At 42.5% G+C, this 104313-nt stretch overlaps 1 protein-coding gene across 1 annotated transcript; it reads left to right on the forward strand.

Annotated features, from left to right (window-relative positions):
- Positions 1-36403: 36403 nt before the first annotated feature.
- On the forward strand, positions 36404-99994 carry zeb1 (zinc finger E-box binding homeobox 1). Its single transcript, XM_023326407.1, has 8 exons — positions 36404-36507; positions 83632-83787; positions 89899-90060; positions 90871-91073; positions 92419-92524; positions 93091-94784; positions 96106-96286; positions 98242-99994. Exons 1-8 carry the CDS (start codon positions 36450-36452, stop codon positions 98934-98936), a joined length of 3255 nt encoding a protein of 1084 aa, XP_023182175.1. The 5' UTR covers positions 36404-36449; the 3' UTR covers positions 98937-99994.
- Positions 99995-104313: the final 4319 nt, after the last annotated feature.

Here is a 104313-nt window from a genome sequence, read left to right on the forward strand (position 1 = left end):
CAAAAGCAGATCTCTTCCTACACCCCCCCCTCCTCCCCCCCACTCCCTTCCACTACGGAGTTTATATCACATGGACACATTCTACAGATTTATGTTTATCGTTTTCCAATGAAAGAAGGACAGCCGGTGCAACATCCTGTACGCTCCACTCACCGTGTAATAAATATGGCTCCCTCGCTTCGGGTGCCTCAACTTGGGAGGATCGATGGGGGCATTTAGCTAATCACAGAGGAAAGCCACAGCAGAAGGAATGAGAAGGGATTGTCATAAGCAGTAGGCGTTGAGCGAGCCTGCTGGACAATGATGCTTTCTTTTTGCTCGCGAGGCCTTGTCCAACGCGAGTTACACTGCCCATCAAAGTGGATTGAGCTTTTGCTCTCGCTCCGTCGTGATTACACGCCACCTACGGCGGTTGGTATCTTCAACAGGCAGCGTAAATCTTGAGGAATAGTAGGCGTTTTGGCAAGCACGCTGGCTCGAGAACAGCAGGCTGAAAAAAAATAAAAAAGAGAAGGAAAGGTACGGTCCAGATGAAGCAGCTGCTTGCCATTACTCTACACCAACCCGCCCCCCCAGAGCGAGCAGGAAATAGGCAATCATTTAGTACTGACAGGTACATGCTGAACTATTGCAATCTGTGCACTGAAACCAACCAAATAATGGATTACAATTGTGTAGTATCAGTCTTAGATCTCTCAAGAACCTGTGCCAAGGTTTCATACCGGTCAGAGTGAGAATGTTTTTCTTCATCTCTGTAAATGTGTAGATAGAACCACGGATTGATAACAGTAAGTGCACATAAAGAAATGACTTCCTCAAAAGTTGCAAGAGACTTTTCAGGTCATGAGAAAAAAATAGCCTAGAGGTTTCTTGAGGACGGCAGAGGGCTTAGGGGGTCAAACTGGATCTGCGGTGTGCAGACTGCATCATGCAGCACCAGGTCCCTCAGAAAAAGATTCCTTCTCTTTCAGTTCATCCTTTCATTCCATGTTCTTCAGAAATCGGGGTCAATGTGAAGGTCCTGACGTGAATTGGGAGATTCAAGTCAACTAAACATAATTAGGTGACTGATTCACCCTGACAGTTAGTCAAAACTATGATCTGAAAATGGCTTTAGTGTGCAAAAAAAGGGCAGTGGATGGACAGATGGATGCTTGAATGTATTCTACAACAGAGATGGCAATAATCTCAATTTTAGTCTCATTTAACCAAAAGTGAAAGAAAGCCGGTATGTGAGCAACAGACTGCAGCAGCAATGAATGTTTTACTATAAAAGAGAAAAGGTAAGTGCTAGAAAGTATTACAAGTAAATTTTCAAATCTTCATGTGGTGAAATAGGTCTAAACAAAACATACAGGTTTGGAGTCCAACCCAAACCTGTATGTATGTACTGTTAGAGGTGGCCTAGAAGTTAAGGTGTTACTGGATGCGTTTCCATTCAACTGACATGCAAATTTTGAGCCAAGTTTAAGCTGAAATGTCACAGAAATATGCAAATTAGCCTTGTCTCCATCTACTGGTTTGGAGTGAACCAGTCAGACTACACAAGTTGATGTTACATATGGCTGTACTGTAAAACAGGAAGTAGAGGTTGCAAACTATCATGGCCTGCACATCTAGGAAAAATGAAGAGAGGCTTTCAAGAATCTGCCAAGTTGTAATTGTTCCGTCATGTCAGCTAGCATTGGCGAAGTTACACCTATCCAAGAAGACACAGCAAAAACAGCTGATCAGTCATGTGACGTAAATGTTCGCTACTTTAGAACTTATGCTGAAAATGTGCTTGCATCTCTCCTGTAGCACGTTAGCTCTTTTTCAGAAAACCACCTCGAGCAAATGCAAAAAACCTTTATGCAAAACTGAGGAAGTCATTTGAAGTTTTGCCATTTCAATCAGCCGCTTATAGTGTGATACTATAACAACAACATTGATGGAAACACGGTTATTACCTTGAACTTTAACTTGCCTCTGAAAGAGTTTGAACTTGTAAAAAGAAAAATGTCTAAACTCTTAGACAAACCAGTCAGAGATTTTTTTTTATGGTCATCATACTGGTGTGGAAGCATATCTGTTCTCCACAGCAGTACAGAGTTATGGTAGAAACGGTCAGAAAAGGCACCAGTCAACTGTTTCCACAACTCACAGAACATAGAGGATCAAACGCCACAGATGCTGCACATGACAACGCCATACAAGTCAAATGTTCAAACCCTGGCATGTTATATGGTAACAATAATGGACAAATATTTTTAAAGCTATGCCTAACATAACTGAAAAACTATCAATTCACGATTGATTCTATCAATTCACGATTCAATAACTGATATTTATCAAGATGTGTCTCCGCTTTCAGCATCAATTCACAACAAACTCTTTTCTGAGTTTTGACTGCATAGTTATCACAGAACACAGTCAAGTTCAGTTTATTATTCAAACTTTTCAGAAAAAAACAAAAAAACACCAGAAATCCTTTTGGAATATTCCTTTTCTTAAATCTGAGCATCAGCAAGTAGAGGAGTTCCTTCCAAACCTGCATTTGGGCCAGATTAAATCCCGTCCCGTACATACAGGAGTAAACAAGCTGTCAGCTCTGTTGTTCTGTCAGTGCCAGGCCCCCGGGACCCTTGGGCTGCGGAGCCGACTGTCCCTCCACAACAGCTCTGCTCTCTAGTCCCGGCTGTCTCATTATTGTAAAATGAACCATAAGATGAGCCACATACAAGCAGCTGGCCCACATCGGAGCCCCCTCCTTCCATTCGAACGGGTTAGCCTAGCCTGAAAGGGCCTTGCTACCTCTCCTCAGACGGGACAGCTGGACGTCCGACCGGAATAAATCAGCGACGCTGACGGCTCGCTGATAGCAGAGAGCGGGAGTTATGGCTCCACTAGAGAGCACAAGAGGTTTAGGAAGAGATAGATGCTGTCGTTTCTCTGTCTAATTTATGGTGATCAGGAAAGTTTTCAGGATTCAAAAATCCCCTTTCAACGTAGTCGTTTCTCTCAATGTGCTGTAATAAAGTGATGCATCCCGACTGGGGACAGCGGGGGTGGGAGGGATTACTGCAGAGTCATACTCTACTTCGATGACATGCTGAGCATGATGGGCGCTGGGTGTGACCGGACAGCAGGGCCTCACATCACTCACTTTTATAGAAACAGGGCAGAGGGAGGTTTAACACGCTGTTTAAGTCGTCAAAGAAGCCACATTACATAACTGTAAAATGATGAGGCCCACAAATCAGCAGTATAGGCGGGGAGCAGGCCTTGTTGTGCGGCTCGCAGCCATGCCAACTGTCTTGGCGTCTCGGTTTTTTTGGGGGCGGGGGTTTTGGTACGAGGAGAAACAGCAAGACTTTGTAACTGCAGCATCTTCTTAAGTCTGGCCTTCTAAACGCTCCAAATGCCACATTTCACCTTAACCCCAGCGAAAATTGAAAACGCAGCCCTAAAATGCCTCTGCAGATTATTTTCCAGGGAGCCTGTGCCACGGCTGGAGGGGCTCCACTGACCAGGGGCGTCTGTGGTTGGGCTCAGCCAGTCTGCAGGTTCTGGAGAGGCGAGTTAACAGGCTCCGCTCCGCCTGACATGGAGCGCCCTCGCCGGGGGAACGACTGAGTAATGGCAGGGTAACCTGATCCGGGGCTGGGAGAGAGTGGGAGCAACCCTGACGCCTAAATCATAGCTGTGGGATAGAAGGAAGGGGAGTGGAGGGGGGGCGGGGGGGCAAATGTGTCTGGAAGAGAGAAGATGCATGGGGAGATGAGAGTCTGAGGAGACGGTGGGCAGAGCAACAGAGATGAACTGAGTAGGGTGTGGGGGGTTGTTGAGACTGTCCGTTAGAGAGGTAGCTGAATGATGTGAAAGGGGAGGGGTGAAAGTGAACACCTCTCTGGTGTTCTTGGTGCGCGTGCCGCCGCGTGCGAGGCTGGAGTGGGTGGAGCCTCGGGGGAGTGACAAAGCGTGGGGTTTGGGTTTCGAATTCACGAGCTCCACTCAGAGAAACACACAGAGCCCCAAAATGACTTCAAGTTCCCCTGGTGTCAGCTGCTAATTGACAAAGTAAGGCTGTCAGACATAAACTAGAAAACAGTCGTCTATATGAAGAAAAAAGCATTTAACATGAATTATACAATCACAAACTTTATGACGTCTAGAGCAAAGGCTGTACTTTAGTTTTCATGTATAAAATAATTCCACTGGATTGTTGTTCTATCTTTTAGCTTTTTAAAAACCCAAAAAACACACTACGGGTAAAATTGCCTCATGAAGTTTAGATTTATCGACATTATTAGCTCACCATTAACTGTTAATGAATGCAATCTCTAAACACATTGTTTAGAGAGATTGTAAACTTAAGATATTAAAAGACCCTGCCAAAAAAAAGAAAGAAAAAAGAATCAAGTTCCACTAACTGCTACTGTGATCGTGTACTTGAAAGTTCCTCTTCAAAGAATAAACCACAGAAAGCCCCTGAATGCAACATCCTATAGTCAGAGCAGGTCAGTCACTTCATGACTGAAAGAGAACACAACTTCCATTTTAAAGAGTTTAATCACTCAGCTGGTGCTTTACGAGGAAGACTGTGAGTTCCCCGAAACTGACGGGCGAAACCACGGCAGCATCTGTTGTTAGCTGCTTCGAGGTTCCTGCTCAAGAGCACTGAGGCAGTCTTTTCTTTCTACCGCATTGTGAAGCAAATCTTATAGCTTCCAACCTGCAGACTCATCATACCTCCTATGTTCCAGCCACACAACGACATTATAAATCTCACGCTAATGCTTTGCAAGAGGTGGAAGACGGCCAGGGACGACGCTAATGCTCAGCAGCCCAACATAATAACACACCTTCGCTGCCCGGAGCCTCCAAGTCCTGTAAAAGTCCGTCGTTAGGCTTCACATGTAACTTTCATTAACTTTTCATAGAAACGAATGCAGTAAGACCCAACAATTTAGCAGAGAAAGAACCGTTCAGCCGACTATTACCGAACCACATCCTCCCCTTTTCCATCCACGATATGTTCCACATTTATTATTGAAGCTGGAGATGCACTTTCCTTGTTCCTCACTCTGCTCCTCTTGAATTCTTTGGGCAGCACTTCACATAAATTCATCTAAAGCTTAAAAAAAAAAAGAGGGCTAAATTGGCTTTTCGACTTTCATTTTGTTGGAGCGCTTTAGGTTTTCATCCAGAGATTCCCTTAATTTAGCCGCCATGCAAGTGTTTTTAGGAAAACAATCACATGATAGTTGCCTGGTGATGTGCCTGTGTGGTACAAATTGATAGCATTATGTGGAAATCTGTGATGCATTCATTTCATGCACAGAACACAACTGAGGGAAGGGAAATGAGGCTTTGGTTTAGCATTTATACCCAGTTCCCATGAATCAATACTTTGCAAAACCACCTTTCATTAGAATAAAGGCTAAATGTCTTTTGGATGCCTCTTTTAAAGGGGCAGTAATAAGTATTTTCCAGGCACATAGTGGCATTTTATAGCAAAATCAAGTAACTATGTTAATTTCAATTGCTATAAAAATGCTATATATTAAACATCACTTAAAAGACATTTTACTTCCTAATTTAACGCCTTGAAATTGGAAAATGTGTGTCTTTAAAAACTAATGCCCTTTCTGCCTTCAGGAAGTCATCACAACATGGTTCCACTATTAACCATTTAACAACGTTCTTAACCACCATTTCATTGACAAGTAGCTTGTATAATGAGCTCGAACTGAAAAGGGGAAGCAAGCATTCAGTGTGAGGCTCCTCCAGCCTGTAATCATCTCCAGCCTGAACTCAAGACGTCAGAACTGATTTCATTGGATTTATTTCGAGCGGTTCTTAAACACAGGCAACGAGATTCTATTAAACAGTGTCACTGCTTTTAAATTGTTTCCTATTGTTTTACACTTGTGCATATGTATTAATTAGTTTTATTTCGTAACCAGGTTGCTGTGTATTGCAGACTTCTGCCCAGGTCTCTCTTGAAAATGAGATCTAGATCTCAAAGGGGTTTAACGGGTTAAATAAAGGAAATAAAAAGAAAGAAATAAATAAAGCTAATGCACAGTTACACCAGGTGTTTGCTAATTGCCGCTGGCTAGTGTGAAGGAGCTGAGTGGGGGTTGCTCTGTGAAACTCCAGCTGTTACAGCATGTCGTCAACATGCTAACAAGTTAAGATTACTATCCAGAGCTACTCTTTGGTGTCATCCAGGTTAGCTCAACAGCTACATAAAACTGTTAGCGTGCTAACAACATTAGCAACATCCATAACGACTCTGGTGTCATCCAGGTTAGCATGTTACGAGACCGTCATAACATGCTAACAACATGCTAGCATGCTAACATCACCATCCATAATGAATCTCTGAAGATCCTTTGATGATATCAATCAATCAATCAAATTTTATTAGTATAGCACATTTCAGCAGCAAGGCATTTCAAAGTGCCTTACCTCATATCAAACACAGAAACACATATGATGATATGATGACATTTAATTTCCCTTTGGGATACATCAAGTGTTTTTGAATTGCATTTGTCATAGGGATGAATGTTCAGGGTGATGTGTAAAATATATAGCATTGTCAGCATTCCATCTGACCAGAACACCTTCTTTCACGTGTGAACAGGAATCCTTAAGGCTTTCTTTCTTGCCACTGTTCTTGACCAGTTTTGATGAGCATGCAATGAACAACGGCCACTTCCACCTGAGCTGTGGATCTGTTACTCCTCCAGACTGTCCACTAGACTGCTGGCTGCTTTTCTGATTAAATTACACACAGGTTGATTCAGTTGACTTCTCAAGCCAATGGAAAGCTCTGAATTTTATTCCGTGGAATCAAGTTAAAGGGAACTGGATACATATGATCACCATGTTTTCCAGATTTTTAATCTATAAAACCATATATTATTCTTCCTCAAATTTACAGGAATGACCTACTGTGTGCTGGTCTATCATATAAAATCTCAGTACAACATATCTGAGACTTTAGCTGCAATAAAGGCTTAAGGAGCACGAATACTTTTGCATGGCTCTCCACAATGAGAGTAAGCCAAAGTTTAGATCAAGATATAGATCAGGAAACTAAATTATCAGCTTCATGGTCCAAGCTGACAGCTAAATCATGCGGAACGACCAGCTTAACGTTTGGCCGTTATTACATCCAGTTTGTGGATTTCAATTAGGTTGAAGATTTTGTCAAAAAGCTCATCTGACTTCAAAAGGGTTTTTTCCTTTCTTTTCTGCAACGAGTGGCGCCAGGGTCCAAGAACCCAGTGGGTCTGTGTGTGTTATGGTAAGACGATCTCGGTTATGACTGAGCGGAAATGTTAGACAAGCATCTCAGTTTCCTGCGCCGGCTCCCTACCCCTCCGCATCCAGCCACATGTGAAACCGCACCAGAGCCTCTCAGTGGCTCAAGCTAAACGCTCCAGTCACGCTGACATGTGTTTACACTGGATGCCGGCCCTGCATGTCAGACCCTCGCTTATAATACACAGACAGATCCTATCTCGCCAAGTAATTCTCCTTTATTGTGATCGCCAGCTTGCGATGAACCTTTAAGGCGCGAGACGTTTCCCACACTGGGCTGTGTGATAAAGCGGGGTGGGGTTGGGGGGATGTCGAAGGCAAACCCAGCTCTGGTTGATGTGTGGAAAAAGGAGGGGGGTTAAGGGAGGGCGATCCTCACACTGACTCATCCATAAGCTTGAGAGCTGTTCTTAGTCAGCAAATAACAAATCTGGAGAAGAAAAACTGTGTAGGCCCAACAAAGAGTTGTTCTGTCACAAAAAAAAAGCAAAAGTAACGCAAGGGAATTTATGCACCTAGAACAGAGGTTGGCAACTCCAGGCCTGGAGGGCCGGTCTCCTGCAACTTTTAGATGCATCTCTACTTCAACACACCCGAGTCAAATAATGAGGTCATTAGCAGGACTCTGGACAACTTGACTGCACTTAGGAGGTGATTCAGCTGTTGGATTCAAGTGTGTTGGACCAGGGAGTAAGAGTTGCAGGACACCGGCCCTCGAGGACCAGGATTGCCCACCCCTGACCTAGAATATGTGAATTTTGCATTTATGCTGATCTTTTTTTTTTTGGCTTGTTTTTGAAAAATATGTCCTGTCTTGGCATTCCAGGCATACCATATAAACACGTTGCATGTTGTTGTTCACATCCAGAAATTGCGGCAATGCGCACAAAGCTGGAGGGCAAAAAGACAATTCTTTTACTGGCCATGGTAGAACAATTTAGTTAAAAAATGTCTAACTATACCTAAAAATACAGAATTCCACGTCACATCTATCAGTTTGTCAAAGTCTAGCTAGCATAACTGACCTACATCTGACCTACAACTGACCTACATCTCTCTCCATTTGTGAATATGGATATTTCTGACCAGTTACATGCGATACCTGTGAACCTTGTTATCTAGTTGTCGTAGTGTTGACAATTAGTAGAAAAGCACAACGTCCCTTTTTCTTTTATGTATCGCGCATACCTTTAAGATTTTGAGCGTTATATTGACAATTTGCCAGCTAACATCAATGGTAGTGATTGTCAGCCAGCAGTTCTCTGCCCTCCAACAGAAAGCTGGAGGGGAGGGTCTTGCGTGCATGACGTCAAGTTGTAATGTTTCGATAGAAAACAAATTGTCTTGACAAAAAGGACTGCATAAGATGCAATGGCTATTGAATGATTGACTATTAAATCAAGACCGTTTCCAGTGTTACAGTAGCCAGGCCACATTGATGTAATAGCAACCTGTGTTTGTGTGACCTTCAGCCATTTGGATTATTTGTGTTAGTGCATGTGGGCAGGTGTATGTGTAGAAATAATTGCGTTTGTGTTGAGTGGGTGTATGTGAGAGTTTGAGCGAGAGCCCACCTCTCTGGGACGTGGATGGAGCTCCCACACAATCAACGCCACACTGAAGGGGGGCAGCCAACTTTCCCGCCAGGCCAAACTAACTGTGATTTTAAAGCAATGAAAGGATCCAAAGCATTGAGGAACGTGTCAGAAGTTCCAGGAACACCTCAAAGGCCAGGACCATGCATAATGAGTCTGTCCAAAGAACTGCATCCCTGCTGCTAGAGTTAATTGGACCCAAGTGCTCCACTCAGAGGCATACTGCACTGACTACAGCAGTAAAGACGTGAGGCATTGTGGTGTAATGCAAGTTCTATCAAAGCCGTCTGTGCCTACAGTCAGGGAAGTCACAAAACTCTGAGCTGCCCTCGTCTGTAGCTGAACCTGGAAGACCCTGATGGACAGACAGAATTCCCTCCACACGCTTTGTGGTGAAACGGACAGGCAAACGGACAGAGAATACCAAACCTTCATGCACACTCCTGAGTTATTGGCATGCTAAAGAGCTGAGTCTTACTCTAAGACATGGACAAAGAACAAGTTGTTCTTCCTGAATATGAGGTGCAACACTTGGAAAGACTATCCTACCCACTAACTTTAAGATTTTATTACAAAAATATTATAACTACTTTATTCCTGGTTTATTGAAGCAGATTAGATTATTGCTGGTAAAGTTGCTTGACAGCTCAATAATGGAAAGTTTTAAGACTAGAATTGATCAAGAATTAACTCTTTAGTAGAGATGCTCCGATCAGGTATTTTATAGCCGATTCCGATCACCGATCACTGCCAATCATCTGGATTGGCCGTCAATTTTTCACGTTAGGTATAAATGCTACTATGTGAACTGGCAAATTGGAAAAAGGATCAGGCAATAAATTAATCTAATTGAGATGTAAAACATGCAAAATATTTGCAGGCACAATACAGCAGCTATTCAGTCAAAAGGACAACCGAAAAACCTTAAATCAGTGAAATAATATCCAACAGTAAGGTTCTCACTACCCTAAATTACATGATGAGTCAAATAAATCTGCCTATATCAAATAATGTCAACTAAAAAAGTCAACATTCATTCAAAGCCAAATGTAAGTTGCATCAAAATAAACAATCCTGAGTTACTAAATCAAAACGTCCTGAGAGCATGGCTAGCTTATTAATGCTGGTTCTGATTGGCTGTTTCTGACCGAGCTGAGTAATTCTGCAGAATGCCAGGAAGAGGCAGAGGAGAACAATTATTTTTCAGAAATTATTTGTTTTATGTTGGGACATAGCGGAAGTTTTAATACATACATGAAATCCTTTTTTCTGTTTGCTTAAGTTACATGCTGCAGCTTTAAGCAGACATGCAGTGTGAGGTGGAGCAGAAACGGAGCTACATCTGTAAAATATTACTATCAGTAGCGCATAGCGGTGGTTCAACAGCGTCTTACACCCCTAGCTAGTTGAATTTAATTATTTTTCGGGTTATTTTGTTTAGTTTTCTGGCCATCATACTCATCCAGGTGAGTGTTGTTAGTTGCGCACGGCTTGACTTGCTGTCTGATCGCTCCGGCGTCTTTTTTTCCCCGTTATAGTTCCTCACCACATTGCTCAGGATTTGTTGCCGCAGGCTGCGAAGTGAGATGTTAGTGATCGGTTTTGGTGATCGGCGATCACTGATCATGCACTTTTTCACAGAAATCGGTCAATTGTGATCGGTGGCAAATCGATCGGCAAACCTCTACTCTTTAATAATTTTTACACCTATGCTGCTGCTCTGAGCCGATTATGCAATATTTATCTTAGACTTCACATTCATTCTTCACCAACTTGCTTTAATCCATTTGTCTGTCATGTGTCCATTTTGGGATTGATGAAATCAAAAACACAGTCTTTACTCCGGTTAAAACTGAGTAGGCATATTATTAAACACAATCCCACAGTACAACTACACTATTATAGAGTTTTTCAAACAAACGGTTTTTATTCAATTTGTGTAAAAATCTGCATCCATAAAACATCCAAACTAGGGGTGCACCGATTGCAGGTTTCTGGCCGATCCCCAATTACCATTCTATTGAAAATCCTGACCTGCCGATTCCGATATTGGCCGATATCAATTTGTTTTGTCTGAAATGTTGCTAAATATAGCAAGAAACTTGACAAGTTGCCAAAGGTGAGGTGGCTATTATTAACTACAAACATATAGAAATGATCTGGTGGGCCGGTCTGGTAGTCAAATCTTTCTCACTGCAGAGCAGAAGAAAATAGCAGTTGATTTAAATACTTTTGCTGAGGTAGATAAAATCGGTTGATAAGATCGGCTTCACACGTAAAAATCAGCCAATCACTGATTTCCGAAAATTAGGGAAATCGGCACCGATAAATCGGCTGGGCGATAAATTGGTGCACCCCTAATCCAAACACCTTGCAATACCAATGCCTGACCAGTAGGTGGTGACGACATTGACTATAAGATTTCAAAATTGCAAAGAAGAATTTTATTTAATTGCCAGAAATACGCCAAGTTCAAGGTCTGAATCCCTGGAGGGCCACATCTGAAGATGTCATTTACACAGACAGGGTTTCACTCTATTTTTTGTAAAAAAAAAAAAAAAAAGTTTGACAATTAATGCATCAGTTAATTAAAAAGTGTTGAATAAGCAATACAAAAAAGAAACCTCAGGATTTTGAACCCCATTTTTAACAGGTTGTCTTTAGCACTGTCACAATTGCTAGGTGACAGGACATGTGCTGGGATAAATCCAGGTAGTAAATCTTAAGTCTAGACCGCCAAACTTCAAAACGTCCAGTCCTTCTAAGGCTGCAGACCCTGAATCTAGAGACAAATGCGGTCTTTAAAAACCTCTGTCTTACCTATCAAAAAATCTGTTTACATATTAACAACACAGCAAAAAAAATGGCATGTTCATTTCATATCCATGTTAGTGTCAATATGACTATCATTTGCATCATGATACTTTATACACACATTAGTGTTGATTGGATGGACAATCACTTAAAGCAGGGGTGTCAAACTCCAGTCCTGCATTGCCGCTGTCCTGCAGTTTTTAGATGTGCCACAGGTACAAAACACTGGAATGAAATGGCTTCATTACCTCCTCCTTGTGTAGATCAGTTCTCCAGAGTCTTAATGACCTAATTATTCTATTCAGGTGGTGCAGCAGAGGCAACTCTAAAAGTTGCAGGACAGTGGCCCTCCAGGACTGGAGTTTGACACCAGTGACTTAAAGTGATGTTGGGACTGACAAAATTTGTCTTATGCTACTAAAAATAAAATTGCTATCTTCAATAAATATTATTGAATGTGTATTTTGAGCTGTTTTTCCAACAAAAAAAAAGAATAAAATAAAGCTACTGACATCATACAATCATGAATAACTAAATGCAGCCATTGTTAAGAGTAACTCTTTCTTTAGCAAGGACGTTAACTGTGGGTTACTATGGAAACAAAAAAAAAAAGTAACAATAAACTGTCCTTAAATAGATGTGCTGAGTTTTCCAGAACCTCAGCAAGTTGATAAAAACTAGAGCTTTGTGTTGACCAAATTCTGCTGTATGGAGGTCAGCTCAACATTCCTCACATGGGAAAAAAAAAAAACTCTGCATCATTGATGCTATTGCCAAACTGTTTTATTGTTAACCTTTTCCCACAAATTTGAGATTTTTGGTGAGGAAAAAAAAATCAAGAAAAAGGATACTACACAACCAAACCTAAACTAAATGAAGTCATCCATCCATCAGCTTAAATCTGTTTTTGACTGTGGGAGGAAGTCTGGGTAGTCTGAGAGAACAGGAACCGGCACATGAAGAACATGTAAACACAAAAACAACCAATCAGAGCCAGGAGGAGGGTCTTAGTGCTGTCAATTATACTTGTCTATGAGATATTAAATGTGTTAAAAGCAGGGAAATAACTGTTAAATGTTACAGGAAAATTGTTTACCCGCTATCATCGACAGCTATGCTAGCTAGCCCTAGCCATTTGCCGATACACTCCGGTATCGGCAAATCGGTAAATCAGTATGGGCCAAAATCAGATACAGGTCAGGCCTTTTGAAGATCGCTGATTGGTCAGAAAACTGCCTATCGGTGCACCCTTATTTAAAAACAATGAAGCTGGAGGAAGTTTTAGCTGTCACAGGTGGTTCCAACTTCCACCAAAAGAAGGTAACCATCATCAGGGTAAAGCTAAAAGAACTAAAATATTTTATGCCAGTTAATAGCGCCCAGCAACAGCCTTTATTCTCATTGAAATGAAACAAGCTATACAATCTGGCTGAGCCTGAGTTATTTGGCTGTGCCCTCCCAGCAGTGTTGACAGGCACTAATCAAGGTTCAGCTGTGCTCTGTGTCTGCGCAGCAGCATTACAGCAGGGAACCCCGGCTGCATGACGTCTACCAGCGCTGCACAGCTGCAGAGTTTAGCCTCAGGCCTGCTACACATTAGCTGCACACCTCCTATTCCACAGCCGAGGAACAACTTCTCCACACATTTGTTATTGCATATGCGTTTTGGCGCAACGGCGACCACGTTAAGCGAGTTGTTGCGGGTTTCAGGCGGTCATCGTGCTCAAAATACGAAGCAAACAGAGAGAATCTTCCTGAAGGCTTCCTAAAGGCTGTCGTCAAAACCCTATAGCCGAGCAGAGTTTGGCTTGATTTCCCTGGTCTAAAAGCCGCCTAGAGGGGTGAAAACGCGGTAATGACTTTGAATGCATCTCACCCAGATCCCCAGTTGCCGAGAGGGAGCGTCTTCAAAGCGCAGAGCGGCTCATTTTCCATGAAAAATTAGAAAACCCTTCGATCCTCATAACTGTTTCTCTCCAGCCATCTTGAGCCAAACCGTCAACTTGATCGGGCGGGTGACACTCAGGCGAAAGTTTTCCTGTGTTCCCTGTTACAACACTTTAATAATATTATATCGATGATAATAAGTCAGTCATATTCTTAATATAATTTCTTTAGCCATACCGCGGGTTTCGAAAAGCTAAACCAAAACACAGCATTCGTTGTATTAAGCTATCACCCCCGGCCTGGCAGAAATGGTACGGTCCGTGACATTCCGCAGACCCACTCTGCTGTGTTAAGTGTAAGCAGCCAATCAGGAGCCCTGTAGTAACCTGTAGGAGCATAACACAGCTGGAGCTGGGAACCAGCTGAGACACAACACCCACACAACACGCAGAGTGACAGGAAAGAGTTACTTCAGGACGACGTTTCAGTGACGGTGTTCTGTCAGTTTGGCAAACCTGTCCTATCCCATACGAATAGTATGCCGGAAGTCCTACTTGGACACGTTATCGGAACAGCATACTGACGTTTGTGAAGGGGTGTTCTGTTTTAATAGGTGTTTAAAACCCATTTAAACCCACCGGTCACAATAGTGACCAAGAAATTTATTTCACTTTCAAGGACTCCAAAAAGCTTACTGATTAAATTTTCAGTTAATGTTTAGCAAATATTGAAAGTTTAGAGTGTTTGGATAATACTCATGCAGTATCACATGTTCAGAATAAGTGATCACATGAATAGAGCTGTTTATATCTTGGTTGCACCTCGGTGAGAAGAAGACTGCCTCAAACTTCCCAAAGAAGATGTAGGTTTAAATAAACATATGACAAATATTTTTGGTGCACATAATCTTTATAGTGTCTAGTTATGATATTCGCCTTTGCATTTACAAAAATTGGTTTGTTGTGTGAGCAGGATGTGTAAACATGTTGACGGTCACAATAGTGACCGGTGGGACAATACATTTTAACTAGGTGTGCTTATTTAAATACATACCACATTCTTCCAATTCCAAATTTCTTCCTTTTTAAGATTAATTTTGAGTGTGGTTCTTGATCTTTTGGACTTAATGATGGCCAGACAAAATATACAACAATGTAGTTGTGAGAAAAATGGAATCCTTACTGATTTTGGTAGTGGTGGCTTAGACATGGACTATAAGGGGAAAATAGGTCATTTTCCATGCCTGATTTTGAATGCATATGATCAGTTCATGGGAAAAGAGGATGATCTCCCCTTCCACATGAGGCACTCTGTTACCACCTGCAAACGTTTATGACGAGGGGACTACTGACTCTTTGATGTACCCTTTAAAACTAAAGAGGATCCAAATGAGGTTCTCAGAACTGCTGGTCCACTAAAAAGACAGCAATATTTTCATAGTAGAAACAAAGATGAGAAAGAACTCATCTTTGACATCAGACCTATTTGACTGATGTCAAATAGGTCAATGAGCACATGAGAGGTGTAGACCTTCATGACCTAAACCACTCAAGGTACAGAATCATGATCAGGTCCAAGAAGTGACGGTGGCCCATCTTAAAAGTGCACCTGTAAATAGGGTGACTGTAACTTAAGAGGTTGGAGTTTATCTTGTAACTGGTGGGTTGTCTGCAGGAACCCCCACTTTGTCTGTCAGTCGTTGTGACCTTGATCAAGAGACCAATTCACCCGCCAGGCCTGCCGGTGGTAGTCAGAAGACCTGGTGGTGCCAGGATATGACTGCCTAACTGCTGTCAAACTGTGCCAGGGAAGCTGTAGCTACAGTATATAGCTTACTGCTAAATATTGTAGCTTACTGTTATCAGTGTGTGAATGTGTGTGTGAATGGGTGAATGACTGTGAATGTGGAGAAAAGCACTTTCAGGTCACTTGGACTTGATAAAGAACTATACAAGTACAGGCCATTTACCTTTTAGATATTATTTTAAAAATATGTCATAGGAGGGACAACTGATTCACTGACCTTCTCAGATTGTGGCTTATCTTATACAAAGGTTTGGCATAAGGTCAGTAGGTCATGGAAATAAATCTCAAATGGACACTTTGCTTCAAGATGTGACCAAGACACCTACTGGTCAGTCAATGCAAGAATCGTTTCAAGAGATGTTGCTTTTGCACCACCCATGCCTGGGAGAAATTCAAGGCTTTATTGCACATTGCTTCAAGAAAGATCATGGAAAGTAAGGAGGGGATGAAATAACCCAAAATTGAAGAATACCAAAGTCACCAAATGGTGAGAAGGAGCCAAACAACTGGCCTCTGATGCCAGGCCTTGGGGTCCGGTCTCCTGTAACTTTCAGGTGTGTCTCTGGTCCAACACACCTGAATTAAATGGATCACCTCCTCAGTATATAGTCCAGATCTTCAGAGTCCTGCTAATCACCTGATTCAAGTGTATTGAAGAGGAGGCGGATGGAAAAGATGCCTGACCCGGGCCCTTGATCCCTGGAGTTGAAGGCCCCTGGACTAAGTTTATTACTGTATGACAGTCTGACTGACAAATGTTCATGATTTCCAATAATATAAATGAAGGCCTCTACTATAGATGTTATCTTTATGATCTATGTTAATGGGATAACATAACACTACAACAGACTGAAGTTCAATATAACTATGCATAAATTCTCAAGCATTCAAATTTACCTTGGTTTAGAATATACAGATAGTCAAATTTGTACTTTACAGAGTAAATGTTTCACTAAAGTAATGCTGTGGAAAATATATTCAAATAAAGAAACAATGTTCACCTTTTATGATCTTTTCTATTTGGAAAAAGCAGTTTTAGCTCATCTTAGTAAGAACACTTCACCATATTATCCCACCGGTCACAATTATGACCGATCATAAAACACACTTTTTCATATATTTTTCCACAATTTATTTTAATGATTTCCCCTTGATTAGTTCAAAGGGCTATAAATGACATCTGATTTTAATATTTTCATGTTTGGGAAACATTTGGGTTTAAATGGGTTAATAGAAAATGTAGTTTATGAAAGGGTATGTTTTTTTTTATATGTCGTGTACTGAACCAGCATACCTCTTCGCCTCACTGAAACACAATAATAATAAACAATAAATACATTATAAATTACAATTTAATTACGGAATATTTGGTTATACTGTATTTGATAATTAGTATCAAATATAACCAAATATAACAACCAAAATGTAATACCTCCCCACTCACAGAAAAAAATAGAAAATGTGAGTGTACATTTCTTGTTATCATAAAACATGCAATCAAATAATGCACATCCATATTTGCAGAGAATATGTCATACTGATGGGAATGGTGAACCATCAATGCACCTGCAATCCGTGGCAGTTTCTGATATGGATGACATGGGCAACCATGGCAGCATCCTGCGACGCAAGCCGCAATTAATGAAAGGTGAAGATAAAGGGGCATTCCACCAAGGTCCACCTGGAACAGTCTTGGCCAAAAGCTGATTGTGACATGAATGTTGCGGTTTGCTTTTTTTTTTTAAATCAAGAAAATTAATTTCCACTGAACAGTATGGGGGCTGCACAGTGGCACAGTAAGTAGCACTGTTGCCTTGCAGCAAGAAGGTCCTGGGTTCGATTCCCGGCCCGGGGTCTTTCTGAGTTTGCATGTTCTCCCTGTGCTTGCATGGGTTCTCCAGCTTCCTCCCACAGTCCAAAAGCATGACTTAGGTTAATAGGTCTCTCTAAATTCTCCCTAGGTGTGAGGGTGTGTGTGGGGGGGGAGGGGGTGTATGGTTGTTTGTTCTGTCTGTCTCTGTGTTGCTCTGCGACAGACTGGCGATCTGTCCAGGGTGTACCCTGCCTCTTGCCCAGAACGTTAACGTCAGGAGGCACCAGCCCCCCTCCTGACCTCTCTAGGATGGATGGATGAACAGTATGGCACAAGTCGGTGCGGATCGGTGTGCTATTTTCCATTGTAAAAGCGGCCCAACATTCCTAGGCCCCTTTCGTTGACCAGCACAAAATCTCGTCACGCTAGTATGATGCCACGTTAGGCATTTGGGTTTAACCCTCCCTGTCCAGTGAGAGTCTAACAGGCAGTGGAAGCACTTTTTGTTGGTCACCTCTGTGGTTAAGGTCTTTTTTTTCTGAAGACTATTTGATTGCAAGTCCTTATGGAAAAAAGTCCTAAGATAACAAATTGTGAAAAAATGTTAACACTGCTTTTACTTCCTGGATGTTTTGTGTAACATTCTCTGTAAGCAGAAGCATTTGTAGCATAAATCTAAAGAATAAAGAGTTTTGTTTTGCTTTAGCAATTACATACGCTCAACAGTTTACAACGATGGAGGGATAGCTCAATAGAGTTGCACTCTAAAGCAGCAATAATATTACTATTTCAGCCTAGCCTAGCTAACCTATTTGTTTATCCCTGCAGGCTGCTTTGAGATTCCCAAATGAAGTCCATACTAATTGCGACATCGCAAATGTAGGATGAATCTCTTGTGACACAAATGCATAACCATTAACACGCACACCTACAGACACACAGGAGCATTGACACACAAACACAAAACCTTTCTGCTGGTGTTTCACGCCGAATTCGTGGTTCATTGAAGCATGGCGTTGTTAGTTTTGCAGTTTGAGTCACCTGGGGCTACACATGTCCCGTTTTGTTAACCACTGTCACGGGGCACAGTGTATAGTCTGTGGCAGGTGATGATGCTCCCTTTTTGTGTGTGTGTGTGTGTGACTAAGAAACAGAAAGAGATGCATTCACCAACACGCTGCTTAGGATTTCTGTGTGCCCATCACCCCCCACACCTAGAAACTGAAAGGTGGGGAACAGAGTCATGCTTCGGTACAGGTGTTTTTTTTCTGACAGCCCCTGTTTCATGCTGATAGCGCTCAGAGACCAATATCAATATTTGTCATCTCACGAAACAGGAAATGAAAGAGAGCTGCCTTTTTCTGCAGCCCTCGCCAAAACACTGAAGTCCCTCTCATTATGACTGCGTCTCATCATGCCAGTAACCTTTGATCACCTCCTCAGGTATCGCTCTGAAACACAAGATACCATTCCTGCACTTTTTCACACTGTGTCATCAGAGGTGGGCAGCAGCCAGTTACATTTACTCAGCTAAATTTACTTAAGCAGCTTTTTGGAAGAAATATACTTTTAAGAGTAGTTTTACTGCAGCATATATCCTTTTACTTGAGTAAGCAAGTATCACTATTGTAATGCCGAGATCACACAGTAAATGTTTTATTTTTTTGCCAATTTTAGTACCAATTTCCCTCTTCTGAGAATCTTCAAGACAACATCATGGCCTGTTGTTAAAGGGGAAGTAACATGTAAAATCATTTTGTTAATCCATCATCTAAACCATACCTAGAGTTTTGCTTTGATTCTTACATGTAGGTTTGAATAATAATCAAGGTGCAGCTCCTCCTTGAAGCTTGAAGCTGCCTCACAGAGCCACAGTTCCTCATGACCCCATTTTCTCTGTTAAATGTGGTCCACAAATTATCACCAGTGTTTCTTTCCAGTCAGTCATGTTTGTTTTCTCTAAAACTCATGTTTGGCCTCGAAGGGTTTTGCGAGAATGGCCATTTTGCATCTGAATGTTGGTGAGTGAGATCTGTTCTTTTGTTGGTGGTGTGTTGTCTGGACACCGCACGCTATACGACCAAGTCTGCTATACCTGAGATTTTTTATCGTTGTGTGTGTGATCTCAGATTTTGAAAATCGGCTAACAATTTTTTAAATCTTGCCACTGTGAACCTGAAATTGAGTAAAGCTCCTGGGACCTCTACTCACTCTACCTCCTAACAGGCTTCTCACAGGACTGAATTCCATCCATCTTTCCATCATTTTCAGTTTTTTTCTCTGACTAAAGAAAAGCTCTCGGATGATGTGTTTCGGTCTCAATTTCCTGCAACCCAAGAACTTAAAGACTCAAAACCATGTAGTATTTTCATTTCACTTCACAACTGTGTGTCACTTGCTATCAACGCTCAATTAAAACATGGTGCCGTTTTGGAAAAGTTTGAGGTTCATGAGTGTCTTCATGGCTTTCATAGCTTTTCTTTTTTGCTTTATTTTTTTTTTTAGCAACACAAGGTGGTCTTCAGCACAGGGAGAAGTAGTTGTGGCATCCCTACGTTGTGATCAATACGAGGATCTTTAGCTCAGGGCCAAATAGAATTAAGAATTGCTTTCGGATAATGGCAGTATCGACCGGCGCTCAGCAAAGCGTTTCTAGCTGTGGCAGGTTAATTCCCTTCTATGAAGGTGTACAGTCTGAGTCAGGTTGGATGGTCAGAGTGATTCTCTACAGAGTGCTGCTGGTGCTCTGGCTCTGTGTACGCTCAGCAGCCACTCTGCCCACTTATGAAAGCGCTGCAAAGTGACTTATGACCCGTTCATTGGATGCTCGGCCATCCAGAGGTGAAGAAATTCTGGTTAGGGCTTCACAAAAATAGACGGCACTGATCCACTTTCCGCTCCTGCAACACTGTGGAGCAGTTCATCCTCTCCCCATGCGGCCGTACCCAGAGGTCCGGAGGCGGCCCATGTGCGCGACATGTCATTGGTTACAGGTCACCAGGCCTTCAGTGCATGAAGGTAAACATCGGAATAGAACAGTTACAGGTTAGATAAAGCCTGGAGGGAAACGTCTGTTGGAAAGAATCGAGCCTCCACGAAAGGCAAAGTCGATGAAGTCCCTTCAACAGCAAAACAAATTCAGGCAAAATGCAAAATAAATGGTGCGAGCGCTTCGCCTCCCTTCCAGCTGATGCATTTTTTAAGCTGAGTTCTCAGAGCGAGCGCTCCTCTTTTCGTATTCCCTCTGTGAATAAAAGTAACCTACCTTGCTCATTATGTGAGACGTTGAGGTGTTTTGATGTTTTGGAGATGAAAATGCTTTGAGATGAAATATTCATTCTCTTTAGTTGGCTTAATTATGTATGTGTCCACTGTCGGGTTGGAAAAGCCGCTGCTCCGGTGAGGCATGTTCCCGGCGTGCCTCGTCGCCATTGGCCCAGAATACATCACGTCCTTATTACAGCGAGTTCCTGGCATGCTCTCGTATGCAACCTTATGGAAATATTAAATGAAGGAGCTGCACACCTCAGTGGACACGCTGAATAAGCATGAGTGTCTCTTGTTCCTGACTCATGCGGGGAATATTGGGCGGATTGTTGTTTGATTCTTACATTTTATCGGCCGTTGAAGCAATGGCCGATAAAAATGTTGTAAATTTTTTTAAAAATCAAAAAGGACTGATTAGTCTTCAGTTTGTTTCTCAAGTGACTAGAAACACGACGAGGTTGGTGTGGAATGGTCATTTCCCCCTATAGATTTGGTTCTGCTTTTGGTTTTCTGTGAAACATTGATGTTCAGATTAGAAAAATGATAAGACTTTACAAAAAAAATTTAAAAAACAGCTTAAAATGATGAATTTATTTACTAATGGGGGGCAAAGCTTTTGAAAAAATAATAGTCCAGTAGTCCTTGTTTCCTCCATTAGATGGACCAGTGGTCCTCACTGCGGTTCGGTGGAGTCAGAGAGCCTTGGAGGTTGTAACCTTTTCCAGACTGAAAGATGTTTATATTTGCGTTTCCATTAGAAATATGTTCAAAACTTTGTCGATATTCTGTTGACGTCCAAAATTGACCAATTGCAGTAATTCCATGAAGTAAGATATGCAATTAAAATCACATGTGGGTAAGTCTTCTCACAGGATCAGTCATTAAAAAAGTACGGCAGCAATGGATGTGAACACTTACATGACATTTAAATGATTCAGCCACAGCACTGGCAACCATCTATCAGCCAATCAGAGGAGACGTCGGCATCCTACTCAGGCGGTGGAGCGACAAGCGGCTTGGGGACGGCTGCATATGCTGCATGTTGGGAACATGGTGGTCTGTGATTTTACAAAAGAGCGACAGATTCAATATTTTCGAGTGACAAAGCCAAATTTGGATGGACTGTACGATGTGAGAGTTCTGGTGGAGCCAGTGGCACGCTGTCCAAGGAGGCCAGTGCCTCCAAATGAAAGTGTTGCTGCTGTTTGCAAACCAGTGTGATGCAAAAAAAAGTGTTTCCATTGGAGTTTTGCAAAATATACTAATTTTGAGACTGCCGAAAAACCACCTACAACTAGTACAAAACCCTTTTGTCAATAAATGTGTTTTTTTGACATTGCTGTATTTTCTTTCCCAGGAGGCGTGACAGAGAACTGAAAGGAGATGAGAACCGGCAGGAATCACACAGGAAGGCAGTGGTCAGGCTATTCTCATGACATAAACCAAAAAACATGGTCAATCACAAATATGTCATTATTTAGAAAGGGGTCCACCCTACAGGCCTCCGAATAGCTTCACAACCAACAAGCTAAACATTCTCTATATATTTCTTCAAAAGTTAACAAAATCTGCTTACACTTGTTCGCAGTAGCAGTTCTTGCATGAAAGGCAAGCTTCTCTTTTTGGCACGCCCAACAACCAATTAAAAATCTCCTCTACTAATCAACAATCTGCGATATCTGAAAGTGAGATATTCATTCATCTCGGAATCCTTCAGAAGGTCCAGATTACTTGTTTTGTTAGTCGATCTGCCTTATATTTGTCGGGATCTGTGTTTTCTGTGTTCATTTAGAGCTTTTTGTGTCCTTGAGTCTCTTCGTTGTCCTGTCCTCCCCTTGATTGTTCCCAGGTGTGTCTCGTTCTGTCATTACCCTCCCATGTATTTAACTCCACCTGTGTTCCTGGGTCCTCGTCGGGTCCTTGTCAATGTCTAGCTTATTCGTCGTCAGTGTGTCCATGTGCCTGCTGCTCGTTGTTTGGACTGTGAATTTCTTAATTAAATTTCATTATTCATCATACCTGGGTCCGCTGCGTCTGCCTCACCATCAACACTGAACCACTTCATAACAATATTAGCTCCATATTACACATGTGTTTTGCCTGTCAGACTTTTAAAACCATATCTTGTGACTGCAGCTCATCACCATTCCAACACACTGAAGTCAAGCCCTTGTGCTCCTTCCAAAACCGTAAAACATGAAAATCAAACACGAATCCATCTCGCTTTCACTTTTCTCCAGATGTCAGACGACGTTTTGATTTACAAGGTGCTGCCTTTATCACGTCAGGTTTTGAATGGGAACCTCCGCTGCGCTCTCAGCTCACAACCGTGGAGGTTGAACGCTCTTGAGACGTTCGGCGTGAGGAGACGCTCAGGTGACGTTTAAACCTGTGTGTGTCTGGAAGGAAGCAGTGGTCAGTTCAACACGGCACCGATTTCTTTTGTACCGGCAAAATGTTTCAGATAGACAAACAAGTTGTTTTATCTGGCGAAGGCAGCCCAGAGTTTTCAGTTCTATTATTTAATGAAAAATTAGTTTTTTAATCCAAAACCAGGCCGTGTGAAGTAGAGCTCCAGGGCCAAAACCACAGCAGAAAAAAGAACACAACGGCCAAAAATAACATCTTGGTAACTTGGAAGACTTTTTGGAAAACTATTCTGTGGATTAATGAGACAGAAGTGAAACTTTTCACAATGAAAGCAACATATTACATCTGGTATAAACCTAACTAAGCATTTAGGCTGAAAAACAAAAACCATTACACTGACAGCCAAACATGGTAATGATAGCATGATGGTAAGTCTGGTTTATAGCCGTTTTTGGGGTTAAAAAAGAAAAAATGGAGTCATGGATCTTACTTCAGCAAAAACTAAATTGCTCTTATCTTTGGTTATACACAGGAACAATGATGTGAACTGCTTAAATAATTTCAGGGTTTTGAAATGGCCTAGTCAAAGTCCTGACAAATTAGACTAAACTGACCCTTTTTTGCTCAAAAATCCTCCACGTTTACATAAATGCTGCACTTCTAATTTCCATAAAATAACTAAGCGTCCCCCAAAGCTTTTTAAACCCGTCTTTTTTTTTAGAGAGAACAACGTTTCTCAATGGGTTCTATCTTTAAAAATATTTACCTCTAAAGCCTCTCTGGTTGCTGTGACATTATCAGTCATTTCCTGTGCTGGATTTTCATGTCAAGCCTCCCAAAGACTCACCAGCTACCCTTTTTCAGAACCTCCTGCCGGTTCTTGTGAAGGTGTGGGTGGCCTTGGACTGGTCCTGAACCGGTCGCTCAGACGCCGAGCTGTGAAATTACACGAAGCCACCAGCCTAAGGCCCGAGGCAATCCTCTCTTAATGAAAAAGCGTTTCACAGCGAAGGCTGCTCGCTGCAGCGGAGACAATCTGTTTGACAAGCAGGGCTTAATTCGGAGAGGTTGAGTTAAGGGACACCGTGGTAATTGCTGGTATTTTGGATGTTCGTTTATAGCGCTTCTTCGTTCTTCTTTTTTTTTTTTTTTCAATGCGAAAAGAAAAATGTTCCGATGTTCTGCGAGTGCATGTGGGAAAGGAGTAGGTGTGCGGCATTCACATTCATCCAGTGAAAACAGCAGTGGGCTCTCGCAGATCGAGACATAAGGACACACACAAACATAAACCACCCACACACCATTTGCTCATACGGCGCACAAACACCCCGGCGGGTTTCACTGTAACAGTGACCTGATAAAGAGATTCGTATCATCAGATCCGCTTTGTACTGAGAAGTCAAACGTCATTTATAGGTAGAGACGCAATGAAGAATTCTCTGATTGTTTTGGCGAGTTGTTGGCTTTAAAAGGGAATGGCGATCAAGTTAATTTTGAAGTCAAAACAGAGTAAACCTGCTATAAAAAGGTTTTTGCATAACAGAATTTTTAAAAACTTGTCAAAGGGTCGCCTTCAAGGGGCGGTGTGATGTATTTTCCACGTATGTAGTGCAATTTTATAGCACAATAACAACTATGTTGCCTTCAGTTGTTATAAAAAGGCTGTGTATATCAAATATGACTTAAAAGAAATTTGACATTGTAATTTAACGCCTTGAAATTGGGCCTCTGTCTCTTTAAAATGTCCTGGTCTTTCTAAAACTCCGCCCTCAGAAAGTTGTCACAACATAACCCTATCCAGTGGCTAAAAAAGTGGAAAAAATCATTTAAAAAATAATTGAGCTTTAACTAAAACATCCCAGGCTGAATACAATAAAAGATACAATAAGAGTAAATAAAAAAAAAAAAAAATAAAAAAAAATATATATATATATATATATATATATATATATATATATAGCTACATATATAGTATATGTGCAGCCTCCTCATGTCATGTCTGTACAAATTTCAGCCAAACAACTCAGAAATTTTGAGATTCATCTCTGAAATGTTCCAGAAAAAAAATGTTGAAATATCCAAGTTTGAAAACTGGAAAATCTTTGACTTTCTAAATTTTTCTGAATTTGAAAAGTTTAACTCAGAAATTTCCAATGTTTTTCTTAAAACCTTTTTTTAGATCAATCTCAAAATTTCAGAGGTTTTTTTCTTGGAAAAATTTCCATTTTGAAGTTGAGAAATGTCCTTGCTTTTTCTAGAAAACATCTGAGCTTTATCCTCAAAATTTCTGAGTTGTTCAGGGGAAATTTACTCCTCTTTTTTTGTCCTATCTCTGATGCCCATGATTCGCCGTCGTATGTCTGAGCTTGATAGATGTGAGAACCGCTGGATCTTTTCTAGAGAACACGCGTTCGCCACGTCAACCCGGCTAACCAGATCATCTGATTGCTGCCGTACTCCACGCTTGACCCTCATTAATTCGCTGCAGACAGCTGGAAGACAGGTCCAGGAATAACACCCTTGGAGACTAAGTTTGACGTGTTCACAGGAGTACGGACTCTGTTCCAGCCACAAGGACAAACGAGCAGTAAAACGCAACAGAGGCTCCAATAAATACAGCATAAATCTAAACTGGGCTTTCCAGAGGGCTGCTGTCTGCCTCTGGACTGGAGGGGGTCCGTCTGCAGAGCCCGCTCCAGTGTGTGTGTGCGTGTGTGTGTGTGTGTGGACACATCCAACACACACACACACACACACACACACACGTATCCATAGCCAAAACAAGTATATATGTTGGCGTGCTATTTGGACAGGCAGTGTTACGGCAGCCTACAGGTCAAAAGGCCACCCACCCCTGAGGAATCATGGGAGTGTGAGGCTTTGTCTCCATTACAGTCTTCAGTGCTGACACCCACCTTAACCCCGAGGGGGCTACCGGATCCTGATTGGTGGCTCACCACAAAATAAAAATAAAATCAAATCAAAAACCAGGGGAAAGGGAAGCAAAGAGGGACATTTTTATTACTCCAGCCTGTTCTCACTGTTTGGAATGTTTCAAAGCGGTTTCAGGTAACCCAGTGTTCCAAGGGATTCATGTCCCCAGGCTTTCATTTTGCAATAAAGAACAGAAATACATCCCCTTAAAAAATAAAATAAAAACAATTGTTCATTTTGGCATTTTACCACAAGCCTGAAGTCTGTGTTTTATTGGGTTTTTATGCGACACGCTTTAACTGGACCGTTCTGACATGCAATCACGCTTTGATCTAAACCATTCCATTCAGTTTTCTGCGAACCAGAGTTTTGCGTACAGGCCAAACATGTAGGCCAAAACAAATGCAGGCCACACCATTCAGATTGCTATTTGAAATGAATGTTTGAAAAGCATTTAGGAATTTCCTTTCTGCTCAGACACAATCTCTGCAGATGATCCTCATAAATATGTAAGATGGCAAGCAGCTTCCTTAAGAAAACATTTTCTAAGCTATGTAAAATAAAGCTTGTGGTTCAAACTAAATTAAATAATTTAAATAGTTTTTTGTACATGGAAACTCCTTATGTAAGATATGAAGAGCATCCTGTTTGTTTTAGCTTTAACAAATTACATTTAGTTTGTTCATTATTTACTGGTGCAACAAACTATATGGGATAAAAGTTGGTTTTGTCATTGATGCATGTGCCATGCTATAATAATGTTTATCTTTTATATGAATACTGATAATGAAGTTTTGTTAGTACATGATGTACCTCATTTGAGGCAGTTTATGTCTCTGTTACATTATGATGAATGATGAAATACCATCAGGTCCATTTCAATGCTTTTTCACTCAGTAGGATTTATGGGTTGGCGTTAGTAAAACTATAAAATAAAATAAAATAAAAATAACAGAAATATTTTTATTCATCGAGCCTGACAGAGAAAAAAACTGGCTGTTCATTTTTCAAAGTCATATTTTTATCCTGTCATTCAAAGATCATAGTTCCAAACTAGATATTCAGTTGACGATAGGAAGCTATATTTAGTTTCCAAACTAAATGTTAAATGCTGCTAAAATGGCACATCCTAGCTAGCTAACTAGCTGGACACGTCAAGACAAAAAGAATTGATGATTTAAAAACAGTTACTTGAGTGACAACTGGAACAATTCAGTCTCATTATGAAGAATGAGTTTATACAGTATATATATATATATATATATATATATATATATATATATATATATATATATATATGTATACACGTCTGCAAAATTTTGACAGTCCACTTCCACTAATTGGCAAGCTAATTTGTTCATTAGCTAAATATTTAGCTTGCTAACGAAAGATTTAGCTAGCAGCCTAAATTATTTAGTTAACAAAGGTAAAAAGGTAGTTCCAAGTTAAATATTTAGTTTAGAAAATAAACATTTAGTTTGAAAATGTTTACTTTGGGATTTAAATGTTTAGTTTAAACATATTCTGTATTTAAACTATATATTTAGCTCAGAATTATACATTTAGTTGGGACCTAATTATTTTGTTTGCAAACTAAATATTTATATATCTAACAAAATCTTTCATCTGTAAGCTACAGTATATATTTAGTTTTAATATAAATATTTTCCCTATTAATTAAATATTCAGTTTGGAACAATGACGATGAAAATTTGATTTGAAAAATTAACATAATTTTTTTCCACTCGGGCGTTTTGCACAGCTAAATGGTTGCCACGGGAGATTAAAAGATTTCTCTAATATGCATGAAAGAATTAAAGGAACACTGCATGTGTGTTGTTGATGAGGGAATGACTTTATAACATGATGTAAAGTTCACAAAGGTCGATTTTACATAATGCTGCCCCTTTAAAAAACAAAATTAGAAAACAAATTCTGACTTAGTAAACATGCTTAAAAAAAATTAGGACCTACTTTTGTCCCACAGTGACTTTCTCCCTCACTGTTTAGCTAATGCTACCACTTACAGAATTGGTAACTACTCTCACTTCACTAAATACAGAAGAATAGCTCCATACGCTGCCAAATGTGCATAAATCGCACATATATTTGCTGTAGCTTCAACTTCAGCAGCAACAGAAGTTAAAGAGAAACAGGAAGTGGAGAAAGAAGAGTGACAGAGCGAAGGCAGACAGTTTGACCAGGGGTGGCTGACCCCAGTGCAGGAGAGCTGCCATCCTGCAGCTTCTCAAATGGCTTGAATTCCCTTGTCAGTGTCCAGTTATTCAGCCCTGCTGAGGCCTAGTAATGAGCCATTCTTTTGATTCAGGTGTGATGGAGAAGCAGTGGTGCGTTTAAAAGTTACAAGACTGGACGTGAGAAACACCTAAAACTGCACTTCCTGTTCTAAACCTTAGATGGCGCTGCAGATAACATCTGCTGGTATTCAACAACTAATGGTAGAAGAAAAGTTAAAGAGGCTGGCATTCCTAAAATTCAATGCAATACAAAAATGCTTTATTGATCCCAAATGGAAATTAAATGTTCTTGTAACTCATATTAATTTAAAATTCTTCAATAAGTTATTATAGATGGAGATGCATGTAGCAGTCTGTGTTACAGCGATTTTAAAGAGGCCTCTGACTGAAGACACTGCGTTTTTCTAAGACAATCTCATGAAGAGGATGGTGAGGGATTTCTGGCTTCAGCTGTGATTTTATTTTAGCTTTTGCAATGTTAACCAGCTGCTCCCCGCTGTAAGCCACCCTGTTTCTATGGTTACGCATCATAACAAAAGAGAAGAAGTATGAAAAGTATTGGCAAAAATCAGCCCAGCTACAATTCACCCAAAACCAAGAGGAACAGTAGTCCAAAAAAGAATGCAGTTTCCCTCCAATGAATGAAAGTTTGAAAAAAGTAAAAAATCTCAATGAGCGTTAGCGGCGCAGTTCTAGAATTCTACAGATTGAGGCCTCATCCTTGTACATTTTTAGCTGCTATTAGTAAAGGGGAGATAGAAATACATGTTAGTCTTTTCAGATTCTCAGAAGCAAAACATTTCATGAACCATTTATCTTTTTCCTTCCTATCCAGTGTGAGTGTTTCCATACAGGATAAATGTCCTCTGTGAATGTTTGAGGGCTCTGTTATTTGAGGAGACTTCTAAACGCAGCAGAGAACGTCTGAGTCGTGTTTTTGTTCCAAACTTTTTTCTGAAAATAGGTTGTTTTAGGAGTGGCTTAACTCAGAAGAACATGTTGGCTACTTCCTGTCATAAGGAGGCGGGGGAAAAAGAAAAACAAAAAAAAAACGCCGGAAGCGAGCGAAGAATACCGTGTCTTTAGACTGACGTCTAGTCCCCAAAACATTGGCATTGTTGGGATTCAGAGTCTTGACAACTTGCATTCAGCTGCAGCTGAATGCTTGAGCTGATATTTATTTTAGCCGCCTTCCCCCCGTGGGGCCGGCCTGACCTCAGGAGAACGCAGAGAGAAAACTCTCAGGCTTGCATCGGGAGGTGTTTATTTGCATATTGTTGTAGGGTTGGGATTGGAGGGCGAAGGGCCCAACATCGTCCCTTCACCCTAAAAATGATCTTTTCTCATCGCTACGGTATCCGTTGCACCGACAGCCCCCCGAGCAGAGAGCTATGGTCTGTATCTTTTATCCAGAGGAGAGGCCTGGCCGGGATCCTGCCTCGTTGGGGGTTGGTTGGTTGGTTGGTTGGTCTGGCGGTGTGAGGAGGGGAGGAGGACCTCACATTTAGCTGCCGTCTCTTGGGAGAGATTACGCAGTTCAGTCTCTCTCGATCACTGCCACCGCCTGCTGCTCCGTCCTCTGAACCGTCTCTTGCACTTTCTGTTCCTCTCTTTCGCTCTCGTTTCCCCCGGCTCCTCCAACTCGTCCATTCTCCCCTCCATCCTGCTTGTGACACAGTTTGAGACTCTGATGTATTCAGGACAACAGGGGCGTGTCTAGTAGTTTCTTCTTGGGCTCGTGGGGGCACAGACACACTTACAACGCAATTTTCTTAAACTGGCTCTATGTTGTGATAGTATGGCATGAGACAGATAATCTCCTCTGCCTTTTCCCAGTGCTAACTGGAAACAACCAATCAGAGCGAGGAGGAGAGTCTTAGCGCTGTCAGTCAGTGACGTGTGGTCACCTGTCATCATGGAAAAATAATATATATTGATAAAATAATTTAGATTGCTATTTTCACCCTGTGTTTTGTACTATTAAGTATTTATTTTTCATTTACCTTAACCAATATTGATTATTTTTTCTTCAAAATCGCTGAATTTTCTTAATTTCTCATCCAAATGCTCGGAAGCGAAGCCGGTGAGGCAGCAGCGAGCCGAGCCTCACCTGGGATTGCGCAACCTCTCGCTAACTGCACCAGCTGCCATTCTGTGGGATCATGCTCCTCCTGGCTGTACGTCGCCAAAACCATGGTTAATAAACAAACCTGTTAGAGTGACAGAGAGTGGTGGTGTGGCTGATTCGTGCTCTTGTGACTGGAGAAGGTGTTGCTTACAAACCGCTTAGTATGCCACACTGTTTCTGTCCAAGCAGTTTACTGTGCGGCTTGAGGTACAAGCTCATAAAAATGGACCTCTGCGCAGACGTCCTGCTTTGAGTCCGTGCGGATCTCTGTGGACTGAAGTCCGTCTGAGTGTGTTACGGCCTTTGCCAGCCTTTGCGATGAACTGCGTTCCCAAATTTGTAGCTACAAAAAGGGGGAAAGCTATTTTGCATCATTATTTATAAATAGTTTTTTCAGTCTGAAGGTTTCGATTTGAAATGCTGATCTATGTGCACTATGAAGAGTGATTGACAGCTCTGGTGTGGGTGGCCAATCAGATTCCCCCCCACCTGAGCTGACCCTATGGCCACGCCTCCTGCGGGACATCCAGCTGGTTCTCTCAGCTTACAGCCCAGATGGCGTGGAGTTATGGCCGCCCAGCCCCAGCAGCCCCGCTCTCTGATCCCCGCCGATCCCGTGTGGAGCGCCGTGGAGCTCAGCCACCACTCACATTAATCTCCTAAACGATCCCGGACCTAAGAGGATCAATACTCATTTTCAGGGAGCAGCATGATCCCTTAATGTAGTGGAGGATGGCTGCTCAGCCCTCACTTTTTGGCCCCCCCCAGTCCGCTCCTCTCTGCTTTAACTCCCTGTCGGAGGAGCAAGAGTCAGCCCTTCATTTCATTTCATGGCCCACTTTAGTTAAAACAATATCTGGCTTTTATTACAGATGTCATTACTGAGGTGAACAGCGCCTCTGCAGCTGGACTCCTGATAAAAATGGCCTCCATCTTCATTAGCCGAGGTATTTGCTTTAGTGTGAGGTGGCTGGTTTTACAAAATCAGATCCATGTCTTGTAATTGCCCTCTGTGCACTCCCATTCATCCAGATAAGAGAGGGGTCACAGGGCAGCGATGGGAACCATAGCTAGCTCCTTGATGCTCCAGGTGTTTTATTCTAGTTAAAAAATAAAATAAAAATAACACACACACACACACACAAATGTTTTACTAGAGTTGGTTTGTGGCTTCAGTTTCAGTTCCAGCTTCTTTAGCATCATTCATTCTCAAACTTAAATCTCATTTTGTATTTGTTTCTTTCGTAAAGTGACTACACACGAAAGGCTGAAGGGTTTTGGATCCTTTCGCGAATCACTGGAATCGTCATTCTTTGTTTTCCACAGAGGCAACGAAAATGACTTCATGTTAATAGCGCTTTGATCCAGGGAAAATGGGAAAGATGCTCGTTTCCACTGGATGACATGCCGCCCACTTTTTCCAGGTCTCCGTGCGCTGGACGAAGCGCCGCTTCGACCGCACGGTTAGCTGGCCGTCTCATCATTGATCTTTGCTGATGCACGCAGTTTCTGGGGCCTTCTTTTCTCCTTTTTTTATTTCTCTCTCATCTGCAAAGTTGCCGAGCGAGAGAGCCGGGCAAACCCTCCCCGACCCAGCTCTCCGTGTCTCGCAGGCAGGCTGCTCTGGTGGGAGAGGCCACCTGGAGCAAGTTTGGATGTGTTGTTTATGCTAAAGCTATTACTCTGTGTCTGGGCAGGCTGCCCTGAGAGCTGGAGCGCTCGCTCTGCTGCTACTGAATTATTCACCCAGGAGATCTGCCATCCTCTGTATACACGCTGTCACATGTAGCTGAATGATAAGCTGATTGTCCGGCAATGAGGGCTTTTGTTGTATTGTCCCTCTGAATGCTAAATTTATATCAAGCTGATGTTATGTCATAAGGGAATGTGTGAGTTCTTAAATCACGGAGTCTGACAAAGGGAGTCCAAATATTTCCGCGCACAAGATAACTACCGTTCACTTCTTTCTGAAAGCTCTTCCACTTCCATTCAGATCTCATCTTTTTTATTGAGGCTGCTTAACTATCGGAGAAATGCAACCGACACTGCCGTGGAAATGTATTTTCCCCAGCTCACAGGTTTCTTTTGTTTGATTTTTGATGCAGTTTATTGTTTCAGATTGCCACACAAATGAAATTTTAAAAAAATCAAGTTTTAATTGATTTTCTGAGTCTACCCAAATCAAGTAATTGAAACCATAAATCGAATAACTGGCTGTGGCAATACTTGGCAAAAAACAACTTTCACCAAGTGTTGGGGAACTGGTAATGAGTATCTAACATCACAGTCGAGGAGCTTTGGTCCACTTTACTTTGAAAAGTTGTTTCAATTTATCCGATGAGAGGATTTTTGATCCGGACTGTGACTAGGACATTTAAGCTTTCATTTAGCTGTTTTTTTTTCCTCCATTTTTTCTTTTTAGGAATTCAGAAGTGGCTTTCAGGTATGCTCCAAATTATTAATCATTACTTTATGTTACTCTAGTTAATGTTACGTTGTTACGCTACGCTACATTATGCTACATTACGATACTTTATGTTATGTTACGCTACTTTTTGTTACAATACTTTGAAATACACTACAATATGCTACTTTTTGTTATGTTACGCTGCTTACATTACGCTACTTTGTTATGCAACTTTATGCTACGATACATTACATGATGACACGCTACTTTACAATATGCTACTGTACGTTATGTTGCATTACTTTACTTTACTTTACTTTACACTTTGCTACTTTATGTAATTTTATGGTATGATACTTCAGGTTTGTTATGGCAGCCAAAACAATGTAAGAGAAAATGATAGAAAGATTAACATAAACATAGAAAAAACTGAAAAGTAAGTAAATACTCAAAGAGCGAATTTGTAAAGCTGCACAGAAATTTTCAGTTATATGACCATTGTCACAAGATCCTTCAAGATTTTCTGCCAGAAAATCAAGATTTTGCTATAACAGATTCTGTCTTGGAAGGGATGCTGTTGCAGGAACATTAAGTTCCTGCAACAGCAAAGTAGCCCCAGATCATCACACTACCACCACCATGTTTGACTGTCAGTCTGACGTTGCTTTTCCCAAATGTTTGTTAGTTAGCACATCAGATGTAACAGGACAGGCCTTTATGGGTTTTTACTAAGCTGTCAGAGAAAGTGACTGGTTTCTTTCCTGTTTTCTGTAGCATAGAGTTGCACTGCTTTGTCCCTCCTCTACTTGTTGCTGTGCACTGCTGGTCAACTGGATACAGTAAAGGCTACTACTGTTAATAAGAAAAGTAAGCTTGGCTATTTGTCAAATTTTCTGCTCATGAAAAACACGAGTCATGGTGTAGAAGTCTTTAGGTTCTTATAGTGAGAATGTCAGACTGGGTGTAAGGCTATGCGCTGTGGTTGTTGTTCCTCTTCGCTAATATTAACCATCATCAGCTTCTAGAAGAGCTGAAGCTAGGCAGCAACTGTGACTCCTCTTTCCTTTTGTTACAAGTCATGGGACCTCAAGCATCATTTCCTTCTGCAGTGAGTTTGTGAACTAAGTGCCCTCATCAGTGCTAGCATCCACAGGAATTCACCTCAAAACATGTGATCCTGGGTGTGTGTGTTTTTTTGTTTTTTTTTTTCCTCCACCGACACAGAGAGCGCTGTGATAACACGCGGGTGAAGGTATGAGATTGGATTGCGATTGGACGCAGCCTGAACCTGGGCTCGCACATCGCTGTCCTCTTCATCGCTGCGCCTGTGAGCGTGGCTGGGCAGAACAGCGGGGTCTTTCTTCACGAGGAGGATGGAATCACTGATGACAGTCTCATGACCTCTTTCTCCATTAACGCACATGTGCTCCGTCTGCTGCCTTCTTCCCCCCACTGCGCATCACACACACATACAAACACAAACAGGTTGCCAGGTTAGGCTGGAGGGGAAAATACATTGTTTTGGTAACTAGATACAAGTACTTTATATCTGCAATGGTTAATTATCACTTAAAAACTTTTTTTCCTTTTACTTCTATCCACGGGAACAAAAGTCTACTGTGGCTGGCCAAAGGCATTAGCAAACAGTAGCTGTGTTTTCATTACAAATGTGCGATATTCTGCTAATGTCAAAAAACACAATTTCGGTGTTTCCATTAAATAAGAAATGAAATTAAAATTACTTGTGAATAAACCTGTGCACGCAACAAGTCATTTAAAAATATGGAAGCGATGGATGTGAATAGCTATATGAAATATAATCATAATTCAGTCATGGCGCTAGCGCTCATCACCTCATCCTAGCGCAAACACGTTTAATCGGAAAACTTTATTTTTTTACTGTTTTTTTCAAAATCGTCTTGCTTCTGCCAAGGTGATTTATTTTCAAAATTTCAATTTGCACAATTTCATGGATAATGGAAACGCAGTTTGTGAATGTTTAGGACTTCCTTGCTGGATTGGGTGATCTTTTAAAACTCCTTAAATCAGTTCTGCTGTTTCAGTATAAGATGAGAAAACTTTTTATGCACATTGTAACTATTAGTAAAAAAAAAAAAATAGCACCCTTTTAACAATAAAATGAATTGGTTACTAAGGGAACAAGTAGAAAATAGGGATAAAACATAAAAGGAAGTGAAATATAGAATTATTATGGCTCTGATCAAAATCAGTTAAGACACAATTGAGCCACTATAAAACAAATCTTGTTTTGATTATATTTCTTTTAAAAATGGCATGTCAAAACTTATTTTGAATGCTTACATAAAATATCCACCTCTTTAAATGTTTTACACATTTTATTGATTTTTTTCAGAAGATCAACATAATTTGTTTTTGACAAAAAATATACAAAAAAGTCTTGTTAATGTCAAAGTTAAAACTGATTTTCGCAAAATATGATATTAGCGAAAATATGAAACATCAAATAATTGACTGCATAATTATTCATCCCAGTCAGTTGGTTCTAATAGTAGCTGCATTTCCATTGACAATATAATTGCATGTATTTGAATTGCAAAAATAAATTGTGGGAACACGGCAATTTCCAAAAAATTCACTTTTTTGTGCTTGGATGAGGTGTTTTTATTTTGTGGTTGTATTGACATTAATGCTTTTCACAAAATTGCAAAGGAAACACTTTTTCCACATCTCACAAGTCATGTCATCAGTCACTGGATGTTACTTCTGCTGGAAAAGACAAAGAAGACAACAGGAAGTAGGAGGAGAAGGATGACTGCATGTTTTTGAATAACTTATCACGTGAACAAACTTATTTGTGCGTGATTTTGATAGCATTTCTTATTTAATGGAAACGCTGCAATTGCGCAATTGTGTTTTTTCGACATTAGCGGACAACAAAAAAATGTTGCACACATTTGTAGGGGAAACACAGCTAGTGTGCATCACTTGGAGAAGTCATAGTAGGCCATAGTATTCAAAATATATTGTTGCTTAAAGACTTAGTTTAAAGACTACATTTAATTGCTGTTCGGTTTAATGTTCAATAATTGAAGTCTAGAAACTTTGCTTGAGTCTGCCGGTTGTATCATTTCACCACACCAGTTAACCATGCATCTATTGGGATAATTTTCAAACACCTACAAAACCCTGGAAACACATTAATGTATCATCTTCAAAATTGCTTTACAACTGATCATCCAAAGGTTTACTTCAGTTTTGACAGAACTGGGGAGGACCAACAAGTCTCTACTGATTAGATGGACTTGAGTAATCACAGTTTTTTTCCCAAATCACAATGTTAAGTAAAAACTTGGTATTTAGACGAACAATCATCTGGACTGTCCAAAATGTGAAAAACAAATGAAGCACTGGAAATGTAATATGGCTTTGGTGAAAGGTGCACTTAGCTGAGGGGTGGCCCCAAATTAATTTCTTCTTAGGGCCCCATACAACTTTTGGCCGGCCCTGTTTGGCAGGGTTTTTTTTTTTTTTTTCCTTTTTTTTTAATACTAACAATTCAAAATTATTACCACCACTAGGTAGCGGAACTACACCTTGAAACAAACTGCTACATTGTGTTTTATACACACCGGACGTATACTGAGAGTAAGGCAGGTAACAGAGTAAACAGCCAGCCCCTCTCCTCTCCCACATTCAGCGTGTTTCTGGGGAGATAGGGGAAGGTAATGCCGTAAAGCCTTTTTGTCGTAAACCAGGTGCGGAGAAGAAGGGGAGGTGAAGGCAGCGAGGGAGGTGGTGGTGGAGGAGGAGGGGGAGAGGGGGTGAGAGAGGAGGTGACTCTCCGGCAGCATTTAGACACAACGAAAGGATCATGGCGGATGGCCCCAGGTGTAAGCGCAGAAAGCAGGCGAACCCGAGGAGGACCAACGGTGAGTAAAAACTACTTCCTACGAGGAGTTTTCCCTCCCCGGCGGCTCTTCTGTCGCCGGCTAATTTGGCCGAAAAGTTCAGCAGTGTGTGAGCGCTGCTTTTCTGACGCTGAAAGTGGTGCGAAGTAGCGGTGTGGTGTACCGTTATACCTGGGTCGCGACTCTCCCCTCCGCCTAGCGGTCCGCCGCACTGGGGACCGTTATACGCGCACCTCACCGCGCTGGGAGCGCAGCAGCTCTTTCTCCTCACTTTACTCTCATTTATTCAGCCGAATACACATTTAGCACCAGAAACCGGGGAGCATTCATTGATTTTAACCGTGTTTTGTCGAGTTAGAAAGCCCACCGTGAAACTCGGACCTGTTTCTGTTGGGAAACGGGATAAAACGCTACCTGGTCGATCCTCAATGGTTATCTTAAAACAGTTTTGGTGAAGAAACAGCATTACATTTTGCCAGGTGTTTGTTTTGGAACGCTTTTGAAATTTGTTGTGCCGGAATAAATAGGAATACAACTGTTTAGTCCGCTCTTATTTAGTCCACTCCGAGCAGGTACAGGCTTGTTGCTGAGCTACAGGGGCGGACAAACTCCCTCGTTTCTGCCTTCCATTCGGCTGCTTTATATTAGTCCTATTCACGACACCACAGTTGTGTTTTAAATAAAACAAAATTAAGAGAAAATAAACCTTTTTAGTGTTAAAGCTGGATTTGAGCTGTCATTGTTTCCAACTCATTTGCATTTTTGCTCACGTTGTTTCGTAAAAGTGTTTTCGTTCAGTGACTTTTATTTTATTGTTGAAATGATAAAGTATGGAGTGAAAGCTCAGCAGAAAACACGGACGGGGTGACCGGGGTTCCGGAGAGCGAGGGATATCTCACGCGCTGTTTGAGCGCAGCCCATATAAGGAGAGCGGATCCTCTCCTGTCGCGCGACGGGAATCCTGATTCTCGTAGGACCACGGACGCGAGCGAACCTACACATGCGCTCAGTTTTCCCTTTTCTGTTGTCGCTACATGTCGCCGATTTATGTATTTGTGAAGCTCTACGTGACTACGCTTAACCTAAAAGGTGCGATATTAGTAGCTTTAGGGGATTTTAAGTTGTTATCTTTCTATAACACCAGTGTTAAATATTAAAATAAGTGTTATAAATGTAAAATTTCCATTGTTTGCTCTTTATTACCCGTGAATTTACTTGACGGAGGAAGTTGTTTTTATCGAGGGGTTTCACTATCTTTCTGTCCGGCATGCGTTGGCCTGTATCGCCGGGTGTAACTCACAGGAACTGAGGTAACGCAGCTGTTTCGGTGTTGTTTCACTCACTGTGAGCCCATGTTGCTATAACAGTAATCCGTGGGTAGGGAAAAATGCGACCGCGTGGTGTTGTGTGTTGCGGGCTTGGCTGTCCTGGGAGTTTTCTGTGGACAGCAGCAGCAGAAGACTTAGGATTGTTTTTCTGCTCTGTTTTTACTCCTTTCTTGTCATATTTGACTATTTCTGTCTCTCTTAATGGGGGCTTTAAAACTATCTTTTGTTCATCTTACGGAGTCTTTTTAAACTTTTTATTAGATCTTCTTTATTGGCCCCCTTTCTTTAAGTTAACTGTGTTTTATTAAACCTTTCAGATTATCGACAGAGCTCTATTGATATGCAAAGTCCCCCTTTTTTGACCAAACAGATGCCTTTTTCTGTTGCTTTACCCTTTTTTTTGCTTCAAAGAGCTGTTAGGACTTTCCCCCTCCCCTGTGAGGGGCTGACAATCTGTCATGTAGATCAACTTCCCTGCATTTAAGTGAAGTTGTTCTGGTCCTTTTTGGCATTTCATCCATTTTTAAGCGTCTTGTTTTGTATATGCCACTAGTCCGGGCCTTGGTCCTTACAGGCAGTGACTCAGTCAGGTTCCTGCCTGGCAAAAGGGGGGACGCAAAGGGGCTGAGATCAAGGTGAGCTCCATTCCCGGACTGTAAACAGAGAGGTGTTAACAGCCTGCAGGACGACAGGTGTTTCCAGTCGCCTCCCCTTTCATCGCCCAGTCGGGCCTCCCCTCCCATCCCAACCTCCATGGGGAGCAGCAACCATCCTCTGCGACGGTAATTTAATGCAGCGATTTGGGAATAGAGGAATGCACCCTGCATTAACATCCTTTGCAAAAATAAACAAGGCTGGAATGCTCTCTTTTAGAGAGTTCTCCACACTTTTATGCAGCCAGGTACGAGATTCTGGAAAAATGTGGAGTTTGACTTATTTCTTCCAAGCTGGAGAAGAAAAGAGAAAACTGAACTTTGAAAATATTTTAATTCTCATCCCATTTTCTAAGCAGTGCATCCATACATACATCCTACCTTCAATCCATCTAATTATCTATCCCTCTTCCTTGTTTTCTGTGGTTTTCATTTTGAAATCTGACCACTTTAGGAATACTTGCCATGCCTTCTACAGCTCCACCAATAAATCCGCCCCGGTTTAGCTTATCTTGGGTTATCTCATGTAAGAAACCAATCTTATCCACCTGTTTTATCTACCTCCGCAAAGGTCTGAAAATCAGCCACTGTCCCTTTTGCTCTGCTGGTAGAGAGACAGACCCGCCCACCAGGTCTCGTCTGCACTTATCCAGACGAGGTTAACAATAGTCGTCAAAAAGTTGCCAACTTAGCAACTTTTCAAATAAAAAGAAATGCCTAAAATATTAACAGACATGTCAGGCTTTTCATAAATTGGTGATTGGGCAGGAAACTACAGTGCACCCCTAAAAACATTCCTAATGTAGTTCTCGATTTCTGCTTCACAAATTGTCTGACAGACTGATGAGAACTCTAGGACTTTGAGTCTGGAAAACCATGAAATGTTGCGGAAAACATAAAAATCTTCCCAAATGAAACACCAAATATTGATGTGGGACCTTAATTGCAAATCTACTTTTCAGGTAACAAGCATCTGTTCAGGGGACATTTTTATCTGCATGTCGTTCTTGTAATTGATGAGTTACAGAGTTTTGCCTAGAAGAATGAAGGTACACGTTTATCTCATCTCTTCCTGACATCTACGCACACAGTGAAAACTTACTGGCACTTAAAAAAAGAAAACTTATGTAACGGTGTGGAGCATGGTTACCAGTGGTGAAACTCTGCTCCACTTAAGCGTCAGGTTGATGTCAGCTTTAGGGAGGACGGTGAGAGACAGTGGTGTATTCTTGGTGAGGGGCAACATTTAGGACTTTGGAGGAGGACGTTGCCCACTCCTGCCTTCTAAAAGACATCTGTTTACATTTAAGGGGTCCACCCCCGTCATGTGAGGAGTTTGGCAGAGGAGGAAATTTTTCAGTTATCTCTCAGCTTTTCAGCGGCTTCCTCAGTGAGCCGCATCAGAAAGTGCCAAGTAAGAAGAAAATCCCCCACAGTGCCTCAGCGCTCGCTCCGTCTCTCTCTTTTGCTCCCCTCCTTCCAGAGCAAGGGCTTTATTTTTGGAGAATAGAGAGGGGCGGTGGGCAAGGAGGGAAGGTTAAGACACAGTAGCTAAGGGGGGCAGGTGGGGAGTGGCTGATTGCCCCCTGACCTGGGCACCCATGCGTTCTTAGAGTATGACTTCACTTTCCCTCCTCTGTGCCATTGTGTGGCTTCCAGCATGTCCAATTGTGTTTGTGTTTAAGTCTGTTCAATGACGGGGGGATTCTGCGCTCCCTTCCTTTCCACTCTGACCCCTCCTCTTTTAAAGTGGGAGCTCCCTGTGCCCTGCAGAAGAACAGGGGCTGGGGGAGAATGGAAGGGAGGGGGGTACAACAGGTGACAAGTGGGGAAGCGTCTGCTTTGGCAGATGCGACGTATGATATGCAACTCATTGCATCTCGCGGTCAAAGCCATCCACTCTTATGTGTTGCCTCTAAGTTGTTTCTTGTCAATCCGTGAAGATGGGAAAAGGTATCCTGGTCAAACTGGGTGATGGACGAGCAGACGGGCATCTCTGCGGAGGCAGCTTAATGATTAGCTAACCCATGGAGGAGGAGAGCATTAGCCTATAAAAAGGTGCTCTCCCTTCATAAAGAGGGAGGTTTAAACCCCGAGTCAGTTTCAGTAACCCCCTTAACTGCGCTCGGATGTGCTTTATTGGGGTTTGTGTGGCTGAATGGCTAAATGAACCATTGTGAGTTGGGGGGCTTTGGTAAAGGGGGGAGCCTGAGGAGAAAGAGCCTAGTTACCTTTGCAGTTCGCCTGCTCTACCTCATACACTTTGAGCGGCAGAAGAAAAGGACCATTCAGCAGGCCCGGCATGGGGAGGGAGAGCCCTTTTCACACTCAGCTTGTGGGAAACTTCTCCACCACACTGTGTACGCCATTTGCATATGACCCATTCTTTCTGCAAAGGTCCCTGTGAGGGTGGAATCCATGGAACGTTTGCAGAATTTTTTAAATCCTTCTCTCACGCAGTCTCCAGGCCTCTTGAGGACTTGCATTGCAGGGCTCAATGTGACTGTGGCTTCCACCTGAATATCAACACAGTCCCATCCAAGGCTCTTAATCTGTCCCATTTACATGGCCATGCAGAAGCATTCACACCATCTGAACATCTTCTCAAGCGACAACAGTTTTGCAAGACTGACAGTTTTTCCCAGTCCTTTCTCCTAAAAACTCATTCAGATGGAAACATCTGAACATGTGTTTTCAAGACTGGCCAAATCAAGATTCTGAATTCGATTTAAGGTGCATTCACACAGCCCCATTTAGTTCACTTTAATCAAACTCTAGTTCATTTGTCTAGAACGTCCGGTTTGTTTGAAGAGGTGTGAATATATCTTTGAACTTTGTGCTGGACCAAAAAAGCTATCTCTGGTTCGTTTAAAAACATATATCTCAGCTTGAAATGGACTAAAATGCATTTGTGAATGACAAGCAAACCAAAGACCACTCCAAAAGCAGGAAATGAATTACAGAGCAAGGCATTCTGGGTAAATACAACCAAAACAAAGACGCCTGTCTAGCGCTAGCGGGAGAAATGGCACGTAGCCAAAGACAAAAGAGTAATCCTACAACTGCTCAAATTTGACACCACTCCAATTTTGCTTACATTTCATAAAGAAGGGTTAGAGTAACTCTTCTTTATGAAAGGGTTTTACTAAACAAAGACTTCTTCAAAAGTTTTTGTTTAGCATTAGCAAAACTAATGTTTATGATTAGTGCTTGTACATGTGAGGCTTCCTGTGCTTCCTCAGCTCTCTGAACAGCCCATATTTCTAACCGTTGGCCCCAATCCTCCTCCCCTTTTTACACTCACACAGTCACTCCATAATAGCCACGTAAATAGCCCACCCCCCTCACAGTTCAAAAGATCATCTTAGTGGCGTAGAAATCGGAGCTGCCTGCCTGGCGCGACACAACATCTACATGTCGACATGCTTCTGGTGGTCCAGAAAGACGTGCTGACCCCTAAACACAGATCCTCGCTCAGTTAGCTGTGTAATCTAAACCAAATGAGCAGCAAGGACTCCTTACTGAGGAGACAAGCGAGACAACATCTTTTTATTCTTGTCTGTTTTCCCTAAACCAATATTAGTCACCAGCTCCCTCCCTCAGTTCTTCCCTGACAGATACTCTCAGTAGCATGTGTACTTGAGGGAGAGATTACGTTCAAATTGCCATCCATGCAGAGGTAAATACCGTGTGCGCAGTGTGTTGATGTGTGTTTTAATCATGTGTTTGGTGGCCCCTCCGGGTCTGTCTGCACACCCCTCCTTGTCCCCACGTCATGACCACCCCCTCTGTCTCCTCCCTGCTCGGGGTCCTCAGTGGAGCGGTTAATGAAAAAGACCGGACCGATACAATAGGCAGAAGGCGGGCACGGCGAGGGGCTTTTCCCATCACAACCCTCTGCTGTAGCTCTAGCTCAGACAATCTGATTGCTTTAGTCTTCTTACCTCCACTACATGCTGTATGTCTCATGCCTTTTAGATGGGCTTGACCTTACGGTGGTCTCACGGCGTGTTTGTCTATGTCGATGAAACGAGATGACAGGAGATGAAGACTAATCCACTGTCATGCCTGGCGCTTTGAAAACAGCCTAGCCTGGCGTTTTGCCAGCCCTTTATGATGACCGTATTGATTTTCCTCTCCATAGCACACAGAACTGATAATGGCCCTCCTGAGGGGCCACACATTCATATTCACATCCCGATCCCAGTTGCACAGCGTTGCCGTGACGTCCCAGGGGCCACAGTGACTAACAGATTCACTACTCCGTCCTGGAAACTTATTGAACAAGCCAGGCCTAATGATAGCTGCTGCAGGAGAAAACAGAAAACCCTTAGTCACCGTGTTTCGTAGACAGAGGGAACGCCGACTGCGACGCTGAATGTCAACATGGATAAACATCCACACAGGATTAATGAGAGAAGAATGGACAGGCTAAACCAAGAGGGAGGGGAGCATGCAGCATCCACTTTGCCCCATTTAACCCATGAGTGATTCGTTGAGGTCCCCCACGCATGGAACTACACAAAGGTAGAGGGAGAATAATGGAGGCACCCCAGAAAACATACTATAGTTAGACCTAGAATTATACAACTCATTAAATCAGCAAGATACTTTTGGATTAATGTGATGATGTTTAGATAGTGGAGGTGCACCGACAAGTCTGTCTGCTAATAAATCGGCTCGATTTCCCTAATTTTCAGTGATCGGCAATCGGCCAAACTTAACATGAGAAATCAATCTCGTCTACCCCACAAAGGTCTGAAAATCACCTACTGTCCCCTTTTGCTCTGCTGTGAACACTACACAAACACAAAATCTAGTTTCTACTTCAAATATCTTAGGACATTAGAATTAAGGGAAAACTAATTTACAAGTAACTTTTCTGCAAATATAAGAGCTTGTTTTAAGTAAATAATTCCTTAATATTGTAAAGAAAAAGTACTAGTTTCACTGGCAGTATTTTCACTTATGGGAAAATATTTTGTTATAAGTGAAATAATTTGCCAATGAAATCAATATTAAAGGAATTATTTTCTTAAAACAAGCTCCTGTCTTGCTGGAAAGTTACTTGTGAGTTAGTCTTCTGTTATTTCAAGTGTACTTTTTTTTTTAACTACACCAGATCAGGCTTTTTAAAGATCAGTGATCAGCCAGAAAACTGCAATCGGTGCACCCCTATTTGGAAGTATGGTTATAGAAATTAATTAGACACGGTTGGCAATACTGGTTACAGAGTGAGAGTACCCCACAGCATGACGCTGCCACTACCATGTTTCCATCTTAGTGATGACGGGTTCAAATTGAGTTCAGAGTTAGCATTTGCCACTGTCACCTGAACTGGATGTCCATGTCTTAGTTGGTTTTCTGTTGTGTCATACTCTTTTTTGGTGTGGGGGTATTTTCAGAATAAAACTTATTGGTTATTACATACCTTTTGTCACAGTTATGCCTTTTAGATTGTGATGTGTTGTCTCCATATGTAGGTCTTATGTCATAAACCTCTGTGGGAAGATGCTGTGTATCAATGCAGGTGTTTGTTCACAGGGAGACTGTGGAAACTGGCGCTGAGCCAGCAACCTTCAACTCCTCTTAGCACACCTGTCCTGGCTTAACTCACCCCTACCAACATTCAGGTGTTTCCAGGCAAAACACACCAACACCTTCTTTACTTCCTCTTTCTCAAAACGTTTGCTAACAGGTCGTTGAAGCACGGCCATCATGTCCAGAGTCAGACAAGATCCTTAACAATGTTGCCTGGCGACATTACGCTACACTCATCGCCGGTGGTGCAGCCAGTAAACACATGCATTTGTCCCAGTATGAATTCCCACTATGCCGCTGCGTCTCCACCTCCGGAGTCCCGTCATTTCTCTACTCGGCAGTTGCCTGGGCCCCTGCTCTCCGGCTGCAGCAGGTGCTGAAGGCATGCAGCAACTCAGCTATACAGCACTCATAAATAACACCTGACAAAAAATATGAGCGAGCCAGCACTGCAGCCACAGCGAGGAGAGACGGGCAACGATTGAAAGTTTCATCCCAGCTGGGTGGGGTAGATGTTCAGAACAGTAAAACACTAAAAAATGTGAATGCTGTCCTTCTGAGGTTCCCACTATCCTCAAGGCTAACTTATCCATAAAACGTCTATGCAAATTTTTTTTACTAAGTGGATCTCTATGAAACCCGAGGCCAGCTCTAAGTGACTGGTTAAGTGGGGATTTATATTTGAAGGAAGGAGTGTTATCTTTTCTGTAATTAAGACGTAAGAGCTTGGAACAATGTTAATTGTGTTCTAAAAGCAGTTGAAGAGGTCAGAGAAGAATTTCTATGCACACCTTTACAATCCTCATCAGTAATGAAGCAGCACTCAGAATAAATGAAGCCATAAATCTTCCTCTGATCAAGGCCCGTTAATGAACAAAGCTCAAAATGAAACCGGCGCTTTGTATCTGTCATTTTCTGCTCCTCAAATCCACACACATACACATACACACACACGCACGCAGACATCCTGCCTCATCAGAAGCTATCGATCAGCCTCTCGGGGCGAAGGTTAGTTTGTCATTTTCTCTTACCTCACCGTGAACAAAACCAGGAAGCGCGTGAGAGATTACGGCCCAGGATGCAACCTGAAAGCCCTTTATCTCTGTGAAAACAAGAGGCTTCCTGCAGACCTGCTCCCATCCAGGACACCCCCCTCCGATCCCCTCACCGACCCCTTCCTTCACCCGGCTGGCCCCCCGGCACCTGTGGCAGCCTATTTAGGGATCCTCGTCAGGGATCAGGGGCTGTGGAAACCACAAAACATGAAAGCCTTGAAAAAAGAACTTGCCCTTTTAGATGTAGGCTGCCTCCACAGTTATGGTAAAGGAAATACTACAGTTTCGTGGTAATAAGTCAAAATGAAAACAAAATTGTTGGTTCAACTCGTGTTTAACCAACCTATTATTCCCAGTGTGTGTAAAGTAATCTTCCATTATTAATTATATTAACTGTATTTTATTGACAGGCTTTGAATCAAGAGCCACTTGATCTAATCTGTCTGCATTCCATGAACGGCACTTAACTGATTGCAATTTGCTACAATAGACAACTACACTCTTTATGAATAATATTGCTAGAAATTAATAATATCAAAATTTGGGCCTTTATCAATATTCAATAATACAATTGCTGTTATGGTTGACAATCGATAATTATCAAAAATATATTTCTCATATATTTTAATACCCTTTTGACACCTTGAAAAAACACCACTTCGCTGACTTGACCTGCTTCAGTTAACATACCCACAATCCTGTGTTGCATCACTATCACTATCAGATGACCAAATAAATACCACATGACCACTCTGCCTCCAAAACAAACAGTCACAAGTTGGAATTACATCAGTTATTAGTATCAACCTAGCTTTCTTTATTGAACTGATAACCATATTAAAAATGACTGATATCAGCTGATACCTATGTTATTGCCTATATGTTGTGTATCTCTGATTATTATGGAGTGATGAAAACTGAGTTCTTTTTCTCGTCATGACATAGCTTAGATTCATTCAGGCCCAGAAAAAATGAGCTAAACAGAGAAAAGCAAAGTTGTTCTGTTTCACCTTTTGGACTTTTCAGCAACTCTATTAGAACAATCTGGAATTGGAAATGGTGGTATCCTGTAAATCTTAGCGTTAGAGTTTCAGGTTTTAAGGAATACATACATGAACCATTGTAGTAATGCTAGCTGCTAGCTAACACACATAATAATCCCCAATTTAAGATGCTAAAGCTAGTTTAAACTCAGAAATCTCTTACTGATTGTCACCTCTTGCACAGAAGTGTTGCATCACCTTTGCGTCCAAGGCAACATTAACACAATTCCAATTTTTCACTGAAATTATTTTTTTTTTATTTTGTATGGGCGTTCTGTACTACTGATTAAACGTATGAACTTCATACAGCAGTGCTTTGTGTACAGAAATAATTAATAATGGACGCTGCCGTCTATGGATCGATTTTGAAATTGTTGAGCAATGGTAGCCAACATTGTCATCACCAGATCATAACAGGACAAAGAAAGCTAAGAAAAAAGAAAGCACAACTAAAAGCAATGGCATTTTGTGGAACATTGACTGCAACTTCTGTAGAGGAGTCTGTCCGGATGTGTAGTCAGGTGGTGTAAAAGTCAGATAAGATTGGGGATGAAGAGATCAGAATTGGGCTGTTCAGACTGCTACGAAGAAGTCAGATACAGGTCACATACTGACAAAAGAAAAAAAATCGGATATGGGGCATACTTGCCTGCTGAGTGGATATAGTATAATATTAATAATTAGTAGTTGCTCATAACAAAAAGACTAGAACAATCTATTTTGAATTCCATCTTTTTGTTGTATATCTTCAAGAGAAATCATCAATTCATCCAGATTGTCACAGGATGACATTGTTTTGGACTTTGGGAAGATGTCAAGAGTGCCCAGTGAGAACCCACATATGCTCTGGGAGAATATGCAAACTCCCTGCTGACAGATAATACCTTACTCTATGCTCTGCACAAAGTGAAAAAAGCTTTACTAAAAACAATAACTGTTTAAAATTGTGGTACAAAAGGATAGCGATAACCGGCTCAGACACACTATTGTTGAACAAAGTTTCCCCACTTTTACAGGGTCACTGTGAAGGACAACTGATGAGCACTACTTAATAACTTTTCATGACCGATGATGTCTGAAGCAGATCATTTCAGTTTAGGGTTGTAAACTACTTTACATTACCTTCATGACCCATAAACCTTGTTAGCTAGTTTTTCTTTTGTTGTTGTTAGCGTCTGGAAACACTTTCCTTCTCCTTTAAGTTTCTGCCCCAGCTGGCAGGGGTGGTTTGTCTCGACAGTAGTCTGCCTTGAATTTCAATTACCCCCCCCAGCCCCCATCACCCCAATCACCCCCACCCTCCCCCCCTGCTCTTATTATGCCATAGCTGCTAACTGGCTCCTATTCACTGCAGTGTCCTGACTTCCCATAGGGACCTAGATAAACAAGGGCCATTCAGTTCCCTCCTGCCTGCCTCGGCCTCTTCTTGTGTCACTGCCAGCCTTCAACCTCGCCCCCCCACACCTCCCTGTCGCAGGCGGGCTCTGTGCCATCACTGACTCTGCCACACACCGGATGCAATCCGAAGGATTAACCCGGGACCAGTGAGGTATCTGTGACCAGGACGGCCTCCATGTGTTTGTGTTAGAAGGTAGAAAGTGTGAGGGAGGGGGGGCAGTTATCTGTGGGTGTGGTGGGATGATGCAGGCCTGGCCGACTTCCTGTTGTTACAGTCCATCAGGGGAGCTCTAGGGGGTGGGGTTGAGAGGGGTGGATGCTCCCATGAGATTACCCCGTGAGAGTCACATGGTTGGAGACTTTGTTTGTCTCTATTTATTTCCTTTTTTCATCCAGCGGTGACTCGGTTTGTCAAATGTAGTTTGCTGAGAATGTTGCTAATCTTTACTTTAACTCCAACCCGAACGTGAACTTTCACTCATTATTTATTTTATTTTTGGGGGGGATGAGTTTCCTTTCCTCTGTTCTGATCCAGAGATCTCCAAGGAAAACCTCCAGTCTCCCTGGGGGGCCCCTATCATTCTCCCTCTATCTCTCCTAACCAGATGTTTAAAAGCTATTTGTTTGTTTACCCCATGGAAGCCATTTTGATTGATGCAACCATAAAACTCTGGCTGCTACGCCACATGTCTCTCTACTACAGCACAGAATAATACAAACTGAAGTTGCATTCAAGTACAATGAAGAGGAACACTGCAAAAACACTGTATTTCTTGTCTAGTTTCTAGTGCAAATAGGGGTTGGTGATATGAACTATAAGTTTTATGATATTTTGTGGTACTTTTGTGATAACAATAAACATGACAGTAAGAACTATTTATTACTACTTTTCTAGGTAACTGCATGGCACAGCATCCATAGCCCCACAAGCACAAATACTTTTCTTGAAAAACAAACCTATGTAATATACTTCTTTAGGACAGCAGGCACATTAAGAAGTGTGATTTGTATCACAGCAACTGCATTTAATAATATTTTCAAATTGACTGATATCTATTGATGCTCTCATTGAACAAACAGCGGAGAAAACAGCAAAAATAACACCAACAATACGGACAGTTTTGGGCAGTTTCAAACATTACCACAATAAATGTTAAACAAAACAATAAATGGCAACCCCCAAGTAAAAATAAGACAAAACTAATGTACAAGTAGCTTATCAGCAAGATATAAGAGCTTGTTTTAAGTCAATAATTCCTTAATATTGATGAAACAGTGCTAGTTCCACTGACAGAAAACATCACTTATAACCTGGGAAAAATGTCTTAAGCAAATAACTTTAAATTAAATTAAAACCTGTAAAACAACTTGCCAGTGGAACTAGTACTTTTTCATCGATATTAAGGAGTTATATACTTAAAACAAGCTTCTAAATCCTGCTGAAAAGTTGCTTGTAAATTAGTTTGGTGTTATTTAAAGTGTACTAAGGTATTTACACCACAGACTGGACACAAAAAACTTAGTAAGATTTTGTGTTTTTGCAGTGAGGTTGCCTCCGTGGTAACGTCTAACCAACCTCCATCATTCTGTCCGACTCGGGCAGCTAATGTCCTTCTAAACGAGCGGCCCCCTGGCTGTTAGGTGGAATCGGGACGGTGGCAGTGACACAGCGTCTAGACGGACGTCTCCGTACGTGATTCCAGTGCCAAGGAATCTCAACCAGAGCCAGAGAAGACTCTCAGGTTCATCAAGACGTAACAAGCAACTGGGTCTTATTTGAGGAAAGCTTTACGTCCTCTTGGCTGAGAGGACTAATAACTGTATTGTCCCATGACAGATAACGTAGATGTAAAGCTGTTTATTGTTGATGATTGAGGCATGCACCGTCCTTAGGGAGCTTATCCCTCAGGCAGGGCTGGCTGCATTTTATTAAAGCCAGCATTCAAACAGACGAGCCCTGTGATCAACAAGCAGATTAACTGATTAATAAAACATACATCACAACATATAGGGAGGCCCCTCAGTGGTTGTTTGCTATTAATATACAAATATGGAGGATTAGTGTCTGCTGTCTGCGTGGCCGTGGAGAGGGGATTAGGGTCCTGGTCCAGACAGATTGGATTTAATGTGAGTGTAAGACTAAACGATGGCAGCGCCACAAAGCCCTCATGTATGTACAGGCTGATCTCTGCTCTCTGGCTCTGATGCAGTCGCATCCTGTTTGTGTTTGTGGATCAGTTACATCCAGCAATGGCGCACCGGTGGGGGTCAGCTGTGGCAAAAATCCTGCTTTTTGTTGCATGGTAATTATTGAGGAGATAATAACCTTCAGAAAATCATCTCAGTGTTTACAGAAAGAAAAGGTAATTGATTATTACAGTCACTGACTCTTTTAAACATGCAATATTAAGTAAAATCAACTTTTTTGAGCTTTACACCATGTTATGTTATCAAAAACATCCCTTGATTGTGGCTTTGATTCTGTTTGAGAAATACTTTCATCTCCCATAGCAGACATTCAGACGCCTTCGATACGCAACTCCTCCTTGGAACTCCTTCAGACTAGCCAGCAGCAATTAGAAAAACACCTGGTGGAACTGCTAAGCTAATTATATAGGAGCAATTTGTCAGGACAACATTGGTAAAAATGTTGTTAAAAGGGTTAATAGAGGAACTATGTTTGATGACTTCCTGAGGGCGGAGCTTCAGAAAGAGCAGAAGTTGTCAAAGAGACAGTAAAGGTTTACATTCACATAATGCCAATTTCAAGGCATTAAATTACAAAGTAAAATTTCCTTTATAATAACTGAAGGTAACAGAGTTACCTGATTGTACTATAAAATGAGCCTGGAAAATACATCATACCGCCCCTTAAAGAAGCAGTTAAAGTTATTGTTATATCACAGGCTTTTAACTAGACTGCAACATTTTATATCAGCTTTTGTATATTCTCAATCTTATATTTGTGTCCTTGTGAGGCTTTTTGTGATTTTAATGTCTGTAATAGGTTCTATAGAAGTGAAGTTGATATACTATGATGTTATCTATGACCTACTGTGACTCTGAGTTTGATACTTAGAAGTATAGACTATAGCGTAACGATTAAATAATTTTATAGTTAGCTTGATGTGTTTCTTTTGCGGAATATACCATTCTGCTCACTAGAGGGTATCAGCAGAAGTGTGACAAGCTGAAATTAGCTGGTTAATTAGTCACGCTATCAGCTGAGGTAGCCAGACTGCAGTCAGACATCCTAAAGTGACCCTAAAGTTCTGATGAGTTTGTCTTCAAAAAAGTTGCTGCATTTTAAATGAGGGAATAGTGTTGTGTTTTCAGCCAGCTCTATGTTTGACATACTGGGGAAAAAAAAGAAGTAAACAGCAGCACTTTGTCTGGCATTTTAATAAATTCCTTTAAATTGTAGGACTAGTACAAAAAAAAACTTTAGCAGTATCGATATTGAACCAAGTTCATCCATGGTGTGAATTTGTCCCATACCATGGATGCTTCAAAATGTCTCTTTCAAACAACAAATTACAATGAATAGAATGTGGATTTGCTGGGATACTAGTCTAACTTTTCTGACACTGAGCCTTTGTCATTGAATCAGCAAACAGGATAACATCAACCAGTGACACTGACACAGATCCTCCTGTTGTAAAAGGTTAGTGTAAAACCAACAATATTTATTTTCCATGGATAGGTTAACATCAAAAAGTTACAAAGCAACATAGCTAAAAATAATCTTGTTAAACTTATTTGCACTGAGATGGAAGGTTTTATGTCACGCTTTTGGAAACTTGTGATAAAGGGCACAAATTTGATCATCTTTGCTGAGATCAAAGGAAAAATAAATGAATAACACAATCACTGCCAGCTCACAGTTCTACAACCGCTGCACCCTTAATGACATGGTCCACATAAACCACAGTCCACTACATACCTTGGTTTTGGATCACATTTTGGTACATTTTCAGGAGTACAGAAAAAGGGAACAAATGCTAGTTTTTTTTTCTTTGCTTGCTTTGAATAGAAAATAACCATCACTGACAAGAAAACCGCTCTTGTTACCAAGGAAGCTCTGAGGTAGCAGCCTGCATAGAACAACCCAGGATTTGTCAACAGCTTAACATTGACAATGTCATAAAATGTGTATTAAAAAAATAACATAAAATGAGTTAGTTTATGTTAAGCTGTCTTAAATTTTAAGCAAAACAAAGGGTTAGGGTTAACCCATCAGACTTGACCATAAAACACAGTCATAACTGAATTTCCCGGTGTAAAAAATTCAACAAATTGAATATTGCTCTGCTTTGGTATGGAGGCCTTTAGAACAAGGGTTCTTAACCTTTTTGATATGGGAACAACTTTTTAACCTGAGGCCTGTTTGATAATAACAATCTCATAGCTTACTTAATTGACCTCTCTTTGGTTTGATTTATATTCCAGGTCTAAATCAAACCTACATGCAGTTTAACAACTCTAATAAACATTTATTTATTATGTGAATGTAAACCTTTACATCCAAAATTTTGAATATAGTAACAATTCGCAACAACTGTGATGTCAAGGTACTTTCTAAGACAAACAGTCCTGTTTCATGGAATGTTGTTTAGTCCAACTCAGTCCAATTCATTTCAGCACAATCCAGTTGTACAAATTTAGATACAAACATCAGACTTCACCATAAAACACATTAGTCTGATGAAAGTTGTCAATTTCTACGAGGATTAGTTGATAAACTCCCCAGAGCAGATCTCTGATAGAGGTTTGTTTTCCATCCAAACTTCCTCTCCATTTGCCTCTACTGTTAACCCATAGCTTTATGACAAACTAAGTCCAAACTGAGTGGCTGAAGTAAAGGTGAATGAACACACAGGCCTGAGCAAACCTTCAGTGGGCACAGAGGTGACTAAAACCAACCCTGGCTGCAGAAAGGAAAACATGTGTAGTATCCTATCCTGCAGATGTCCTATAGATAGTGGGTGGTGTGTGTGTCCTTTACCTCTTTTAACATGCAGCGCACGCACACACACACGCACACACGCCTGCGCACATTTTCAAATGCAGGGCTGCTTATCCCCAAGGGCGCCCAGCTAAAGGAGAGAGATCCCCTTAATCATGTCCCTGTCCCACATCCTCGTTATCAGACACGATTAATGAGCTCTCCATTAATGAAAAAAAAAACTGGAGGTGCCAGCCCCTCCTGGAGGAGGGACAGGGAGGGTGCTAAGAGTAAATGCTCCCCAGGTGCACTGACATCATCTTGCAAGGTGGACGTGATAGCTGTCAAAGCGCGCCTTTGTCAAGGAACGACGAGACATTGGCGTTCATTGAGGATGCCCTGTCTCTGTACCCGTTTTGGACCGTTCAGAGCCAACATCTGGGGTGTGACCTGCTTTGGCCTTTGTACATCTGTCTTCCCCCTTTGTGAGTGGTGGCTATATGCTGTTAGGTGGGGAGGCGGGGGATGAGGAGAGCTCAATGAGACGGTGGGAGAGCAGGCAAGGGGGGTGAGGAGAGGGCGGCAGGTGCAACAGACACCCGGCGCAATCACCGGCGCTCGGCAAAACCGGCGACAGGAAATCAACGTCGTCTTGGCAACCTGGCACTATCGATTAAGCACGGCCGTCTCCGAGCTCACGTCATGGTCCTGGTGGAAATGGCTGTGTGTTGGGTTTCAGGGAGAGGAGGGGGGTCAGGAGAAAAAGGAGTAGCAGAGGAAGAAAGATGATTGTGTCTCCATTTCCGCCTTAAGTAAACATTTTGTTCATCTCCACGTTGCCGTGAATTACTTTCAGATTTACGACTTGTTGTCCCAAACCCACCTCTCCTCATCGAGGCCTTCACAGGGCTGTGCTAACATTTAACACGGCTGTGTCTCTGTGAGGACAGTTCTCCCAGAGTTTCAATTGTAGACTCGGCTTTGAATTTTCTTTCTCCACAGGACAATCACGTTGCTGGGCAGAGCCCTGGAGGATTGTGATTACACCATAATTGTACTCTGAAGTGGTGTAGTTGCATAAGCTCTGTGTACAAGTAATCAATATGCAGCATTGATTTGGTAGGAGTAGTTCTGGCTGATACTGCACTTACTTTACGTACAACACGTTTCTGTTTATTTCTTGCTTTCTCTGTTTGTCTCAGCTGTTTTGGTTGGTAAGACTGGCAGGTATCATGCTTCCTATGTAGCCCTGAAAAGTATGGGATTTGATTGAATCATTTTCCAACTATGGATAAGGGTGGAAAATATAAAAATGTATATAATGTAAAAATGTGTATTATGGAAATGGCTTTTAAATTAGAGATGCACTGACTGAACATTTGTAGCTGATCTGCAGGTTTTGGTCTTTCAGTAATAATTTCAGCAAATTGCAAATTTTCTGTTAGAGAAAGAAGTCGAAACCAAACAACAGCTTTCAAATAGCATTTTAAATATATTAATTAGATTAGTGAAATCATAAATTAAACTTTACTATTCTAAAACAAACAAACTGATGTTGAGTTGACATTTTTAGCTGTCTTTAAAATATTTTATTAGGGATTGATAGTGGCGCAGAGTGGTCAATAAAATGCAAAAGCAGCAACAGAATTTATGCTAAAATAGAAAATATGCTAAACTTGTCAGCATAGCTTCTATTTTAGCATAGCGTCTGTTGTTGGTTTGTTGTAGCTCTTTTTGTTGTGACTTTTGCTGTTGTGTTGTCATGGCTTACTGTTGTACAAAGTTGACTTTGTTGCGTTGTGACGTTTTGTTGTTGTCTTGTTGATATTGTATTTTGTTAACCTACTGGGCCACAGAACAGAACAGGGACTCTTGGTGCAATTCATTTGGCCTTTATGTTATCTACTGAAAGTCTTACTCTCTTGCAGCCTGGTTGAATCACAGGCATACCGTAGGAAATACAGTTTGCTTTTAAGAATCTTACAACATTCCTATGCAACCTGACTTTGATTCTTTTAAACACAGTAACAGTGCTGTTGTTTGGATGCCTGGTGCCCCTTAGGTACAATGTGTTTTTATTATTTACTTTATATTTAAATGATTTCCTTTATTCATTTGCTTTCATAAATCCCAACTCTTTTTCCAGTGACTCATTTATGATATTGGCCTTTGAGGTAATGACAGATAAATGCACATTGAATTTTTTTTAGAAACCGAACAGAGCCCAGAGTTCTGTTTTTGTATGCTTACAAATACTACACATAATAAAGCGCAGCAACTGTACATGGATTGTAATTTCAGAAGTATGCGGTGAAATATCCAGAATGTTTTACAAACTGCCAGAAAAATATAAAATACAAAATTTTGAAGAGGAAAATTGTAGGAATTCTAAGTTATTTCACCCAGTCTTATGTCCCCACCTGCAGTGTGACCTGGACACTTGTTAGTTGTAGAAGCTGTGTTGATGGAGGAGATTTACTGCTATCTCCTGTCTGCTGGTGGTGTGTGTGTGAGTGCAGGGGGGGGGAGTAGCAGCACAAAAACGCTCCCTGTCCTTGTCCCACTCCGCTGCTTCCTCCTACCTTCTGTGGTCAGTGAACAGAGCTGTCCTCTGTTCGGCCATCATGTGGGTTTTACAGCCCTGTTAACCCTCAGCTATCTCCTCCACCAGGCTCTTCATGTTGTTCCAGGCAGGGCCTTCACTCACAAAACCTGCTATGAAATTTATCCTCAACAACAGGGAAGCAATTTTGGGAAGTCCCTTTTAACCTGTAAGCAGTTATGATGGCAGTAACTGAGTTTCCATTAACCAAAATAATTGCGCAAATTGAAATTACTAAAATAAATTTGTGTGATGGAGACATGCCAATTTGGAGGGAAAAAAAAACCCCTTGTGTTTTTGATAAAAAGTTTCTGTGCTAGGATAAGGTGGTTCTTTGGCTGCAATGAAATAGATGTATTTGATAAAACTGCAATGGAAACTTTGTTCGCATCACACCAGTCACGTGAGCTTAACAACTGGATGTTACTACTGGTGGAAAAGACGAAGAAGACGACAGGAAGTAGCAGGATGATGTTTGTTTTGGGGGGGATTTTGGACAATGTGCATCTGGCTCCACCAGAGCTCTCATAACATCATACAGTTCATAAAAAGTTGTCACCTTGAATCCACCGCTCTTCTGCAAATTTATAGACGTTAATTTTCTCAAAACGCCGCTCCCAAGTAGGCGGAGCTTGTCGCTCCAACGCCTGACTAAGACGCCAACGTCTCTTCTGATTGGCTGATAGATGATGAGCGTTAGTGTCGCAACTGAACTATTAATATATTCATGTGACTTTTTACATCCATCGCTGCCATTATTTTTAATGACTTATCGCGTGACTAGCTTGTTTTAATTTAATTTATTATGTAATGGAAACACCACTAAGGCAAAATTGTCTTCTTTCAACATTAGCAGAAAACATAAATATTTGCGCACATCAGTAATGGAAACGCAGCTCATTATGACTCCTTACGTCTTGATTAAGCAGCACTTTCAGCCACTGCCTGGTTGGCTGGACTTGCTCAGGTTAATAAAACAGAGGTTTTAATCTAATTAAGCTAGAACTACGTGTATCGTCCACAGCCAGCACAGAGTTATGTCTTCCATGACGGCAGGGGCGCCAAACGTCCCCGCCCTCCTCTCATCTCTCTTTATTTGAGCCTATTCTGGGCCGGGCTAATGTGGCGAGTGACTCAGCAGGTCATTAGGGCTCGCAGACAGCACTCTGCCGGAGGCCGCAGGAGCCAGTCAGTCTAATGATGAGGCCAGTGAGCGCTCAGGACGTCCTACTACGGCCCCGTCCAATTAGGGACCTCCGGCCCCGCCTCGTCATCGCTCCTCTCTTACCAACCCTGGATAATTTCATCCCTGATCTAAAGATCTCATATTTTACATCAGGGACGATTTTTGCGTGACTGCACTCACATGTTCATGTTTCACACATGTGTAGCTGCCGCCGTCCGTCTGACCCTGGCCATGTGAGAGCGAGCGGCTCGGCCACGGGCTCAGGGCCAGTCAGCTTCTCCTAGGAGAGGCTGACTGAGCAGGAATGTAAACATGGCAGCTAAATAAACTGCTGTGTGTGTGTGTGTGGTAGAAAGAGAGAGGTGCAGAAACAGGAGGACAGTAAATGTTCTGAATCAGGATGTTCTGATGAGGATTGTTGTGGTTTGGATCGGAGAGGCAGGCCAGGGAAAGGAGCGGAGGTCTGCCATGTCCACCCTCCCTCTCTCGGCAACACCTTATCTCCACTCTAAAATAAGATGCTCTCACAGCGGGTCACATGGCACCAGCACCGGCTCCTCAAATACCTCAGCATCTCCACACTCAGAATGTGGCTCTGCTTTTATTATTTTCTTTAAAGACAAAAAAAAGTGCTGCCTCATCACAATCACTGCCACTGTCAGCAAACACTCACTGTGTTGCTGGAGCTTCTTCACATTCGGTCACATCGGAACCATAAACTGACAGATTATTTAGGGGATTCCACTGGATGCATAACTTTTATTAATGCATTGTTTTACTAGTACAAATTTAAAAAGTGCTACATGAATTTGAAGTCTAGTTCCAAGACTATTTATGTATCGAGCCAATACTTTGTAAGACCACCTCTGGTCTTTTTGGGCATAGCTCTACCAAAATAAAATCTTCTTCTTCCTATCAAAACAGCTCAATCTCAATCAAAATGCACAACCATCAAATTTCAAATCTTACAATATATTCTCAATTGGATTTGGGTCTGACCTTTGACTAGGTCATTTTAACACATAGATATTCGATTCTAGCTTTGTCTGTAGGTTTTGAGTTGTTGACACTCCATTTCAGTCTCACGTCTCTTTATTTGTGGATTTTATTGCTTTTACTGTTTTTTACTATTTTTACTGCAATGCAGTGTGTGACTGCTGATATTCAGACCTGTCCTCGTGGTCACGACTGCATATCAGCGGTTAACTATAGTCACCGCATAGTTCCTAATTTAGCAAATTTATTGCTATATTTAGTGACTTTTGAGGCAAATAAATCCAGCTTCTCCCAGTGTATTATAAGCCTGGCGGGCCACCAGGCTTTACTTGCCCCTCCACCAGTCTAAACACACTTTGTTTATTTTGAGAAAAGTTTTTCATAACAGTGACAGTAAAGACTGATTAAGATAGGTTTATAGTTGATACATTTAACTGCTTTTGCACCTATCCATTATACTCACGCACTATTATTTCTAAATTATGGTGCCCGCTCGTGCACCTCGGAATTTTAGTTGTTTTTCACATTTTTTACACACAAAAGCATGGTGAGCTGGGTGTAATGCAAGCGACTCATGAACAGCGGCCTCTCTTCCAGACACGGCTGTCACAGGTTCCCGGCCTGTTGACCTTTCCCACATGTCTACCCCTTCTCATACAACCCACTTTCTTGCTTCAATTTTGGGGTTTTTTTTTTGGTCAGTAGAGCCAAAAAACATCCTTCAAAAAATAAAATAAAAGAAAAAAAACATGGTGGCCGCCAGTGGACTGATCCTAGCACCCCAAAATCGAAATCAGCAAGTCAGGCTTTTTAAAGATCAACAATTGGCCGGAAAACTGCAATCTGTGCACCGCTAGCCTTGCCTGCTGAAAGGCAGACACACCACTCTAATGCTGAAGATGATCTAATTACCACACTTCAAGAAAGCCTCAGGCTTCTCCGCAGCTTTTTCATTGTAATGATCCAAGAGCAAAGAAAGAAAATCTTTTTTTTGTTTTGTTTTTTTTGTTCCACTGGTGGTTTCTTGAGCCCCTCCTCCTGCTCCTCCAGGCGTGGTTTGATGTGGTGACCTGACTGTTGAGCACAGGTGCTGCTGGCTGCTGCCACCACCAGCTCTCTCTGGCTGCTGGAAGTTGGGGCAGGTGGAAGCCATTACGGCTGCCTTGGAGGTACAGCAGACTGGCAGCGTCAGGAGTTCAGCATCTGTTCCCAATCCTCTATATGTGCCAACTGACAACTGTCACAGTGCCTCACTAACCATGGCTACCTTGGATCCTTCTCCCTCAGAGCGCTAGCTCTCAAACTTGTTTCTTAGGTCCCCCTCTCTTTTTTCTTCTTTTTCCCAGGTTGCTGTTCCTCTCTATTTTTTCTTTTTTCTCTCTCGTTTTTTCCACTGCCTTTCATTTTCTTCTGAGGTGGATCAAAGGGACGAGGTCTGCGGAGGCGTATGGAACCAGACTCCAAGTCAACAAGTAGTTTTTTTTTTTTGTTGTTCAGCGTCTCAGAAAAATACCCCTCATCTGCTGCATGTATACTTAAGGTACTCGGTAGAATCTGGAGTGTCCAAACAACAGCTCATCGTTCAGTGTTGATGTCTTCTTCTGCTCCCCCCCCTCATCGTCTGCCCCTCCTGTCCTCCAGCGCCAGGCAGAGAGCCAGAGGTGCTGAACAGAACCTCCACCCTCATCCTTTATTCATCCTTCCATTCCAGAGATAAACGGCTGCAGGGACACAGTCCTCCATACATAACCAATGAGAGGCCGTGGATAAAACACGCCCTCTGACACTGTGTGACAACACAGGCTTTATGGCACTGCTGGAAATATGATGTTAATATGCCGCACATAAGTATTCATACCTGGAGAACGATTTCACATTGTGTCACGTTACAAACAGAAACCGCAGTGTGTTTTATTAGGATTTAGAGGGATTGACTGGGGATGGATGGATGGATGGATGGATGGATGGATGGATGGATGGATGGATGGATGGATGGATGGATGGATGGATGGGTGGATGGGTGGGTGGAAACTCTTAATTGTCAAGTAGGAAAACAATACATGATTTTTACTGTTGAAAATCTAAAAAAAAAAAAAAAAAGTGTGGCATGCATTTGTCATCATTCCTGTTTCCTCTCATAAAATCCAGTGCGACTCATCTGTGTGTAATTCCATCTCAGTGTAACGGAGAATGTTCTGGGGAGACTTAATGCACGGTTTGGTTATCAAACTTTGAACATCATAAAACTTGAATCAGTACCAACACATGGCTGTCTAACAGACTCTAAAAGAGATCATCACATTTGGCCCTGAGCTGCCTCAACTTTGGCACAAAAAGTTGTTGGAAACAAAATATTAATCTTCCAAAATTTTGCCTTCATAGTGAATTATTTATCCTATGTGGAACAAAAAAAGAAAGAACAGCATCAGCATGTTGCACCTTAACAACTGGGATTACTTCCAAAGGAGTCTGTTTTTGGATAAAAAGGAAGAGGAGACAATAGAAGGAGGGGATGAAGCTAAAGGTTACGATGAAAACGAAATAAAAAATTAATAATACTAAAAAAAATGCTTTACCAGCGAGTCCAACCAGGAGACGGGGCATCAGCGAGCGCTTCGGTTAACACACACACACACATCCCCACACACACACACACACACACACACACGCCCACACACTGTAAACTGAATATCCTGTGAACCAGACTGGACAGGCAGCTATCAACCAGTCCAAGTGTGTCCTATAGGTGTTTATGTCCTGCTGAGGTGGGGTTGGGACAGAGGGGGACAGTTGTGGCGTAATCCAAGCTAATACCTTGGGAGGAGCCTTTTAAAGCGAGCACAGGCTTTAGAGACGGTTTGGATTTACCTTTAATCCTCACACGGCTGCTGGGAAGACGCTTTACTGTAACACCACAGAGTCGTCGGGCGCGATCATCCTGGCACTGTGCCATCGCCTCTCTGTTTAGACACACACACACACACACACCCCAGCACACCCCCACACACACATTCACACACACAAAACCCCAGACACTAATTAAAGCCAATTAAAACAGAACTGGTCTGACTTTGTAAACACACAGCAACTGATTGAGGATCAGGCATGAATTCATTTAATGTGTTTAGAAATAATATTAATAAAAACATCAGTCATCACCAAAGACCTTAAAAATACCCAGTGTAATCAGATATCACCTTTGTTCCACCTGTTTTATTAAAGCTTTTGTGTGCAGGTCAGGTAGGCAGTGACTCCCCTGCCCCGCCGATTCGGGGGCGTTACAGTAAAGTAGCAGGTGCCCCCTCCACAGCCGCCGCTCAGTTGATGGTAATCTATAATCTGGAAGGCTTTGATGCGGCTGGCTTATCAGCCAGCTTTTGTTTGGCCAGGCTGGAAGTGCTGCTTTTAACAGGACCACAGATCTGCCAGCTTAACCTCCACTTGTTTGTCCAGCTCCCCTGTCTTGTCTTGTTTTGTTTTGATATGTTTTTTTATTGCAGGTATGTTTTTGGTTCACACATAAACAGACTGGTGGATTTATCAGGGATTTCAGGGTGAGAATCTGGGTGTTTTATTAATCAGATTGTTTAGCATTGCGATGCACCGATTGCAGTTTTTCGGCCCAAAACCGATCTCTAAAAAGCCTGACCCATTCTTATTTTGGCCAATTTTATTATGGTAACAGACACCATCAGGTGATAATACACCTTCAATGTTCTAATCTTATTTTATTGAAGAACAGTAAAACAGTGCACACCTGTTTAGAAGGAGGGTGTTTAATGTGAGCTCCGAGGGCCATTTGAACCACAATTCAAGAAATTTAAATCCATCACTTTTAAGTTAAAATATTCTCACAAAAATGTTATATGCTATAAATAGATTTAATCTTTTCCAAGTTTTCTGGTGTCCTTCTATCGTTATGGTAACGACTACTCATTGACTTGCATTCTAAAGTCCAAATGGTACAAACAAATCTGCTTTTAAATGCTGTATTAAAGCTTGGCTAAATACAGTAAATGTTTTCAAATGTAGACTGGCCTAAATGTAATTTATATTTCTGAGAAAGGATCTTTTAAAAATTTGGTTTTCTTCAATCAAGCCCAAAATAATAAGCCAACTGGATGCCTTTCATTTAACAAGGAAAACCTGCAAAAAACATTTGAGGTGCAGACGCGCCCGCAGCCTTCCATATGGATTCCCTGTTGGTGCGGAACAGAAGAGCAGCGCTGAAGAGAGACGGGGACAGTTGGGCTGCAAGGCGTCTGAACCACAGCACTGATGTGTTCCCTCGTGGCGTCTCCCGCTGCACACGGCAATACCTCCAGTCTGACTGGGGCTGGGTGCGGCCACTGGGTGGGTTCCCGCACCGCGGTTGAGGATTTCTGAAACATGCCTCACACCCTTAGCATTTGGAGCCCATGTGGTAATAATACGTGTTGTTATTTATAAAGCGTTTGTGTATTTAGTGGTAGTTGAGTTATGTTCCACAGTCAAATTCTGTGTCCAAATTGTTCTGGCAGCCCTCACCAGTTCACTACCTGGTCTTGGGGTGAAGCACACTGGTTGGAATAACAATATTCAGTGATTAGATTAACATTGGCAAGTACAGTGACTTACAAAAGTAAGTACCCCTAAACTGTTCCAGTTTTTGCTTTTTTGGCCACAAATTCCAAACCACTTTTTATGGGTATCAGACCAGCACACCTGATAGTCCAGTAAACTCAGTAACATTTGCTACATTTTCAGCTGATGCAGTTCACTTTCACACTGCACTGTGTCAAATCATCTAAACTAATTGAAAAACCTGTCCCACTCTTCACCTTTGGTGGCGCTGTATCAAAAACTACTAAAGGAAACGACACAAAACTGGTGAAGAAGACATGAGCATAACTTCTTTCTTCACAAAATGTAAACAAAAATGAAGTAACATCGGATTTTAGAGGTGGTAGGATTTTGTTTTTGTCTCTGGAAATAGACCACAAACTGTTTCTCCCTCTTGTTCTAGACGCACTCCTTGATTTTGGTTGTTTTTACCCAGAATGCCCAGTGCTGTAGTCCTCTTCCTGCTTTTGGAGCGGTCTCCAGTTTGGTTGGTGTTCGCTTATGCATGGAAACCGCACCAGAGTTCAGCTCAACCAAACAGAGACCTATTGTTGTAGGAGCACCAAAGTTCAATTTTTGGTCCACATCAGAGTTCAATTAAACTCGGTAACACATTCACACCTCCTCAAACGAACCGGGCTTTCAAGACAAAAACTACAGTTCGATTAAAACTTACTAAACAGGACTGGTGTGAATGCACCCTAACATAGCAAACACTTTGAAGGTGCTCTGGCAATGCAACAGTACTAAACTTTGTGAATAAAAATTTTATGAATTTGTCCAGCTGAAAATTAAAACACCAGCCCCACAGTGAAGAACGGTGGTGGCAGCATTATACTACTGGCAGCAGCATTTAGCAAACACCTGGTTCACATGCATTTCTGCTGAGCTCTTTATAGTAGCTACGTCTCAGTGAAACACTGGTAAAATGTTGTTAAAGGGTTAATAGAGGAGTGTTGTTGTGTTGGCTTCCTGAAGGCAGAGTTTCAAAGCTTCTTAAAGAGACAGAGGCCCAATTTGAAAGCGTCAACTTTTGAAGTCAATAACTTTTAAGTCATATTTTATATGGTCAGCATTTTTATAACAACTGATGGTAACAGTTACCCGATTCTGCCGTAAAATGACACTTTGTGCCTGGAACATACATAATACTGCCTCTTTAATGAAGATGAGAATCTGTAGCAGCTTGTGAAAGTTAAGTTTCCAATCTGACTGGTGTCACTATTTTGTAAAGCAGAATGAACAAAAAATAATCTGCTTCCAGAATTGCAAGGCTGGTAGAGATGTACACCAAAACACCTGCAGCTGACATTAAAAGGTTGTTTTAGAAAGTTTTGACTAAGGGGGATTAATACAAATGTCTCTCCAGATTGTTATTTAGGAAAATGAAAAATAAATGTTTTTTTTCTCATAAAACCTAACTTCAGTGTTCTACAATTTGTGGCTGTAATGTGATTAGTGTGGAAAAAGCTCTAGGGATGTGAATACTTTTGAAAAGTATGACAAAGCCACCTGAATTATGGGTTTGTTACTCTGATATTTAACATAAATGCCTATGCTGTTCTTGAGCTAAATAAATAAGAACTGGAACAAACATACTAAAATGAACTGAGATGATTAATTATGAGTCATTGTATGTCTGGGTGAATCAGGTGCTTTTGTCAGAGTTCAGTCAGACCTGCGTCTGTTGAAGGTAATCACCGTTCTGTCTCCTCTGGAAGTGTTGTGTCAGCTCCATGATAGCCCCCTCTACTTCCTGTCCTTCCTTAGACAGCACTTCCTCCTCGCCTGCGAAGGCTCAGCCAGAGGAAACCCCTGGAAGCGCTCTGCCGTCTGCTTGCCGTGGAAAAGCCAGCTATCACAGCAACAGCTAGCTAACTGCTAACAAGGCAAAGAGCCGGCTCCTCTGGTCCAAAAGTATTTCCACAATTCCCTTCTTTTTGTTGTTGTTGTTGTTTATGTCCAGTCCAAGCATCTGGGAGGAAGCAGATGTAGGTTGAGATTGTGTTATTGCAATAACACTAATGTTATTTTGTCAGTAGTTTAAACTAATACAATGATAATGACATCATAATATAAGTAGGGATGCAATTGTGGATTATTTTAATAATAGATCAATCAATTGATTATTCTGACGATTAATAAATTAATCAGATTTTTTAAAAGGCCCTTCTGTAGTTTTTTCATTAAACTACTTTAATTTCTGACCTTTTTCAGACATTATTTGGATGCTCAAAGACTAAGCGTGAGTGCTATATAAATTAGATGTATTATTATTATGATGATGATTATTATTATTACTTGAGCCTTTTCTATACAATATTAGAAATATGTTAATAGTTGGAAATAAATAAATGTTTCAGTTTTTTAATAAGAAAATAAACGTTTTGTTCCATAAAAGGATCAATATACAAAAAAACTGCAATTTGAGGAATTTTGGGTAAAACACATTGAAAAAGAAAAGTGTTTTTATCTATATTTATATATTTTGTACAGTTTTGACTTTATTACTGCTCTGAATCTGTTGGGATTTTTCAGAAAATTGCCTTTCTTTGCGTTAATGTCTCATACAAACAACTAGGTCACTTGACGATTATTGATCGATTAATTGGGGCCTGCCCATAGCATTGCATAGGGATAGAATCCCTATGCAATGCTATGGGCAGGCCCCTATTGTTCTACACCTCAAAATAACTGCCCCTTCCTACTACCGTTAATGCGGCTCGTACCGCTGCGTGGCCCCTCACAATATATATCAAAACGTGAGGCTCAATCCTGTGAGGGGAGCTATTACTTTTGTTGGCATTTCGAGTAACTGTGGCGACATAATTAACAAAAAACGAGCCAAATTTAACTCAAAACAAAAGTCTAACTGACACAAAACAGTGTCAGTTAGACTCAAAATAGACAGAATTTAGTCTGCCTCTCTGAGCTGCTCTTTAGAACCACAGTGATGGCAGAACGTCAGAACTACAGACATGGTGGAACAGCTGCTATAAACTCATTGCATCTCTGAATGGTGCTGTTTATGTTATATCTTATATGCATATCATCTAGTGGTGGCAAAAGCAACAAAATGCTACTATGCTCTGGACATGATGACATGCTTTGATTAAATTAATAAATGTGATTCCAGTACCAAACAATTAACTTTATACCAGATGAGTCTCTCTAACCTGAGAATGTGAACCTGTACTGGGCTGATTCTGAGCCTTCAAATCATTTTAACAATACTCCTGGAAAAGATTCATAACTTATAACTCTGAAACAGGAACAGGTCTGAAAAACAGCCTGTGTGCTACACTCAAGAGAGAGATTCATTTGATGCATCAAAGAGTGATGTCATCACTGCTGATATCATTGTTACCAGTGGAACTGAACATTCTACTGATGCATTAACATCAAACATGTTTTGAGCGTCAGGCGAGTCTGGTTTATATTCAAAGTCTATGTGAAGCGTTGGATGCGCTAGATTTGTCAAACGCTCCAAACGGTTCAAATTGCGCCGCGCTAGAGGCTTGAAGCACGACGCAACGGCCCTCGACGCGCCTCCACATAGACTTTGAATGCAAACCAGCTGCGCCTGACGCTCAAAACGTATTTGGTGTGAACGCACCATTATATGTCCAGTGTCATATTAGGTCAGTGCTTCTCAATTCCAGTCCTTAAACCCCCTGCTCTGCATGTTTTAGGTGTGTCTCTGTTTCAGAACAGCTGTTCCAGAACAGCATGACCTCTTCTGCAGTCAAGTACTGCAGTAGCATGTTAATCACCCACAGACTCAATCCAGGTGTGTGGCAGAAGGGGAACACCTAAAACATGAAGGGCAGGGGGCCTGAGGACCAGAATTGAGAAACACTGCATTAGTTCCATCATATTAGGACCAGGCTTTGGTCCTAATATGATGGACTCATTGTTTTGGGTCAGGGGTAACATTTAGAGGTAAGATGCTAATTAAGTTTTAGTTAGGGTTAGGGTTAGGAATAGACTAATATTGTTTGGGGTTAGGGAAAATGTGTGGATTAGGCAAAATCGCAGCTACTAAAATGAAGGAAATCAATGCAAAGTTCTAATATGGGTCGAAATAGTTTTGACAAACCTGTACAGCATTTTGTTTTCTAAATCAGTATAAACAATGATGATATAATATTAGGGTGTTTTTCTGCCAATTGTGTAGCTGCAGTGTACTAGTAGTCTAATGCGTTGAATGTGCTGAGACACATTCAACAGACACATTCAACAGCACATTCAACGCACATTCCTCGCGTTGAATGTGCTGAGACACATTCAACGCATTAGAAACCAATCAGAACCAAAGGTTTGCCTTTTGGTTCTGATTGGATGTTTCTGGATAGTAGCAGAGCTAGATGCATTTTCGCAGATTCTCTGTTTCATATTCTACTGTCAGACACTTTTAACAAATATTCATCCATCCATCATAAAACACACTTATCCTTGCGCACACACATTCACACCTTAGGACAATTTAGAGCAGGGGTGGGCACTCCTGGTCCTCGAGGGCCGGTGTCCTGCAACTTTTAGATGCATCTCTACTTCAACACACCTGAGTCAAATAATGAGGTCGTTAACAGGACTCTGGAGAACTTGACTGCACTTAGGAGGAGATTCAGCTGTTGGATTCAGGTGTGTTCGACCAGGGAGACATCTAAGAGTTGCAGGACACCGGCCCTCGAGGACCAGAAGTGCCCACCCCTGATTTAGAGAGATCAATTAATCAAGCAATTAATGCCGAGTGTTAGCAAAACCTAGGTTTGGATAGTGACCTAGGTTAGTGCCACTAGGTTAGTGCCACCTGGGGGTGGGTCGGCGTAAAGGCCGAGCCGGGCATAGATTGGCCTTCATGCCAACGCCAACATGAAGCCCCTTCATGCAACCAGTGGAAGTTGGTCGCATGGACGTCTCTCTTTCCTCTGACCTCCATGTTTGTGTGGAGGTTTGGCTTTGCGTGGACTCCTCTGATTGCAACCTGGGTGTGGGTCGGTGCAAAGGCCGAGCCACACTATGCATGGAGACCCCTGGTTGATTGGAGGTCTGTATTTCGTTAGACCTCCCAGATAGATTGGACGTCTGTCTTTCCTCGTACCTCCCTGGTTGATGGGAGGTCTGTCTTTCGTTAGACCTCCCTGATAGATTGGAGGTCTGTCTTTCCTCGTACCTCCCTGGTTGATGGGAGGTCTGTCTTTCGTTAGACCTCCCTGATAGATTGGAGGTCTGTCTTTCCTCGTACCTCCCTGGTTGATGGGAGGTCTGTCTTTCGTTAGACCTCCCTGATAGATTGGAGGTCTGTCTTTCCTCATACCTCCCTGGTTGATGGGAGGTCTGTATTTCATTAGACCTCCCTGATAGATTGGAGGTCTGTCTTTCCTCGTACCTCCCTGGTTGATGGGAGGTCTGTCTTTCCTTGAACTCCTCTGTTCGTAGGGAGCCTTCTATTTGCGGGGGAGCCTCTGGTTGGGTGGAGACTCTAGGATGGTTGTTTTCCAGAGCAAGTTTTAACTTCACCTTCAGGTCTGCAACCTGACCCTGCAGAGATTTCACTGTTTCCTCCTGTTCTTTGAATTTGGAAGCTTGCTCTGTGTGACTTTTGAGCTGCTCCTCATATTTAAGTCTCACTCTATATTCTTCAACCATTACTTCTATCAGACCTTTATTGCGGGAGGCGTATTTTTCAGCCTCCCTCTTGAAGTAGTCCAACTGTTGAAGAACGCTCTTGTCGGCTGTAACTTTGGTAGAGCAAGAAACCTTTGATACGTGGATCTCTGGCACGTTTCTTTCATGTTCGCGTTTGACTCGCAGGTGATGTTCTTTTACTACCATTTTTTGCAGTTTTTGAATCTCCTCCTGCTGTGATTTGACTTCAGCCTGGTATGCAATCCTTCGTTCTCTTTCCTCATGGAGATCAAAAATCTTACCCTGCAGTTCTTTTTTAAGATCGTCTACCTGCTTTGTGAGATCGATGACGTGTTGGCTTGACTCTTCCACGACTTCCACCGAGGGGGTAATCTCGAAGCCAGCAGAGGGAGTTGTTTCCTGCTCGACTTCCAATGATGTTGGATTCTCTAAGTCGCCGGAAGGACTTGATTCCCCCTGGATCTCTGTTGATCCGTCTTCCGGCTCAATGGGGCTGTCTGTGTCTTCCTCGAAAGGGAAAATGACAGCGTCGTAGTCGACTTGGATGTTCAGGTCCATAATGTCGACCCATGAAAGCTCAGGTGGAAAAGCTTCATGTTCACAAGCAATCTGTTGTTGCTTCATGTCGATGTTCTGGTAAATTCTTGCTTCTCTGAAAGGCGTGTAATATCTGGAATCGATATCCCGCTTGCTTCGATTAATTTCGAACTTGCTCTGAAGAGTGATCTGTCGCGATAGAACTGAGGAACAGGTCTGAGAAAACGCTGTCTGCGAGCTACATTCAAGAGAGAGACTCCTTTGTGGTATCATAGAGTGTCGTCATAACCGCTGATGTCATTGATACCATTGGAACTGAACATTCTATCAACCTTATTCCTGGGAGGCTTACTGGGGAAACGATGAAGGGTCTTACTTCCGTCGCCCACCAGAAGTAAAAGTATTTCATTGTAATTTGGAGGGTTTTTGGCTAATCTATATTCATGATAGAAGTTACATCTCTGTTTTCAGTTATTGTACAATATTTAGTAAACTTGTTTATGGACACCGTCTGCTATCAGAGAGCTATTCAATACAGAGGATTGTAATTATGAGCTTAATCACGGGGAGCAACAGTGACACCGCGTTAAGTTTTGTAACGGAATTTCAAAATAAAAGCCTAAATATTCCTCTCAGGGTAGTGCTAACTAATATTAGCATTTACTATCGTTTTCTCTCAGGTTATTGCACTGCCCTGCTGCGCAAGACAGTAAATTAACCTTAGCACAAACCTTTGCATTTCACTGCCCCCATTAGCATTAGCCTTTTCCCTAAAAGAAGCTTTTAGCTATTTTTCTTATTTATTAGCCATGCTTAGTACACTGAATGGAGTGATGCTCCACATGCTACTGACAGCATTTTGGCTAATGTTAGCAGTTTGGCTCATTTTAACTTGTACACTAATTTCAACATACTGAATGGCATAAGTCCATGTTACTCAACATGTTTGTCAATCTCCACATGCTATTGAGTACATTGTAGCTTACTTTAGCATTGATGCTAATTTGTAGCATCAGAACGCCCACGAAGTGTGCCAACCGACAGGCCCACTTTGGCAGGCCTCGTTTAAATTTCTTCAGAAATTTTCTAGTTGCGATTAATCCAATTAATTGTTTCAGTCCTAAGTGCTAGTTCGCTCTGTCAAAGACAGTTATGCTTTAATTTTGCACAGAACATTCTACACTGGAACTGGAAAACATTTCAAATATCCAAAATAATAATAAAAAACAGCCCTGCGACAGACTGGCGACCTGTCCAGGGTGTACCCCGCCTCTTGCCTGGAACGTAGCTGGAGATGGGCACCAGCAACCCTCCCGACCCCATTAGGGACAAGGGTGAACAGAAAATGGATGGATGGATGGATGGAATAATAAAAAACAAACAAAAAAAATTATTTGTTTCATTATTAAACTGCCCTTCAAAAAATATTCATTATCAGAATGGAAATTACCAAGCTCATTTTAATTTATCATGTGATTAATTTAATAATTGTTTATTGCATCAGGCTTACATATGATCATCACTTCCTGCACTCATCAGCATGTGCGTGCGTTTACCGCGCTAAGGCCCGTATCAATCACAGCAGCTTTCAGCCAGCCACACTCGCTGCTGAGCTTATTAAAAGGCCGGGTGTCATCGCTGATCCGTCTCACATAAACACCCAGCCACACACACATCTCCGTACACACAGACCGGGCCGTAAGGCTGACAGAAGAGCCAGTCGTCGGACCGAACCGGTTTTCGTCCGGCTTCATCAGCACATGGCCCCTGTGCAACAGGAAGGCCAGTGTTCAGGGTCAGCCTCTGGCCAATGGAATTCCCCCAGACACAGCAGGGACCCACTCACAGTCAAAACACAGAACTGTGTGACCCAAGGGGGTCACAAAGAACAGACTCTGTCTTTTTTTAAATTTTTTCTTTATGTCCGTCCAACCAAATCATATCAGCACACACAACTATGAGTTGGAAGAAATTGTTTAGCAGACACGAGGCAGGAAATGGAAAATACCCCCGCAGTTCCTACGTTTCAAAGCAGATACATCGTTCACTATGCTGTTCCTATGCTGTTCCTATGCTTGAAAATCTGTTTAATTGGATTGGAGAGGGGATACCAGAGAGTTGCTGCACACTGCCACTCAGCTGGCTTGAAGAAGTCACTTTCCTCTCATTTACAAGAAAAGAAAATCTGTCTTTTTGGAAATATATCTGGTTATTAATGACCATTTATGGCTTTGTAGCCAACAAAGCCCCACCCATTAAGTTTGAAATCTACACTTGCAACCTACAAAGCTACAGCAGTACATGTTTAGGCTTCACATTTTAAATCTAATGTGCAACCTGAGCAGAAAAAAATGTGATGAGGTGTGTCTGATGTTATTTTTGTTTATGTTGTCGTAGAAAGACTTTTATTTTGAAGGAGAACTACTGCAGGATCAGAAAGTGGTATGTTGATGTGATTAGTTTGTAACAAGCAGAGCATGAATAGAGTGATGAGGCTGAGATCTGCAACCCAGAACAGTTAGAATCCAGATTCTCAATAGATCAGCCCTCACAATGGCTGCCATGTTTGTATTGTTTGTTTACATTTAAGGCATGTAACGAATAGTAAACTATTTTAAATAATTTACACAATTTATTTCAAATAGTTTACTATTCAATATCTGGAGGTGTATCATGCCATTAACTGATTTATTGCAACAGGTTTAACGCTGATCACCCGGAATTAAGAAAATCTGGGAATTTATCGACGCTCCCCTAGTTGAGAATATCATAGAAGTTCAGATTTGGTTCACATATGGGCTCAAGAAGTTATATTAGGTCTACATTTACCTACAGTGAAGACTTAGCTTCTTCTATCAGATTCTTCAAACCTCATGTTGGGGTTTGTGAAACTTCTGAGTTTTCCCTCAAACTTTGCTACAGCTCAATCTCATGTTGTTTTTATGAATGTCTTGTCCTGTTAAACTTCAGTTGAAATCATTGAGTTATTACTGTTATAGCTTGGTATTTTCACTCAAGGAAGACTCACTTACTGACATATTGGCTAAATGTTTACCAAAAGCTGTTTTTATGAAGAGGTACTAAACGTCTCAACTCAGCCGAAGGCGAATGAGGAAAAACAGAAACGCTCTCCTTGAAACGTTCAAGTGTTTCACTGATTTCCCATTCAGGGTGACATCAGATGGGATAGTCCCGGGAGCGCGGTCCAGTTGCACCATGCCTGAGTAATCAAGGCCCCACCCTGCTGGCTGCTGGCTGTGAACAAACTCCACTCTGGCCTCCATCTTTTGTCCCACAGGGAGCAGAAACCAGCATCTGACCACAACAGCAAAGAAAAGCTGAGACAGAGAGGAAACAAGGCAGAAAGTACCAGCAGTAGGTTGCTGTTCCATTTTACTGCCTTCCTCTCTTCATTTTATTCTGGCATGCAGAGCTGCAGAAGAGCCGTGTTGGACTGTGGGTCCATTACTGCAGATGGCAGAGGGGAATGAGAGATCTGCTGCTATCGATTATCCCGGCCCGACTGTCGATGCTCTCCTATCCAATCCTGACACACTGAACTAATGGCCTCTCAGCGCTGCTGGCAACCACACACACACACCCGCCCCCACGCCCCTACACACCCCCACACACGTCCAATACCAGGGTTATCATAGTCAAATAAAATGAACAAAATTACAAAAACTGAAACTGAGAAAACATGTCCGTTAACTGAAATAAATAAAAACGGTAAATAATGGAGAAAAACTATAACTAACTGGAACTATGTCATGCGTGTATAAAACTAACTAAAACATGCTGGAATTAGAACTATAATATCCTTATTTTCTGTTTATGAACCTGTTTTTATCTTTTAGAACTGATATGAAATTGTTTTATTCCCCACACACTCAGTTCACGCAAGTCCACAAAATGGCAACAGCAAAGGTTGGAAGACAACATCAGCCAGTTGGTTGTTTAACAATAATTAAACTATTTTTTAAAAAATGGAATCTTCTGTTATGTATTTATTACCCAATATATGTACATAATAACAATACAATACTCTGACCTTTTTGAATTCGGCACCAAAAAAATGAACTAAAGTACAAAAAAAAATAAAACTACTAGTATAACTAATAAAAACTAAACTAAAACCATACATTTCAATCAAGTTTTGATCAAGTTTATTTGTTTAGCACTTTTTTTTTATCAACGAGGCAGTTCAAAGCATTTACATCAAGACAACATTGAAACATCATAAACACATCTTACAGTCAACAACTGTGAAAACCACAAACAGACCTCGCTTTTTTTCCAAGGACCATTGTTAAAATCATCAATACACATCAAATATGTTGATCAATGTTCCAGTAATTATGGGTTGAAAGTAACTTTAAACAGCTGGGGTTTTAGCCTTGATTTAAAGGAACTCAGTGTTTCAGCTGTTTTGCAGTTTTCTGGAAGTTCGTTCCAAACTTGAAGTGTATAGAAGCTGAACGCTGCTTCTCCATGTTTAGTTCTGGTTTGTTTGACTAATAGAAAACTGGCCAAACTAATAAAAAAACACTTCAATTAGATGAACAAAAGTCACAACAAAATAAAGCTGAACTTTAATGAAAAGTCTGAAACTATTAAAACCCTGGCCTACACATCTATGGGTGTAATGCACTGAAAGGTGATCAATCGTCACCTTTTGTCGTCAATGCTTTTACCTGTTGCAATCAGCGCGGCATTAACAGCTCCTTCTTCTGCTCTACAAATCACAGTTTACGAGTTGGTGAGTACAGCCACTGTACACCCACCTGACCCCTTTAGATGAGGTCCACCAACATGTGTACACACACATACTTCTCCTCGCCTGATTTAGCGGGACAGATTTTCATAGCTGTCCATTGGACAAGGAGTCCAGCCTCATGGTCATTTAACAGCAGGGTAATGGTGTGAGCAGCGCCGCTTGACCGCCTCTTCAGCTGGAAGTCCCCCTGGAGGGAGATGTGGTGGGGGTGCTAACTATTCTCGATCACACAGGGAAAAGGCTATTTTCCCCTGGGAGGGGTGAGGGGGGTGAGGTGAAGGAGTGGAGGAGCAAGGTGACAAAGGCGCCTTTGTGGATGTAAGTTTACTGTGTTAACCCCTTTCTCTTCCTGCTTCACGTGAATAACAAGAAAGCAAGTGTGACAAAGCGAGCAGCAGCCCCCGGGGGCAGCGTGTTTGATTATACGCCGTGCGAGTCAGGGGTTGTGCAGGACGTCTGGCCTCTGGAGTCTTGTGACAGAGCTGACATTTTGGAAGCCAGAGGAGCGTTCATTTGTTGTCTGAGTCCCACAAAGAGCAGAGAACGCAGAAAAGGGCCCACTTTTGTGTGTTAGTGTCGGAATTAGTGAAGCCACAGTAGGCTGTCAACAGAGATCTTGGCCATGGCTGCACTGAAGTGAGCTGACTTGCTGATTGCTGTGGAACTTGCAACAGTGTAAAGTGTAAAACGGAACGAAAAAAGGATCCCTGGGTTGGCCACGCCCCTCCAGGTCAATGCTAGACATCAAGGCTAATTCCTGATCACTGTTTTTCTAAACCTCTGACTTCCTGATGTTATTTTTCTCTTTTTTTTAAGTGATAAAGTGATAAAGTTGCAGTCAGTGCTTCACAGAAAGTCCGTTGCAATTAGTTGTGCTTTTTTCCTTCGTCCTCTTCTCTGCTCTTGTGAGAATACCGTCGACTTCTATTGCACAGTAACATTAACATTGGTCCACAGACGGCGGCGTTCTTCTTCTGTGCATTCTTTGGGGTCATAAACCATCCAAACCGAAGTCTGACTGTGGTTGCATCATATAGTAACATGAATTAATAATAAAAAAAATGGGATTTGAGCATCAAAACCTGGTGTGTGAACTTAGCCTAAGACAGAAACTACTCCTGTATAAATGTTTTACCTGTCTTCCACCCTCAACCTACCACTCCCTAATAGGTCGTATTTGCATTTTTGCTGTTACTCCGTTAATCATTCCTCCTGCAACATCCATCCTCATTTCAACCTTTAATGTCTACCTCTGTCTCCCAACAATATTCTCTCCTTTTTCTTCCCTCAGTCAGGCTGACAGTTAGTGACACTCCCTCCCTGGGGCAGCCATCAGTTCAGATGAGCATCTTATGTGACAGGTCAGCTTAGTCTTTTTAGGCCATTAGCAGTTCCTTCCCTCCCACCTTTGTCATCTTTCCCTCTTTACCGTTTGTCTCTTCTGTTCTCTTTTTCCGTAGTCTGTGTGTGAACACGCCTCGCTGCTGACTGGCAAAATCTCCATTAATCTACCCGACAAACACATTATTGAATGAAGAATGGAGTGTATAAATATGCGACAGCTGAAGGCTGTGACGTTCGGCCTCCTTGATTAGATAAAGTTTGCCTTGGTGATGTTAGCGAGAGCAAGGTATGCGTACAGGTAACAGGATTTAATGAGATTTTTCTGGTTGGAGCTGTTTAGACATGTAGCTCACTCCCTGCCTCCCTCTTCATAGGCCAGTGCAGCTCTCCCGGTCTGCTACTCCCCCACAGTAAATTGTCAGACCTAATACAGGCAGGAATGTCCAGTCACCTGCTCCTAAAATGCAACAGCCCTGTGCTACACTAACCTAATATAGATGTGCACTGCACAACCTGGTTGGATAACAGTGTTATTGCTCATTGCATATATTTAAACACGCACCTCACTGTGATCCAGTTCTGCTGGTCAGCAGAATGTCTTTACAAGAAGAAAACAAGAGTTTTAAATCATTCAGTTCTGTGGAATTCTGCTTATTTTATTTTTCTAAAATAGGGGGTATTTTCAGACTTTTCTCCTCTACTTCCTTATATTTCATAAAGATGCTTCAGCATTTGGGTCTACCACTTATTGAGGATAGATTTTAGTTTATACCCAAATTTGTGAAGACTTAATTTGACAAGAGTTTATCTTGTAGAGACAAATGGCATGTAAGTTTGAAAAGGGTAGACTCTGATGCACGTAAATAAAATCCTGTGTAACTTAGATCTGCTAGAACTGTCAACAGTACAGCTATTGCTTATGCACTTCACAACTCTAACAAGATAATAAAAAACAACTGTTGAACTTGTTGGGATTCACAATATATTAGTACTAACATTGATATTGGTTGATTTTAGTAAAAAAAATTTTAACATATCAGTTTTGGTCCGTTAAACCAAACTGGGCCGATAACAACCTATACTTGGGTACATCTTGTTGGCATTTGCTTTGAGAGGGGAGGGTGATGGTCATGTGGTGTTTGTTTGGTTATGTGAAAGTGATGGTGATGCAGCAAAGCATTGTGGGCAGTTTAACTGAAGCAGGGAAGAAGTGGTGACATCAGTGGTGGTGGTGTTTTTTCAAGGTGTTGAAGGTGTAGCGAAATATATATAACGTTGATAGATTTTGGTTATATTTACAGCGATATCGGATCTTGATATTGGACCAAATTTTCATATCGGGGCCTCCCTAACTGTTTCTGTGTGAAATTAGGTGATATCATTAGGCTGGGGGGTGAAAACAGGCAAGTTTCACACTTCACATGCAGATCCTTCGACAAAACATTCAATAGTTTTTAATGCTTCTATACAGTCAACAATCGAAACAGGACTGACTCCACCAGGATACTCTTCACCTTGGAAGCATTCCTCTACCCTGAAGTGGAAGGTTTTCACACATCCGCCCTTAGACAGCACCTGCTGACCCAGCCTCGCTGTTGACATTACAACCGAAGTGACTGCAGAAAAAAGCAAAAAAAAAAAGAGGAACAAGCCCTTTAATGAAGTTCGACGCTGCTGATGTAAAGCGACCACATTTAAAACAGGCTGGATACCTTTCGGCTCTCGTTCTAATAATAACCACTCCACTCAAAATGTCACGGCTAAACACAAACTGGCAAAATCAAAGGACAAGAGCAGCGTTCTACTACTGTGGAGCTTTCAAAAGCCATCAATGTGAATGGAGTCTGACAGCAGAGGTGGCAGGGACATTTTGTGTTGCCGGCGACTCTCAAATGAGATCTGATGGAGGCTAACGCAGCAGCAGCCAGGTCTGGGTTCTGGTTCTTCTTCCCACTCCTGCAGATGAGCCGGGCTTAAGTGGAAGCAGCCGCTGGCAGGAGGGAAGCAACTGTTTACCCAGGTGTGTGCCAAAGGTTTTCTGTGCTGTTGTTTCTCTGCTTCATGTGCAGAGGGACAGCTCAGCTAACGTGCCGTATTTTTATTTAGCACATACGAGGGCCTGGCCTGCTTTATTTTGTGAATGAAAGTGACAGCGACAGATTGAGCAGAGGAGCAGAGTAAAGAGAGAGCAGAAGGAAGGTGGTTTGCGGAAGTGTGACCGCAGGTTTTCTGGCCTTACCAGAATCTGTAACAGATGTTTCCTCTCCTCACCTCTCTGACCTCCACACCCCCCGCTGCTCCCCCACCTCCTGCAACACTTCTTCCTCACTCACCTGGCTACGCTATATACGGCTCGGCTGGCGGAAGAGATGGGCATTCTTTCACCACAAAGCTGCTGAGTGTTTGAGAACTGGAGCAGGCCTGTCCGCTGATGGGCGGAGGATCTATAGATGGTGTGAGACGCCAGCACCGAGTTTAGATTTGCGTGTGTGTTTGTGAGTTTCGTGTAGAGATGGTAGGATTTTATAGAGGTCTGACTTGTCGATACACATTTCAGTTGATTACAATCTTCTCCTTAAAGCTATAAAAAGCCAGAAGTGTTTTTGCTTCCTGGATGTATTGAGATTTCAACTGTTGCAACGCTTCAGTGTTCTGAAAATCTAAAAGGAATCTAAAAATAAACCCCATTACATCGCCTTTACCCCTTTACCAGACAGATTACAGCTGTAATGTACGCAATATCATGGGATAATCTTTTCAACATAACAGGCAACCTAATATTTTAGAGGAATAATATCTGATTTGCTGCTATGAGGAATAGAATCAGATCATTCCTTTACTGTTTCTGGAAATGAGAAAATTTGCATTTTAAGCTTAGACCACCTTTGGTCATTTTCAGACACCTCACTGATGCTGAAGAAATATCCAGCTCAATCCTGTTCACTCCTAAGAGTGTTGATGTCAGTAACTATGTTTCCATCAAACTGTCATGCAAATAGAAAAAAAGCTAATTAGGCATGTCTCCATTCTCAATTAGAGCAAATCGACCAGGCTAGCCTGAGCTGAATTTTGTCAGATGTTGACATTATATAGAGCTGTAATAAACAGGAAATAGAGCTTGCAAACTAGCATTGACTCACACATCTCACAATGTGTGGTACCGCTGGTCGGCCACTCCAGGCCAACAGTTCTCTCCTCTGTGCTAGAGGTTTTGACTTTGAATGTTTTTCCAGGTTTAGTGTCTCTAGAAAGGTACAGACCCACCAGAGGATGGGATCATTCATTACATCAGAACTTGTTCGGAAAATGTGTTTCCATCAACCCTTTAGAGCATTAACTCTCTTTCCTGAAAGCCCAAAACCACCAAGCGAGCGTAAAAACGTTTTTTTGTGAAATTGAGAAAGTCATTTCAAACCCTTCCATGAAATTTCCGTGAACCTTTTCTAATGCAATACTTCAAAATGCACTAAATATGGAGACACAGGTGGAGGTGGACACATCAGGTAGAGCTTGTTTTAAAAAAATGGTTTGGTTGATCAGGTTTGAAATTTGCCATTTTTTATGTAAAGTTTTGGGTTGCACCAGTTTGTCAAGACATCAGTGTGATTGTGACCTGGATCATGTGATCACCCATTATGATCGGGAACCTTCTACATGCCATGCCTCTTACTAGCTTAACATCCAGACCACACACTCTGACTTAGGTGTAGCAGAGTTATTACCTTGGATGGGGCTGTCTCACCTCCAACATAAACAAAGAGTAAACTTGGTGGCCGAGGCATTGCTGTGGATTGTGTGTGTGTGTGTGAAGACACCCGTCGGTCTCTACCAGCCCACCTGGCCTTATTTAGAAAAGCAACGAGGAGCCAGAAGCAGAAACCCTCAGAGGACGCCCAGTTGAACAGAATGTTGGTGTGTGTATGTGTGTGTGTGCTCATTAGCCTCTGAAAGAGAAAACCATCAGCAGCCACAATCATTCACACCCACCTCCTTCCAGTAGAACTACAGCCTGGGTGCCATTTAGCTACAGCAGCATTATTGGGAGTAACCTGAGCAATAAAACACGTGGCCTGACTGGCAGAGTAACGCAATAGGCCAGGTTAACAGGCTCCTTCTTTAATCTGAAAAACTCTGAGGCACAATTCAGTCTTTTTCTCGTTCCCTTCCACTCATTAACACCCACTGACTTTCTTCACAGCTCCAGGTATCATCATGCAGATTAAGAGAACAATAGCTACCATTAGCATTAGTGTTATCATAAAAAAGTGCTCATCAGATGGTGGTCGAGTGACCCATGGAGGCTCATTAGCTCACATGCTGAAACTTTGATCAGCTTCATTAGGAAGACAAGGGTCCATTGTCTTCCTGATCACCTCTGAAAAGCTTCCTACTGAGGGCTCATCTCCGCAGGTTGTTGATTTTGACTTAACATTTGTTTATTAGTGAATATCAAGAGAGCATTTGACTTGTTTAGAAGCATTGGAGAGCAGGTACATGCTTAATAAAAGAGTGACTAATACTCAGGAGTGCCAAGGGCTATTTTCACTGTCAAGGTTCTGCTTTTTACCATCTCAGCCTGATGAGTAAGAATCACTTGATGTTGCCTGGGGAAGTCTTAGAGATTTATCTATAGGGTTGTTACAAAGAAGGCCACTTTGTGACCTTTGATCCTGCTGATCTTTGCAGGAAACCATCTAGCGCCCTCTGTCTGGCAGTGTGTAGGGACTTGGTACCGTAAGTCTAAAGGAGCCTTTGAACTAGCTAACTACAAAAATCCCCACTTCTTTTATTCTGTTATTATTGGTTCTTGAGCTGACCTTCCTGACTCGGCAAGAGAAAGGCTGTTGTTTCAACAACAACCATCAGCCTTTACCTCTGCGCTGAGTGAGGCGCCTTACCTTGAGACGGCATACTTGAGGGTTTTGAATGGCACTGCTTTGTTTTGTTCTGGTTAGGAGTTGGGTTTATTGTAGTGGTTGCCTTTCCTGAGAAAATGGCATTGCAGAGCCGCAAGGGCAGACTCTGTGACGGCAGACTCTGTCCTCTATGAGGATGCCTGTGGTCGTTTTACCACTGTCTGCCTGGCCCTGAGCTCAGAATGAGATAAGTGGAGTACCTCAACGAGGGAGCCTGTACCGAGGCTAAATATAGACACAGAGGAAAGGTAGAAGGGCAAGCAAGCAGTCACTGCCGTTTACAATGAGTCAATCTGTCTAATCACAGGCAGGGCAACAGCAGACCTTGCAATATGTGTCAGTCAGTTGAATGACATTAGGCGGAGGAAGAAAGCACATGCTTTGATCTGTGGCTTTAAGAGCCAAACTCAGAGAAAAGTGTTTTGGTTGGACATTCCAGACATTCCTCGTACACATTCTGGTTCAGGACCATCGGGCTGCACAGACGAGGTGTAGGTTTCAAGTTGCTAACAGATGTCCTTAAAGGTAATGAATCAAGGAACAATCTGTTTTCAGACACTAATATGTGTCTTCACAATCTGTATGTGTTATCCTTTGTCCAAATTATTAGGCCAGTCATTCACACTTCTCCAAACATGAGATTTGTTTCCTCCCACAGAGGTTGAGATATTCCTATCTTATCTGGCATGTCTCAGTGTTGGAAAGTCTAAACTGAGCAATCTGCTGCAGTTGGAGACCTCGTCTGCAGAGGTTTTTAATTCCTGAAATGATTCACCAATCAGGAACGGATCACATAACGAGAAACTAAAATAAGAACGGGAGAGTTTACACAATTAGGGGGAGTCAGGCAGAACCAACAAGGGAACCTGCAGTAATGGACATATGGCATTTCATGTGCTGTATTGCTGACAGTTTGCCAAGGTGTCCCCCCCAGTTCCCACCAGAGTAATGTTGGACCTGTTTTTGGACCAGCCAGTCACCCATTCTGGTGCTGGTAACTGATACAGCCTGGCAGGTGTCATAACAACATGTCCCTCCTCCCCCTACAGCGGGCTTATTTAGGTGTGTTTGACAAGGACAGTCTGGTACATGTCTTACCAGTTCATAAGTCGAGTTATTAATGAGCCAAAATCTGAGCCTATCGGTGGATGTTTAGTGCTGAGTTTGTGTTGATAGTGTCTTATTACCCAGACCTACAGGATGTGATCTTTTTGCGTGTGGGTGTTGTGAAGCTGGGATCTGAGCCGTGCTATTTTCTCAGGTGTTAAACACATTGCAGCCTATGTAGAAAAGCAAACTTTTTCAGAAAGTAAGCTCCTCACCTCCTCCACCTCCCAATGCCTTCTCTCAGATGCGTAGGAGTCATCCTCCTGTTGCGTGCTAGCATGTTAGCGCTAATGAGACCAGCTGTCCAAACGCTCAGCCGGTCAGCCAAAAGGGACCGCAGCCTTTGTTGATGCAAGGTGTTACATCTCGTGCAGGAACACACACTTTTGTTTCGACGAGGCTGACCATTTGGCACAGGAAGACACCCCTCCCCTTCATCTCATACACACACCACCATCCTTTGACTCTTTTACTCAGTCTCTTTGCCGCACTTCGAGGCTCCCCCCTTTATTGTCCCGCTTGCTGCTGCTGCTGCAAACACCAGCGAATTGATTTTTCTCTCTACAGTTTATAGTTGGTCATTTTCTCTCGCCACTGCTGCTGGGGACTGTTGCCTTTGTAATCGCTGACCTCAGCTCCATACCTGAGTGGCTGTGGCCCTAAACAGCCTCTCAGAATCATCCTAAAGTACCTTCTGTTTCAAAGTGAAGTGTTGCACCCTGTTGGGGCTGCTGAACAGACAATACATCACCTGGCAGAATCGCTCCGGGGGGAAAGTGGGCAGAGGGGGAAAGGAGATAGTGGAAGGCACCAAGAGAGGGAGAAAGGAGGATTATGGACAAGTGTCACATGATGCTGTGTAAAACCAGTTTGTGTGTGTGGCATCCTCCTCTGTGGCTCTTGAGTTCTCCAATAGAGATGTAAAATATGTCTAGTAATACATGGTCAAGAGATAGATGGCCTTGCAAAAGTAGAAGCCACCTAATTATTAGGTACAGTTTGTTACAGAATGTTAGTGAAGGAACTGTGTCAAAAATGAGAAACACTAGCCCTGTTGTGCTTTACTTAGAGAAACCGTTTGCACCAGATACATCAGCAGGTGTTTTGGTGTATCCCTCTATCAGCTGTGCATTTTTACAAACAAGTTTCTTTTTGTGTAAAATAACCAAAATATACTCAGACTAAACAGAAAATCTATGAATAGCACTTTCTTTTCAGTCTTGCCATAAGTACTCAATTGAATTTAGGACTGGACTTTGACTGGACCACTCAAAGGTGCAGGTCTGGCTGTATGTATGAAATAACCTCCACCCCAGTCTAAGGTCTTTTACAGTCTCACTGATTTTCTACCAGGATCACCTCGTATTTAGCCTGACCATTGGCTTCTTATGCAACTTCTCATTCTCATCTCCCTTTAGTGCTCAGTCTGGGATTTCTCCCATTGAGCTTGATTTCTCAGTAAATATTTAATCCTGGGTGGTTTCTGCACTGCTTTAAAATTGTAGTTTGCCAATACAGGGTTCTAGTATGGCAATGGCAGTGGAAAAAGTGAATGAAGCTGTTCAGTTCGTTTTGGCCAAATATTGTGCAATTAAAGTCGCAACAAGAGGAATGCATAAGACATGTTATTGCTGGCAAAAAAGTCTTGGCCCTACTCTTATGAGGTTGTTTGCAGCACACACAATTTCCCATTTCAGAATGTCTTCTTCAAAGTTGAGCTGCCACATTACATATGTTACGGCCAAACATTAGTGATTGGGTAAAATAAAATCTGGTCATTTCAAATTTCAACGGAGTAAACACCTTCAGCAAGCAATAGTTTATTGACATCTGAGGATTCAGACCCTCTGTATGAAGCAAAGCATAGAACAATACGCTAGATAACAGAGCTCTGCAAGATGTTCTAGGCTCTGGATTCTGTGTTTAAACCTAACTCTTTATTATGGACTAAGTTTGAATTGCTGATCTGGTGACTTTTAATTAATTTTCTTTAAGGTTGTCATAGTAAAAGGCTGAACACAAACACACAACCCAGTTTTTGAGTTTGTAAAATATTTTGAAATCTTTCATCTCTCTCATGACACCAAAAGTATCCATATCACAAGGAAAAGGTGAATATTGAATGAACGACGGTAAAGAGTTTGAGAATGAAACGGCCCTCCTGATGAACCTGACAGGATTTCGCAGCTGCAGCACAGCGGCGACGACCCCTACGAACCACTCGACAAACAACAGCACATCTCCCTCCTCCTCGCCCCCACGCCTCCCCCTCAGCCTGAACCTTCCGGCGAGCCTCTGCGAACGCCGGCCGGCCATAACGACCCGCTTGGCGATGGGAGAGAGCGAGAGATCTCGCCGGAACAATTCTCATTGATTGAAACGTAGGCTCGCGATTCCACCTGATACGCCTCCTCCTTCAGCCACTTCAGAAAGAGGTGGGCGAAGAGGGAGAGAGGAGATAGATGGAGAGAGAAAAAAAACTCCACTACGCTCAGGTGCTTTGTACTGGCAGTCCGCATTCAGTGAGTGAATGCAGGTGGTGTGTGGATGTGCCAGCGCTGCGTGCGGTGCGAGTGTTGATATGAGAGGTAGTTGGAGCGCTTGCAGCCCAGGCCCTCTGCTGACTGAGCTGCTCTCACTGGAGAATTGATTTGGCCTCCGAGAGGATCTGTAGCTCTCTCAGCGGAACAGAGGGAGGCTGGAGGGCAGCAGCAGGAGGAGGGGTGTGTGTGTGTGTGTGTATGGGGGGGCGAATGGAAGCCAAGGTGGAATTGAGAGATGGAGGAACACTGTGGAAATGAAAAGACGATGCCGGAGCAACACGCTCGGCGCACACACAAACACACATGCTGCTGAAACGGATGGGGTGTGTGAGGAAAATTTACTCCCTGTAATAACCCTCTCTCTCTCTCTCGCTCCTCTGGCCGCCTCTCTGCGCGCCTCCTGGCTCCTTCAGCCCATAACACAGGCGACCACATCACACCGACTCCCACACAGCCCTGAAACCACTTCAGCCTGCAATCCAGTGATCTCACACACATGTGCATGTGTGTCTGCATGTCCAAGTGCGAATTTTCTCTGCTCGCCTGTTGCTGCAGGGTTGGTTGTCACACCTAAAAGAGGCCCCTGTTCAGCAGGTTGTCAGTGTCTTAGCTGTTTAATCCAAATCTTTTCCCCATGGAGGTCATTTCAAGTTTCATCTCATCTGTCTAAGGCCGACCACGTTCTGTTTAATTGGTGTTTCCAGCTCCCTGCCCCCTCTGCTTCCACAACCAGTCCCTTTAATAGTTTTGACATTAAAACGACATGGTACATATATTTAACCTAGCCAGCTTTTAACCTTTCACTCCCAGCACTCATAATTAAAGACCACACACATCTCATCATGTTTATAAAGCACTCAAATTAGAGTCAGGAACCATGGTACTCTTTCTAAGCTGTGATCTTGTTTCTCCTTGTGCAGTGACCAACTACAACAATGTGCTGGAGGCAGGCTCAGACTCAGACGATGAGGACAAGCTGCACATCGTGGAGGAGGAAGGCAGCCTCGCAGACGGGGCAGACTGCGACAGCACCCTGCCGGATGAAGAGCACCCGAGCGTGCCGAGTTGGGACCCAGGTGAGAACCTCTTGTTATTCTCTGACCGCTGAAAAGTGAACAGAGCTGTCGTTTCTGCTAACCATTACGGTAGGTGGTCATAATGCCGTGGCTCTTACAGTGACTTGTAAAGTTATTTCCACCCTTTGAACTTTTCCACCTTGTGTCATGTTACAACCACAAATTTCAATGTAGTTTTCATCATAGACCTCCACCACAGTCTCAATTTCTTCTGTAATCTCTAATCAGTTTCCTTCTGGATTGGCTTGTAGTTAGCTTCATCCATCTTCCCAGCTTTCATCCCCACACTATGATGCTTCCACTACAGAGTTCCACAGTGAATGACGTGTTCAGGTTCATGTACAGTGTAAAAAGCTCCCCAATACAATGGCGTACAGCCCGGAGTCTGCCCATGGACAGCTGAGAGTTCATAGTCAAGCGCATCAATTTCCTACAGTTCTCACGATAAATGATTTCATTTTCCAAGTTTGATGAGTTGGTTGTTTAGCCCAGTTCTTCTCCAACAAGGCAGCCACTGCACACCCATCAGTGTGGAACCAGAGCAGCAGTTACATTGTGCGTCCTTAAGACGGGTTACGCCAACTCCCAACCTAATCAGCTTGGTGTCACAACAATTATATTTTTAACAACATATTTGAAGGGTGCAAAATTCAAGTGTTTGTTGTATTATAACCAGTCTGTTTAAATGTCTGCCACCTTTCACTGAAAATTGACTTTTTTTCTGAGAACACACCACAGGCTGAGTTATAGTTGCATTTTTAAAAGTTCCCGTTGAGCACTCTCGAGCCAAGCAAGCAGTGTGTCTGAACTTGATGTGTACACGTGTTGTGTTCTCTGAGAACGAGCCGTCATACCCGGCACTGCGACAGTGCGCAAGGGCGCGGATGGTGTGACTGGTGAGCTCACCCTCAAGTTCAGTGTGTCAACTATAAACCTGGCGGGAGCATGTAAAGCAGCCTGGCAGGCTGCCAGGATTATCATACACCTGGGGGATCCCTGGAGGATTGGATTATTTTCTGCAGGTGGGTTTTGATCCAATTATGATCTCAGCTGAAGAGATACAGTCTAAGTTGAGAAATGCCACCCTAACATCTGCACATAGTTATATAGCGGTCTTTGTCTCATTGTGAAACAGAGAAACAGAGAGTAAGGAAACAGGTACTACAAGCAGAGGGGTTGAAACTAAGGCAGGAAGTATGATATTAAACAAAGACAATGCCAACACACAGAGAGACCTTCAGGCACACAAAATAGCCTTTCAAGCCAAGTGTTGGTGGAAAGCTTTACAGCACTGGTGGGCATACAGGGAACCGCCATGAACTCCTTTTTACCTCGAACCGAGTGGAAGTGGCATCAGAAGCAGCTCACTACCACAGGAAGCGCTGATGTCAAGTTCCCCCCTCAGCCCGTCATTCCCTCCCTTTCTGTCGTCTCCAAAACAATTGCGGGTGCTGAAGGATGTCGGCACGGGCTCAAGGCCTCTCCATTGCATGAGGTCACCTAGGTAGCTACAGACGGGTGCCAACAACTGTGACTTGCACATATGGCAGGTAATCAGGTACAAAAATCTCAAAGTTCTCTTTTTGAAGATGTCGACTATACTTTTCTTAGCAACAGATGTACATGAATGTAAACATGGGCAACAGGGTGGGGAAAGTTCAAGCCAACACATCTGAAAATATCCAGTGACATCTCACTTTTGGTCTGAGCAGAGTTTTAGAAATTCCACTCAGATGAATTTGCTTCGGTTTCGAGCATCATGGTTTCAGTTGCGCTGGCACACACGCTGTACATGCACAGTCAAACCACAGACCTGTGCACAGAGCAGCCACCTACTCCCCAGACTCTGCTGTCATCCTCGGCTCGACTCCCCCAGCTACACCTCCTTGCATAAGAGGAAAGTTGGAGGAAGAATAATGTCATTGGTTTTGGCCCAGGATGGAGCACATTAAACACTTCAAAAGCATGAGCTGCACTGAAACAGCTCAGTGAGCTGGCGGCGCTCCATGTTTGTGCCTGATCTGGTCTTCTCACTGCTCTTCCTAACTGTCCAGCCTTCTCCGCAGATCGGACTGATGAAACGCGGGGAAAGCCTCGGCTCTTTAAGCAAACACATCTTTCGTCTAATCTGTTGGGAGAACAGACTCTCTGGTGTGGCCTTGAAAATCTGACCACCACCCAGCAATCTTCTTCTTCACACAGCTCGGTTTGCTTCAAATTAAAGCCTTGACACCCCTTCTCACGAGACTTCAGCTCTCCAAAACCAGAAAGGTGGTTTTTCAGCACTTTAACTTTGTTTACCTCAAATCATTTTCTTTCTTTTTTTAATATCCTTACTGACTATTCTTCTTGTTCTGAATGATTCTTCTTGATTAAAGGGTATGAAAGGCCCCCACCTCACTGTCATTACTCATTGACTCATAAGTGATTATGTAGAGGCGGAGCAGCCCACCGTTGGGGTATGAGTACGCTTGGGGGAGGGACAGGTAGACGGAGCGCTGACCCAGGAGGGCTTCTCCTTTACATTTAATGAGTAGGAGAGAATGATTACATCTGAGTGAAAGAGCAGGGTGGAGCTGGAGAGCAGAGGCACCAAATGATGGAGAAAGTCTGGATATACAGGCAGTTTCTCTCTGTGCCTGCAAACGTATCCCTCCCCCTTGTACTCTTTCACATTTTGAGACAAATCTCATTGCTTTTTATTGGGATTTTACGTGACAAACCATTTCAAGGATTGACGGTGTCTATTGTTGTGTTACCATGATGTCAGAAAGACACTGGAATACACAATTTTCATGAGGGTTGGAAAGAGATGCATGTTTAATAGCACACAGCCAAGGATGAGCAAATCATTCCTCTCCTGATTCCGGAATACCTCATGTCTTCACAATTCTTCATGTCTCCCAATGGCTGGAGATAAAGTAAAGCATTTGTTCCCCCCACCGCTGTTGAATACTTTAGATTCTTTTTCACAAGGCTTTGTCTTGTTTGTCTGCCCCACCAGACAGAATCTATGAGATGTTGTGGATGTACTGCTACAGGAAATAGTGAGGTCATGGGTTGGACAGGACAGGAAATGCATCATGGGCCAGCCATTTTGCAGAGATGTAGGGAGAGTGGGAAGAGACAAAAGCAAGAGAGAAAGAAAAGAAACTTGGTGGTCTGCTGTTTTTTTTCACAAGAACATGCGCTGACATTCTCTCTTGAACCTTCTATGGAGCTCTTTTAACTGATCTTCCACGTGTGCAGCGGTGCATTCACATCCCTGCGTCAGCATGTAAGCGGCCTGCGTGATGTTTCATGTCAGGGGGAGCAGCCTGATAACACACAGCCACCTCAGCAAGGCTGCAACGCCTCCTGGCCCTCTTCTGTACTTGAAAAAGAGCCGAGTGAGGCAAACGAATCACACAGGCGAGGAGTGAAAACAACAGCCTGTCATGCCTTTGCACCACAGAGCCCCAAACGGGACTTCACTTCACTTCACACACATACACAGGCTCAACATTTTGCAGCCTTGAGGTGAATCGGTGTGTCTGAATGCGGCCGAGGGAGCAAATCCCAGCCTGATCAGCACTTCCTGACATTTTTAGCACCACGTCACTCGCTAACATTATTTAGAAATGGATGGAGAGCTTCGATGGAAGGATGTAATACTTTGTCTGTGAAAAGTATTCATACCTTATGTCTCATTCTGCTATGTTAAAACATCAATCTTCAGTGTATTTTACTTGTATTTGGGGAAGTAGTGCATAACTCTGAATTGAAAGTTTCAAGTGTTTTGGGGTAGGTAACAGCTTTCTGCCCAATCACAATCTATAAAATGTCACATATGCCAATTCCAATTTTGACCAATAGTGATTAATTTTGTCTGAAAAGTCGCTAAATATAGCAGGAAAATGGAGTGACTATTTTTAACTGCACACCTGCAGCCGTAACCTGGTGGTTACATCTGCGTTTCAATCCATTTTCAGACCTCTGCGGTAGTAGACAAGATTGTTGGATAAGATCAGTTTCTCATGTAAGTATCGACTGATAGCCGATCTCAGAAAAACTGAAGAAATGAGAAACGACTTATTGCCGCTTCCCTCCTAGAAAATGACTGTCTTACCAATTCTTCTTTGCACAATCCAACTTGGGAGACTCATCACTTTTTCAAGTTGTGCTACAGATCATCAGTTGTATTTATGTCTGAATTTGACTGGGCCATTTTAACTTTTGGACATGCTTCTGCTGGCTGTATGCTTTGGGTCGCTGTCCTGCCAGAAACAGCCTTAAGTCTTTTACAGCCACAGGCAGGTTTTCTGGCAGAAATGCATTCATCTCCGCATTAACGAAAATCCTTGTCCCTGCCAAACAAAAGCATCCCCACACCATCATCCTGCCACCACCATATGTTACCATGGGGTGGCGTACCCAGAGATCTTCCATCACCAAAACCGTTCTCATGTGTGCCACAAGACATCACTTCTTACAGATTTTTTTTCCTTCCAGTCTTCTCTTAATGTCAGATTTGTAAATTGCACAACAGCTGTTGTGTCAACAAACTGAGCTGTGGATTTGAACAGCTCCTCCAGAGTTACCATGGGCCTTTTGTACAAATGTTTGTGGTTGTAATAAAACAAAAACATAACATTCTAAGTGTATGAATACTTTTCCAAAGCTCTGATTTATGACAGGTTGGCAGGGTATGAATACTTTTTCGAAGCTCTGCATTTACTTGTTGCTAATCCTCTGTAAGCCTTAACTTGACAACCAGGGAGTGTTTCCCAGACTGCCAGAGTGTTTCCCTTAACATGTTAGGTGGAATGTGTTAAATGTGTCTCGGGGTATTAGTGATGTTGCTCGGGTCGTGGGAGGAAAGCTGTGTGTATCCCGAGTACAGGATACAAATTCCAAGATGGGCCTTTCTGAGCACCTGCTGCTTTCTCCTACTTTACACACCCACACTGACATGTTCATAAAAAGACGGCCTCTTTGTCCTCATGATCTCTCCGAGGTCTGCAACAGGCCAGCAGGCTTCTTCCAGCAGTCCTCTATAACCATAGCAACAAATGACTGCCGTTGCATTGTTCTGCGGCTTTGTCAAGGCGCCGCAGAGGAAGCTGGACCGAGACTTGTTTGTAAGAGTACTGGTATTCGCTGTGCGTCGGTGAGTCATGAAGTGCTACACCTGTTCCCATCTCTGAGGAGAACACAGCTGGCCCCGTCTCTCCACACACACACACACACACACACACACACACACACACTGTACGCAGTTCTCCAAACACAATTCTCCAATCTCCGCTGAGCAGAGGGAGTTCATGAAACATCTGCCCAGTAAACAGCACTGTTGTATCCACAGCAGGCTAACTTTGCTTTTAGCTGTGAGCTCACCCCTGTAATTATTCTCCGTAATGATCCACAGAGGCAAACTAACACATCCACAGAGGAGCGGTGCTCTGTTTAATTGCTGACGTGCTGTACCTGGTTTCTGCATCCACCTCAGGTAACATTGGGGAGAACTGAGATCAAGAGAAAGGAAGGAAGCTTTCGTGCCTACTAAACTCAGTCCTCAGGTTACGCTCCGATAATGAGCATGTGCGCCGCTTCCAAGCTGAACTCGTGTGATGCGGAGGAAGAGCACGCTCGGCTCATTTGCCAAAGTTGGTCTGAAGGCCGAGCCTCACCTGAGAGCACAGAGCGTGTGAGCGTTCCCGCTTCTTCTCTGTCTGCTGCAACGTTGGAGGAGGAGATTCGTCACCTAATTATCAGTTCCAGCCACAACAAGTACCTTATCTAACACTGTTAATAGAGATTTGCCATTCAGTTCTTACAAAGAACGCCATGCTCACCGTCGCCCCTGGCCTTTGATGCTAATGAGTTTTCTCATCCCTTTGTGAATGTCGGGATGTTTTTTCTTCTTCTTCTTCCTGACGCTGCATGCCTCTTTCCAGTCTGCTGAACATGGGATGATCAAGAGCGCAGACTGTAGGAGCTGCTCCAACCATGGCATACTCTGTGATTTTACGACATGATCACATATGGCATGTGTCAAGAGCCAAAACCGTTCTGCTGTAGCGATCAATGAAGGCTAATCTGTAACGAGTGTGTGTGTTTGTTCCTTTGCAGTGAAGGAGGACTGCGCTTCAGATGGCGAGGATGACGTGAGCACGGACGCCCTGGTGGAAGAGATGCTCCAGCAAGGAGACACGGCCATCATCTACCCAGAGGCCCCAGACGATGACCTCCAGCGCCAGGGCACCCCCGACGCCAGCGTCCATGACGAGAACGGTACCAGACATCACGCCGTAGGCACTGTCCTCAGTCACACTTCACTGTTTGCACTGCTGAGCTCTCGCGCTGTTACAGCACCTATCTAGTAATTACTCCCTCTAGAGGGGATGGCTCTACCTGCTGCCTGTTACACCTCAGGTGTTAACTCCCCTCATTAGCACCAGCCTCTGACATCATTACAGCCGCTACGGCTCCTGGGCTTTTAACTTTTACCTGCTTCCACTGAGGGGGTTGGAGGGAGTGGAGTGTCAGAAATGGCAACACCTGAGTAAATTTGTCACGTTCATGCGAACTCTGACTCACAGCTACCTGGGTGATAATGTGTGTGCATTCCCAGCCACAGCTCTCACCTGGACCCCAGGAAGAGGTGGGGGGCTTAATACATCACTTGTTAACAAGGTAATGCTTTACCTGTGTGGGAAGAGAACAACTTAAACCCTCTGTTGGTCTGGAGCTCAGGTGCAGGTGGGCGACGTGTTTACCAGCCTCATTTTTTCTTACACACACTCCTGATGCACAATAGGCAATCACATGGCTACATCTCAAGAGTCTAAAACTGTAATTTATTTTCCTTGTCAGAATATGTGGAAACAACATGAAGAGAAATCAAAGTGCAGCCAAGGACAGCAAACACCAGCTTTGATCTGCTTGGTTACCTGGCTGCTGTTTACCTGTAGGGGAGGATCTCTCAGTGATCGGCGAAATCACAGAGCTGCGTTACTGTGGCCGCTCAGGCGCAACATCAAAGAGTTTCCCAACATGTGTTTTTAACGCCGTCTCCTCCTCCTATTCTCTTCTTTCATCCAGGAACCCCTGATTCGTTCTCCCAGCTGCTCACATGCCCGTACTGCGCGCGGGGCTACAAGCGCTACAGCTCCCTGAAGGAGCACATCAAGTACCGGCATGAGAAGACAGAGGAGAGCTTCAGCTGCCCAGAGTGCAGCTACAGCTTCGCATACCGCGCTCAGTTGGAGCGTCATATGAGCGTTCATAAGGGAGGACGAGATCAGGTAAAAAGTTCTGTTTGGCACTTAGATGCCGAAAGCTAATTTTGTATCTTGTTTCCAAGGAGAGAGTTTGTAGAAATATTTTAAAGCTGTTTTTTAATAGTTTTCTAGGCTTTCTGAAAGCCACAATAAGTCACAGGACAGATTTAATGTTTTGATTTCCTCAGTTATAAGTTTAAACAATCCATTCAGCCCATGAGGCAAAAAATATACAGTATTGAGTTGATATTTTAACAATTTGAGAAAAAAAATTCTATAATCACATTCAAAACCTTGAATAAAAGACTTAGTAAGTAGTAAAAATAATTCAGACATGGTTTGTTCAGTCCATACACCAATCTAACATGGTCTTGAACATGTTCATGTTTGTTTTTTATTAAATGGAATGTCAAAGAATCAATGTTCAGTGTAGATTATATTTGATCAATCTAAGTATTTTAGAGATTTTTTTTCTACAACTGCAGCACCAGATTCTTAAAAGATACTTTAGAGACAGCAGAAATTTACTAAGTAGATACAAAGCTTTTGTGTCGTTATTTTCTGTCACTTTGTCTCCATTTATTTATTTATATATCTATTAAGTAGAAAAAAAATTATTTACATGAACCCATTAAAAGTGGTGTAGGAATCTTGAAAGCTTTCATAACAGAGAACTTTCAGGCACAGCCAGAAGGCCTTGCTACATGACTCATACAACGGGACAACTAAAGAACTGCTTCCTGTCACACTTCAAAATAAGAGTCCCAATCATGAATCAGAGTTTCAAGTTTCCAGATCTCCTGATAATTTTTTAAACTAAACCATCTATTGTGAAATTTCCACGAGATCCTCTTTTACCGGCAGCACAGTGCATATAGCGCATATCCACTATGTTTCACTGCTGGTTATTAATCAAAAACTTTACAACAGAAAAGTAATTGAAGATCCATTGTCTTGTATCTTCACAGCAGGAGTTAGATGTCTCTACCCTAAATCAGAGACAAGCAATCTTTGTAGAAATACTTAAAACATTGGAGAACTATTCTAAATTACAAAAAACAAAACAGAAGTTGGTTCTTTAAAAGCAAACCACAAGAAGAAGGAGCGGCTTAAGATTATTTAGCAAAACTTCCTGTAATGATTGATATGTTTATTTCATAAATGGCTGTAAAATCTTCTGTAGCTGCTGCAGAAACAGGTTTCTAAAAAAAACTTGACATAAAAGCCCTCTGGTTTCCGAGCACGACAAATAAACATGAACTCTTGCCCTTGATTGATTAACGGCATTGTGATGTGAATTATCAGAGTTCAAAGGTCACACCGTCATAGCTTGTGTGACTGAACAACCCGCTCACCTTTTATCTCGCAGAGGCACATCACGCAGTCCGGAGGCAACCGGAAATTCAAGTGCCCTGAATGCGGCAAAGCATTCAAGTACAAGCACCATCTGAAGGAGCATCTCCGGATTCACAGTGGTGAGAGCACAGCCCTGTCAAATAAGCATGCTATCTGTGTGTGTGGGGTGTGTGTGTGTGTGTGTGTGTGTGTGTGTGTGTGTGTGTGTGTGTGTGTGTGTGTGTGTGTGTGTGTGTGTGTGTGTGTGTGTGTGTGTGTGTGTGTGTGTGTGTGTGTGAGCAGGTCATGTTCAGTGTGTTGTTTTCATGCCCCTCTGCTAGCCACAGATGCTTCAATCTCGGTTGAAGCAGGCTTTATGTTTTATTTATGTTTCCCTGCGTTTAGATCTCCTTCATCATGTTTCGGTGTGTTGGTTCTCCTCCTTAATGTGCCGTAATCATGTTTCTTTTGGCATTATGGGACAGCAATTAGAGACGGGCATTTCCCAGTGGTGCCATTACACGAACGTTTAAGCATCATCGAAATGCATTAGAGCTTTTTCCTGCTGCACCGCTTATAGCCTAGCTTGCTCATTTAGCTTCATTCACTAATGGAAATTGTTCTCTTCCCCTCCCACCCCCCCACCCCACCTCCCGGCCGACTCTGCTTTCCCTCTCTCTGTTTCACAAACTGTGGCTTTATTCAGGAGAGAAACCCTATGAGTGCTCCCACTGCAAGAAGCGCTTCTCCCACTCAGGCTCCTACAGTTCCCACATCAGCAGTAAGAAGTGCATCAGCGTCATCTCAGTGAACAGCAGACAGCGCCTGGGGGGCAGCAGAAACCAGGCCCAGGGTTCACCACCGGGGCTGCCCACATCCCCTTCAGTCCACTGCGGACAGATCAGGGAGAAACTGGAGCACAGCAAGCCCCTCCAGGAGCAGCTGCCTCTCAACCAGATCAAGACGGAGCCCATGGATTACGAGTACAAGCCGGCAGTAATAACGCCTCCGGCCATGGCCGCTATGAATGGTGGAGTTTTCAGCGGAGGTGCTGCTGCCCCTCTGCAGGGTACTGTACAGGCGGTGGTTCTGCCCACAGTGGGGTTAGTGTCCCCCATCAGCATCAACCTGGCAGACCTACAGAATGCCCTCAAGGTGGCAGTGGACGGTAACGTTATACGGCAGGTGCTGGAAAACAACGCCAAAGGCCAGGTGAACTCAGGCCTCACCACTCAAACCCTGCACCCCCCTCAGCAGCAGCTCATCTCAGCCATCAGTCTGCCAATCGTAGGCCAGGATGGGAATGCGAAACTTATTATAAATTACAGTCTGGACCCCAACCAGGGCCAACTCACACCCCATAACCTAAAGAAAGAGCCAGTGTCTCCGGCTCAGAGTGCCGTTGACTCTATCAAGTCCCAGAAACTCCCCGAGGATCTTTCAGTCAGAGGCAACAGGGACCAGGCTCAGCAAAAAGAGGAAAAGACCACTACAACCTGTCTACTGTGTGAGAACTGTCCAGGGGGCCTGGAAGCACTCCATGCTCTCAAGCACTGCAAGAAAGAGGATCTCAGATTGAACGGAGCAGGTTTAGATAAATCTGAGGCAGTTGCTGCCTTGCTGTCAGATGGAGGACTCTGCAACCACCCCAAGAACCTCCTGTCCCTTCTCAAGGCCTATTTCGCCTTAAATGCAGAGCCCTCCAAGGATGAGCTGGTCAAGATCTCTGACTCAGTCAGTCTGCCGATCCATGTGGTAAAGAAGTGGTTTAGCAAAATGCAGGAGGGTCAGATATCCCTGGGCGCCCCAACACCCCCATCAGAAGAGGAGGACTCCTATGAATCTCACAGTGTGGTATCACTGGTCCCAGGGAAGGACACAGCCACTATAAGCAGATCTGTGAGTCAGGAAAGCCCCACAGAGGCTACGCCAGCAGAGGTCAACGGCACTCACAGCTCACCGGCCTCGCCCTCGCCACTTAACCTTACAGCTGGCGGTCCCACCCAAGCCGACACCCCTGAGAGCACTGAGGGACCCCTGGACCTGTCGCTGCCAAAGCCAGCCAGAGAAGAAGCAGAGAGCATGGTGCCTGCAGCCCGAGTTTACCCCTCTGCTTCCTCCCGCCAGACCACTGAAGAGGAACCTCTGAACTTAACTTGCACAAAGAAGGACACGTCACCACTCTCAGCCATGGGGGGAAGCCCCCTCGCACTGTACGCCAACCAGCCAAGTGCCAAACCCCTCGATATTGTAACCACAATGCAATGCCTCCGAGCACTGACCAACAACAGCAACAAACAGACTATTCTGATCCCCCAGCTGGCTTACACATACACCACTACAGCTAACAGCCCTGCAGGGACAGAGACGCACGAAACCATCCACCTCAATGGAATCAAGGTGCGTACCCTTAAATAGCCCCCAGTCTTAATAAAAAAGTTTTATAAACTACACTGTGCTTAGAATATTAGGCACATTAAGCTAGTGGCTAGCTTAGCATGGCTCCAAAGGAAATAAATCAGGTTTAAGTTGCAGTTCTATATTTTCCTTGAAGACAAATTACATTTATTTAGAATCTACTATTACTGTATGGCTGCTGCTTTACAAACATGTGACTTAGAGATTGTGCAGAGAGATTTTCTATGTGGAATTTAGCAGCTAGGAGAGTTCAACTTAAACTTAGGTTTAAATATTATAAAACACAGTCAAGCAATGCAGTCCAGAGCTCTTCTCATTGTTCAGAGCCACAAACACCCAACATCAACAGGTGATAGAGTCTTTCACAACTATCTCCACCTCTTAACCCGCTTCACTAAGGGTACATAAATAAATTGCTCCAGATTTCCTTAATTTTGCAAAATTGAAAATCATCTGATTCTTACAATAGAAATTGATCTTTTCTACCTCTGCAAAGGTCTGAACATCATCCACTGTCTCCTTTTGCTCTGCAGTGAGAGAGGTGTGACTGACAGACACACAATATCACGTCTGCATGTTCAAGGTTAGCAATGGTCACCCTGCTGTTGCCAACTTAGCAACTTTGTCAATACATTTTGCAACAAAGTTGCTATATTTTGCTATATTAAAGCAAAAAACCCCCCAAAATACAATCAGTATCGACCAAAAAATAGCAGTTCTTTCACATTTTGTCTCATTACAACCATTGTCTACCATTACACAATCCATGTAGGGGACACAAAGAAGATGTAAGACATTTTGGCCAATAAGAAAGTTGCTATTAATGACAAAAAAAAAGGTATGAAGGCCTTTACAAGGAACTATATATTGAAACTTTACAGCACTTTCTAGCCCAGAGACTTAATGAGACTAGTCAGGATGGCTATAAACGTGACTGTGTGTTTGCTGCCACTCAGAGGACACGTTCTACTTTTTGTTGCATACAGCATATTGATCTGTTGAATCAGTTTGAAGGCAGCACCTCTGCCTGCTGCATTGATTTCCTGTTGTTGTATTATACCTTAGTGTTAAATGGGTTGGCATAGATCTGCCGTGTAAAACAGAACACAAGCGACGCCAGCCATCCTTTGGCTCCACCGGAACAGGAAGGGCTTGTTGCTGTTGCTCAGACAGAGCTGTGTCTAGCTGATGACTCAGCATCACTCCATGCAAAGTTTCACTGCTGATGTGAATCACTGTGTTGTGAGAAAAAAAGGAAAACCAAACGATAATCAGCATCTTAATGCGATGTCTCATTTCCCAGGAGGAGAGGCTGGATCTGGGCTCAGAGGGATTCTCGGTCGTGGACGAGCTGAACGACTCCGACTCGGGCCCAGCGAGGAAGAAGATGAAGAAGACGGACAGCGGCATGTACGCCTGCGACCTGTGTGACAAGATCTTCCAAAAGAGCAGTTCGCTACTGAGACACAAATACGAACACACAGGTAAACGTGACAGAAATCACACTCAGAGCACAAACCCAGCAAAAAAACTGAGAAAAACAAAAGGTCCCTCAGAACCGGAACCCATCTCATCACCACTCACTGTTGTGCTTGGAAACATGAGTCAGAGAGCATGCGAAGGGGGATTTTGAGCTGGAAGAAGGGTGGACACCTCCATTCCAGCAGGCATTACTCAACACTCACAGAAGAGGTCTGAGAATTTATTTCCACCAACTCCCCACCTCTGCACTGCCAGTTTCTCATGTACAGCTCCGTGTGTTGCAAGAAGCGATCTCTGGTAGTGATTTGGAGCACTAGAAGATGATGATTCCGTGGCCAAGCGCAGGTCAGCGCTCTCAGAGGCGTTTTCTTTTTCTTTATTACTGATACCTGGCTCCGAAGCCCAGTTTTCAGCTCCAAGTGACCTCATCTTAGGTGAAACTAGCTGCTTGTGTTGAAATGTTCTCCTTAGATACACTGATGATGGAGCACACTTTCAGCATTCAGGGTGTAGAAGCGTTTTACGCAACAATGCGGGGGACCTGAGGACTGTTTTTTGTTTTCCACTCATCCCTCCATTTAGTAGAAATAGTTTTTTCTAAATATGTTGGTGCATATTCTATTTTAACAGTATTTTGACTTGTTTGAGTTCTCAAATCAGTTAGTAGTTTAACATGTACATAAACCTCTACTTTAAGTTTTCCCTTTCAGACAGTTGTTATTTTACGTAACCGTAGCAACAATATGGGTTTTTTGTTTGTTTTTTGGGTTGTTTTTTTTTACAAATGGGAGCAGCTGACTAGCAACTCAAGAACTAAAATGATACTTGAACTATGACCCCAAAGTTGTAAAAGAAGTTCCATACATCATTATGAGCAATAGTCACATCCCCTACTCCAACATCTCTCACCATACAGCTGGACTGAGTTAAAGATGAGCTGCAAAAGCAAATGAGGTGGATTAGCAGTGCGAAGTGAGACTGTCATACAGAAACAATCTTCAGTCAGAGGCCTCTTCAGACTCATTGTGAAACTGACTGCTACCAGAGAACCTTCCTTCCCACATCGTCACCATCCACAACGACTTTTTGAAGACATTAGGACGATATGAATCATGACATTTAATTTCCTTGTGGGCTAAGTAAAGCATTACTGAGCTGAATTGAATTGAACATGTTGCATGTCTCAGAGAGAGCTTCCAGCTGAGCCTTCAGCAGGTCTGCTGGTGCTTCTGTAACAGATCCATTAAAAACTTCACCTACTCCATTATTCAGACAATAACTTGACTGAGATTCAGCCGATTCATTTTTTCAAACAACCTAAACAACTAGGTTTAGTTGTTTAGCTTAACAGATTGGACATGAGAGGAAAATCACCTTCCTATACAGTGTTCTGATATCTACTGGTAAAAAAATATCCAGACTTGGAACAAAAACATTTGTGTTTTTTACTGATAAGGATTCCATGGAGTAAAAATTATGTATCAACAGCATTTCAGGCGGCTTATTCTAGATCAGGGGTCTCAAACTCCAGTCCTCAAGGGCCACTGTCCTGCAACTTTTAGAGCTGCCTCTGCTGCACCACCTGAATAGAATAATTAGGTCATTAAGGCTCTGGAGAACTGATCTACACAAAGAGGTAATGAAGCCATTTCATTCCAGTGTTTTGTACCTGTGGCACATCTAAAAACTGCAGGACAGCGGCAATGCAGGACTGGAGTTTAACAGCTGTGTTCTAGATAGTGGACACAGAATGACCACAACAGGTAAAGGTAACAGTAAAGTAGCACCACCGGAGGGCGACAAAGTGCTTCCAGTAGGATCATTGGCTTGTGTTGAATGCACATCATTCAGCTTCAGTGTGAGTGCAGAAGCAGTTTGGGTCAAACTAGAGACAATTTTAAAGTTATGCTTGTTTTTAATGATCTGAACATGCAGATTTTATTTCCTCTCTCGGCAGGGAAGCGACCTCACGAGTGCAGCATCTGCAGCAAGGCCTTCAAACACAAACACCACCTGATCGAACACATGCGCCTCCACTCGGGGGAGAAGCCGTACCAGTGCGACAAGTGCGGCAAGCGCTTCTCCCACTCGGGCTCCTACTCCCAGCACATGAACCACCGCTACTCCTACTGCAAGAAGGAGACGCAGAGCCAGGCCGGAGGACGGGAGAGCCCCGCGGAGGAGGACGGCGAGGTCCCCACAGAGCGGCAGAGGCAGGACACGGCGCCCTCCCTACTGGACTCAGACGAGCGAGGGAGCAGCACCAGGGAGGACGAAGAGAGCGAGGAGGAGGAGGAGGGAGTGGTGGACATGAATGACATCCAGGTGGTTCAGATAGAGGACGAGGAGGAAGAGGACAAAGAGGAGAGAAAGGAGGAGCAGATGGAGACCGAGAGAGAGGACGGAACATTAGAGATGGAGGAGAAAGAGGAAGTCGACGTGAGGCAGGAGGAGATGCGGCGGAGCGTTCAGGAGGAGGAGGAGGAAAGCGACGCCGGCAAAGATGAGGTGACAGATAAGGAGGGAGGTGCAGCCGAGGAGGAGGACGGGGAGGACGGGGAGGTCCAGGAGGAGAGCAGAGGCGAAACGAACCAGAGCGGGGTTTCTCAGGACGAGGAGGAGACGCCGGAGGAGAAAGCAGACACAGACTGAAGCAGGAAGTAGGCTTCTCCGTGCGACACAATCAGACTCCCTCCTCGCCCCGCGCCAAGGATCGGCGTCCGCTCACTCTGACACATCACTACTGTGTAGAAATCCAGGTGTGCCTGAAAAAATACTAGTGACTTTTCCCCACAGGAGAACGTCTCCCTCTGTTTGAAGAACCATTAGTAAAACAGAAAGACGACGACGAAGAAGAGGAATTTTAACGAACAAAAGACATGCATTATACAGACTTTGGAAGCTAGAGCCGACACGTTTTAGATAATGTTTTATTACTAAAACACCTTGGGTCCTTTCTTTTTATCAGTGTTACTAATTTTATCACTCATATTTTAACCTTTAAAAGCTGTACAGTTGGGAGATATTTCTATATCTTTTTATTGCCAATGAACAAAAAAAGTCAGTATTTTGTTAAGTTGGAAGAAAAAAAAAGACAAATCCTGTGCACTACAAGTGGCTCAGTTTACCTACAGGCTGAGTTTTGTTGAACCCCTCAGTATTATTATCGCGCTGCGCCATCACACCGTTTAGCATTACAGTTCAGATTTCTGTTGTTGGGGTCGGACTGAGAGCCTTAAGGAGAGAAACGTCTGAGAGCTAACGTGTTTTAGAACCAGGCAGTATTGATGTTCTTTATTTTTGTTAGTCAAGCTTGGCCGAATCATGATCAATTCCATTTCTGAGTGATAAAAAGTGAGCGTCACTAGAGAGGGTTCCTGAAAAGATTCTAAACTCTTCCCAAACAAAACCCAAAGCCGTTGTTGGCCCATTAGTATAAATGTAAAATAATGGATGGAAGGAAGGATGAATGGATGAGGGATGGATGAATGGATGTGGAAAATACTTGTATCAACTTCCAGACTGCATAGGAACCCTCAACTAAATTCATCACTAAAAACCACTAATGAATTTTCTTGGTCTTCTTGTTAGTAGAATCTGGACACTAAAACAGTTTGGCACATTAGCTCCCAAAAACTGCATTTTGTCTCTTTTTTTTTTTTTTCTTTTCAAATAGCCAACTAGTCGTTCACGAAAAGGAAACTGAAAAGCCAAAATGTCTGCCTTTTTACTCACCACCTCTGATCTCATCCACAAACTTGGAGCCTTATGCAAAAATAATTGTGAATAGATACATAAATCAAATGAGAGAGCATGCTTATATCAGAAGTGCCATTGAACGTTGCTGTTGAAGCTTCCAGCCAACGCCGGGTCCCAATCAAACAATAAACCGAAACACTGTTGCAGACAGAGGAGAGCTTAGCCTGCAAATTCATGTGTTAGATTTTAGACAATTTCTTTTTCCTAATCTGAGTGACTAATAATCAGCAAGCCTGTTGTTTTAACAAAGACGATTGGTTTCTCATCGTGACCGCCTCCTGCCTTCCCTGAACTCGTTCAGCGCACTTGTTTCACGCATCATGAAATCCTCAGTCTCTTCAGGTGACAAAATGAAGTTTAATTTAACCACGTTTTTTTTGTGTGTGTGTGTGTTTGGGTTTTTTTTTACCTGTCAGTATTATTTTCGTCCCTCATGTTGGTTTACGTTCTGTTTCAGTGTGCGTTCTGTACATGTCCCACAGTGGCAGTATTATCCCAACCCCCCCCGACAAGATGGGTATGTCTGTTAAGTTGTAGAGAACTTTTATATTTATGTGTCGAATTTTTTTTTTTTACATTTCTTTACGCTTATTTATTACACAATGTAGTGTACAATACTGTAGTTTGTATTAATGCGATAATATATTTTAGTATGGACAAAAGAAGAAAAGGCGAATAACTGCAACTCTGGAAAACAAGACTCCGGCATACTGAAGTATGTTTTTTGAACAAATGTTTTTTTTTCTTCTTCTTCTGGGTGGAAAAAAAAAATCTCTCACCATGCAAGCCAGAAAATTTGGAACCTGTGACCTCTCTGCATCTACTCTCATGTTAGTTTTCTTTCTCCTCTCCTGATATGAAGCTACTGAACTTTGAAAACTAATTGTATGTCTAATAGCATGAGTGTGTGCCGTCATATTGAACGATGATCCTTAACCACATAGACTTTGCCAAGCCAAAATAATATTGCCGTATGTTCTTATGTTTTTATTTGTGCCAATTTGTTCCTTTACATCAGTGTCACAACCATACCCAGTTTTATATGCCCCCCCTTTTAACAACCTCATCTTTTTTATAATGAATGTTTTTGTTTCTTTTATTTCTTCTTTTTTTTTATGATTCCCCATGTCACAATAAAATGCATCAATTACATGCTCGCTTTGTCATGATGATGTTCAAAATTTTAAAATTAAAATTCAACATTTACAGCTAGAAAAACAATTATTTAAATATAATTGCAATTATATTTTGGCGATTTATTTTGCAACATATTTAAAATTATTTGACTGACTAAATAATGAAAACAAAACATATTCTAAAATATATATTAATTTCTTACTTTTCAAAATAAAATGTCTGAAAGCTTCCATAGCTATATGTTTAAGATGAGCACTCCATTTTAACATTTATTTCATTCACTTTTCTTTTAAAAAGCATACTGTTTGTTCATAAAACTTTTGCAAACTAAAATTGCTGCCTTTAAATAAATGAGTCATATATTTCTAAACATATTACTTTGAATATTACATTATCAATCTTTAAAAACTCTTCTTTCTCATTTGAACAACTATCTAGAGTTTTCAAGTTACTGGTACTTACAAAAATGAATATCTCTTAAAATAATTCAGATTTTTTTGAAGTGGGGTTCTCCTCAGTGACTGTTAGCAGTCATTATCTAACTCTCTAGACTTCATATAACAGAGATTAGTTTTCAGAGATTAGAAATGCAAAGCTGACCTCCATCTTCCTAAAAAAAAAACCTCCAATCCCCAAGAAGGTTGCAGTAGTTCATTCAAAATTTCAGTAAAACTTTGAATGTTACTTTTTATTTTCTTAACTTCTTTTCATTTTTTTACATAGAAGTATAGATATTAGTTCAGATAATGGAGGCTCATGGTAATTAACTACAACCTTTTTAATGGAAATGTTGTAAAGGCTCAGTAAACATAGTTTTGCATGAACTGCTGAAACATTTAGAATGTGCGATTTATATCAACATACTTTATCCACTTGTGGCTTCTCACCTTATGGTACAAAGTAAGCTAATTATTATATCTGCCTGGTTGATTTAAATGGGAACAACCATTTGGAGCACTTCACTGCAACCCACTAAATAACAAATGTCAACTGGTGTCTTAAACACAAATTTGTTGAGTCTGATGGATGGATTACTGGACTTCAGCCATGCATAGTTTTTTTTCAGAAGTGTAAATATTTCTGAACGAAGCAGGTTTGAAAAGCAGCTCTTGACCTTACATCTTGGATCATTGCCTGCCGACCAAGCTCTTCCCATGAGAGTTGTTTTATAAAAATCAATAGCCATATAATCTTGTATGCTGCTCTGTTCGCCACCAATGTTTGTTTCCTTTAACAGGCTGATTAGCTGGTTAGCTTAGCAAAGAGAATCCAGCAGGCGCCTTGAGGTCGATACAGCAACATGCTATCTGTTTATTTAATTACTGATTTGGGTAGAACCTTCTAGAATAAAGGTTCTTCCAGCAGTATGTGAGTTCAAATGTACACCAAAATGTAACACGGTAAAACCTAAAGCACTACCACTTAACTACTGACATACTGTATATGTTAAATTAGCTTGTTTTTAAGAAACTATTCCTACAGCCCCTGAAGACGACTTAAGATGGTGAACCTCACTTATTTTGAAGTGAGGTTCTGTTAAGGTGTTATCAGTTATAACTACCTTTACTTAAAGTAGAAAGATGTTAGTTTACCGTGAACTCTTTGGAAGCTAGTGGGAGCTAACAAGCTAGCCAGATGTTTGCTGTATCACTCCACTTCATCAGCTGGTTTGGAGGCCTTGGTGAATTAGAGGGAATTTTCAAACAGAGACATGGAAAACAGAAGAACATTCCATCTTTGATGCTGTTGCACAATTACCGTCTGTAATCCAAACGTTTTCTCCGTTCTTGGCGTAGCTAGAGGAGCCTGACGAGTCTCAATCAGCTGGAATGACCCAGCCAAAAGACTCGACCAACATAATCACACTTAAAACAAAATAATTATCTAACATATTGTTAGTTCCCATTGATTTGAACCGCTACAAAATACAGTAACATCCTTCTACAGAAAAGTAGAACTTCACTTAAAAAAACAAAAAAATCAAGCTAACCCTTTAAAATCAGTCATATTGTTTCCTTCAGTGGTTTAGACAGTAACGTGATCCTATGTGATTGTGTTAATAGCTCATCCTTTTCCATTGAAAGCATCATATCGGTTTCCATACTTTGTAAAGTCAAACTAATTTCAATATAGACAAATGTAAATAAATTACCTGCAGGCCTCTGACGAGGCAGACCCTTCCAGTCCAGCCTGGTGGGTAGCAGCTCAGCCCAAGGTCAACTCCATCGATCCAGATCAGGTTTCCAGAAGGGCAGGCCCCCCCTGCCCCTAACAACCCTCCTGCACCCCCACCACCATGAATTAATAATGGAATGGACCAAAAATCCATAGTTTGTGGAAGAATAGGAAAATGATACAATAGTTGGAGAACATATTTTATTATAATTGCCATCGCTGTTTTGCCGTCTCAGTCCAGTTTCAGCCTATGTTCTGTCCACAAGAACCCCCTGTAGGAATTTTTGGCGGAAGCTCCATGTTTTCCTTTGATGCTGCTGCTGCTGCTGACTCAGTGCATTTGTTTTACCAGATGACAGGTGGGGGAGGGTGGAGGCTTCTTCAGCCATTGATCGAGTGGAACAAATCCAGATAACACAACTGCATTTACAGGAGTTTATGCTAACGTGTGTTGGGGAAAGACTGCTTGACAGAGAATGATAGAACAATCTGGCAGAGGTTCACGTTGTCATCATGGTAAATGGGCCCCTTGAGTTATCTACAGGAGGGGGATGGTGGTGAAATAATACTTTATAGCGGAGCGTACACTGTGACATTACAGCATCCAACAGCTTCTTGTAATTGTAGCCATTATAAATGTCTTTAACAATTGTAAGGGAAGAGCTGATGCTCTGCGCACAAACTCCACAAAGGTCAACAGTGTGCAGCCTGTGGCTTCACGTGCGCTCACAATGCAGGGCTGTTTTACAAGCTTTTGGCTCAATCCAGGACTTTAAGCCAAGATACTGCCATATGTTCTGCTAGGCTCAGCATTTCAAAGGAAAATTGAAAAGCTATAACTGCTAAGAGGATATGCGGTGCCGTTGCCAATAACGGCGCGAAAGCCTGATGAAGTATCATGGCTGCCGGGGCTGTGACACCGAGCCAAGCCCCGGGGGCTCAGGCTCCCCGGGGAAAT

The sequence above is a fragment of the Xiphophorus maculatus genome, chromosome 21 (genome assembly GCF_002775205.1).
Source record: "Xiphophorus maculatus strain JP 163 A chromosome 21, X_maculatus-5.0-male, whole genome shotgun sequence".
Classification (NCBI taxonomy): domain Eukaryota; kingdom Metazoa; phylum Chordata; class Actinopteri; order Cyprinodontiformes; family Poeciliidae; genus Xiphophorus; species Xiphophorus maculatus.

Coding starts and splice junctions, on each gene's coding strand:
- zeb1 (XM_023326407.1), top strand. CDS start 36,450: ATGGCGGATGGCCCCAGGTGTAAGCGCAGAAAGCAGGCGAACCCGAGG. Junction 83,788..89,898: donor CGTGCCGAGTTGGGACCCAG/GTGAGAACCTCT, acceptor GTTCCTTTGCAG/TGAAGGAGGACTGCGCTTCA. Junction 90,061..90,870: donor CAGCGTCCATGACGAGAACG/GTACCAGACATC, acceptor TCTTTCATCCAG/GAACCCCTGATTCGTTCTCC.